Below are 144,179 nucleotides of genomic sequence, written 5' to 3'. Positions count from 1 at the left end.
GGGGGAAGGAAAGACTGTGCATTTTGGGGTATTCTAAAGGACTTTGGGATCTCAATGAAGACATTAAATCTTTACTTTTAAATTTGTATAACTCTTTAATTAAATAATCCTTTTTCTTTTCACCAATCTCTGGCATTGAGAGATGTCTTTCCCTGGTGGTGGGCAAGGTGAACTTAATATGGTGGGAGGACCCTGGAGCACAAGGGTAGGTCAATTTGGTAATAGTATATTATTCACTGCCCCTCCCACAGAGTCTGTTCGGTAGTAGTGTGGGAGAGGGACACACCTCAGGAATCCTGGTGGATATCCCTTCAGCCCTCTCCCCAAAGCCAGAAGCCCCAATTCTCCTCAGGTGATTCTATTCTGTTCTGCCCTCCTTCTGCTGCAGGAACCCAAGGTGAGTGGGCGAGAAAGAAATTTTGTGCATTGGCTCTTTAAGAGGGTACCTGTGTTTCTAGAAGATATTTGTCACTTCCTGGTGGACAGAATCCCTGCTGATTTTTACTATCAGATATTGATTGGGCACCTCTTCTCAGCTCTGGTGCTCTGAGCTGGTACCCAGCTTTGAGTTGAGACCCCACACTTCTCAGGGTGAACCTCTGTACCTGGGACATCCCTATGGAATTTTAGAAGCAGCTCATGGGAGCAGGGCCAACCCTTTACACATCTTTGTCTTTCATGTCAGTCTCAATGTGGCTTCTTCCATAAATCATTGGTTATAAGATTTGTCTTCAGCTTGTCTTCATTTGGTTATTCAAAGTGATTGCTCTCTATATAATTTTTAAATTTTTATTTTTATTTAATTCTTGTTCAAGTACAGTTTTCTGTCTTATATTCCCAGCCCTGCCCACCCCCCACCCAGTGCTGATTGCTCCATATTTTAGTTGTAATTCCAGTTTGGTTTTGGAAAGAAGTGAGTGTAACATCCACCTTCTTTGCCACCATCTTGGATCTTCTGTCATTTTGGTTTTACTAAAAATAGTCCACCTAATGCAATACATCCCCAACTTGTTTTACATCTTTAGAGGGTAGAAGAAGCAACTAAAAGAAATGCTTTTCCAGATTTAATTTGAGTTGACAAAGAAATTATGAAGCTCATTAGGAGAAAAGTAGAAAAGTCTTTCTGTGTTCCTGATAACCATATTAGAAACCCTAGATTGTCTCAAATTGAATAAAAATTCAATTTAAAATACTTAGAGATTTTATGAGCTCTATAGACATTTCATACCATTGTTCTAGTTCTTTTACTTTGAATACTGTTTTACTTCTTTGTATGAGTGCTGTATTTTTATCTCTTATTTGACATCTGAGTTTTCTCCAAATTTCTGTTGAAATAACGTTGCTATAAATGTTGAATATGTTTCCACTTGTGCATATGAAAAAATGTCCTACACTAAGCAGTGGAATTGCTACATCATGAATTGCGTGTATATTAGGATTTCTAGATATTGTCAGGTTGTTCTTCATAGTTATGAGAATGTAATGCTCTCATCAGTAAAGTATGAGAAGCTTCATTAATCTATAGAGTCTCAAACACATGATATTGTCTGACCATTTCAGTTTGGCTAAGCTAAAAATTTAATCTTTTATTTTATTGACTTTTATTGATGTTGAAAATTTTATATATGTAAGTTACTTATTTTCTTTCTATGCATTGTTTCTTTTTTAAAAAGATTTTATTTATCTTTAGAGGGGAAGGGAAGGAGAGAAGGAGAGAAATATCGATGTATGGTTGCCTCTCGTCTGTCCCTGCTAGGAACTGGCCTGCAACCCAGGCATGTGCCCTGACTGGGAATCAAACCATGATTGTGTGATTTGCAGGCCTGCACTCAATCCACTGAGCTACACCAGCCAGGACTGTGAATTGTTTCTTGATACATTTGCCCATATTCTTTTGGGGATCCCTCATTTTTATTACTGTTTATACAAGTTCTTTATATGTTGTGATTATTATTCCATTGTAAGCTATATGGGTAACAAATATCTTCTGTCAGAAAGTGGTCTTTTCTGATTTTGTATGCAACTTTTCATGAAGCCAAATTCTTAACTTTAAAGTCAAATTTATCAACAAAGATGATAGTAGATAAGCTAACTAGCCTGTCAGTGCTTTATTTGGGAATCATGGAGAAGTGACGTGAACCTAAAATAAGAGTTAGAAATAATGAAATGATGCTAAAGTATTCATTAATTTTTCTTGTTATTGTTGCTTTTCTTAACTTGTTTTGGCACTATATCATTCAGGTACTTTGAGAGTCATGCTATTTAAAAAAACTACTTAGTGGTTGCAACACTAAACATTTATTGTCACACTCCTGAGTCTGCAGGTCATCTATGTGTTTTTCTGATCTTGGCTGCAGTTGGCTGATAACTGTGCTTCAGTCTGTGGTCTGCCTGGGATTGGTTCCAGGTCAAAGGTTAAGTTTAGGTCAGCTTCATATCATTCTGCTATTGGCATTTACCTTGCACATTATCTCATTGAAATAATAGATACCAAGGATCAAACCAAACTCTAACCATATTTTAATGTCTCTGTATCATAGCTTACTTACATTTCTTTGACTAAAACAAGTCATACAGCAAATTTGAAAGGGGAGTGGGGAATTATTTTCTAACTCAAAAGAGAAGAAGACATGAGTAAATATGTATTGAACAATATTCTAGCCCAGTGATTTTTAACTCGTGTGCCACAAGAATTTTTAATACATGAAGTATATATTTACTCAGGGGCATTGACCAGTTTTCTCTTAGATTGTCAAATTAAAAAAAGATAACACCCAATGTAATTGCTACTCAATGTGAATGAATCAAAATTATGTACCTATTTTCTGTTTGGTTGGCAAATTGACTTATGTGTTGGGAACTGCTCTGCCTGGTTTCAGGAATTGTAACTACCTCCCATGGATAAGGTTGAGCAAGTGACCTCCAGAATGTGAGCCACAGGAGACAAAGCTTGTCTCTGGTAGCAAATGCTGCCTCAGCTTCTTCCCCTGCCCCCAAAGCATGGTCATTGTCCAGGACAGGTAAGACTCCTCACAGCGAGGGGCAACCTAAGCCAGACATGATCACTTGGGAAGCCATCGTGGAAGGACTGGGGGGCTGCAACAAAGAGGGAGCAATGGACCCTTGACCCTGGGCTATTTTGACATAGCCCAAGGCCCATGTCCTCAGGGAGAAGTGCTTCCTGGCTCCAATCCACTTAAGCCTGAAAACTCGTACTGGGAAGGCGGTGAAGCTCTTTGCATTGCTAGATCAGTATCCGGGGTAAATCTGGCATAAGAAAGAATTGCTAAAAGTCTTGGGAAAACTGGTTTGCTAAGAGTGCTTTCATTCATATGTGAAGGGTCTGAGCAGGAAATGAGTATGTCTCTCAAAGTTTCTGCAACCCCCTTTTCTGACAGACACTGACTCAGACTAAGCCCTCAGATTTCTTTGGAATGTTATTTATTGTTTGATCCTTGCTGCTCTGTATTCCTGTGTATTACAACCCAATAAAACCATGGAGGAAGGGGCTCCTGGCCTTTTTCCTCTGAGAAACTGGCCACCTCTCCTCCCCAAGCAGATCTTGGTAGTGTCTTGGTAGTGTTACTTTCATACGTGGCAGATGGGGGGACTTAAGGGCAAACTTGCCCCTACACTTATGTGTGCCAATACATGAAAAAGGTTGACAATCACTCTTCTAATCTATTATAGTTAGCTTAATATTGGAGAGTATAAGGGAGACCCCCCCAAAAACTGGAATTATCTTCTGGAGTGTGTGGGCCCTCATAGTACAGGCTACCCCCACTACGTGAGTGTTCTAGGAATCCATCTGTATCAGTGCACCAGCTGGCATTGTTTGTGAGAGGCTGTGTTTGGCTTCAGTGAATTTTTCTGAAGACTCTTTCAATGTGTTTGCCCACTTCATGATGGGTGATTTATGAGTCCACCTGCCCTCACTGAGTGTTTAGCAGTTTTTGACCAAAAATGGCATGACCCCTGTACCCTACCTTCTCTATTCACCTGATCTCACCCCAAGTGACTTTTTTCTTTGTTTCCCCAGATGCAAAAGTCCTCAAAAAGAAATGTTTTGCCGATATGCAAGATATGAAACAAAAAACAACAGAAGCACTAAAGTGCATCAAAATTGATGAGTTCAATTTTGGAAAAAATGTCTCAATAGCTGTATTGCATCAAATGAAAAGTACTTTGAAGGTGACTGAGGTTTAAACATGTAAGAATAAATACACAATTTTTAAATAAATAAGTTGTTTTTTGGTGTCCCTCTACATATATATTTCCTTTTATATTTTTTGGAGGGAGAGACATAACATTCTTTTAATTATTTTTTTGCATGTTTGTATGATAGCTTAATAGTTTTACTTTATAATTTCTTATAAATAATGAGGGAAGAACAATGAAGGAATATAAATGAACATAAATCAAACTCCTCGATTCAAAATATGTATATGTATATATGTCTATCTTTATATTAGACATATTAGATTAAAGATTAAATATAAGATTTAAATATAAAATAAAGATTATAATAAAAAATAAAAATTAAAATAAAGTTGTCCATTACCTTTTAGTTAGTTAATTTGTTTTTTAAAGAAGTTGATATTCATTTAGAAGATTTATCCACAAATATATCCTCTTTGGTGCTCTTTAATCATTACTGTATTACATCAATTTAATCTGAGATAACATTCCAACATTTTATTATGTCAATATTCAAATATATAGCAAAGTGAAAGAATTTTACAATAAAGAATCATATATCTACAACCTGGATTCTATGACTAACATTATACTAAACTTGTTTCAGCATATATTTATCTAATTCTTCATCCCTCTAACTGTTTATGTACTTTATTATGTGATATATATCTAAGTAAGTTGCATTCTTCACTATGCTGCTTGCTAAATGCCTTAGAACATATACCATTTACTAGGGTTCAATATTTATTCGTAATTATTTCATTCGAAATAAAATACACCCACAAAGGAATGCACAAATCTCAAAAGTACCACTCAATGAGGTTTTCTGGGTGTCTAGGCTATTGCAGTTAGACCGGAGCAGCTCTAGTTGAGTAGGAAGCCTTCAGGATCCCAAAGCTCTGTAAAAGTGCAATGGGTAGAGGGAACAAAGCCATGGACAGTTCTACAAAGGGGCAATAATAATGACTCTTGGATTCATACATTTCATATCTGCTGGTATCCTTGTCATCAAAGTTACAGAAGTCACCCTCAAATCAGAGAAAAATGTTCTAACTACAGGGTGAGATATTTACATTTGATAGATATTACCAGGTGACCAGGACTGGTGACTATTTGCTTTCAAAAATTTATTTCACATATACAGATACTGAGGAATAATGAAATAATATCTTACAATAAAAGTAGCTCCAAAGAGCAAATGATATTGGGAAAAAAAAAATTTATTTCTTTCCACACAGTGTTTACAAGAACAATCATAACAGTCTCACTGTAAATGTACATTATTTATCATATTCCCTTTTTGTCCCTCAGTTCTTTTCTATGGATGATTGTTAAAAGCTTTACTATTGAGTGGAGGAATCTCTAATACAATATCTATTTTTTCTTTTCAGTAGTATTTTGGGGCATCTATATTGCATTTGTGTGTGATTTTTTCTTGGTCATATAATGTAGAAAAAGCAAATATGAACCCTGTTTATGATGTATCAGAGTTATACAGGTGTATACACAGCCAAAGCTACTTTCCTGTGTAGCAAGGGCTTTTGCAGAGCTCTTTGTATAAGGTGCTTTGGGGACACAGAAGAGGGGCATAAACCAAGGTAAAGGATATGGTGGGAGAGAAAGGAGGTTAGGGAGGACCTCTGGGAAAAGGGAGGTCAGAGCTGGATCTTGACAAACAAATAAAAAAACCAAATGCCAGAGGAGGTCATTTGAAGCAGAAGGATGAAACAAAACAGAAATACAGGTAAGAGAAACATGACATAGATATTCACTGATTCAACACAGATTTAATAGGAACCACTAAGTGTCAGACACTGAAGAGGTGCTGAGGACACAGGGGTGAAGAAAACAAACACACCTGCCTAGAATCCAGAATCCCGTGGTCACTAGACATGGAACATGGAATTGCAATGTGATAAGTGATATAAAGGAGACAGCTGTGAGACACTCAATCTTGTGTTCACATGGTGAGATATGGCAAAAAGCCACTCTGATGGAATGATGTTAAGCAGATATCTGTGACAAATAAGAAAAAATGAGAGGTAGGATGGGGAGAAATGAAAAGGAGGTGATAGAGCTGTTTGGCCATGAAGAAGAGAGCACATCTGTGGAGCCATGAGCCAGGAGGAGATGTGGTTCATTAGCGAAGCCTAAGCAAGTAAGTGTGGCTTCAAAGGTAGACTGAAAAGAGGAAACCCAAAAATTAAGGCTAGAGAGGCAGTCAGGGGCCTGATTTTACAAAGCCACTTTTCCTGTTGTCAATAGACAATGGTAAATATATTTTCCATTCTTCCCTAAAAATAATGGGGTGACAAGAACAGAATTGGGAATAGAGGTACATGAGCATAAACAAATACCCGTTAAACAAGTAAGATTCTACAGTGGAAATAAAACTAGATAAGACATATATAGGTAGATAAATAGATATAGATAGATAGAGACAGAAAGAAAGAGAGATAAGATATGTACTAGGGAAAGTGGGCATAATTATTTTGGTTGGGATGAGGTTGGGTCATCATGCATTCACACAAAAAGTTGCAAAGGATTTGAGCCTTGAGAGAGACAGTGTCTTATAGGAGTAAAGCAGTTCAGTTTTTATTTGGTTATTCTTTCCCATGTCTGGAGAAAAAGTACTCGTCCTGCTAACCTATCATCAACTGCATGCTTCTTTGTAAGTTACTTTGCTGCTCGCTTGATGTACTTTTTCTCAAAACAATGACACAAAATAATGAGTCTATGTTCAGCAGGAGCTGTCAAATTAGCAACATTGCAAAACAATAATCAGAGTAAATGGATTGTGGTGTTCATGCTCTAGCAGTGACTATTCCTCTGTGGGGCCATTAGCAAAACCAAGCAATTGGATCAGTATACAATTTTAATGACATCAGGATTACACAAATGGAAAACTACATGGGAGGTGTTTTATTTATTGTTTTGGGGGGGAAGAGAGACATTTGCAGCCCTCCTTTTTTTTACACTAGACTCTACAGCTATAGAGTTTAGAGTTTGGAGAAAGTCAGACATAATCAGCATGAGAATTTTTGGAAGGTAACATTTACCAGTGATACCACAGGACAGGTCACCTACAATTTTCAGAGAAGCACCTCAGCTTATTTTAATTTAATTTTTGTTTTTTTATCCTTACCTGAGGAGATGCTTATTGATTTTAGAGAGGGAGAGGGAGATCAATGTGAATGAGCAACATTGATCAGTTGCCTCTCATTTGCATGCCGACCAGGAACCAGAACCTGCGATCTAGGCACGTTCCCTGACTGGGAATCAAACTTGTGACTTTTGAGCTTACAGGACAATGCTCCAATCAACTGAGCCATGCCAGCCAGGCTAATTTTATTTTTTTAAGATTTTATTTATTTTTAGACAGAGGGGAAAGGAGGGAGAAAGACATCAATGTGTGGTTGCCTCTCACACACCCTGTACTGGAGACCCGGCCAGCAGACCAGGCACGTGCCCCAACCGGGAATCAAACCAGTGACCCTTTGGTTCACAGGCCTACTCTCAATCCACTGAGCCACACCAGCTGGGGCTAATTTTATTTTTAAATTAAAAAGGAACGACTTAGTTAACCAAGAGAAAAGGTAGTACTGAATTTCTTAGGCATAAATTAGGATCATGAATTTCTAGATGGTTCTAAAAGGCCTCCAAAACCACACTTTGTTTCAGTGTCTACACATGTAAAAAGGGCTGGATGGATAATTAAAATATATGATTGTTTCTTTTATTACCTGAATTGTTTTAGATTTCATTTATTTTTAGAGAGACGGGGAGGGAGGAAAAAAGAGAATCATCATTGTGTGGTTGCCTCTTGAGCACCCCCAGCTGAGGACCTGGTCCACAACCCAGGCATGTGCCCTGACTGGGAATTGAACAGGCAGTTCTTTGGTTCACAGGCCAGCACTTAATCTACTGAGCCATACCAGTCAGGGCTTATTATCCTATATTTTAAAGCTGCTAAAATATAGATTCACCAATTCATAAATACCAAGGAAATACTGTTTATTATTATTATATTTCTTTCTTTTTAATATTAGGTTTTACACATCAAACCTTAAATAGTTCAGTCAAACACAGCATCAAACATTTTTCTAATTAAATAGGAATGGAATCAACAATTGACCAGCCCAGTAAAGTGCTTTCTAAGCATTACTCTGACAGTAAATATTTATTTGAAACTAACAAGTGACAGGCATTGTACCTGGGTCTTTAGATGTTTTAGCAAATAAGACATACTGATCTTATCTTCATGATGTAAGAAAAAATGGAGAAAAACAAAACAAGCGTACAAAAATATGAGCTGAATTTTTAAAAGGGCAAGTAAAGAGAAATGAGAAATATAGAAAAATAGGACATACAGAAAATAGTAAAGGAAGGCAATATAATCAACTCCAAATATGCAAATGATCACAATGAATGTAGATTGACCAAATCAACAAGTTAAAAGCAGAGATTTTCAGATTTGATAAAAGAAAATCCAACAACACAACATTTTAAACTGGTACAACTAAAATATAAGAATATTAAAAAGTTGAAATGAAAAGGTTGAAAGATATAGCAGATAAATATAAAATATTTCAGATTTTTTTGCATCAGACAATATAGTCTGCAATAACGAAAAGCATTGTTAATGATAGGGTAACTATGGATAAATACAATACTTCAGTTCAACTGGAAAATATAAAAATTCTAAATTGGTACAAGTGTAACAAAATCTCACATTGTGCTAGAAAAATTAGGTAGCCACACTAAAATTATGAATTGTAGCTCTGCCAGTTTGCACAGCTGGTTAGAGCATCATCCCAAGCACCAGTGTGGTGGTTCCATCCCCGGTCAGGGGTTGGGGCACACAACCATCAATCAGTGAAGCAAATCTATACTTCCCTCTCTCTTTCCGTCTCCCATCTCTTCTTTCTCTAAAATCAAAAATAAAAAATTCAAAAATAAATTGTGTACTTTTCATGGATAAAATATGGGTAATATAAATTATGTCTTGATGAAGTTGTTGAAAAATATAACCACAAAATACTCAAGAGGAAAATTTGATTGACTTTTACAATGATTGCAAGAGATTTCAATATGCCACTTATAGTTTTATATTGTTATAGTATTTAAAATTGTATTTAAAAATGTAGAAGTATGAAACATAAACACCCCACACCCAATTATTAGAGAACTGAAATATTTTTTAGGCTTACATGGAAAATTTTTTTAAAATTGGACTATATTTTATTTTATTTTACTTTTTTTTATCTTCATATAAGGACACTTTTTTCATTGCTCTTAGAGTGAAAGGAAGGGAGAGGGAGAAAGGGATGGAATGGAGATGGGAGAGAGAAAGAGAAACATCCTTTGATTTCTTCCTGCACACAGCATGCACTCCTGGGTTGCAGGAATTTTACCTGCAACCCAGGTATATGCCCTGACTGGGAATTGAACCCACAACCTTTCTGTGTAGGGGAGGACACTCCAACTAAGGCACATTGGCTATATTTTAGTGATAAAGTAAAGCTCAAATTTATCATAGAGTCATGCATACCACATTATTTTGAATCAATGAAATTAGGGTTAGAATTAGTCACAAAAACATAACTTGAAAAATTGAACATTCAATACAGAAATTCTAAGCAACCCATAAGTTAAATATGAATTAAAATGTAAATTCAAAAACATCTGAGAATGAAAGTAACATGCTACATTTCTGAAATTCTCTAATGTAGTGAAAGTAGTACATCAAGAAATATTTTTATCCTTAATTTCTATGTTGGAGAAGAAGAGGAGCTAAAAATGAGTTCTGTCCAATTTAAGAAGCTAGACAAAGAAAAAAAGCAAACACAAAGCAAATAAAAAAACAAAGATAGCAAAATTAAATTAACAAGAAAACAAAAATGCAGTAAAGAAAATCAGAAAAGCTGTATGTTGGTTCTTTGAATAAATTTGTAAAATTGATAAAATTCTGGCAAACCTGAACAAGATATGATGTTACAAATATACAATATGAGGTACAAAAAAAGATAAATTAAAAATTCATCAAAGATTAAAAATGAAGGGGACACTTAAAAGAGCATTGAGTCAGTAATGAAAATATTAACATAATGATCAAATTTCTATAAAAGTAGAATTTACCAAAACCGATTTAAGAATAAGTAGAAAGCCTTCGCAGCCCTATGACAATTAAATAGCCTGAATCAGCTGTTTAAATTAATTCCAGCCCTGGCTGGGTGGTTCAAGTGGTAGGAGGTTGTCCCACACACAGTGAGGCACCTAGGGAGACAACCGGTAGATGCTTCTTTACCACACTGATTTATTTTCTCTCTCTCTCTCCCTTGCTCTCTCTCTAATGCCAGTGAACATATCCTTGGGTGAGGTTAAAAATGATAAAATAAAGAAATTCTAAAAAGAATACACAAAACTCAAAGGTTTTTAAAGCGACTGCTACCAAATTTTCAAATATGAGGTTCTTACAAACATATACAAATGTTTTTCAGGTACAGTAAAATAACAGCATGTAATTCACTATACAAATCTAATCTCACTTAAAAAAACTATGAAAATTTCTTTTGCAATAAATCCAGCTATTATAAAAAAGGATAATGACCAACTTATTTTTATCTAGACATTGAAACTTGTAAGAACTGGAAATACTTATAAGAAGCCTGTTCAATTTGCTCTGGAAAATGGTGGCGGAGTAGGTCGGAGCGACTCCAGTTCTCATACCCCTGGGAGAAAATCCTGGCAGATCTTCTGAGGAACAGTGCAATCAATTCCCCAACCAACAATTCCCCAGCATTTATGAAAACAAGAGATCAGAGATAGTGACGGACCATACAGCTACAGGTCGGTGGGGTCTCAGGGATGTGAGTGAGGACCGAGGTGGCTGGGCCGGCGGTAGCCCTCCACAGGAGCATAACGGCCCTGGAGCTGCAGCTGCCGCAGCGGGTCTGGGCCCAGAGGCTTCTGTCTGTCCCCAGCAACAGGGGCGTCTGCCACGAAGGACTCATGGGGAGCCCGGCACCCCTGAGTAAAGTCAAGGGCTGGGGTGGCGGTGGGACAGCAGCCCTTGGCCTGAGCGTAAAGAACTCGGAGCTGCTGCTGCCACAGTGGTTGGGGCCCAGAGGCTTCCCTCTGCAGCGAGAGTCGGGTCATCTGCTACAGAGGACTCATGGGGACCCCCGCACATGTGAGTAAAGACAAAAGCGGTAGTGGCAGGGCTGGCTGCCCTCGGCCAGCCTTTAATGTCCTGGGAGCCACCGCTGCCGCTGCGTTAGGGGTGTAGAGGCTTCTGTCTTCGGCCAGTGCCATGGAGGACTCATCGGGAGCCCGGAAACCCTGAGTAAAGTCAAGGGCTGGTGCGTAAAGACTTTGGAGCTGGGGCTGCTGCAGCAGCTGGGGCCCAGAGGCTTCTGCCTGCACGCAGTGACAGGGGTGTCTGCCACAGAGGACTCATCCAGAGCCTGGCACCTGTGAGTAAAGAAAAAAGTGGCATCGGCAGGGCTGGCTGCCCTTGGCAGGGCCGGCTGCCCTAAGGAGCCAGGCACCCCAGAGTAAAGTCAAAAGCAGCAGCGGCGAGACCAGCAGCCATTGGCTGGTGCATAAAGACCTCCGAGATGCTGACGCCGCAGCTTCCAGGGCCCAGACGCTTCTGTCTATGGCCAGCGTCTGGGCATCTGTCACAGAGGACTCATGGGGAGCCCAGCACCTGTGAGTAAAGACAAAAGTGGCAGCTGCAGGGCCGGCTGCCCTCAGCCAGCCCATAATGCCTTGGAGCCGCCACTGCCACCGCATTAGGTGTGTAGAGGCTTCTGTCTGCGGCCAGTGCCACAGAGGACTCATAGGGAGCCCAGCACCCAGTTGAGCATTGGGCCAGCTGCAGGGTTCTTGGAAAAGCTGGCTCCCTCCCTCCTCATCTAGGCAGGGCTGGGTGGGAGAGACCTGTCTGCCTAGGTGTGCAGGGAGGGTGGCCAGGACAGGGGGAGATGTTCAATTGCAATCTCTGTGGTCGCCAGCCCACCAGCCCTCCAGCCCAGGAAATTTGAGAGGAGCATTGTCCTAACCAGTCAGGTTGGGGATTGGGTTGGGCTGAGAGGCAGGCTTTCTGGAGAAGTTTTTATTGGAAAGTAGACTGATGTGTTCTCCTGTGAAGGCAGCTTGACTTGTTTCTCACCCAGCCACAGGACTGGGAAGGACTAGTACCAGATCCTGTGGGACACAGGCAGCCTGTCGGGTGGGAGGGCACCCAGTCTGGTAGCCTGCTGGTGCACCGGTGTGTGCCTGGGCCTACAACCCAGTCCACAAAGAGGTCCTGCTGAAACCAGAAAAACTGGATTGGACAGTTTGAAACCAACAAGGGAGGTTTTTTTTTTTTTACTTAAAAAAATTTTTTTTCAGTAATTGTATATATTTTTAAATTTTATTGTTGCTGTATCTTTCAGTACTTTGTTCCTCTCCTTTCTTTTTTCCTGTTTTAGTCCTTCTTCCTTTCATCCCAAAGTTATTGTGTTTTCCTCACTTCTCCTGCCCCCTTTTTTTTGTGTTTGTTTGTTGCTTTCTATACCACTGTAAATACTTCACAACACATCTCGCGGGTCTTAGCCAACTTTACAGGTTCCTGAATTCTATTACTGTAGTGATTAACTATACTTGCTCACATGCTATGCCTCTTTTCTATTATTTACTCTCACCTTACCTCAAAATCTGACCACCCGCAACCTCACTGCTTTCTAGATACAACTCTCAAGCCTTCCCTCCCCAACAAGAGACTTATCTTTGGTCTATCCTTTCTTAAAATTGGCGAATTGGGTTGAAGATTACAGTTAACACTATATGTAGCCTAAAGATCTTCTATCTCTTCTCTACTGGCTGTGAATGTAAATATCATAAAATACTCTCCTGCTGTCACAAACCATTTTTCCTCCCCCTCCAACTGATCACACACACACAAAGAAAGGAGTAGGTGGAAGCAGAGAACATCAAGACACCTGCAGGAGACTGCACCACTGAATTTCTCAGGTATTCTACCACAGAAGTTCACACAATAAACCCAGGGAGTCAGAACAGATCAATTTAAGAAGCTGAGGCTAACAAGAAGAGTCTCATAAACGATGGGAAGACAAAGAAACATTGCCCAAATTAAAGAAAGGGTGGCAGTCTCAGAAATAATGTTAGATGAAAGAGAGGCAAGTGAGCTATCATTTATTGAATTCAAAGGACTAGCTATCAGGAAATTCAAAGAGCTCACAATGAGCCACCAGAAACTAGAGGGGAGCTACCAGAAACTAGAGGGGAGCTACACTGAGCTCTCCGCAAACTATATCAACATGAAAAAGGAAATAGAAACTATCAACAAAGGACAAGAGGAAATGAAGAATACAATTTCAGAACTGAAGAACACAGTAGAAGGAATGAAAAGCTGGATCGATGAGGCAGAAGGTCAGATAAGCGAGTTGGAGGACACAGTAGAAAGAATCTCCCAGAAAGAGCAAGAAAGGGAAAAGAGGCTCAGAAAGAATGAAGAAGGATTAAGAGAAATGCAAGACAATATGAAACGTAATAATATCCGAATAATAGGAATACCAGAAGGAGAAGAAGAAGAACAGGGATAGAAAACCTATTTGAAAGAGTAATGATGGGAAATTTTCCTAATTTGATGAGAGAAAAATTTACACGAATCCAGGAATCACAGAGTCCCATTCAAGAGGAACCCAAAAAGGCCCACTTCAAGACATATCATCATTAAAATGGCAAAATTTCAAGACAAAGAGACAATCTTAAAGGCAGCAAGGGAGAAAAAGGGAGTAAAATACAAGGGAGCCCCAATAAGGTTAGCTACTGACTTCTCAATGGAAACACTCCAAGCAAGAAGATAATGGCAAGAAATATTTCAAGTAATGAGAACCAGAGGCCTACAACCAAGGCTACTTTACCCAGCAAGGCTCTCAATCAAGATAGAAGGCCAAATAAAGAGCTTCCAAGACAAAAGAAGTCTAAAAGAATATGCCTCCACCAAACCAGCTCTACAAGAAATACTAAAAGGGCTGCTTTAAGGAAAGGAAGGAAAAGAGAGAGACAGAGAGGAACTGTGGTACAAAAATGGCAATGAATAAGTCCCTATCAATAATAACCTTAAATGTAAATGGATTAAATGCTCCAATCAAAAGACATAGAATAGCTGAATGGATAAGAAAGCATGACCCACACATATGCTGCCTACAGGAGACCCACCTCAGGACAAAAGACCATCACAGACTAAAAGTGAAAGGCTGGAAACAAATTTTCCAAGCAAATGGACAAGAAAAAAAAGCCGGGGTAGCAATTCTAATATCAGACAAAATAGACTTCAAAAAAAGGGCCATAAAGAGAGACCCAGAAGGTCACTTCATATTGCTCAAGGGAAGAATCCAGCACGAAGACATTAACATCATAAATATATATGCACCCAACATAGGAGCACCCAAATATATAAGAAAAATCCTAGAAGACTTCAAGAAAGATATTGACAGCAACACAATTATAGTAGGGGATTTTAACACCCCACTGTCAAAAATGGACAGATCTTCCAAACAAAATATCAACAAAGATATAGCAGCATTAAACGACACTCTAGAAGAAATGGACTTGACTGATATATATAGAGCGCTTCATCCCAAAGAAGCTAAATACACATTCTTTTCAAATGCACATGGAACATTTTCAAAGATAGACCACATGATAGGACACAAAATGAGCCTCAACAAATTCAAGAAAATTGAAATCATACCAAGCATTTTCTCTGACCACAAGGGACTGAAATTAGAAACCAACCCCAAAGGAAAAAACCCAAAACACCCAAAATCATGGAGACTGAATGGTATGCTATTAAACAACGAATGGGTCAAGATTGAAATTAGGGAAGAAATCAAAAAGTTTCTGGAAACAAATGAAAATGAACTCACAACAACCCAAAACTTATGGGACACGGCCAAGGCAGTCCTGAGAGGGAAGTTCATAGCAATACAGGCTTACCTAAAGAAAATAGAAACATTTCAAACAAACAACCTAACCCGACGCCTGCAAGAACTCGAAGAACAACAACAAAGACAGCCCAGAGCAAGTACAAGGAAGGAAATAACCAAGATCAGAGCAGAATTAAATGACATAGAGACCAAAAGCACAATTATAAGGATCAATGAATCCAAGAGTTGGTTTTTTGAAAAGATAAACAAAATAGACAAGCCTTTAAGTAGGCTCATTAAGAAAAGAAGAGAGAGGACACAAATAAACACAATCAGAAATGAAAGAGGAGAGATTACAACTGATACCACAGAAATAGAAGGGATTGTAAGGAATTACTATGAAGAACTGTATGCCAAGAAATTTGAAAACCTAGGTGAAATGGACAAATTTCTAGAAAAATATAATCTTCCAAAACTCAATGAAGAAGAAGTAGAAAGCCTGAACAGACCAATAACAGCAAATGAAATTGAAGCAGTAATCAAAAAACTCCCATCACACAAAAGCCCCGGACCAGATGGTTTCACAGGAGAATTCTACAAAGCGTTTAAGGAAGAGCTAACCCCTATTCTTCACAGACTATTCCAAAAAATCCAAAATGATGGGAAACTCCCAAACTCTTTTTATGAAGCGAGCATTATCCTAATTCCAAAACCAGAGAGAGACACAACAAAGAAAGAAAATTACAGGCCAATATCACTGATGAACATAGATGCTAAAATCCTCAACAAAATATTGGCAAATCGCATCCAACAATACATCAAAAAGATCATACACCATGACCAAGTGGGATTCATCCCAGGGATGCAAGGATGGTTCAATATCCGCAAATCAGTAAATGTAATACACCACATAAACAAAAGCAAGGACAAAAACCACATGGTCATATCAATAGACGCGGAAAAAGCTTTTGATAAGGTACAACACCCATTTATGATAAAGGTACTCAGCAAAGTGGGAATAGAGGGAGCATTCCTCAATATAATAAAGGCCATATATGAAAGACCTACAGCCAACATCATACTGAATGGGCAAAAACTGAAAGCTTTTCCACTAAGATCAGGAACAAGACAAGGTTGTCCACTTTCACCACTTCTATTTAATATAGTATTGGAAGTTCTAGCCACAGCAATCAGACAAGAAAAGGAAATAAAAGGCATCCAAATCGGAAAGGAGGAAACAAAACTGTCACTGTTTGCAGATGACATGATAGTGTACATGGAAAATCCTATAGACTCTACCAAAAAACTGCTGGAACTAATAAATGAATTTGGCAAAACAGCGGGATACAAAGTCAATATCCAGAAATCAAAGGCATTTCTGTATACTAACAATGAATCAGCAGAAGCAGAAATCAAGAAAAAAATCCCATTCGATATAGCAAAAAGAAAAATAAAATATCTGGGAATAAATCTAACCAAGGAGGTTAAAGACCTGTATGCAGAAAATTACACAACACTGAAGACAGAAATCAAGGAAGACACAAACAAATGGAGACGTATACCGTGTTCATGGATTGGAAGAATTAACATCATCAAAATGTCCATACTACCCAAAGCAATTTACAGATTCAATGCAATACCTATTAAAGTACCAATGGCATATTTCACAGACATAGAACAAACACTTCAAAAATTTATATGGAACCATAAAAGACCCCGAATAGCAGCTGCAATGTTAAGAAAGAAGAACAAAGTAGGAGGGATCACAATACCTGATATCAAACTGTATTACAAGGCCACTGTAATCAAAACAGCCTGGTACTGGCATAAAAACAGGCACATAGACCAATGGAACAGAATAGAGAACCCAGAAATAAACCCAACTCTCTACAGTCAATTAATATTCGACAAAGGGGGCAGTATCATAAAATGGGGTAAAGATAGCCTCTTCAACAAATGGTGTTGGGAGAACTGGACAGCTACATGCAAAAAAATGAAACTCGAGCACCAACTTACATCATACACCAAAATAAATTCAAGGTGGATAAAAGACTTAAATATAAGCCATGACACCATTAAAGTCCTAGAGGAGAACATTGGCAGGAAAATCTCAGATATTTCACGCAGCAACATTTTTACTGATATGTCCCCTAGAGCAAGGACTATAAAGGAAAGAATAAACAAATGGGATCTCATCAAAATAAAAAGCTTCTGCGCAGCTAAAGAAAACAGCATTAAAATAAAAAGACAACCAACTGTATGGGAAAACATATTTGCCAATGATACCTCAGACAAAGGTTTAATCTCCAAAATATACAAAGAACTCACACGACTTCACTCTAAGAAGACAACTAACCCAATTAAAAAATGGGGAAAGGACTTGAACAGACACTTCTGCAAGGAGGACATACAGAGGATCCAGAGACACATGAAGAGATGCTCAATATCGCTTGCTATCAGAGAGATGCAAATTAAAACCACAATGAGATACCACTTTACACCGGTGAGAATGGCTATCATAAACAAAGCAATAAACAACAAATGTTGGAGAGGGTGTGGGGAAAAGGGGACTCTGGTCCACTGTTGGTGGGATTGCAGACTGGTACAACCATTATGGAAAACAGTATGGAATTTTCTCAGAAAACTAAAATTGGACCTGCCTTTTGACCCAGCAATTCCACTGCTAGGATTGTATCCCAAGAACCCCAAAACACCAGTCCCAAAGAACATATGCACACCAATGTTCATAGCAGCACAATTTACAATATCCAAGAGTTGGAAGCAACCTAGGTGCCTATCAGTAAATGAATGGATAAAAAAACTATGGTACATATACACAATGGAGTTCTATGCTGCAGAAAGAAAGAAGGAGCTCCTACCTTTTGTAACAGCATGGATGGAACTGGAAAGCATTATACTGAGTGAAATTAGCCAGGTGTTGAAGGACAAATACCATATGATCTCACCTTTAATAGGAAGCTAAACAACAAAACAAACAAGCAAGCAAAATATAACCAAACACACTGAAACAGAGAACAGGCTGACAGTGACCAGTGGGGAGAGGGGAGGGAATTTCCGGAGAAATAGGGGAATGTTTTAGAGGAACTTATATAAAGGATACATGGACAACAACTGAGAGGGGTGGAAATGGGAGGAAGGGGGGAGCCCGCGGTGTGGGATGGGATGGGAGTAACAGACAGAAAACTGTACTTGAAAAATAATTAAATAAATTTTAAAAAAGAAGCCTGTTCAGAAAGTATCCAGCCATGTAATATGAGAAATAGAGACATTGATTGAAGATACAAGATATAAAAAACATTGTACATAGGACAATGATGCCTCAGTCCCCTTTAAAGTAGGCACCTTGGGACCTCACATAGTTCTTCCGATCTTTATCAGCTGTCCACTGTTGGGGTATTTTCCAAAATCTCATCAAATGTTTGAAATCTTTTCCCTTTCAAAGACAATTTTAGTTGGGAAAAGCCAGAAGTCACAGGGCACTAAACCTGTGTCACCTGGATGATTTGATGTTTTGCCAAAAAACTCTGAACAAGCCATGATGCATGAGTTGATGCATTGCCATGAGGAAGCTGCCAATCACCAGTTGTCCATAGTAAAGGCCTTTGGAATCATTTGAATAGTTTCTGAGGAGCAATGTTCATGGTTAACACAAAATTTGATGCAGATTCCCTGCTCAACTTGCTCAGTCATTTTGAATGCAATGGCCACACAGTACACATGCTCACTCAACAGCATCTACTGCCCCTACTGACTAGCACAATGAAGTTGTCACTGTTCATGCACATGCAGTCCAGTCCACTCTTCTTGGCTGCCAGGTTATGTAGATGTCATGCAAATCGTTCTCATTATATTAACAATAGCTGGACTTTTTCTGGACAAACCTCATGTTAGTCCCAATTATATGATTTATAAAGAAAAAAACCTATGATCATTTCAATTAACTGGAGGGATAGACAAATTCAAGGGAATATTTGAAAGTTGGTGGGAGTAGCTAGTGGAGAAGGAACAAGATGAAATGGGAAACAGAGTAGAAAATTCTGGAACAATGTCCTGAAGTGAGCAGGATGAGACCAAACAGACAAGGGGAAGAGTTGACTCTGGATAGATGTTCATGCTAAGATAAAGGAAAGGGGTTGTGGATACAGAAGTGCGGGCAGGAATGTACAGTTCTTTTCTGATTGCTTCATTTCTCTTTATAAGGAAGTATATCTGTGTGTGTGTGTGTGTGGACTGTTCATAACAGGAACTTAAGGACATTCAAACCAGTTGTTAATAAAACAAGACTATTTTCGTACAGTCTGAGTATGAGTGACTATAGTTGATTATTGAAAAGGAAGTAATTCTGGTTGAGTAGTTAGGTTTGTTTTTAACTTCTCTTTTGCATTTTTCCCATGAAGAAAGTTTCATAATTCCTTTTTAAAGCTCAGTGAGTATGTGACTGTATGGTATAGGGTTTAAGAGCCAAGATAATGTAAAACTTATTTCACTTCTAAAGCTTGTAAATCTTGGTAAATGTGGAATCTCACTTTATTTTTTTTAATTTTTTAAAGATTTTATTTATTTACCTTTAGAGGGTAAGGGAAGGAGAGAGGGAGATAAATATCAATGTATGGTTGTCTCTCGAGTGTCCCCTGCTGGGAACTGGCCTGCAACCCAGGCATGTGCCCTGACTGGGAATCGAACTGCTATATTCTGGTTCGCAGGCCTGCGCTCAATCCCCTGAGCTACACCAGCCAGGGCTCTGGAATCTCACTTTAAAAACACTACCCCATAGGGATGCTGGGAATATTAGATAAAATACATAGTAACACTTTATTAGTTAGGGTTCAATGAGGAAAACAAAAGCCATACATTATACCCCAGGTATGGGAAATTTAATATAATAATTAGGGGTTTAATGATTTGTGGAAATACTAGGGAAATAGAGTTTATAGAAGCTGCTCCTGAAATTAGCCAAGTCAATACCGAAGGTCTTAGTTGAAATCACCAGACTAGGTGGTTCTCTCTACTTATCAGAAAGCTGCTGCAATTTTTGAGACTCTCTGAGAGGTCAACAATGGTTTCAGTCTTAAGTGGCAAAGTGGGTGGGAAGCTGCTATAGGTCTCTTGACTTCCCAGGCCTTCTACCTGAAGCTGCCTCCCAAAGAAAGAATGGGTTCTTTTTTTTTTTTTAAATATTTTATTTATTTATCTTTAGAGGGGAAGGGAAGGAGAGAGGAAGGAAATATCAATGTATGGTTGCTTCTTGTGCATCCCCTGCAGGGAACTGGCTCCTGCCGGAAACTGGCCTGCAACCCAAGCATGTGCCCTGACTGGGAATCGAACCGCGATCGTCTGGTTCACAGGCCCGCGCTCAATCCACTGAGCTACACCAGCCAGGGCAAGAATGGGTTCTTTACTTTCATTTTACAAACCTCCTGTGAGTTCTTTGCATTGATAAATAGAACCATGCAGGGAAGGAGGTCCTGGGAAACAAAATTCACAGTTTGAGAAGGGAGTAGGTGTGCTAGCCTACCCTGTACTTAACATGGCGATGGATAAAAAAGAAATTGCTGCCTATTCCACAATTTCATTGTACAATCCTTTTAAATTAGTGAAATTAGGAAAAAGAATTGCAACATGTGTTTGTGTAAAGTTCAAGACTTTAAGAGAGCCCATTTAAAACATTAGCCTGTTACGACAGACGTGTCAGAGAAAATTACCACAGATCACAGTTACTATATGACAATTGCATGTGTTAAAGATTTCATTTTTAAAGTATTTATTGTGCATCCTGTGAGCAAGCTCTGCATTATATGACTGGAGAAGTACCAAAATAAGTCCAAAATACAGACCTTGCCAACAAGAAATTTTTAGACTTAACAGAGAACTTATGATTGAATAATGGGAACAAATAATTCAATTGCTAGTTTCCCTTGCTATTCTAGTATATATCTAAATACTTCATTTTCCACTTGACTTCTCTTAATTTATTTGTGTTCTTAGCTTGGAGATCTTATAGTCAGGGCACAAAATGCCAAACATGCTAAGGTGAATTCATGTATGTGAAATAAACATTCCTGCCATAACACCATGAGAACTAGGATGTTCCATAAACCTTCTATTTAATTAAACATTAACATTTTTCTTAAGCTATCTCTAACAGTTAAAAAAAGTTTGCTTCTTTTTCTAGACTATTGAGATATGCTAAACAAATTCATATTCACTTGAATATGAATATTCCAGGCTATTTTTATTTGGCATGAATTTGTTTTCTCAGCCTGAAATAAATTTCCCTCTTTTGCTGCTTGGCAGGACCCTCCCTACCCATCTTTCAAAATTTGTCTTGAGCATTGTTTCTTGTAAAGAAACCTACCTCATCTCTTCCAGCCAGAATTAGATGTTTTCTTTAGAATTTTCCCAAGCCTCCGGAGCATGTCTATTACACTGTGTTACAAAACTGCATGTTTTTCACGCCATTGCCACTGTTTATTTTTATTTTTTATTATTATTTTTATTTTTTAAATATATTTTATTGATTATACCATTACAGTTGTTCTATTCCCCCCCTTCAATCCCTTCCACCCGCACCCTCCCTCCCCCACCATTCTCCTCCCCTTAGTTTATAACCACGTGTCTCAAGTTCTTTAGATTCTATATTTCTCCCACTATTCTCGCCCTCCCCCCTATCTATTTTCTACCTACTGTCTATGCTATTTTCTGTGCCTTCTCCCCCCTTCTCCTCCTCCCACTCCCCTGTTGCTAACCCTCTATGTGTTCTTCATTTCTATGGTTCCACTCCTGATCTAGCTGTCCTCTTGGTTTGCTTTTGTTTTAGGTGTGGTTGTTAATAACTGTGTGTTTGCTGTCCTTTCACTGTTCATATTTTTCATCTTCTTTTTCTTATATAAGTCCCTTTAGCATTTCATATAATAAGGGCTTGGTGATGATGAACTCCTTGAACTTGACCTTATCTGAGAAGCACTTTATCTGTCCTTCCATTCTAAATGAAAGTTTTGCTGGATAAAGCAATCTTGGCTGTAGGTCTTTGGATTTCATGACTTGGAATACTTCTTTCCAGCCCCTTCTTGCCTGTAAGGTCTCTTTTGAGAAATCCGCTGACAGTCTGATGGGTACTCCTTTGTAGGTGACTGTCCCCTTATCCCTTGATGCTTCTAGGATTCTCTCCTTCATTTTGGTCTTGGCTAATGTAATTATGATGTGCCTTGGTGTGTTCCTTCTTGGGTCCAACTTCTTTGGCACTCTCTGAGCTTCCTGGATTTCCTGGAAGTCTATTTCCTTTGCCAGACTGGGGAAGTTCTCCTTTATTATTTGTTCAAATATGTTTTCCACTCGTGGCTGTTTCTTTCCCCCTTCTGGTACCCCTATAATTCGGATGTTGGAACGTTTAAAGATGTCCTGGAGGTTCCTAAGCCTCTCCTCATTTTTTTGAATTCTCATTTCTTCATTCCTTTCTGGTGGGATGTTTTGTTCTTCCTTCTGGTCCATTCTATTGATTTGAGTCCCCGTTTCCTTTCCATCACTATTGGTTTCCTGTGCATCTCCCTTCATTTCAATTAGTTTAGCCTTCATATGTGCCTCTAATTTGTGACTTTGTTCCTCTAATTTGTGACTATAATCTACCAGTTCTGTGAGCATCCTGATAAATAGTGCCCTGAATTGTGCTTCTGAGAGGCTGGCAATTTTTCGGTCGCTTAGAGTTATTGGCTCTGGGACTTTGAGTTCTTCTTGTGCCATCTTTCGGGTTGTTCGTGCCTGTTCCATAGCAGGATCAGAGCCCTAAAATGTTCACTAGAACAGGGCAACTAAGTCGCTGGGTTGTGACGTTGTATGTGGGGGCGGGGTCAAAGAGTGACAATGGCTCTCACTGGTATTGCAGGGAAACTAAGTCGCTGGGTTGTGACGCTGTATGTGGGGGCGGGGTCAAAGAGGGACTCTGGCGTCCCGTCTGCCGCCTGCCGCCCGGGCCCTCACCGGTGCCGCAGTTGCTGCCGTCACCTGGCCCACGCGTTTCGTCCCACTGCTCTCGCGCGTGCCACTGCCGTCAGCCCTCGCCCCCTGGGGCCTGCGCGGTCCGTCTCACTGTGCGCGAATATGCGCCCGCAGTCTGCCCCGCACCCCAACTGGTTCTCGTCTGCCTGCGCACCTGGGTCGGGGGCCCTGTCCTGCCCGACCCTGCTAGCTGCTGGCTCCGCCCCTCTTACCGTCCCCGTTGAATGGTTAGATGTAGTCGGACTTCCGTATAATTCAATTTTCTGTCCTTTGGTTGTGTCTTTGTTTCTCCAAACTTTTGTTTTATTCAAACTTGGTTGTGGGAGAAGGCACAGTGTTTCCACCTATGCCTCCATCTTGGCGGAAGTCTTCTGCCATTGCCACTGTTTAAATCTCCATCTCCACCACTGCACACTGATCTCCTTAATCTACAGACAGCAGCTGGTTCATCTTTGTATCCTCAGGGCCTATTTCATCACAGGTCCTTATAGTAATTTCCTATTGCTATAGCAAAAAGTCACTCTAATTTTACTGACTTAAACCAACATGAACTTTTTTCTTATAGTTCTAAAGGTCAAAATAAGAAATGGATTTGACTGGGCTGAAAATCAGTATCAGCAGGGCTGTTTCTTCTGAAGGCTCTAGGAAGAATCTATTTCTTTGCCTTTTCCAGCTTCTACAGGCTATTGCCGTTCCTTTACTCCTCACTCTTTCCCCATCTTCAAAACCAGTGTACTGTCCTCAAATCTCCTACTTCTTTCACTTATAAGGATCCTGGTGGTTATATAATCTAGGATAATCTCCCAAATCAAGACCCTTGACTTAATCATATCTGCCAAGTCCTTTTGCCATGTTAAGTTAACACATTCACAGGTCCTGGGGATTAGGGATATAAGCAGCTCTGGGAGTGAAGGGGGCATTGTTCTGCTTATCACAATGTCCAAGCAAAGTCTGCTCAATAAATGAGGCATCCCCCATATCTGAGCCCCATCTATTTCCCGAATAATGATTTCTTTGCACCCTCTGGATTTCTTTCAGCTCTGTACAAGCTTTATGGAATGAAGTACAGAACTTTGTGTTTCTCTGAGTCTGAATGCTATGTGTTTTTTAGACACCCTTCTGTAAGTATTGATTTCAATTATACTCCCAGTAGAAACAGAGTCATTGTCTCTCCTAGGAAATAAAAATATTGTAAAATTTAGATTTTAATTTTTATGAACATATTAGGTTTTCTCAATTCTAATTTTTTTAACTGCTCTCTTGCAGTGCAATGTGGAAATACTTTGTCACACTTAGAAAGGGGGTGGTGGTGAAGAGGTAAATTTAGTGTTTAATGCAAAAAAACAAAATGAGCTATTATTGTTACACAAATCTACAGAGATTAGCCATTCTCTCCATCCTTCAGATCTTAAAATTAACAAACAAAGGAAACATAACAGTTTAGTTTCTAGATTCTTTTGTCTTATTTCTTCAACTTTTCTTATCTCTTTTCCTCTCATCCACTTTTCCTCATTTTATTTATTTTTCTTTTAGATTATGTTTGTATTAAAATAACCCCCCAAAATGCTCCTCTGTAATTCTTGCTTTAAAAAAAAATTAATTACTTGTTTAAAAAAATATTTTTGGAATTGTTGTTATTACTTAGCCAGTATCTATTTTAATCTCTTAAGAACCCCAATAAAAATCCCCTTATCACTTTATTTCAAATAAATTTGAAATCCACAGTTTATTACAAAGATATCCATTGACTATATAAAGCTATCAATATTAATGCTGTCCCTGAAGCCCAATTGTCTGTATCAATGTCAAAATAAATACCAATAAAAAGTTTTCATTTATTTGCATTTAAATCACCAGAGAAATAATGACACGTTGCCATATGAGATAAAAACATTTGAATGTCATGATAAGAATATGTAAGTCTCAGTGGTGTCAGTTTAAAGCCAATTCAAATTTTAGCATACGTTGTCATTTAAAGTCCCTGAATTTGTATTTGGCAAATGCATGAAAGCTTTGAAGTCACAAAGAAAACTGGTAGAATAGAGTAAACACTCACAATTGACAAATGAGTAATTCAGGTAGCAGCTACCTTATTGATTTTCAGAACCCTAGGGGACCTGTCCCGCCTTTCTGACTCTCTGACTTTCCCCCACTGAGCAGGGGTGGGTGGTCAGGTAATTTAGGCCCCAAAACAAATGTCACGCACACAAGCCCCAGCATAAGACATAATGAATTACAAATTACTAGTTTTGGTTGCCACTAAAGTAAGAAACAAGATAAACAAAATTCTATGTGGCCACTAACGTTGCCCATGACATTGAAAGAATTATGGTAGCTAGTGCACTAAAAGAGGGTAAAAGGGGGCATAAATATTGGAAAAGAAGTAAATGTATTGGATTGACAAAAAAGTCCATTTAGTTTTTTTCTGTAAAATAAAAGACATGCTTTTTATTTTCACCAATTGCCTTATTGATTTGGATATTTTGAGTATGTCTGATATCTTCCACTATTGGCTTCTAGTGAGTAGAGGCCAGGGGTGCTGCTGAATGTGTTCCAATGTATTAAGAGCCCCGTGGCAAAGAATTATTTGGCCAAATGTCAACAGTATCAAGAAACTTTGCAAACCACTTTTCATATGTTCGATCAGTCACATCACCTTTTCCACAAAGCACAAATCTTTTGTGTGTGTGTTTCTGTTGTGTTTTTACACAACAGAAAAACATTGAAATAGTAAAGCATAATGTATTGGTAATATTGCATATCTTCTTCCATTTTAATATTAAAATTACTGCAAAAAATTCACTAATTTTAATGCTTTTTTAAATACACACTAATATGACAGCTATCACAATACAGTCTAATAAAATCATTTCAAATGAAGTTAAAGACAACTAAGAACACATAGTAGTGTTACAGAAAAGGACCCGTTGAGGGGCCCAGATACTAGTACTGAAATAAGCCCTCTCCCTTCAGGTCTTTCTGTTCTGGGTTCATCTTCCCCGCCACCAGGTGTTGGGAATTATGGCTCTCAATGCCAGAGTTTGGTGAAAAGGAAAGGAAGTATTCATTTAAGAGTTATACAGGTTTAGAGTTATGGTGGAATGTTGCTGTTAAGTCCCGAAGTCCCTTTAAAACACCCACAAGCACACACAGTCTTGCCTCCCCTTGCTAAACTAGGCCAGTCAGGGGTACCTACTCTCAGGGACCAAAATAGAAGTCTGTAGCTCCGCTAAATTCCTGGTTCTTCCCAGTAAGTCAAGCTCGACTGGCAGGTCTTCTGTAGTTCCCAGCGCCATCAGCTGTGTCTCCTCTATCTCCAGTTCTTAATCTAAAACCACACAGCACCTCCTCAGGGCCTGCCAGTAAAAGTCCTTTCATCCCTTTTCTTCCTACGTGGTCTCTCTTTGTCCCCGTCTTTGTTTTCTGTCCCACATGGCAGCACACCTTTGGTTTAAATCCCAGCCTGGAATCTCCTCTGTAACCCCATTTCCAACTCCTCCTTCAATCGGCCACACCTGCCAGCAGTTTCTCAGCAGATTCCCGCGGTTTCTCTGCCTTTCTCTGTGGGCTGGCATGGCCCCACAGGGTGGAGCAAACCATCTCCAAGCTCTCACGCAGGCGTGGGGACCTGGGGACCTGCCTCCCAGTTACATCATGGGTTAAAGTCATGCATACCTTTCTGGCTCCACTTAGGTTGGAAGACTGGTCTGGTGTTATTGATATTCAAAATAACTCTCAATGGCCCTGCTCCATGTCTCCCATCCCCCAGCCAGGCCTATGGGAGATAGCCTATATTCCCAGACACCCCAAGTTCTGGACCCCATTATAAATCCCTCCTTTCAGATACCCCTGTTACAGTAGAGCCATCATACAGAAGAAACTAAAAACTTTTTGGCCAGCCCAATATTTCTATTTGCAAAGCACATGCTTCTCTTTCAGGAGACCTCAAAACAATTTATTGACATTTCTTCTCTTCTAACATTATCTCATTTTAGCTCAGTTCCCCAAATACTAACAAAAAGTTTGCCTTCTCCCAAGACATTGTTTTAAAAGAGGTAAATTGGATTTATCACAATAAATTGTCAGAATTTACTAAAAGATGCTCATTGCTTGTATCCTTTCATTTTACCATGGTGCAAAGCTTTCAAACATGAAAATGTTACCTATCCAAGATTGATGGGTAATATTTCAAAATTTAAAATTTTGATGTCTTTGAAAAATCTATGATTCTAATGTTAATTTTAAAATGGTAATACAATTGTCTGGACTTATCTAAAAGTATAGACAATGAGCATAAATATAGATAATGAAGTTTTACATAAAACTGACAAGAGGGAAATATATTTTCCTTCAAAAATGGGTGCTTTGACCAAGAAATTTGTAAGATGCATCATACCTGCAGCTTCTTATAGATTACTTGAGAGAGCCTTGTTACCTTGTCAACTTCTTGCCTTGAGTTCACAATAGCAGTATGAACATCGGATTTATGCACAGATGTATGTAAAAGGGAGTAAACATGTATAATATTCAGCCTTTTATAGAAATTACAAAAAATTAAGAGCAGAGATAGCATAACAGAACATTGCAAGTACTAAGTAAATACAATGAATATTTTCAAAGTTACTTCTAGTAAAGTGTTAAGCTTATCCTAAATATAAAAACATTAAGGCCACCTTGTTGTGGTAGACATGTAACCAGGAAAATCCAGAGGTAAAAAGCAGCTCTTTTTGGCTGCTTCACGTGACATTATCTTCTGGATGTTTTCTTCAGTTGCTGAATTTGCTAAAGGCACAAGAAAGTTGTGTATATGATTTTATTTGGCTACTTAAAGTATTGATTTTTTTACTTTATAACAAAACATTATTTTGACTTATTATGACTTCTAGTGAATCAAATGAGATAATAGACTGAAACAAATTCATGGATTCGTTCTGCGTTAAGTTCTGGACTGCTCTGAGTATATGAACATTTATTTACATAAAGTTAATTTAACAGTAATTCAAAAATTCTTTACCTATTTTCTATTTTTACTTTTTAAATAATCTATTTACATGAATTTTGTTAATATGCCATAGCATTAATTCAATTTTTAAATTGTGCTAGAGCATTAACAATTAAAATTATAGATATTTTGTTCATCTTATTGTGCATTAATTGAAATATATCAGTCTTATACTTTAATAATGGACCTCATTCTTTCTACTCTTAGAGAAAGATCACTGCTTCAATTACTTATTTAAAATATTATAGTAGTAACTGAGAACTGTTTTTCCCCCTTTATTCTCTACTTTTTGATAATTCCTTCAATTACTTGCTTTAGAAACTTTCTGGAAATTGCCATGAAGCTTGATGTCATAAAAATATAAAGGTTAATTTGCTTAATTGTTGAGACTTTAATTACAACACATCAGTTGCTGAGACTGACATTTCCTGTAAATTCCTCTAATTAGGAAATCCTTAGAGATTCCTATGAAAGAAGATGAAACAACCCAAATGTGTTGGCACAGACAGATATTTTTCCTCTCACTGAATGAACTGAAAACATCACAAACATTTGGAAAATTTTAAGAATTATAATTTACAGTTAAAATGCGTGGTGTGACTTCAAATGCTTTCTGGTTTGTTGTGATTGCTGTATAGCACATATGTGGGGAGGAGAATGTGCTTGTATTTATATACAGAAACAAATTGTGATTAAAGAAGAACTCATTAATACCATAAATTGTTAGACTGGAAATTTAGAAGTTCAGAGGTTATATTCAGGAGAAAAAAAATATTACCTTGGATTTCAAAATTTGACAAATAATCACATCATCATCATCATCATTATTATTATTATTATTATTTTGCCTAGAGTGGAAAGGGTTTGCTTCAGCATGTTGCATAACTACATAATGTCACAAACAAAAGTGCAGATTAACTATAGCCCACATTTTAGTCTACTCAATATGAAACACATGTGGACTTTGTCATGGATAATAACCAGGTTATCACAAAAACCTGACAAATCTCTAATTACTCATATCAGCCATGCCATATGAGTAATTTTCACCTCAACACACTGTATCACCATAAAAAAGTGACATTTAATCATGGATAAGACACAAATATTAGAACGTTAAACTCAAAGAGATTTTTCAATTCCAATTTTGACCTTATTTCTGAATCACTTGTTATATGAATAAGCATATAGATGTGAAGGCCTGATTTACCATTAAAAATGCTTTGCTAACAAGTCAGTTTTAACTACAAACCCAGTATCTGTTGCACAGTAGAAACAGAGGGATTGGTTGATGTGGTACTCAGGGTCAGAATTGAGGAGGAGAAAGCAGAAGGTGCTGGGGAAGCCCTGGCTGTTCTAGGACTTGGGAACGTCATGCCCGGAGCTGAGGCCGTGAGCCCGTGCTTTCTGGCCAGTCTAGAAAACGAGACCAGCTTAGGTTTCTGAGTTGTTGTGTGGCCAACAGTAACAACATTACTAATAATGATAAATAACATTTGTTGCTAATTTAGTATTTGCAGGCAGTGTTTTGAGCCCATAATTTGTTGAGGGCAAGGGGAACTAGCCAGAACATAGCTGTAAGGAAGCAAAAGGTGTTTTACTAACTAACGCAAAGAAGCTCCGGGACACGCCCGAAGAGCAGGGTGTGTTCCAGGATGTGGTTTAAGAGCAAAGGTTAGTCAGGCAGATAGCCATCTGGACAGTCACTAGGAAGGGAAATTTTGCCCCTGTGCACGAGCTGGACTGACCAATCAGGTAAAGGAGCACGAGCCAGTGCACAAGTTAACTCACCAATAATCAGTAACCCTATTGTGCTGCTGAGCCAACTGCTAACCGCCACATCTGCTTCTGTATCCAGCTTGCTTGCGCGCTTCCTTAAAACCCTAAGCCTGTAAGCGTTTGGCGAGACTCTCATTTGCAGCCCTTGCAGGCACTGTGTCTCCGGACACTTTGGAGAGTTCGCCCCTGCGCAGGTTAAACTTGGCCAATAAAGTAACATCTTTGGAACCCCGAAAGTCTCTGACATTTGTTCTCGCGGTTGGTGAATGCAACAAATTCTTACTCTGATCATGAACCTGTGGTATGTGGTGAATGTTATCCTTTTATCTACACATGGGGAAGGTGAAACACAAGGAGTCCTAGAATATTGTCAAGGTCACATGGCAACCTGTTCTTACCTTCTTCTGAACTTTCGCCTTTGGAAAGGCAATAGGAAGGATTCAGGTTAGACTGTCAGGCCTGGTGCCATTGCCCAGAAATTCAAAACACTGAGCGGAGTACAGAGGCTGAAGTTTGAATTCTGCCCTTTGGAGGGGTCCATAGGCACAGATAAGGACATCGTTTCCAAGTACACATTCAAGTAAGAGTTTACAATTTGAAGGTGGCAGTCTAGAGTAAAAATAAATAGAATGGCTGAGTAATCGAAGTCAGTGTCCCATGACTTATTGGGCAACTAATGCAAACACAACTGATCAATGTGGTGGTTGCTATCCCAGGAAATGTGTTGTCTGATCTCTGTCCTCAGAGCCTTACCAGTGTGATGAGAAGTGTGAGTGTGGACAGTTGCTAATTGAGAAAAAGAAAACTGTTACAGTGCAATATAACAAAGGAGTAATCTATAGTTTTACATTTTTAATAATTAAAACTTTTGAATTTTCAGATTCCTTCATTTTTTTTTTTTTTTACTTAATGCTTCTTTCTATTCTAGAATCATCCATGGTACCACATTACATTTAACCATCAGGATGCTATAGATTGGCTTTTATTGGCTGTGACAACTTCTCAGACTTCTTATTTTTGATGGCCTCGACAATTTTGAGCAGAATTGGTCATATATTTTGTAGAATTCCCCTTGATTTGTCTATTTTTCCTCATGATTAGACTGAAGTTATGGTTTTTGAGGGGGAAGACCACAAACGTAAAGTGTGTTTTTCATTCCGTCACATCAAGGATTCATACGAGCACCTGCACATCTCTGTTCATATTAGCATCAATTACTTGGCCCTGATAGTGCTGGTCAGGGTTCTACAGAGTAAAGTTGTCGTTTCCCCTCCCCATCCATACTCTGAGACTCTTTAGGGTATGGACAATGGACAATGTCCATACTTTTAGAGTATGCACTATGTGCAATGCATACTTAAGATTTGTTTCTTCTCTCCATTAATTATTTGTTCAATAAATTGTTTATACCACTCTGAAGTCATGGGTGTTTATTTTATACTTTTAATAATAATCTTACTTTGTTTTATGTATTTTGTTGCTCAGATTATTTTAACTTTGGTCTTGGGAGTCCTTTTAGTTGGCACCAGTGCCCCTTTGATATACGGATCATTTTGTTTTTATTCTGTTTGCTGTTATTTGTTATTAGTGCTTCCTTACTTTCTAACACCAAAAGTGAGTTTAGGCTCCCTTTTTGTATCCTTTGCCCCAGACTTAGATTCACCTGTTTCTCCCAGGAGACCCAAATGTCTTTCACTTCTACTGGAGTGCCATTTCTTCTAGGACCTCTCTGTTGACTGATAATTAAATATATGACTATATATTCTAACCCATGTGTATACGTATAAAATTTCTATACATAACCATCTGTTTCTATAGGAAATTACATACGACTTCACATGGATTCTCCAAATCCAATTTATTACCATATGGGTCATTCTATCCCCCTTTCCTTGCTTAAATGGAACCTCCTCCTCCAGTTAGAAACCAGGCTCCCACCTCCATAACCCATTCACGGTATTGTTCAATTCCAGCATGCATGACAGCGGTCTCTTGTTAATCCATATACCTTTGGAAAACTTTATTATTTAGGATTCAGTGCTTATCTACAATTTCTTTTTCCTTTAATCTTATGCAGTTCATTCATTTCCAAAGTTACTTAGGTCAGTGTTGAGGGCAAGGGGAACTAGCCAGAACATAGCTGTAAGGAAGCAAAAGGTGTTTTACTAACTAACGCAAAGAGGCTCCGGGACACGCCCGAAGAGCAGGGTGTGTTCCAGGATGTGGTTTAAGAGCAAAGGTTAGTCAGGCAGATAGCCATCTGGACAGTCACTAGGAAGGGAAATTTTGCCCCTGTGCACGAGCTCAACTGACCAATCAAGTAAAGGAGCATGAGCCAGTGCACGAGTTAACTCACCAATAATCAGTAACCCTATGGTGCTGCTGAGCCAACTGCTAACCGCCACATCTGCTTCTGTATCCAGCTTGCTTTCGCGCCTCCATAAAACCCTAAGCCTGTAAGCGTTTGGCGCGACTCTCATTTGCAGCCCTTGCGGGCACCATGTCTCCGTACACTTTGGAGAGTTCGCCCCTGCGCAGGTTAAACTTGGCCAATAAAGTAACATCTTTGGAACTCCGAAAGTCTCCGACATTTGTTCTCGCGGTTGGTGAATGCAACAGTCAGCACCCTTTTTTTCCTTCAGTGAGGGAATGTTTCATACATTTGTAATATAGTTAAACTCTTTTGTGACATCGTGTCTCTTCTGCTGGGATCCTCACTAGGATCTGCTAGAGCCTCATCTAGACCACCTAGATGATTTTCTTAAAAAATACATATACAATAAGGTGACAGTTCTCTCTCTGCTGTAAAATCCTGAGTTTTCATCAAGTATACTGTCATTTATCAATCACAGTTTTACCATCCTAAAAATCACTTACACTTCATGTATTCGGTCCCCATTCAACAGACCCCTGAGAGCCACTGATGTTCTTACTGTCTCTACAGTTTTACTTTCCCCAAAATGCCATGTAGTTCGAATCATATACTATGTAGCTTTTTTAGATTGGCCGATTTCCCTTAGAAAACTTTATTTAAGATTCCTCCATGTCTTTTCATGATTGATAGTTTATTTATTTTTAGTGCTGAATAATATTTCACTGTCTGGTTATACCACATTTATTTATCCAATCACCTACTAGAGGACATCTTGGTTGTGCAGGTTTTTGAAGGCATAACTCCGAGGAACACATTTGCTGTATGGTATAACAATAGTATATTTAGTTTTGTAAGAAACCTCCAAACCGTCTTCCAAAGTATTTATATAATTTTACATCCCGCCAGCAATGAATGAGAGCTCCTGTTTTTCCACATCCTCATCAGTGTTTGTTGTTGTTAGTGTTGTGGAATTTGACCATTATAATAGGTGTGTAGAGCTACATCTCATTATTGCTTTAAATTGTATTTTCCTAATGACATGTGATGTGGAACATCTTTTCATATGCATATCTTCTTCGGTGAGGTGTCTGTTCAGGTCCAGTTTTTAAATTGTGTTGCTTGTTTTCCTACTGCTAAATTTTTAGGGTTCTTTGTACATTTTGGATAAAAGTCCCTTATTAGATGTGTCTTATGCAAATATTTCTCCTGTCTGTAGCTTGTATTTTTAATCTGTGGATAATGTATTTTAAGAAGCAGAAAATTTTAATTCTTATGAAGTCCAGTTTACCAATTCTTTTTCCATAGATTGTGTCTTTGGTGTTGTATCTAAAGTATCATCACCAACTCCAAGAGGATCTCAGTTTTCTCTTCTAGGAATTTTGTAGTTGTGTATTTTACATTTAGGTCTGTGATCCAGTTTGAGCTGATTTTTATGAAGGATTTAAGGACTGTGTCTAGATTCATTTTTATTCATTATTAAAATGCAGAAGTTTCTATATGGCTTAGAATTTTTATCACAAATGTTGGATTTTTCCAAATAATTTTCAACACCAGTTCATATAATCACATAATTTATCTTCTTTAATCTGTAAATGTGGTGCATTGTTTTGATTGATTTTTCAAATGTTGAACCAGTCATGCGTTCTTAGAATATATCCCACTTTGTCATGGTATGTAATTCTTTTTATATGGTTGGATTCCATTTACTACTATTTTATTGCCAATTTTTGTAGCTGTGTTTATGAGAAATATCAGTCTGCACTTTTCTTCTCATATCTGCTTTGGATATTAGGGTAATGATAAACTTATAGACTAAGTTCTAGTTTTTGGAAAGAGAATTGACATCATTTCTTCCTTGATGAAGGAATTGGCATCATTTCTTCCTTTCTTCCTCTTCCTTTCTTCCTTGTTCACTATAATTTACCAATGAAACCTTTATTCCATTTCTTTGATAGGTATAGTGTTATACAGATCATTTGTATTCCTTTGTTTTAGTTTTGGTAGTTTGTGTTTCATGTAATTAGTCCATTTTAAATAAATTATCAAATTGTTGACACAGAGTTATTTCTAGTGTTCCTTTTAATATCTGTGAGACCAGTAATAATAAACCTTTCATTCCTGTTAAAGGTAAGTCATGTCTCTCCGCCCTTCCACACCCCTCTCCTCACTTTTCTTCCTCCTTTCCCCTCCCCTCCCCTTTCCTCTCCTCTGTCTCTCCCCCTCTCTCATTTCCTCCCTTCCTCCCCATAGAACTACCTCTGATTCCATCGAATTTCACTATTGTATTTCTGTTTTGACTTCATTCACTTCTGCTCAAAGTTTCATTATTTTTTATTTGATTGTTTTGTTATACATTTTCTTATTTTTTCCTAAGTGGATACTTAGGTCACTGATTTTTAGAACCTTTTTTCTATGCATGCATTTAATATTATAAGTTTCTCTCTGAGCAATGTTTCATTTTATCCCTCAAATTATGTAAGTAGAATTTTTGTTTATTAATGCAAAATATGTCTGAATTCCATCAGTATTTTTTTGACTCATGTATTATTTAGGAATATAGAATAGTATCATTTAAACTTTATTTGAAAAATTTCCAGTATTTTTCAGTAAATTGTGTTTGTTTCCATTGATAACACACTTTGCATAATTTATATTTTTAACTTTGTAAAGCCATGTTTTATGATCCAGAATGTAGGCTGTTTCAGTGAATGCTCCAAGTGAAATTGAGAAGAATGTGTATTTTTGCTGCTATTGACCGATGTAGTCTATAAATATTAATTAGATTCTATAGATTGATGGTACACCAATTAAACTATATTTTTATTGATTTTCTGCCTGATTGGCTTATTAATTATTGAAAGATGTGTTTTTAAGTCTCCAGATAGAAGGATGGATTTGTCTATTTCTTCTTTCAATTTTATCAATGTTTGTCTCAAGTATGTTGATGGTATGTTGTTAGGTACATGCACTTTTAAGACTATTGTACCTTCTTGGAAAACAGATTTATTATCATTATGTAATGCCCTTTTCATAGCTGATAGTTTTCATTGTTTTGAAGTCCCCTTTTTTTGAAATTAACATACCTACTGCGGCTTTCTTTGGGTTATTGATTGCATGATGTACATTTTATTTTTACTTTATTTGATTCTTTATATTCAATTTGGGCTTCTTGTAAACAACAAAACATTTTTTAATGAACTCTGACAACCTTTGTCTATTAATAAAGGTACTTGATTCCTTCATATTTGAGGTCATATTGATATAGTTCTAGTAATATTTGTGCTGCTCGTAATTGCTTTAAATTTACTGAATTTGTTCTTTTATTTTCCCCACTCCTTTTGTGCCTTCTCTTATTTTAATTGAGTGTTTTATAATTCCATTTCATTTTTTAAATCAAATCTGTTATATGTCTTGTTTAAAAAGTGGCTGTCCTGGCATTTGCAATATACATTTATAACTGGTGTAAGTGCTCCTTCCAACAGTATGAGTACAGGTAACTTATATCAGAGTATTTCCAATTCCTGCCTCACACCCCCTGTGGTATTGCTGTCATTCATTTCACTTTTCAATCTGCAGTAATTTTATCTCTTCTGACTGTTTCTTCTTGTCTTTGGCATAATGTGTAATTTTTTGTTACTGTCGTGTAAAGCTGGACATGTTGCATTGGACAATATAAACTAACTGAAGTTAATAGGCCTTTAGTGTGATAGTTTATATTCTCCCAGCAGCGGGGCTGTGTTTAATGTTTGCTATATCTGTGTAGGTGCCAGAGGCTTCAGATTCCTCTTGTGCACTTGTGTTTGCTTCCACTGTTGACTTTGGGCTTCCCTAATACTTTTCCTGAGGTAGAGTTTGTGTCTTGCAACTCTTTTTTTGTTGTAATTTATTGTTATTATTTCAGAGTCCGATTGGCGTGATGAAAAGTTATGGGGAAGGGAGAAAATTCTATGATTTTCTGATTAAATCTCAGTCTTTGAGTAATCCTGAGTCTCTAAGGTGTGATATTTATCAGCATTTTTCTATTAAGTATAGCACTCCTCCATATCCCCAGTCCCTTCTCTAATTGTAGTGTTCATAATATAATTTTTGACACTCTGAAGCCTGCTGACTAATTGACTATTTTTCTCCTTTGGATGAGAAAGAAAAGCCAAAGGGAGATGTTATGGGAGCAACGTCTTTCCCCCAGCTGAGATAAAGCTCTGGAAAAGTCTGTCCCCCCTGAGAGTTGGACTTTGTGGTGGGGAGGGCTCATGGCACCTGTTACAGTAGTCACTCTCTCCCTCCTGTCAGAGCTACCGGGGATCATTGTAGAACTTACCACGAGAACCTGGTGGGTTTCCTAAAATGCCTCATGGTCCTGGGATTTCCTTAGGAATATAGCCCTCTTGCAGGCGTTTCTTGTTCTTAGGCTCAGCTTCCTATGGTTGGTAAAAATTACCATTTACTTGTCCTCACCAGTTTTGATACTAACATTTTCTGCTTTGGGTAAGCAGGCCTCAGCTTACTGGATCCACCTGTGTCTCCAGTTTTCCCGATGACAGCCTGCTCTATAACCTCAGTAATCTGACACTTTCAAGAAATTACTGATTTGCATCGTTTCCAGCTTCTATTTTCTCTTGCAAAGACAGGAGTGATAACTTCTGAGCTATTTACATGTTGGAACTGAATCAAGAAGTCACCAAAAAGCCTTTTAAACGTTGTTTTTCATGATCCATTTTAGGCCAGTGAAGAAATTCAAAATAAGCAGACAACATATTCCTTCCTTACAAGAGCTAAAAATTAGGTAGAAAGATCATGCATGCATATATATATGAACATAGAGGACATTTCTGGTGCACTTAGGTAACCATACTTAGTTTGTAGTTCCTCATCTCTCTGCAATGTAAACTTTCTTGGCAATTGACATTTCTGGGAAATCTTTCATATATACATTGCCCTGAGAAAACATCAAGTTTTATTTGCCTTTATGTTGTTTTTCAGACATTTCTGTATTTTTCATTCTATATTCTGAGTTCTTGAGATGACTCGTAAATTTAGTTTTCGCATTCATTTCGGCTTTCAGTTGGACTCTTTCATGCTACCAGTTTGCTTTAATCATGGGCAAGGCTATGTAACATGTGTGTATAAAATAAAGCACACTGCTTTCAATATGTCTGTAAAGGTGTTCTATCAGCAAATTAACAAATCTGAGTTGTGCATTAGACTATTTCTGGACACATTTGCTAATTTTCATGTTCTCAGCTTTGTCCTAAAAAGTGCCCTATCTATCCAGGTAAGAAACGTCTGGATGATGAGGTGCTACTATCTCATATTAGGTGCTGTGAGCTGCCTTAGCTTCCTTGTGGGATAAGCAAAATAACTCTGAAGACATACAGAATAAGACTCTTATAATTTGGAGAGTATTCAAAGCCTGCTAATTAATTTTGTATAAGCTGCTTCATTAAATTTGTAAAACTTTGAATCCTTATGCTTTATATATGCAGTTTGACTTTATTTTTTTACTTTTTAAAATATTTTATTGATTATGCCATCACAGTTGTCCCATTTCCGCCTTCATTCCCCTCCACCCTGTACACTCCTTCCCACCCACATTCCCCTCATTTAATTCATGTCCATGTGTCATAAGTTCTTTACCTTCTACATTTACCACACTATTCTTGCCCTCCCCCTGTCTATTTTCTCCCCATCATCTATGCTATTTATTCTCTGTACCTTCTCCTCACTTCTCCTCCTCCCACTCCCCTGTTGCTAACCCTCCATGTGATCTCCATTTCTGTGGTTCTGATCCTGTTTTAGCTGTCCTCTTGGTTTGCTTTTGTTTTAGGTGTGGTTGTTAATAACTGTGAGTTTGCTGTCCTTTCCCTGTTCACATTTTTATCTTCTTTTTCTTAGCTAAGTCCCTTTAACATTTCATATAATAAGGGCTTGGTGATGATGAACTCCTTGAATTTGACCTTATCTGAGAAGCACTTTATCTGCTCTTCCATTCTAAATGAAAGCTTTGCTGGATAGAGCAATCTTGGATGTAGGTCCTTGCCTTTCATGACTTGGAAAACTTCTTTCCATCCCCTTCTTGCCTGTAATGTCTCTTTGGAGAAATCAGCTGACAGCCTGATGGGCACTCCTTTGTAGGTGACTGTCCCCTTATTTCTTGCTGCTTCTAGGATTCTCTTCTTCATTTTAATCTTGGGTAATGTAATTATGATGTGTCTTGGTGTGTTTCCCTTTGGGTCCCATTCTTTGGGACTCTCTGAGCTTCCTGGACTTCCTGGAAGTCTATTTCCTTTGCCAGATTGGGGAAGTTCTTCTTTATTATTTGTTCGAATAAGTTTTCCACTGGATGCTTTTCCTCTTCCCCTTCTGGTACCCCTATAGTTCGGATGTTGGGATATTTAAAGATGTCCTTTAGGGTTTCTAAGGCTCTCCTCATTATTCTGAATTCTTGTTTCTTTATTCTTTTCAGTTTGGTTGTTTCTTTCTTCTGGTCTATTCCATTGATTTGAGTCCCAGTTTTCTTCCCAGCGCTATTGGTTCCCTGTGCATTTTCCTTCATTTCACTTAGTGTAGCCTTCATTTTTTCATCTAATTTGCAACCAAAATCAACCAGTTCTGTGAGCATTCTGATCACCTGATCATCCTGATCACAGTTTTGAACTGGGCATCTGAGAGGTTGGCTATCTCTTGGTCTCCTAAAAGTATTGGCTCTGGGGCTTTGAGTTGTTCTTCTGCTTTAGCCATAATGTTTTGGTCCTTTTGTGCCTGCTATGTATGAGGGGTGGAGCCTTAGGTGTTCACCACGGTGGGGCAACTCAGTTGCTGGGTTGTGATGCTGTATGTGGGGGTGGTGTCAGAGATTGAACAATGACGCTTGCTCCAGGCTCACTCTGATTTTGGTCCCCTCTGTGGCTTCCTACAAGCAAATTGGGCCCTTCTGGTGCTGGTTTCTGGGTGGGTTGGCTTGCGTACATTCTAGGACCCTGTGGGTCTCTCCAAGGAACTCTCCTGCGAGGCTGGAAGTCTCTCCTGGTGCCTCAACTCCCACAAGTGTTTTCAATTGATGCTTTTAGGCTTTATTTCCCATCACTGGGGTCCTTGGTTGCACAGTCTGTCTCACAGTTCATTTTTTGCCTGGTTTATCTGCACGAATGTGTGTCCACAGTCAGCCAACCATCTTGCGCGCCTCAGTGGGTCTGCTCATTTCCTCCCCATGCCTGGGTCTGCCAGCCACTGCTTTTTCCTGCTATGACCTCTCTCCACCAGCCACCGACTCTGCCCCTTTTACCAGTCTGGTTGAATGGTTGTTGAACTTCCGTAGAGTTCCATTTTCTGTCAGTTCTGGTTGTTTTTTTGTTTCTAAATCTTTGTTGTCCTTAACTTTGGTTGTGCGAGGAGGCACGGTATTTCCACCTATGCCTCCATCTTGGCTGGAAGTATTGACCCTATGACTTTAATTAGAGAAAATCACTTAGCATTCAGTCTTTGAAAGAAAGCATAGTTTTCTCACTACATAGGTAAACACAAAATTTTTATGCTATGTCTTTTAATATTATTTATAGAATGAAGAAATTGCCAAGGAGAATATTTTAAAAATACACTAAGCTCTTTGTGATTAATCAAATTTCCTTCAGTAAATTACAAGGCCAGTGTAAATTTGGACTTCTTTACAAGATACTGTAGCAGGACACATAGGTTCACTCTTCCAAATTTTATTTCTGTTGACAATGAATAAATTTTCTAATAATTCTCAATTTTCCTTACTTAATGATGTTTTACTAACAGCATAACTAAAGCCTACACTTGATAAACAGGTAATACTTGATAAAAGTAGATAGGAGTATTAAATTGATGAGGATCCAACATGAATAAGATTCTTGAAGTCAATTGTTTCAATTAGGCTTTTATTGGGGCTTGGATTCCATGAAATACCTGGCTTTTATATGCAAAGCTAATTGATATAGTCATCCAAGACTGATTTTTAGAATTTCTGTATGATAATAATACAGATTCATGTTAGAAGCATAAGGATAGCTTGTTCACTTGAAAGCAAGTTGGGATACATAAGGGAGTTTGGTATCAGAGGCCACTGGGGGGGTCTCTTACTGCATTAGCACTTCTCATGACCTTCTGAAAAGAAAGCATATTCTTTTCCAAAAACCTTTACATATTGAGTATATATAGCTTCAAGAGTCATAAATTCAGTAATAGATGCATAGTTGTGATTTGAAGTTAGTGAACTGTAAGACACTGAGTCATCAGCATTACATGAGTCTTATTCAGTAAAAAAAGCACAATTTGTTAAATGTAAAAGTTATGTGCCTCATTTTTCCTGATTTTTTACATTTTTTGAATGCCCCATAAGTGTTTACTTCTGATTCCTCTGCACTGTAAATAGAGATTCTTTTTTTTTTTTACTCTTCTTAGGTATACCAATTGTCCCTTGGCAACTATTCAATCAATATCAAGCTAATAACTGAAGTCCTGGTTCCTTAATTAAAAAAATAAAACCAAAAAGACAGTTTACTTTGTTAAATGGAGAAAATTTTGAACTTTACTTGAGATAAATTTATGAAAGGTCATTCTGCATTCATTGATTTAACTTATACTTTATAAGTGAAATTTTTATTTTGAATTTATAAATTTTTGTTTTGAGTTTATGTTATGGTTAAGAATGATATTAAGTTAAAATGCCATTGTATTGTTTTTATACATCCTAGGTGCACTGTATTATTTAAAAGGGTTTTGGGTTCTGACCTCTATATGGTGAAAGCTTCTGAGTTTCTAGCATGCTGCAGGAGTCTCTTTTGCCCACCCTCTCCTACCCCTGCCAACCAAACCTTCCCAATATCTATTTGACTCCTCAAGTGGGACCATGAAGAATCAGCCAGACCTATTGAATGATGCATGGTCCATATAGAAAACTGAGCATTTTTCATTTTGTTAATGGTTTTCTTTGCTGTGAAAAAAAACTTTTTAGTTTGATGTAGTTCCATTTGTTTATCTTTTCTTTTCCTTGCCTGAGGCTGCTAGCTGTGGGGAGAGTTGGGGAGCTGGGTGAAGGAATTGACAAGTACAGATTGACAATTACAGAATAATAATGGGGATGTAAATTACACCATAGGAAATATAGACAATAATATTATAATAACTATGTATGGTGCCACTTGTATACTGGAAATATCAGGGGAAATACTTATAAAGTATAAGATTATCTAACTTGCTGGTGGAAGTGAGGTATTTTTGGTGTCTCAAGGGAACCATTCTAGTAGATCTTAGGGGCAAGATGAGGTCTGGTGATAACATTTATTTGTTTCACCTGATGCAAATTCAAAGTAGTTCCCCTGGGTTTCCAATGTCCCATGTTACCTGTCCTGTCATGAAAAAAGTCCAATTTTGCCTTCATAAGGCCCAGAAATGGGTGTAGTGCCCAGACATTTTGTGCCATACCAAAGATTACTCCATAGCAAAGCTTAGTCCCATCCAGCTTTATCACCATCCAGCTAGCTTAGCTTGTATCCTGGCTGCACCCTGGCTGGGCCTGCATTTGGAGTCTGTTTTGCTAGGCCCCAGTCCCACTTGGCTGCTATGGAGAGATCATGGGAACAAGCTGGGTGAGCATATATTACCAGGAGAAAAAAAGAAGGGAGCTTTGTGTTAGGCTGATTATATTATCAGTAGTCCTGGCACTCTTTATCAGAGTAACCAGTGTATTTTCCAAGCTTTCCTAGGCTTTTGGTGGGTCCATCCCCTAACCAATCTACTTCCTTTCCAGGCTAGACTTGCAGGCCTCTGTGGTCACCATCTTGTATCCTATTGTGCGTGGGCTTACTTCCCCCTTTACTGTTCCACCACTTCCCCTGGAGAACTTGGGTGGATCCCTGAAGAGTATGTGTAGCTGTGATTTCCTGGGGAAGCAAGCAGGCTCTGCTCACTAGTTTATTATGTTTAATAATGTCTGACTCCATTTGCTTCCTTTCTTTTTTTTAAGATTTTATTTATTTATGTATCTTTAGAGGGGAAGGAGAGAGGGAGAGAAACATCAGTGTATGGTTGCCTTTCGTGGGTCCCCTGCTGGGAGTTGGACTGCAGGGAACTGGCCTGCAACCCAGGCATGTGCCCTGACTGGGAATCGAACCGCGATCCTCTGGTTTTCAGGCCTGTTGCTAACCCTCCATGGTAGCAACAATGTGCTCAATCCACTGAGCTACACCAGCCGGGGCCCTCCTTTCTTTATTAATATTTAGCTACCTCTGCTAATATAACTACAATACTGTATACCTGAAACTATGAACAAATATTGGATGAAAACTGTCATTTTTAAAAAAATTGTAAAAATTCAATATATATCACTTAAGGACAGAACTGAGCATTCTTCGTTAAAAAATCGGATAAAGAAGATGTGGTACAGATATGTAAACAATGGAATTCTACCTTTAAGAATAGATGAAATACTGCCATTTGCAATAAATGGATGAGTCTTGAAAATATTGTGCTAAGTGAAATAAGTCAGACATAAAAAGTTAAGAGCCATATGGTTTCACTCACATGTGGTATATAAAATTGAAAGTGACAAGTGAATATACAAAAGAAAAAAACCAAACGAGCAAAAACTCACAGAAGCCAACAACAGCATTGTGATTACCAGAGAGAAGTGGTTTGGGTCTTAGTAATGGGTCAAAGGGGTCAAATCGATGGTGAAAGAAGGGGTTTTGACTTTGGGTGGTGGGCACACATTGCAATACACAGATGGCTTATCTTATACAGTCTTATTAACCACTATCATCCCTATTTATTTAATTAAAATTAAAAATAAGAAATAAATAATAAAATATTAATCTCATTTATGATAACTTGTTTATTCTTATTCTGAATCTTTTTTATTTTTTCTGGAATATAGCTTCATTTTTTTAAAAAAGAAGGGTACATGTATTAAAGCTTTTAGTTTTCACATATTGCAAAAATATTTCTATTTGCCCTTACACTTGAATGATATCTAATTATACATCCAGATATATATTTTAGATAACAAAGTTATTTTCCTTCAAAACATTGAGGCTATTCCATTTTCTTGCAGACTCTGGGATCATTAATAAGATCTAATCCCCATTTGTTTTTCATTCATTTATAAGTAACCTGTTGTGTTTTGTGATTCTTCTTGGAAAGCTATTTGGGATAATCTATTGATTTTTGAGGTCTTGGTGTTTCACTAGGAGAGATTTAGTTGTGTATCTTTTGTAATTCTTTTAGATAATAAACATTTATCTTTTACTTCCTTGAGAATTATAAGTGCCCTTTTTATGTTTATTTATTTTTTAATTTAATTTTTGTTTAAGTACAGTTTTCTGTCTTTTACTCCCATCCCAGCACCCCCCAGGGGAAATGGGAGGGAGGTGGGGTGCACTAAGTGCTCTTTTTTTAAAGATTGATTGATTGATTGATTTTTAGAGAGAGCGGGAGGGAGGGAGATAGAGAAGGAGAGAAGCACCAACGTGTGGTTGCCTCTTTCACACCCCCTACTGGGGACCTGGACCTTGCAACCCAGGCAAGTGCCCTGAATGGGAATCCAACCAGCAACCCTTTGGTTCGCAGGCCAGCACTGGATCCACTGAGCCACACCAGCCAGGGCAGTTCTTTTTTTCATATTGGCTCTTCTCCACTTTCTCAGGATACTTTGTGCAGTGGTGCTAATTAGATGAAAACTAAATTTTCTAAATTGACCCTCCATCTCTTGTCTCTAACATTCTACTCTTTGTAGTTTAATACTATATCTTAAAGTCTTCTTCCATGTTTCATCTATAATCTCTTTCCCTCCAGGTCCATTTCTTTAGTGTATTCAATGTGGTTTTTCTCTTTGTGTTACCCTTTTCAGCTGTCTGGTAGTCCTGCTTATCCAGATTTGTGGAGAGCTCTGTACACAATCAGAGTAACTGCTTTGAATTTCCTCAGGAGACTCGCACGTCTGTTTCCCCCTGGTTCCTGTGTACATGGGAAGCAAGTGTGACTTGTCATCTTTGCTTAATGGAGAGCAGTCTTGGATCTTAGACAGACCGCACTTTATTCAGTGCCAGAACAAAGATATCTTAATCCTAGGATATTGGTTCCCAACCCAGGAGCCTAGGTTTTCTCAGTCAAATGATCCCAGGTTCTTTTACTCAATGTCAGGCCAGATTTACCTGCTGTCCCTCTCTAAGTGTGGAGGCTCGGGGCTGTTTGGCTGCTCTTCCTGCAGACTGCCTTTCAACCACTGACTGAGTTTATTGTTCTCCCTATTCTCCGAACCCCCAAACTGAACTTGGTGCCGAGAAAAATACCTTCCATTCTTACTTCAGATTTCTCTTCACTGTTTTTTGGACTGTCTTCCTTCTTTAGCAGACTATGAATGTACTTCCATATATTACTTTCTTCCAGAAATTCATTAAAATATCTTTGTTATTCTAGAATTGTTTTTCCAGTATTATTAGAGACTATTTTTTCCATTTCATTCATCTTTATTGTATTTTCATTGGGATCTTGGAAGAAAGAGAGGTAAGTGTTTGTTTCATTATTCCTTTTGAGTAGAAAATGTGGGACCAATATTTTGGCATTGGTGCAGGTATTTGAGAGAATGGGCTCTAAATCCGACTGCCTGGGTTTGTATTCTCACTGTCCGCCCCATCCAAGTTTGACCTTGTGCAAACTACTGAACCCTTCAATTGCATTTCTTTGTCTGTAAAATGTAGAGGTCTTAATCGTACTTGCTTCACAGGGTTATTTACATATATATATGTATATATATATGGGCAACATATATCATATTTACAAAATGCTTAAAGTACAGAAATGATCAGTAAGTATTAGTTATTATGGTAATGACATTCATGTTGCATAGACTTGCATAAATGAACCTTATACTTTTTCAAGAAATGTCAAGTATGATGCTAAAATAATATATGACAGTATAATATACAATAGTATTTTTGTAGTTTTTTCTTTTTATTTATTTTTTTTTCAGTGATTAAGGGTGTATCAAATATATTACCTGTACAAATCCCTGTGATGAGCTCTTTTAGGATTCAAACATCACAATTTGTGAAATAAGTACACTGTATCTTTTCATGAGAAAATTTTTATCAACGCTGAGTTATTTTAAAGATAAAGAGATAATGAGTAACCTGCCATGGCTTTTATGCACCAGAAAATTTGATTGAGGTGAACAATATGGAGTGATATAATATGCCTTATGGTAGATATAGTTCATCTCTGAGGGATGAGGCATTCTATTAAAGAATTTGAAAATTAAATAAACAAATTTAACTATAATTCTGAAAATACAGCTTATGTATCCTATGTTACTAACTCACCCAGTCTGTAACTTTGTTTTACTCCTTTACTCACAACTCAACACCTGCTCCCTACACTCTGATTTTGAAAATGACTCAGTAGGCTGTGCTTTGCACAGCAGCTTCTCTCAAGATATAGGTATTTAGGGTATAGGGCAATAAACACATTCAGCAGGCTCCAAAGTTAAGCTGCAAAATGGAACCTTCGTGATGTTTGAACATTACAAAACCATCTGTAGCAATGTTCAGATGAAAATACCATAAACAAGTTATTTCTTATGAAGAAAACCACACACACTTACCCAGAAAAGAACATAAATTTACAATTTGGTAAAGAACACATAAATATCACTGTGTAATGAAATAATTTGAAATTTGAAAAAATGAACAGCATGGCCAAAGGAAAAAATTACTATTGTTTTCTAGGCATTGCCTATTGTTAAAATCAAACCAGTTGCTACAGGGAAGGCTTTTTAGTAGTGTATTTGAAATACTTGTATTTGCTGCAAGCTAAAGCACAAATTGTAAATCTAAGTTTCAGGATATTTATTATCTTTAAAGTTCAGTGCTGATTTCAATGGGTTGGAAGCTGGGATTCAATGTATTCATACTATTATGTTTATAAAGAGTCTTATTCAGGAAAACTGAAATAAAAAACTAAATTTAAACTAATGCAAATTAAAACCTCACTGAGATACCATGTCACACCATTAAGATGGCTGCAATAAAAAGGACAGACAATGACAACTGTTGAGTAACTAGTGAGCATGTGGAGAACTTTGAACCTTTATATTTTCTTGGTCAGAATGTAAATTGATGCATCCATTTTGAAAACAGTTTAGCAGTACATCGAAAAGTTCTGCCTAGAATTAACACATTACCCAGTAATTACACAATTATACTCATGTGTTTTCCATTCCCAAGAGAAATGAAAATGTGTCTACACAAAACTTGCACATTACTATTCATAACTACATTATAACTCATAATACCCCAAAACTAGAAAAAAACCCAATGTCTGTCAACTGATGAAGAGATAAGCAAAATTGGCACATCCTCACGATGGAAAAGTACTCAACAGTAAAAAAGGAATGAACTACTGATGCCTGAGAGAATATGGATGGGTCTTGAAAAGATTACGCTCATTGAAGCAAGTCAGCTACAAGAGACCACATATTGAACAAGTCCATTTATACGAGATACCAGAATAGGCAATAAAGAAAGTAGGTTAGTGGTTGCCAAGGTCTGGAAAGAGGGAGGCTGGAAAGTGACTGCTAATTACACTGTGGTGACGTTACAACTCTGTGGAAACAGTAAAGACAGTTGAATGCACATTTTAAGTTGGCAACTCTTATGATAATTGAATTATATCCCATTAGACATGTTAAAAATAAGCTTTTTAAATAAACAAAAACGTCAGTTTTATACATCAGGTGTAATTTTTCAACACTATGGATTGCACTCTGAGAACAGGGACTTCATTCAGAATCTTTATTTTTGTTTTGCATAAAATGAGTTAGTCTCTAATGGTGATTTTCCTAAAAAAAAGTAACCATTACCTCACTGCTTAGTTCACTGTACTTAGAGCCACTTAATATATTGCTTTTATTCTTTAGGTTTTTTACTTTTTTTTTATTGTTGTCATTCAGTTACAGGTTTCCCAATTTTCTCTCCAATGCCCTCCCCTGCCCTGCCCAACCCTCACTCCCACAGTCAATCCCCACCCTGTTGTCCATGTCCATGTGTCCTTTATACATATTCCTTGACTAGACTCTTCACTCTTTTTTTTGCCTGTTTGCCCCCCTCCCGCTCCTCTCTGTCAATATATTGCTTTTAAATGACCTGAAGCATAGGGTCTTCAGACTGACTCTGGTAATTACATGGTGTGGACTGATTCATGGTAATCATCAGTAATGTGAAATCTAGAAAACACAATGGGAGGTGAGATAAACATACATATGAGCTCAGAATCTTTGGTTATTTTTTAAATCAGCATTGGGTAAATTAAAGGTTTGGTCCTCTGAATAAAAATGAATAAACAAACTGAAAAAAAGAAAATACGAATGAGCTCAAGTATAAACTGTACAAGGATAGAAATTTTAAATTTCATTGTCAGGCTTGAAGTTCCTAACACAGTATTACACAGATAAAAAATTCCATAATGTTTATATAATAAATAAACTAATTTTATATGTACTTAAATTAAAATCCCTCATAACTATTAACTGGGCTGAGACTGAACATGTCAATCTGTGTTCCAAGGACTCATAGAAGTCTTCAGAAGTATCACACAGGCCAGACAGGTACCCTGTGTCATTTTATATCTGCTTTTCTAGTTAGTTCATTTAAAATTAAAATAAAACTCTTTAAAACAATAAATAAAGTTTTAAACTGAGAGCAAGAACTAACTCCAGCCTCTGTATGTCTATTTGGGAAACTCAAATATTCTGTATAAACTAAACCAGTGCTATGTAGCACATTTCTTCTTGCTGGTAATTGTGCTTTTGAAACACAAACTATCGCTGGTTTCTAAAATAGCTGGTGGCAGGATTGTATCACACTGAGGTCTGTCCAGAAGGTATCCAGCCATGTAATATAAAAAAGAGAGGCATTTATTGAAGAAGATACAAGAAACATTGTACATAGGACAATGACACCTCAGTCTTTTTAAGAGTAGGCACATTGGGACCTCACATAATTCTCCCAATCACCATTAGCTGCCCCTTTCTATTTTCCTGAACCTAAATGACAATCTGAAATCTCTTCCCTTTCAAAGGTGATTTTAGTTTTGGGGAAAGCCAGAAGTCACAGGGTGCCAAATCTGGGTTGTGGGAAGGCTGAGTCACCTAGGTGATGTGATGTTTCGCCAAAATACTTGGCAATAGATGTGATGTATGAGTGGGCACATCATCATGATAAAGCTGCCAATCACCACTTGCCCATAGCTGTAGTGGCCTTCTGAATCATTCGAATAGTTTCCGCAGAGGAATGTTTAAGCTTAATGTAAAATTTGATGCTGATTTGTTGCTCTACTTGCTCAGTCATTTTGAATGTGATGGCCACACAGCACACATGCTCAATCAATGCCCCCTACAGCCTCCACTGACTAGTACAGTGAAGTCATTGTTCACACATAGACATTCCAATCCACTCTCCTTGGATGCCAGGTTACACTGATGTCACGCAAACCATTCTCATATTAACAATGTTTAGACTTTCTGACAGACCTTGTATATTTAGGATTATTTCACACACTGGTTTGTTGTGTTAAAAGTAAATAATGCTATTAGAATTTACTATTATTAGAGTGGAGATCACATTTGTGCATATTTGAGAGTTGGTGAGAAATAGAGCACCCTAAATTTACAGAGAAGTTGGAAAAAATCATTATGGACCATAAGGATATGTCTGCAACAACATGATCACATTAGTTCTGACTGAATTCAATCCTGATCATCTGTCAATGATTTTAGTGTCATGGAAATTTACCACATGATAAACGAAGACTTGTAATTAAGACTTGTTCATCTAAAATATCTGAGTGCTTTCATTTTCTCTTTGGTCAGAAAGGTACCCTCAATTAGATAATCTCTAGGTCTGAGGATTTTATAATATAAGAAATGCTACCTGCTCACTGCACATTATACACATTTTTCCAACTACATGTCAATAACATTAATTAAACATCTCTACACTCTGGGATACAGGTATGATAAGTATTTGATTATGTTCTGACAATATTTAGGTTTGTTAAATTTTCATTATTGCATGCCCATCATAATTGCTCATTTCCAATCCACCCAGCCATAAAATGAAATAATGCAGTGTACCATCAGAATAAGTTGGTTCTATTCCTAGCTTTATCAATTGGTTGAGGTATGAATTACCATGTTATTTCATGAATGAATTAATTAAGTCAATAAATATTCAGTAAGTACCTACTATGTATTAAGCACATGTCTTGTCCAAGAGATAAAATAATAGACAAGAGAGATTTGTTCTCTTTACTCATGGATAATGAGTTAGGTTTATTTAATAGGTTGATGTTTATTTGGATTTGATTTGTATGGAAAATAGCAAGAGAAGAACTTCAAAATTTTATCATTATAAGAAACCTTAGAGGTTATATGGTTCCACCACTTTAGTCAGCAAATGTGAATGTTGAGACTTACAGAAGTAAATGGGTTTGTCCAAGAAAATTAGGGAAGTGATAAAAAATCTAGAAAAAACAGATAGAAAGTCAGACTGGCTAAATCTTCCCTGTTTATTTATTGTAGTTGTATGAATAACATACTGATGAAAAAAAATAAAGCACCTCATGTGAGTAAGTTATTCTCTGGCACTTAGGATAATCTTAATTTACTTGTTGGGTGTCATCTTCGGGAAATGTGAACAAGATAAAACACCAAAATGCCTAACAGCAAAATGCGATTCACTTTCCATAAACATGTTGCTCAAGACAAGTATCTTCTAAAGATGCTACTTTAAAAGGTAGTTCCCTTAGGAATAGTTCTCCTCATATTTTGTGTGAATTATTTTATATTTTCTTTCCCCTTGTAGAGAGTTCTCATGAATGAATTACTTTCTTAAGTGTACAATTTTTAAGCAAACATTTTGAAAAATATCATTCTATTTGTTGCCAACTACACAGATCTGAAATGGGGCCTTCTACTTTGGGGGGCTGCAATATAAAAGGTCCCTAGACAGTCTTTGCACCTTTATCGATGTACTACATGGCACAGTGTAGCAGTCAGAGAGTCACAACTGTGAGTTTGTCCATATGATCTTGGGCAAGTCACAAAACAATGATACACTAGTTTACTGTAAAATGGGGAAAATTTGTAACAATCTTAAGACACCTTTCAACTCTGAATACTGTGCCTTTAGAGCTAGAAAATTTAAGCTAAATGTCTTTTGATTGAGCCATATTGATAATGCCTATTCTGGTAGTCACTAGTGCTATCCACCATATCTCTCTTTCCTTATGAGAGGTTTGTTCTTCATAGGACCAAACATCATAGGTTGGTTCTTCCTCATCCCCGTGAACTCATACATTGCTATGTGGCTTGTTTGGCCATACAATGTTCAGTAGTACACTAGACCCATAATCACCAGACACAAGTATAAGGGTGCTAAATGCTGCAGGGGTTGAAACTCTTCATATATTTTCTGTAGATTTGCATATGTGCACGGCATACTATTTGTAGGTTTTCTTGTTTTGCCTCAAAGTTAAATATGCTCTGGCATCCCAAAGGCAGGTGTTTAATGCCCAGAATTCAGTAATGTAGACATCAAGAAGAGACTGCTTCCATTTAAGAGGACTGCTTTCCAAAAGAGGATTTGCGAACAAACAAGGAAAACCTTATTGTTTTGGAAAGTTAAGGATTAGATGTAGTCAATAAGGAAAGAGTTATAAGTTAAAATTAGTTTCCTAGAGAAGTGACTTGTAGGGGAAGTAGAAGAACAAATTGTTCATTGAAACTGAAAAAGGAACTTGGAATTAATTCTTGGGCAAATTAAACAGAGAAGACACAATTGAAAATGTCAGGAAGCAAAATAGGCATGGAGCACCGGAGAGGCGAGATGTTTTTCTGAGAAGCTGAAGGTCACAATGATAGCTGGAACTAAAGGACAGGTGAGACAATGCAAACAAGAAGTATATCTGTCAAAATTGTCCTGCTAGTTGTCAAATAACAATAGCTGAGACATATTTCATTATTAGTTACACCCTCTTATTTAATAAGTATGTTAGTCTCCTATGTCATTATTTTATTCTTCTGAAGTGGCCAATGAAAATGTTTCCTTGGCCTAGATACTTGCTCAAAAATTATGGTACTGTCCTCACTTGCATTTCAACTTCTCCAACTTTATGAAAAATATTTATTTCTAGGGATTCAGAAAGAAATCGCTTTGCACCACTTCTTTTCTAGTTGTGAGATATGAAATTGCTTGGGGCACTGTTAACTGACTCAGTGATACGAAAAACTCAGAATATTATTATAGTCACATTTCTTCCTTGACCCCATTCTTATTGTTAGTTTTATTATTATTTAATATTATCAACATTAATGACAGTTACATTCTCTTTTGTAACCATAATTTCCATGGTGCTTAGTCTTAATTTCATATTTGAATGATTCTTTTGCACAACACCAAGCAATTCACTATGGCTCTTACATGCATAACTATTTATTTATTAATGCCTTAATATTTATTTATTTATTTATCTATGAGTATAGATAAATAAATTTATTTATTCATTGCTATCTTTACCTGGGAACATGCTCACTGATTTTAGAGAGAGGGGAAAGGAAGGAGAAAGAAAGGGAAACATCAATGTGAGTGAGAAGCATCAATCAGCTGCCTCTCTTACAAGCAAGAGGTCCCTGATCAGGGACCAAACCTGCAACCCAAGCACATTGTCCTGACTGGGGATTGAACCTGTGACATTTTGAATTATAGGATGATGCTCCAATCAACTGAGCCACACTGACCAAGGAACATACCTCTTTATTTTGACTCATCTTTTTACTAGATAGAGATTATCATTGAACATATTTCTTAAATGATAATGTACATGGATGTTTTAATATCCAAGTAAGTCCATTCTTAAGAACCATGATATGTTTCAATGATATCTTGACTGGATATAATAATCTTTGATTACATGTTATGCCACAGACATGGTTCCTTTGTATTATCTTTGAACGTGGTTTTAGAAAAATCCAAGGCTTGTCTACACTTTATCCCTTTGGTCATGCAATTGATTTTCTGCATGAAGTTTTAAAAATAATTTGTTCATTCTCCTAGTTTAATAATTTAAGAGGATGTGACTCAGAAACTATTGTTATGTAACATTTTTTTCCTGGAAGATGGAATGCTCTTTAAAGCATGAGGATCTTTTTTCAAACTTTTAAAAATTATGAAATGTAAGTGATAAAAGGGTATAGGTGATCTTACATGACCTTGGGGGAAACCATTTCACTCTAGCATTCCTCAATTCCCCACCGCAGGGAAATCATCACAGGGGTAATCTGTTTCAACACAGATTTTTTTAATTGTTGTTTGTTTTTTTAATTGTTGTTCAAGTACAGTTTTCTGTCTTTTACTCCTACCCCAGCCAGAATTTTTTACTCTCGTTCTTACAACAAGAAAAATCTGAACAAGCTGAAAATCAACAAATCTTAGATCCATTGGGGAATTGACATCACAGGGCAAACTGCTCCACCTTCCTCTCTGGAAATGGAGGGGAATACAGAGAGGCATGTCTTGCTGGGAGTAGAAACTTGACCCAGTAACAGGAACAGTAGTTGAGGAATTGTTGGAGGCTGAGTGTGGCCAGATCAATCTGGTGTTCTGGGGAGCTGTCCAGTGTGAGGGGAACTCTATGCTATTGTGATTTTACCTCCAGGAATTCCAGCTGGTTATTACAGTAATAACTAGGAAAAAAATCTCTCATGCTTCTGCTAGGTGGGGCAAGAAAAGTGTAAATTGCAAATAATCACATTACCTGTGAATGAGCTAAATCAACCGACTATATAACAGGAACCAAGTGCATAAGAAATAAAAAATAAGACTCCACTATATGTTGTCCAAGAGAAACTACTTATACTCAGAAACACAAATACATTAAAAGTTAAGGGATGGAGCTCTGGCTGGTGTGGCTAAGTCGGTTGTGCACTGGCCTGTGAACCAAAGAGTCACCAGTTCAATTCACAGTCATGGCACATGCCTGGGTTGCCAGGTCTCCAGTTGAGCGCATGTGTGAGAAGCAACCACACATTGATGTTTCATTTCTTCTCTTTCTCACTTCTCTCCTCTCTCTTTAGAAGTGAATGGATAAATCCTTTAAGAAAAAGGGATGGAGAAAAAATATACGATGCTAATGCTGATTTAGAGGATGCTGGAGTGACTCTATTGATTTTAGAGTAAATAGACTTCAAAGCCAGAAATATTATTGAGGATAAAATAGAGAATTATGCAATTACATAAAAGGGTTAAGTCTCCAAAAAAGAAATAAAAGTCTTAATGTGTATATGCTTAACAACTAAACATCAAAATATGAGGCAAAAACTAATAAAACTGCAAATAGAAAGAGATAGATCTACTATTATAGCCAGAAACTTAAATACTTATCTATCAGCAATTGAAATATCCAATAGGCAGAAAACCTGTGTGTGGGTAATTTTTATGTATAACACATAATACATGTGTTATATATGTTAATCTAAAGTGATTGAATATAATTGATGTTTATAGAATACCTCATTCAAAAGCAGCAAAATACACATTATTTTAGTTCACAGGAAACATTCATCATGGTAGAGTACATTAAGTCATAAAACACATGTTAACAAATTTAAAAGAATAGAATTATGCAATATATACTCAGTACAATCAAATTAAACTACAAATCAATAATAGACAGATATTACAAAATCCAAAATATATGGAAATTAAAACATACTTCTAAATAACACATGGATCAAAGAAGAATCTCATAGAAAATTTAAAAAATATTTTGGACTGAAAAATGAAATAAAGATTTGTCTAAGTCTGTGAAATGCAATAGAAGAGGAGTTTAGATAGAAATATATTGCATTGAGAAAGGTGGGTCAAGATGACTGCATAGGCAGACATGACCCACCTCTTCTCACAACCACATCAAAATCATAACTAATACAGAGCAATCATCTCTCAGAACCATCAGAAATTGAGTTGAATGGAAGTCTGACGACTACAGATTAAGGAAACCATGTCCATCAAGATTGATAGGAGGGGCACAGATGCAGAATGGGCTGGTCTCTCACCCACATGGGGTGGATAAAATTTCAGGAGGGATATCTCAGGAGTGAGGGGCCTCAGCATCACACCAGGCTTCCCAGCCCAGGGTTCCAGCGCCAGAACATAAGTCCCCAAATTTCTGGCTAAAAAAAATGAGTGGGCATAGAGTCAGTGAAAGAAACTTTTGGAGTCCCAAGGAATTTCTCTTAAAGAACCCACACCCAGACTCACCTACTCAGACTCACTCCCTCTAAGCTTTAGCACTGGAGTGGCAGCTTGAGGGGAACCAGAGTGGGAGAGTGGGAGATGCTGAAGTGTCTGGCATTGGGGCAAGCAGAGGTCATCCCTTTTATGAGCCCTCCCCCTGCAGAGCCAGGAAGCAAGCAGGCTGGTGCCATATCTGAGACTCCATTAACCTGGCTAACACTGTTTGACCCACCTTGGAGTTCCCCAGAGACTCTGTCCCACCAATTTATAGGACCACCCAAGCTGCTTTTCCATATGATTGGCTGGTCTTAGCTTATGCTTCACAGTTTCCTAAATTGTATCAAACAGGCAATAGCTAGCCTTGGTGAGCACCAGGCCTGGCACTAGCAGCAGCTAGAATTGTTTCACAACTTGGTTTCCCTTAGGAATTTTCAAGCTGAGCATAAGTAGCAGCCTTCTCAGATTGCTCTATAGCTCAGGAAGGGTAGCCCTGTGAAAAACACAGGTTGGGGCTGACCTTGGCCTGTACCGTCCAGGAAATCCCAGGGCCAGTACATGCAGTGGACAGCTACAGACCACTTCAGAGCTTTGCCACTCTGCCCCTGTACAGCTGAGCCTTTTTGGAAGGCAGAGATTTGTGGTAAGCGGTCACAGCCAATCCTTACAGCTGACTGGCCTGGATAAACCCCTCCCACTGTTCCACCACCAGCAACCAAGTTTTAACAAGAAGAGGCTGTACTTAGCCTACATGTACTCAGCTAAGCACCTCTACTACCCATTTGGATAATAGGGAAGGCTCTGCCATTGGACCCTACAAGGATAAATCTACTACCTTAGGCCACACTACCAAGACACAGAGCCAAAGCACCTCTACCTAATATATAGAAAGAAACACAAGGAGCTGCCAAAACAAGGAGACGAAGAAACATGGCCCAAATGAAAGAACAGATCAAAACTCCAGAAAAAAGAGCTAAACTAAAAGGAGGTAAACTACAGAGTTTATTCTTGTATTATTATTTATTAATCCTGTTATTTTCTATATGATCAACTATAAGTCTACTTTTACCCACCCCTGTGTTACAAAAGAAGAAAGATCTAAAATCATTAATATAAACTTCTACTATAGGAAACTAGAGCATGAAAAGAAATATAAACCTAAGGCAAGCAGGGGAAAAGAAATAATAAAAATAGATATAAATGAAATTGAAAACACACACACACCAGAGAATATCAATAAAAATAAAAGCAAGTCCTTTGAAAAGATTAAATAAATTTATCAACTTCCAGCCATGCTAACCAAGGAAAAATAGAGAAGACACAAATTTCTAATATCAAACATAAAAGAGGAGCCATTACTATGGTCACATGGATAATAAAATGCTAATAATAGAATGTTATGAAACATTTTATGTCCACAAAATTTATCTGATGTTTGAACTCCCCAACTTCAAACCTTATAAAGCTATAGTAATCAAGACCCTGATATTGGTGAAGGAACAGACAAATAGATCAATGAGCTGAATAAAGAGCCCAGAGGTAGATCTGCACAATATAGTCAAATAATCTTTGACAAAGAGAAAGGCAATTCAGTGGAGAAAGGGTGATGCCATCAACACATAGCAAAGGAAAAACTATATATATCCTTATGTCAAAAATGAATCTACAGACAAACTCTCTATCTCCCACAAAAACTAGCTCAAAATTGAATATACACCTAAATGTAAAATGCAAAACTAAAAAATTCTGAGATGTTAACCTAGGAGTAAATGTAACCATTGATTATGGCAATTAATTTTTAGGTACACCATTAAAGCATGGCCCATAATATAAAGAATAATAAATTGGGCCTTATTAAAATTAAAAACTCTGCTCTGTGAAATACACTGTTGAGAGGTACACTGTTGAGAAAACAAAAAGATCAGCCACACACTGGGAAAAATATTTGTAAAACATGTTGTGATCAAAATGTACAAAGAACTGTTAAAGTTCAAAAATAAGGAAACAGATAACCTAATCAAAAGTAAACCAGAGATCTGAAGACACCAAATAAAATATACAGGTGGCTAATAAGCATATGAAAAGATAGTCAACCTCCTTTGCAATTAGAAAATTGCTAGTTAAAATAACAATGAGATACTACTACAAATCAAATAGAATGAGAAAATTTTGCTTTAAAAAGCTGACAATATCAGATTTGGGCCAGGACATGGAGCAAGAGAAGCTTCCATGTATCAGTGGTGGTAATTCAAATGGAATAGCAACTTTGGAAAACCTTTGGTAGTTTATGTATTTATTTTTATAAAAATAACATTGCCTTACCATTCCATTCAGCAAAAATACTAATTAATTAAAAATTTATGTTCACACAAAAACTGGCACATGAATATTTAATTCATAGTTGACAATAACTGGAAGGAATTATATATATCCTTCAAAAAGTGAATTTTGGAAACACTGGTACTTCCATACATTGATTGTTATTTATCACTAAAAAATTATCAATTAACTCATAATAATGCATGGAGGAAGTAAAGTGCATATCGCCTGGTAAAAGAAGCCAGCCTTAAAAGGTTACATATTATTTGATTATAACCACATGATATTCTGCAAAATCAAAATTAGACAGTGTTAGATTAGTGGTTGACACAAGTGCAGGGAGATAGGTTCAAGAATGAATGGGTGGAGCATGAGGAATTTCCAGGGTAGTGAAACTATTCTGTATGGTTCTATAATGACGGATACATGATTTCATGTACTTGTTGAACCCCTAGAATGTACAACACAAAGTGTGAACCCAAAATTAAATATGGATTTTAGTTAATAATGTATCAATATTGGTTAGCCAATTATAGCAAATTTATAATTCTGAGATATGATTTACTAGTGGAGTAAGTTTTGAGCAGAGGAGTGGGGATACATGGGTACTTAATTGTACTCTCTGCTCAATTTCTTATAAATCTAAAACTATTTTAAAATTATTAATTTTAAAAAGTATGTGTAACATACACATCCAGCATATATACACATGCATATAACTACAACCTGTGTAAGAGTTAATGTATATAGATGAAACAGCTATACTCTTATCTTTGAAGACATCTGGAAGTTTAATACTGACATGTAGCTTAAGTAAGAATAAAATGGGTGGAGCATGAGGTATTTTTATGGCAGTGAAACTATTGTGTATGATACTGTAATGATGGATGCTTGACATTATGTATGTGTCAAACCCCTAGAATGTACAACCCAAAGAGCGAATCCTAAATTGAACTAAGGATAGGTAGTGGTATACATGTTCATTTAAAATGGGAAACTCCCTGAAACTTGGGATACACAAGTTTATATTTCTTTTCACAAGCCTGTCCACATTGGTTAGGACTGTGTAGACCCATGGTTTCACCTGGTTTAACCAGCTACATTGCCTGTATGCATTGTATGATCAAGCAGAGTATAGAAGACCCAACTGCAGAGTTTTGGTTTTACATATTTCTCAGGAAACCATGATTTCTTGCACCTATGTCGGTGGGTCATACTCCCAACACAAAAGGCACCCTGCTCTGTAAGAAAGAAGTTATGGACGATGCCTGAAAGCATGGTACCTGGGTGATTACACATACGTACGTTCTCTCATGCTGGGCCATATCCTTCACCTTCATTAAAGGCTTACTTATACTCACGCTATGGAGTCCTCTGAATCCTTTCAATTCTCTAAGACAAGAAACAGTAGACAAACAACACTCCAGAACAAACAATAATATTTTCTTTCAAACAAAAACCCTCCCCTCACCCTAAAGTAAACCACAATTGTCCATTTGAGAATAGTCCTTCCTCCCCAGCTTTTCTTTATAATTTTATCATCTCCATATTAATCCCTAAACATTATTGTTTAGTGTTATTTCTTTGGACTTTTATGTTTTCACCCAATGTTATATTATTGTAACTCATGTTCACTCATTACATACCCATATTACCATGTCATTTAGTGAATATCCCAGCCGAACTTTTCTACTTACAGGATATGGGCTGTTTTTCATTTGAGAGTGTGCTAAAAACCTACCCTCAGCACTCTCATTTATGTTCTCTAATGTACATGTGCATGCCTGCCTTAGGCATGTGTACAAGAGCAGGTATCTGAGGCAGGCATAGTATGTTTTTTCAGCTTTACGAGACAAAGACACTTTTCACAGTGGGTTTATCAATCTATACTCCCAGCACTGTGTGTGTGCATGCCCACTCCTCCATATCCTCCCGAATGTCTGTTACTATTAGACTTACTTTTACTTGCTGTGGTAGATGTGTAGTGGTATCTCTTTGTGATTTTCAATACATTTCCCCGGTTATTAGTTTGAGAATCTGTCATCATTTTGTACTTATTCTTTTTAACTATTTAGTTCTCCTCCATTGAAGTCCCTAATCCAGTCTCCTCCATTTTCCCATTGGGTGGCTGACTTTTCCTCATTGATTTGTAAGAAGATTTTGGATATAAAACACTTCTCTGTTATATGTATAGCACAGATTATCTCTCACAAGTAAAGCTGGAACTGTCTGTACCAATATTTCTTTTTTTGATAGATACATAGTTATTGCCATTTTATTATTCATACATTTTATTTTTCTTCTTCATAGAGAGAAGTCCATCTAACATTTCATGCAATACTGGTTTGGTGGTGACAAAATCCTTCAGTTTTTTTCTTTTCTGGGACCTCCCTTATTTTTTGCAATATTAATTTGCTGGTTTATTTTGAGTAGGATATTTTAGGGCTTTTGTTTTGTTTTGTTCTGTTTTTTTCTCTCCTCTTTTCTACTTTGTCCCTCAGTTTCTCATTTTACAGTAAGCCACATCTACTTCTGCCTAGGACTAAGCATTATAATGGAGTTTTACAGATCCTATTATTTGGTAATAGAGAAATCCTAGGCTCAGACAAGAAGCCAGCAGGCAGGCTTAATTCTTTTTTTTTCAAATTTAATTCTTGTTCAAGTACAGTTTTCTGTCTTGAACAAGCCCTGCCCCTGCCCCTGCCCCAGTGCTCCCCACCTCCCTCCCATTTCCACCCCCCACCTTAGTTATTGTCCATGTGTCCTTTATACTTATCCGTGTGAGTCCTTCCCCTTTTCCCCTGTGATTCATGTACCAATATTTCTTTACAGTGACTTTTCTTTCCTTCTTTTTAATGGTCTTCCATAATGAAGAGAGATTCATAATTTTAATGTGTTCAATTTAAATAATTTTTATAATTAATGCTTTTTAATCTTCATGAAGAAATTATACATAAAGGTCATGAAGATATTCTCTTCCACAAAGCTCTATTTTTAGCTTAGCTTTTCACATCTGTACAGATGTAGGCAAAAGTAAGTTTACAGTAGTTTGTATAAAAAATAATACAATATTTAATAAATAATAATCCAACATAAATCCGGTTTCATGTACTAACAACAATAAACCTACTTTTGCCCACTCCTATGATATTCCTGTGGACTGATTATTAACCTGAATTATTGCATATAGTTATCATTTATTTTAGCCTTTTCCCAATTTATGAAAATATTAATATATATTTTTGAGCATTCTCATATTCAATTGTCTACTTTTTAATTTTCATGACAATGCAGATTTTCTCTTCCTCTCCTTTCTCAAACATCACAATGACTTATTGTTTAATAATTAATTTTTGTCCCTTTATTAAGCTGTGAACTTCCTATAGGTAGAAATTATGATATTTTATCACTATATTTTTAGAGTATCAGGACAAGGTAGACATTCAACAAATATTTGTTGAATGAAATATATGATGCTTATAAGAAGCTATCATCTGTATATAATTTGAGTCCCAACCATTTTGTTGGCTATGTAATTGTTGGCAATCTGTTAGATTTATTAAGTATTTTAAGGTTTTGTCTTTAGAAGTAATCCTGTAAATTTTCATGTTTACTTACATGTTTCTTATTCTCCTGCATGAAAAGAAAGCCTGAGGACACATCTCAGAGTTGAAGCATATACAATATTCTTGCAAAAAAAGACAGTAAAACAGCAGTTCTGTAATGAATATGGTGATATTAGGTACTTGTCTTAATATTTTGTTAGTGGTTTACTAATTATATAATTGTGTCTTAAATAAACTTTATTTTCACTTATTTTAGAACAATTGATAAATCTCTATAATATTTTTATGTTTTTGAAATATGGAGTCATTTTAACCTATTTATTCAAAGTTTATTTCATTTAATATATACTTATACCAGTCAACATTCTGAAAAATGGGCTATATGACCCTCTACAAAGAAAAGGAAAAGATATATTAATCTCATGCTTTTTAAAGTACCTTCTTAGTTTAAGCTACAATGACATTCCAGTATGTTCAAGAAAAAAAGAGCCGAACACCGTTAAATGTATCACTCTACTGACTTAAAAGGTTAATGGGAAAAAATGGTCCTTTCCGATGAATATAAGTGGCATTGAAAGCACACAGAAAAGGGTAGCATTGGAGGGTGATCACTTCCATTATATCCAATGTTTTTCCTTTGTTAGCACTCTGTATTTCCTTAGTAGCTCATTTCAATAAGTGATAGTTCTTTATTAAAGTGGAAATATGGAACAAAAAAATCTGAAAAGAGACCCAATGAGCATTGTCTTTCTTTAACCTGCAAGGTTATTGGCTCCTTTGTATGCTAATTATACACAATGACCTTAGATGTACTGCCCAGTAAGGTAGTCACTAGCCTCAATGCCTATTGATTTTTAAATTAATTAAATTAGAGAACGTAAGTCTCAGTTCCTTTGTTGCACTAGCAGCATTTCACGTGCTCAATGGCCTAGTGTGTTAGTAGTTACTATATTGAGTGTACCTATGGAACATTTCCATCACAATAGAAAAAATCTGGGGACAACACTGGCTAGAGTATTCATTAGATTGTATTGGAATTTATACATTTAATTGAAATACACCTAGGTCTGAGTGAAACCAATGAAGGCACTTTTGAGTTATCTGTACTTGTTTTTGTTAGAATATCACATTTTAGAAAGAAAGAAGGAGCTCCTACCCTTTGCAACAGCATGGATGGAACTGGAAAGCATTATGCTAAGCAAAATAAGCCAGGTGGTGAAAGACAAATACCATATAATCTCACCTTTAAAAGGAACCTAAACAACAAAACAAACAAACAAGGAAAGTATAACCAAAGACACTGAAATAGAGAACAGGCTGACAGTGTCCAGAGGGGAGAGGAGAGGGAATTTCAGGGCAAAAGGGGAAGGTTTTACAGGAACAGGTATAAAAGACACATGAACAAAAACTAGGCGGGGGTAGAAATGGGAGGTGGGGAGGGCTGGGTGGGCGGGCTGGGATGGAAGTAAAGATAGAAAACTGTACCTGAACAACAATTAAAATAAAAAAAAATAAAATAAATGGGCTGTGAGCTCACTTGGATAATTTTGTCCTTTTATTAATTAGATAAAGTTAAGACAACCCAGGGAAGGTTAATGTGGTGGAAAACAGACCATTGGTTGGAAAATTAGTGGTAAAACTAGAATTAGTACTCAAGGCTCCTGACATAACGTTTATTTTTCTATCTACTATACCACATTGTCTAATTTAAGATCATTTCACTCCTGGTACTTTACTACCACCAGAAAAACAAAAGAGTAAATGACTCAGCTGGCAATGCATCAGTGAAATCATTGGTTACTGGTTAAATTATGCTATTAGATTTTTTTCCATTGTGGTAAGGAAATACCATATCATTTCCAGACCCAGATTGTGGATTACATTTACGACAGCCAATGTTTTTCATGTAATATATTTTCTTGCTTAGATTATGCTTTAAAATATTTGATAATGTACATAAGTTTTAAGATATTTTATAGTACAGGTATTTTGGACTTTATAGGATGGTTCAAGGAGTGACTGAATTGCCAGATACAAAAACCTGAATTGCTATAATCCCCTGGACTGTAAACCTACAGCTTTCTGGTGAAGAAAACAGGTTTATATTGCTCTATTTATTAACCTTAATGTCTAGTTTCCTCTGCTCTCCTTTATTAATATCTAGTTAAATAGTGACAGTAACAGTAGAACACTCTTACTTTACTTACACATTTTGAAGATTTTATTAAAAAGTGAGTTTGCAACACATTGTTATAAGCAGGAAATAGAATGAATGGATTGATCTTGCTAGTTTAGAACATTGTAGGATATAACCAGATGGTCTTTTAACTGCTTTGTGTCTCTAAAATTATTCACTCTGTCCTTTCTGCTGAAAAACAAAATTACTAAAATTAAAGTTCAGCTGCGTTTTAGAGAAAAAGGTAATAAAAGCTTTTAATCTTACAATTTAACATTATGCATTTTCTAGAAACTCTTCTTTCTTTTTTCCTCTCTTTCATATCTCGTCTCACTTATTTTTAATTATTTTCAGTTGTTTCCTTATCCACCTGATTTGTTGTTTTGTTTTACAGTTTATTAAGAACTTTGACTTTATGAGACAAGCAAGCAAACATTGAGTTCCCCCACCAGCTTAAAAGGAATGCCTTTTTTGGTCACTGGAGCAGACTAACCCACTGGGAGGATAGTGCTGTGCCTTGTAGGATACTTAGCAACATCACTGGCCTCCACTCAAAAGATGCCAGTAACAGCCCTACTTATGGGTGCAACAGTCCCAAATTGCTTCAGATCTTGCCAAATGCCACTTGGCATGGGGGGATGTGGCCTTGGCTGAAACCCACTAAGAGAAGAAGGTGCATTTCCAAAGGAACACAGTTTCACGTGTTGGAGACAAGCTGGTAAATGGAATTAAATGTGCAGAGAGGCCCTGCCTACCTCCTGTATTCTTCTGCTTATCAACTGCTCCCATGAAATTATTCGGTTGGCCAAAATGTCTGTTCAGTTTTTACTGTAAGATAAAAGACACACTTTTCATTTTCACCAATAACTTTATTGATTCGGGTATTTTAAGTAGGTTGGCTTCTAGTGGGTAGAGGCCAGGAGTGTGGATAAACATCTTTCAATGCATAAGACAGTCCCACAGCAAGGATTTACTTGGCGAAGAAAATATCAATTGTACCAAGAAACTTCACAAACCATTTTTGACACATTCAATTAGTCATAGCCTAGTTGAAACTTCTCCACACACTGCAGAAGTCTTTTTTGTGTTTCAGTTGCATTTTTACCTTTCTTTAAATAATAAAGTATCATATGCTGAAAAAAAGAACTTTGAATAACTAAAATATTTTCATTATCAATTTTTAGCTGAAAAACATAACAAAGTAAATGATTAAAAATCCAAAATAATTTGATATTGCAGAGTAAGGTATCACAAATTAAAATCCTGATAGAGTGCTTTAAAGAGAATAAATGACAAGAAGTAGGCAAAAAAAAAAGAAATTCTTTTAATTATTTTTTACTAAAATACTAGGTAAAGAAATGATTATATGATACCAAATAATGATGGAACTGTAAAATTATAAATATATTTAAAATTTATACATTTCAGAGAAAATGGGCAGTGGATTCACTCACAGCCTCTTTTTTAGGTAAATGATCATTCCCAAAGCCACTGATGCTTGGGCAGAATGTCGTGTAGTCCTAACTACAATTCTGGAAACAGGGGCACATTTTTTTCTTTTAAGAATTAGAAAAGCCAGACTATCCAACCAGACTGTAGATAGTTGATGATGGTTTGTTGATCTGAAAAATAATATATAGTCAGGGCTAGAATTGATAAGATGGCAAACTATTATATAAGGTAGCCCTGAGGGTAAATTTTGTAAAAAAAAATATTACATTCATTGAATGTAACTGAATGTCTTCTATGGAATGTTTTATGTAAGGTAATTAAACTGTAGATAAACATACTTGCAACAAAATACAACCAGATTGTGCATTCCATAAGACAGAATCCTAGACTGAGCTCTTTCTGCAAAGTCAACCCAAATTAACTGGTACCTAACAGGTACTAGTTAATGTGGCTCTGATATTACCTTCTATCACTTGCTTCTCCTTTCTTATGATTTATTGAATATCTTCACCAAAGATAAATGGCTGAAGGTACAGATATTTGCTTTTATTCTCTTAACCATTCTTTTCATTTTCTTGATACTTTACCCTTCAGTGACTGTCTCCTGAGCCTCTGGCTGTTTTATATGCAAGTTTAAGCTGAATCAGAATGGATACATTTTGTGAATAACAAATACCTACAGGTCTCTTTGAGATTTCTCACATTACAACATGAAGCTTAGCCTTCACTTTGAATACATATTCACAAAATATCTTCATTTCTGTCAAATGTAAAAAAATGCTAGAATTTAGTTGGATTTTTTTTCCTTAAAATAAGAGTGGCATAAATATAAGCTAAAACTGACATTTTCTATGTTCTTTCTGCACTATCTTGGACTTGCTTTGTGTACTCTCTAAATGCAGTAGCAATGGGATGGGGCACCTCAAGGTTGATCATGATGAAAATTGCTTTAAAACAAAAAAAACTATGAAATTATACACTACACTAAACAGACGACCTCCATCCATTTTCACTTACACATCTCTGTTTAGACTCCTTTACCAATTTATATCTCTGTGATCACATAACTGCCTGATGTGAACTGAATTAGGCAACTACTAATTATTATATATTTACTATATGTCAGGCACTGTGTTAGGTATCACATATTCATTATCATAGATACTCTCAGATTTATTACACTGAAAATTCTTCCTTGCCTCAAAAAAGTTAATAAAACTGCCTTTCAAGAAAGTAGCTATGGGATAAACATGATTTTCAAATTGTTCAGGGGTATTTTGATTCACCAAAGATGATCATTTTATTTAGCATATAAGTTTAATGAAGACAAGGTAAAAATCAGATTCATTTTTTAAAATATTCTAGTGCCCAGGATAATATCTAGCTCATAAGAACTAAAAAGGTTTAATTGAATTGATGCAAGACTGTCAGATTACAAATGAACTCGCAGCCATTGATAGTAATGGAAATAAGATCATTAATATTTCTGAAATGGTAGCAAATAAATTAGGGAAAGTACAAAGTAAGAGCTATGCAGAGAATTTAGGTAACAGAATTTCTCCTAAAGCGTCTCACATCTATGTGTGTGAAAAGTTATGAATGAGTAGGCATAGATGGGCACTGTTGACTAGGGAAGATCTTTTTCCTTCATGGCTGTGGGGACAAACAATCTAGTATCACTTTGTTTCCTGGTCTGCTAAACAGGACAATTGCACCTACCTTGCAGGGTTCTGTGAGGATTAGAGACTTGTTCTTAATAATAAAGCACAGTGACTTGTTCTTAATAATTATGTAAAGGATTTATTTCTTTACTTATTTAGTAAGCACATATTTATCAAGTGCCTACTGTGTGTGACAAGTATTCTGGTAGATACAGGGATACAAAGTAAAGAAAACCCTGACCCATCCTTTCAGAGCAGAGATTTCAATTACAGAAGAGGTTAATTAAAGAATCCCTCAAATAAATCAAAATTAATAATTGCCTTAATAATTAGTAGTGTGTCTATGCCGGTATTATTTATACTACTTATTTATTTTAACTCTAAGGATGCTTTTATAAGAATAAAAATAACTGAATTTAGGAATTGTATAGGGGGAATGGTTGCTGTCTTTGGTTATGGGACATTTAGGGTGAAACTTTAAAAAATTGTATAACAAATCATGTCACACATGAAGGTTTTACAAAGATTCAAATAAAAAAACACTATTACTTCTATGGTCACACACAAGTAATTTTTCTTCATATTAACTGAAATAGGACTAAAATATTAATGTTGATAAAATAAATGTTTTGAATTATATAAATTATATAATAAATGGCACAATTGTCCCTTTGTATTATTAACAGAAGCATGTGTAGCACATGCAGAATTGACTTTGATAGGTGTTTGAATTCTCAAATTCATTCAAAACCTTTTTAACCAAATATGAGAGGCCAGATATAAATATGATAACAAGAATAGAAAAAGAGTATACGCATGTAATAAAAACCTGAAAGATATATGTTTTTAACCAATGTCACACCCATACATTTGGTAAATAAATAATTAAAAAATGAATTTTTGTTATTTAAAAATTTATTAAATTTACTATTTTCCTCCAAAAGGAGAATCAAATCTATATATAATAAAATAAGTAGAAGAAAATAAGATATCCAGGACCTAATTAGACTCTCATATATTGATTATACTTGTGCAGAAGTAACATAACCCTTGTCTATTTTATCATCTCAAACATACATAGAAAATTTAGAAATAAAATATTTATTGCATGAAATTTTATTTTAATCTTGGGTAAAAATAATAATCTTTGTAGTGGTATTTAGTGATAAAGTTGTCAATTTTCTGTTCCCTAAATTTGTATTAGGTTTCATCTATATTAGTTATTTTCAGGGTTCTTCAGAGAAATAGAAATAACGTATATACATGTACATATGGAGAGAGAGAGAAAGAAAAAGAGAGAGGGGTTTATTATTAGGAATTAGCCATGTGATTATAGGGCGGAGAGTCCCCTGATGTGCTCTCTGCAAATGGAAATTGAGAGAGCCAGTGGAGTAGTTCCAATGTTACTCTGAAGGCCTGTGAAGCAGGAGAACTAATGATGGGAGTTCTGGTCCAAATCTGAAGGCTGGAGAAGTGGAGGGTTGATGGTGTAAGTTCCAGTTTCAGGACTGGAGAAGACTCACCTCAGTGGTCAGGCAATGACAGTACAGGTGCTACTTCAATGACTAGTTTGTGATATAAATATTTAAGATAATTGAGGTCGAGTGCTTAATCTTAAGTGATAGCTTACACCATATACTTTATAATCTAAATGCTTTATTATTAAACATTATTATTTTCTAAGATTTACTTGTCTCTTTCCACCATTTTGGAGCCTGTGTGGGTCTGCTGGGAGCAGGGCTTCTCACATAAATACACCTGGAAGGCTGTGGTCCAAGGTCATTTTTGCCAGGTATAAATGGGGACCCGGAATCAGAGGGAACGCACAGATCTTCTTAAAAATTGAAGGTGTTTATGCTTGAAAAGAAACTGAATTCTGTCTAGGCAAGAGATGTGCTTGTGTACCAAGCAAAGAAGAGCACAGCGACTCCTGATGGCAAAGCAAAGGAAGCCAGGAGGGTAATCTGGGGTGAGGTAACCTGAAACAGGAGGCATGGCTGAGCCCATTTCTGAAGCAAACTTTCTGCTAAGATCATGGGACACACAACTTGTGGAGTCTGTAACTCTTGAGAATTTAAACTATTGAAACATAAATAAATCAAAGTGTGTTTGTTCTCTAAAAAAGTGTTGTGTGTGATAGCAGAGATACAATTGAGTTAATCATGGAAAAATAAAACTGTATCTTTTTTAAGTACATTTTTTTTATGAGAATGATGTCCTACTTTTTTGGTTTGCAGGCTGGTGCTCCATCCACGGAGCCAGACCTCATGTCCTACTTTTTTGAAAAATGTGACTAGTAATATCTCTTATCAGTTACAGAAAACTATATCAACAGCCAACATATACTAACCTAATAATAATTCCTTATGGATGCATAACAGTTATAGTTTATGAACCATTTCCATGTGTTATTTCATTTGATTCAATCCCAAACTTAAGATATATATTTTCTTTTTCCAAGAAGAGAACACATAATAAACAGGTTTGTCAAAGGTGACATAACCAGGCAGAACAGTGGTTTTAACCCAGCCCTCTAAAGTCCAATCCAGAAGCACAGTGGTGGAAGATGTGTCAAACTGAAGGCCAGCCATCAGCTGTCTTAGAGGCATGCAGGGCGCAGAACTGTCTATGAAACAGGATTTCCTGCTGTCATCAGAGGCTGTTTCCTTAGAAAGTGATTAGAATGCAGAATATGCACCATTCTCTTTTACTTTTCAAAAAGAAAGTTTTCAAATAAAAGGAACATTTACATAAGAAATAAACGTTTCTAAAATTTCTTGGGGAAATATATTTCTAAAAAGCAAAAATACATGATTGCATTTAGAATTTATAATTGTTCCAGACTAACTTGAATATAATATGCTAAATATTCCAAATTACATTTTCTCAGGAAGAGTTTATTTTTCTACATGAAATAGCATAAAAAGTAAATAACACAAGGATGAAAAAAGTAATGATAGAAGGGCTTATATGTATGGGTACTTGATCAGAGCACTTCAAATCACTTATTTAGAGGTTTAAAAAGCTATAAAATCCATGCCTTCCTACCAAACTAAATGAAGTTCAAAGTCTAATACCAGGCATTTTATACACTTAAAATGATCTTTACAGCAAACTTATGTGGAAAGAAATATTACTAGCCACATTTACAGATGAAGAAATAAAGCTCAGGTAATTTAAGTAGTTTTCTATATTAACAACTATCCAGTGTGGTATAAAATGTTTGTGTCTAAATATTTTATTTAACTTTCAAAAGCTTTTTATGTGTTTTTTAATTTGTGATATAGCCTATGTTGTTTTATTTTCTTTTCCCTTGAAAGTAACTTGATTGTTTCTCCTATGACAGTCATAAAATTAAAAATTAAACTAGAATAGAGCTAGTTCTTAAATAAATCAGTTTCATCTGGTACTTTCAATAATTAACATATACAGTTGTCTCTATTTTCCCCCATCACAGCCACCCCCACTTTCCACCCTGGATCCTACCCCTCTTTGTTTTTGTCCATGTGTCCTTTATATGTGCTCCTGAAAACTCTTCCCCATTTCCCTATTATCCCCTCCTATCTCCCTTCTGGTTACTGTCAGTTTGTTCTTAATTTCAATGTCTCTGGTTATATTTTGCTTGCTTGTATGTTTTGTTGATTGGGTTCCACTTATAGGTGAGATCATATGGTATTTGTCTTTCACTACCTGGCTTATTTCACTTAGCATGATGCTCTCCAGATCCATCTATGCTGTTGCAAAGAGTAGGAGCTCCTTCTTTAGTGCTTAAATCACAACCTTTTAGTGATTTAGGGGGGAAAATGCAGACAATTGTACTTGAACAATAAAAAAACTGAAAAAATTATAACAATATACAGTCTCAATGGCAACATATTGGAGTATATGTTATCAATTGTATTGTGTCAAAAATAATATCATTGTAAAAAATAAATAATTAACATATACAAATTAGATGTTTGGGGGAAAGTTCTTCCTTTACATAATTTTTTGCATTTTTTCCATTTAATTTTATCTCACATTAGTTACTTTTATGTTATCCTTTGCTCTTTATACTGTGTATATGTGCCTATGTATTTCATTTGAATATGCATTTTGAGAGTTCAGCTGGTTTTTAATCACTTGATTAAAATATTTGATTTAATATTTGATATTTTTGTGCAGATCTGATGCTGTATTTTGTGCACTCCTACGGGTTTTAAAGCATTTTGCCAATTTAGTTTTTTAGTTTTTTAAAAAAATTGTTTTTCCAGCTGCATTTTAATTTCTAAATAACTCTTAGAGCTTTTTTCTTCTCTCATATTTAGTGTTCTTGCCTCATTTGAATATGTCTTATTACTGACTTTTGTTGAATGTACTGAAAAGATACTTAGGTTCCAGAGTTCCAATCAGATGTTTCAACTGAAACAACTTTAAGGAAAGTCCTACTTTCACAGTGTAGGCAGGGTAAAGAAAAGACACGAATGTTGTGAGGCCTTTATATTAGCAACTTTGGGAAACCATTACTGTCTCTTAGACCTGAAGAATCCAAGGGCAGAATAGTATTCTGGTGCCTCCTGTGATTTGTTTGGAGCTTTAGAGAGGTGGGGACTAACGTGTCAGATAATACAATGAGGCAAACATTTGGCCAGTCATTTGCTAGGAGTGCAGTGCCAAAGCAGGAAAAGGGAGAAGAAATATTCAAAGACTTTCTTTTCCTCTCAGTATCCAGTCTCCCACCTGTGCTTTCAGGGGTATGGACAATTAGAAGACAGACATTAAGGATATCTGGGTAACACAGTCCATAGTTATCAGTGCAGGTCTCTGGGCAAACAGCAGTAAAGAACAAGGTCAGAGCACTGATGGACGTGACAAAGGTTTGGTTTGATTCCCAAACAGGGCATAGGCCTGGGTTGAAGGTTTGGGCCCTGGTTGGTACACGTGCAACAGGCAATGGATCATTGTTTCTCTCCTTCTCTTTCTCCCTGCCTTTACTCTCTCTAAAAATAAATAAATAAAGTCTTAAAAAAAGGTCGAGGTCATAAGTGAATCTTGTGAGCAAAATGAGAAATGCCTATATGCATCCTTTCTAGAGTATAGCTGTTTTGTAATGGCAAATCATTTTCAAACTGTGTTGTTTTTCTTCTTTCTTTAGTATCACACAAACTTTTTGTGTGTGTTTCCAAGTTCTTCAGTTTCTTATTTCCATTCAATTTTTACTCATCTTCACTTCTTGGGCTTTCTATAAAGTCCTGTTGACATTATGTATTAATAGAATTTATGGCCTTTCCATCATCCCTTCAATGTTTAACTGATTATCACTAATATTCACCTAATTCTTAAGCCAGATCTCTATTATTTGTGCTTAATTTCTCGATATCTTTGTCTTGGTTTACTATCTTATTTTGTGTGGATGTTCTGTCCTGAGAAAGATCTCTGAGTCTACTACATGATTTTCAATTATGAATATTTTCCCCATACATAACCTAAAGTTGTCATTGTTTTCTTTCTTTACAGAATGTGACAATTTCTACACACTTCATCCCTTGAATTACTTCAAGGTAATTTGTTTCCAGCTCTGTTATCTAATAAAAAGTGCCTCCTATATTTCACTTCCATCTTACTTTTTGTTGCTTGTATAATTCGATAACATTAACAAGAACATAGATTAATGAGGGAAATTGGGTGAAGCAACAGCTGTCTATCATAGAAAACAAGTCCCATAAGTGAATGTGCGTGTGTGTGTGTGTGTGTGTGTGTGTAAAGCCTTTACCCAGTGGAGGGTGAAAACATATTGGTGTAATAAGACAATGCAATAGATAGATTGACATTTTACCAGGGTCATTAATAAATATCTCTCTGACTTTATATAGCTGTAGGAAGTAAAAATTCCCCAGGTGCTTGGTAGCTACTGATAAGTAGTTCTACTTTTGGAAGTGTTTCAAGAGAAAAGGAAAAAAGATGGGAAAGTTTGCAATAGTTATTACTGGCTTTTCATTGTCAATATTCCCTATTCTCTTCAACTAGTCTCAGTTACTCATCACTCAGGAAAGTAAGGAAATTTTTCCCTTACTTTCTTTCTTATAAGTTATATCCTGAAATCTATTTTAATTTGTTATAGAAATTAGTATCAAGAAAATGGTTTTTCACTGGACAGTAGTTAAGAATCTAAGTAATTTATTCAGCAATTTATTTTTTTTGGAATTAAATTCAAATAGTAAATATGTTTAAGATATGAATGTGGAATAAAGATCACATTTTGTATTAATATAATTATATTTTTCATTTGAATGTTTAAGATTGTGTTTTATGTTCTGAAAACCTAGATGATGGATTTTTCTTCAGTGATATTTATGATCATGTAGTTTATTGTTTGAGAGAATGGTTCGAGGCATTACAAAATACTACCTCTTTTATATGGCAGGGATTAGCATCCCCTCCTTCATGAAATAGTACTGATTTTGAAAAAAAGAAAGAACTCATGGACATGGAAAACAGTGCGGTGATTGCTAAGTGGGGAGGAGTAGGTGGAGGTGGAAGAGGGTATGGGGAGTCAATGATAATGGAGAAAAACAAAAAAATATAGTGAAAACTAAAACAGAAAAAAAACTGTTCCCCCATTGGATCTGTATGATTTACATCTGAAAATATGTTTGTAATCTCAACACTTGTATGAAGTAGTATTTTGTGGCTCTCTTTTTTCAATCAAGTCTTTGATGTTTAGAAATATCTTGCATCCTCTAATCCTCCCTACTTGCCCCCAATTCTACATGCCTATAGATATAAAGTATTTTTGATAATCACAGAGAAAAAGTACAAAGTTAATAACTTTATAATTATACCAATTACTAAAGTAGGGTTTAGCAATCAATAACTTTTGACTTCATACCATCTGTTGGTATTTAGTGTGATTACTTACCTTTAAGGACAAAAATTTCAAAAAAAAGTACATTTCAATAAGTAGCTATAGCAAAAACAGGAATCTGCAATATTGTGTATACAATTTCATAGAGCAAATTTCATTGACAGATTACTTTGTATGGCAAACACACTTATAAAAAGAGAAAGCATATTTTTTGAAATTATAAGCAATGGAATAGACTGCTGGGGAAAGTAAGCTAACATTTTTCCATCTTTACAAATTGCTGATTGATAGGGGCTGACATTATTATAAGAGGCTAGAAGCAATAGAATCCTCATTTTCACATTAACAGGCACTTATAACAATAATTTCTGTCTGGGGTTTGTATGCATTTAACATGACAAATTATACCAGTAAGTCAGATTGACATTTTAATGCATAAAAAACACATTACAAGTATGAAAATACATATTTACTTACTGTAGAGAAAATGCAGCATTGATTTAAAAATTAAAATTAATTGTGAAATTTATATAGTCATTCTTAAAGCATCTACAACCTTTTCAAGGGGTGGGGAGAATAGTAGATTCCTAGTCTTTAGGAATTTTAAATTTTATTAGAGACAAAGATAATATTTCATTTTCTTAATATCAATTGGATTATAGATTTTCACAATTATCGATACAGAGATATCAATAATTTTATGTCATTCCATAGTTTTATTTCATTTTTAAAAAATTTTATTTATTTATCTTTAGAGGGGGAAGAGAGAAGGAGAGAAATATCAATGTATGGTTGCCTCTCATGGGTCCCCTGCTGGGAACTGACCTGCAACCCAGGCATGTGCCCTGACTGGGAATCGAACCGCGATCCTCTGGTTCGCAGGCCCGCATTCAATCCACTGAGCTACACCAGCCAGGGCTCCATAGTTTTATTTGTAAAACTAGTAAAGAACATGTTCTCAGAATACCAGCTTTGATTCTTTTCAGGTATATTGGTATAAGAAGCCAAATTGTAATGATACAGCAAAAGAGGCCACTGGTATTAATATAGGCAGCAAAGGTCCACATCAGTTGAGATGGACATCAGAGAAATGTCCAAAGCCAGTTGCTGCCTGAGAGTGGTTGCCACTGACAAAGGTTGAAATATTTTATATTCACAGGGGCATATTCTCTCTGCTATAGGTCATAATTGGGGCCTCTTGTGACAACTCAGCAAGGAACAAGGCAGTCCACAAATCACATGCAGCAAGTGTGATTCATGAAACATAACTAGCAGGAGGGCAATGGCATTGATATATGTGTCCAAAAAATGCTTTCAGAGAATTGAGGCCACAGTACACACTGCACCCTAGAAATATGGCAAGAAAAGAGAATATGGAGAATCATAGTCAAGATCAACTTAGCTGGTTTATGATGGGGCAACTAGTGTCACTAGAGCCACAAACTAGAGAAACAACTGAATGTTAATTTTGATGATTTATTGGGTTGTGAGTGTGGACTCTCATGAGAATGAGAAACTCAGAGGGCCCAATATTTTGAGGGCTTCCAAAACTCAGGATATGGATTTTATTTCCTGGAATACTACCAGGTTCTCATGGTGAAGAGACAAGTAAAATATTATCTTTAGGGGGGGTGGAGAAGAGACAAAGTCAACACTTTAGAAATATAGGTAAGGAAGCAACATATGCCACCTCATTGTGTGTTTCTCCGACAATAGGATTATTTTATTTTTAAGAAGCAAAAGACTCAGGAAGATACTTTGAACTTCTCCTTTACTGTCTAACAGAATTTTGATAAGGGCCTTCTCCAGGAAGGGAGCTGTCTGCATACATAACTATAGCACAATATACACTTGGTGTGGTGGGAGAGACTCCACAGGACCTAGAGATCAGTGCTGTCCACTCTGTGGCCTTGTTGTCTCTGCATCCCCTTCTTGTCTCTGCACAACCGGGCAAATATTTGTTGAAGCAAACACTGCTTTTCCATCTTCATGTGAATTGCCTTCCTCTTCTTTGGAATCCCAAACCACTACCCCTTCTCCTGAGGTCAGGATGGCATAGAAACTCAAATCTTGGGTCCCATATGCATGTACATAGTTCAATTTGATTATTCTCTTCTGTTAATCTGTCTCATGTCAATTTAATTCTTAGACCAGCCAGGAGAACCTAGAAGAGTAGAAGAAAACCTCCTCCCCCTTAATCCCCCCCCCCCCCCCGACCCTTCATAATGGAGTTGTGCTTAGGGCCGTCTCCTTAACAAAGACCTGCTCTGCAGGGGAAGAGAAATTAGAGAGCCTTATCCAATCTGAGAGTAAGGCGATTATGGGGATCGAGTATGCTTAAGCCTTACTGTTTCTCCTAAGGTGGTGGAAAAGAGCTACACAGCCTCGCTAAAGCCTGGGATTTAATCATGGAATTATAGAACATTATCTCCCCATATTCTACCATGGCATCAGCAGTGCCCTTACTATAGTAAAAGTGGTTATAAATGAAAAACTTGCAGAGCACAGATTCTTTTTAATAAAGAGATCTTGGGGTAACCCCAAAATAATAGGAAAGACAAAAAGAATACTAGAGGAATTGAAATCTCTAGCCCCTATACCTACAGTAAACATTTAACACAACCTGATCCTAGCTGGATAAGTGTAAAATTTCATACTATAGTTTTATTACCTTAGTTCCTATTACTTCTTACATCTTGTCCAGGGTCCAACAAAATTAACCAGGGGTGCCAAAGGCATCATCACCCCAAAAGGAAACTCCCCATCAGCTGCCACTCCCCAGACCTTCCTCTTCGAAGTTCCTATCACACACGAATTACTATTTAAGAATCTTACAACAGTGCATTTAATTTGCCTTATCCCATACATTATATATATAATGATATATTATGTATATATAAACCTATTATAAACTCTATTATAAACCTATATATATAGATTTATAATATATGTAGATATAAAATATATAGTATTGGTAAAATAGATAGAATGAGGGTGAATAACATATTTCAAAGTGAGACAGTGATGATTGGTGCAGAACTGTGAGTATACTAAACCCTGAATTGTATATTTGGATGTGGTGGATTGTAGAGTATTCAAATTATAGCTCAATAAAGAAGATATTTTTGGAAAGCTCACAAATCCACTCTAAGTCTCTAAAAATTTTCCTGTTCTGAACATTTCAATTAAATTACATCATAAAGAATATTGCCTTATTTCACTTACCATAATATTTTCAAAGTTCATTCATTGCTAAAAAAACAAAACAAAACAGTGGAATCAATTTACATTTAATGGGGTCACTGATAAGATTTTTAGCTGCTATTTGTTTTTTTAATATCTTTCGTCTATTTGTTCCTCTATTCCTCTGTAACTGCCTTCTCTTATGTAAAATAGATATTTCATAGTGTACACACCAGAAGGAAACACTACGAGAAAACTTTGGGCTAACAAAATTTTTTAATTAGAAAACAGAATTATAAACCATAACAATTAGCTAAATTGTACATTATCAAAATTAAAACTTTTCATGATTTAGAACACACTCTACTAAGTAAATGAAAATAAAAGCTGTAGGCTGGAGAAAATACTCAAAATCCACATCTAATGAGGAAATTGTATGCCAGTTATATAAGGTACTCATAAAATTCAATAAAGAAACAAACAAACCAGACTTAAGCATGGGAAAAAATCACAAGAAAAGAGTTATGAATGACTGGTAGACAGATAAGATGTTCATCGTTCATTAGCCATCAGGGAAATGCAAAGTACAACTCTAATGAGACACCATCTGACACTCATTAGCAAGTTTAAATTTATTTTTAAAAAATTTATCAAATGTTGGTAGAAATATGAAATAATTGAGTATCTTAAATATTGCTGGTGTAAAATTATAAAATCATCTTGGAAAATTGTGGTTTATAGTGTTTTGCATAGATATGTAATTGCTGTATAATACAGTAATCCCACTTCTGAGTATTTAATCAAGAGCAATTAAAATATTTGTTTACATATAAAATTTTATAGAAATATATAGGTTCTTTATTCATAATAGCTGAGTCAATCAATAAATTGAGTTATATTATCATAGAAATTACTACTCAAAATAAAAGAAAATTCATTACACCATACAGTTATGATACGCTCAGTTTTGTGTTATAGGGTCTTTTGAGAAAATGTCCTTCCATTATTCATATAATGAGAAAGATTTGCATGACATTGAGGTAACCTGGCAACCAAAGAGAGTAGACTGGAATATGCATGCATGAACAATGATGACTTCACTCTACTAGTCAGTGGGGGCAATAGATGTCATTGAGTGAACATGTGTACTGTGTGGCTGTCACATTCAAAATGACCGAGCAAGTAGGGTAATGAATCTGCACCAGATTTTGCATTAAGCTCAACTATTCCCCTGTTTAAACTATTTGGATGATTGAGAAGGCTGCAGGTATGGGCAAGTGGTTATTGGTAGCTTTATCACAACAATGCACTGCTTATGCATCTTTTCTTGTGCAGAGGTCTTTTGTGAAACATCAAATCACCCAGGTGACTCAGCCCCGCTACAGGCCAAATTTGATACCCTGTAACTTCTGACTTTTCCCTTAACTAAAATCACCTTTGAAAGGTGAGAAAATTCACACCATTGATGAGATTCAGGAAAATATGATGGGGCAGCTAGTGGTGATTGGGAGAACTATGTTATATCCCAAGGTGACTACTTGGAAGGGGACTGAGGCATTATTGTCCTATGTACAATGTTTTTTTTATCTTGTATCTTCTTCAATTAACATCTCTTTTTCATATTACATGGCTGGTTACCTTCTGGAAAGACTTCTTATATTCAATAAAACACAAAAATCAGAAGAATAAAAATCAGCATAAATAAATAAAACAGAATAAGCTGCTAAATTCAACAACTTGGATAAAACATTATTTGAACAGAAGTCAGTATGAAATACTAGGATAAGTCAAAGCAATTTATCTTAAAGAAAACAAATAGTTGGTTGTGTAGAACCAAAGACCAGAAACACAGATAGTAAGTGTCTACCATGTAAGATTTTCCAATGAATTTTTGAATTTTTTTCTTTTCCATTAGACAATGTGCCCCTTCGCAGTGACAACAGCAATGGTTAATAGCGACTGTGGTGGATGTTAGGCCCTCCATGTAAACACGGGGCCAGGTTGTTCTGTTGCCAGCTTGGCTGAGATGGGAGTCACATGTCCATGAATGCCCTTCCTTGCACAGGTAGGTCCTGGTTTGAGCTGATGGAAGGAAGAGGGAGAAGTGAAGAAGCAGCTTTAGATGAAACACAAAGTTTAGTGGGGGTTCTGGCAATTGTCTTGCCCTGATTTGTATCCCTCTCAACACACACACATGCACATCTTCACTGTTATGTGCACACTTTAAAAAAACAAGGCAAAACATGTTATCTTTTTTGTTGTCATTGTTTTTGGCAAGATTTGGCCTTTTTAAAAGCAAACACACAAAGGTTAATAATGTAAATGATTTTAACTAAGAAATGACTCAGGTAATAATAAATGAGTACATACATATTGCTCAGAAGCCTATTTCTTTCATCACTCAGTGATTTTGACCCTAAATTTCTAATTTGTATGCAAGGGTGCTCCAGATATTTCCAGACCCAGTCACAACCGAAAGTGCCGCTGGAACCCACCAGCACAGCCTCTCGTCCTTGCTCTTCTGTTTCACTGTTCATATTCCCATAATTAAACATTCAAGAAACATTTACTGAATACAGATTTTGTTCCAGACATTATTAAAACATGGCCTCAAGGACTTTACAGCAGAGAAGCAATCATATACTGGGAAAATGAGCTTATAAAGAAGCATGTGCAAGATGCTATGGATTCACTAACAAGGGACTGACCAAATGCATAAGAAGTGAGTGTTTCAGGGCAGCTGTTACAAAGGACTAACGGTTGCTGAATTGGCCCTTATTATAAATGCCTAAAGCAAACCTGTGTGAGATTTACACTCTGTTTACATATATTAATTTTCCTTATATAAGTAAAAGTTATTCTTGGTAAGATTCAGAAAATAAGCAATTTGCATGACATAAAATTCTGCCCACACTTCAAGAACACTAATGTTTATTTCATAGTTATCTAGTTATGTTAATTTTTTAATGTTCTGGTCCCTTGTTTATTTTATTGAGATATTTGTCATTAATTTTCCTGATAGCTTTAAGAACTCTATAATATAGCCCCTAGAAAATTAGTGGGAGCTCTTCCTCTATAACACAGGTTGCATTTTCTTTCTGAGTGTGTCACTTGCAGTTTCGGTTGTGATGTTTCAGTCTGGGTAACCGCAGAAAACAGATGGTACACCCAAACAATTTAATTTTTAAAAGTTTACAAAGCTATGCACACGGTTAAAGGACCAAAGAAGGGATAATGAAACACCCAAGGATTAGCCACAGAAGGGAACTGTTACCCTTGCTAGTTTGGAACAGTAACAGGGGAAACAATGTTAGAGAGTCTGATGTGAGCTGGGACCATGGAAGGGGGTCCTTCTGCTCCCTGGCTGGTGCCACAACAGACCAGTATCATTGAGCAGCTAGAACATGGTGGGAGCCCTGTGTTGTGATTAGTAGAGGGTTATTACTGGAACACAAACAACATAGAGAAGAGGAAAGATGAATCACAATAATTTTTTGACTCATTGAAGTTCTCGTTCTTCATGTAGTCGGCTAACACTCTTTTTTAGTTTTCAAATTCATCTTTAAAATACCTTTTTCACCCAGAAATGATACATTTTTTTCGACATTTAGGGTTTTTTCTAAATATGTATTTTTTATTTGACTGAACTTTTTTCTAAGATGATTCATTGCTCTTTCTTTAAAATCTTCACTCTTGATTTTCCTTCCATTTGGACAGTTGTCTCTCAATTATAAACTTAGCCAAATTAAAGCTACACTGTAGATCTCTAACAAGTCAGATTCAGAAAAAGCACAGTTCCTGGCAAGTGGTAAGAATCTCTGAGGTCTTTGGACTAAATTATCACTTTAGACAATATTAATTTTACCTGCCTGCTACTGAAAAGCAGCAATGGGTAATGAATTTCCTCTGTCTTTTGTGTTTCAGGAAATAGCTTAATGAAAGCAAAGAACTCCCCTTCCCCTTACGACTTAGAGAAGACACTCAGATGTCCCCTTTTCCTTTCTTTTTCTTTTTAAAATTACTTTATTGCTGTTCAGTTACAGTTGTCTGCATTTTCTCCCCACCACTCCCCCTCAACCCCAGCCAAACCTGCCTCCCTTCCTGGCTTCCACCCTCCCCTTTGGTTTTGTCCATTTGTCCTTTGTAGTGGTTCCTGAAAATCCTTCTCCCCACTGTCCCCTTCCCACCCTCTGGCTATTGTTAGATTGTTCTTAATTTCAATGTCTCTGGTTATATTTTGTTTGCTTTTTTCTTCTTAAATATGGCTGCACCAAACAAAGACACTGGCAATTTCTTCTTTGCCTTATATGATTGTTAGCAGAATTGTTTGTACCTACTGAGCAATACAGATAATATACCTGCATTAGGTGACTTTGTCAAGTCACCTAACTTGACTTGACCTAACTTTAGTTAATCACTGCTTCACTCCTTGCTGCCACCCCCCACCCTGCCCCTTCCTTTGACTTTGATTCACCCTTGAGCAAACCTTAGAATTATGGTAGGTAGAAAATAGACAGGGAGAGGGCAAGAATAGTATGGGAAATGTAGAAGCTAAAGAACTTATGACACATAGACATGAACTAAAGGGGGGAATATGGGTGGGAGAGGGTGTGCAGGGTGGAAGGGAATAAAGGGGGGAAATGGGACAACTGTAATAACATAATCAATAAACTATATTTTAAAAAAGAATTCACAACATACTGTCCTTAACTAAGATCAGGTGGTTGCTTATTTCACTTTTTCAAACCTGATTTTTTCTTGCCTTATTTAGTCCTTCCTATAAAAGAGAAACCTTTGCCTGCCTGAATTTTGAGTCACTTACAGATTTTATGGTCCTTATAGCCTGTCAGAGAATCAAAGCCCTCTCTTTGACTTTTCTCCCACTTGCAAAGACCCCTCACTTTATTGTTATAGTCCTGCTTCTCAGTCACAATAACCCCATTGAATAAAGTTTCTCTTTACTTAAATTTAAATTTGTTTTTTATTTGACAACACTTTTGCCCTTGGTCATCTTCAGGGCTGCTAAAGTCTTCATTCGTTGAACAAATATTTATGCAGCAACACCTCTGTGCCAATACTCTGCTAGACAGATACTGGAGATACGGTGAAGAGAAAGGTAGAGTCCATTACCTCAGGGAATTTGTGGAATTATTAAATGCAGCCCAAAAGTACATTTAGAAAATAAAAAGTTACTATTTATAGATAATGGGTACTTACCCCTGAGCAAGGTAAATCAGAAATGATTTCAGAAATGTTTTCAGAAATCAATAATGTTTGAGATGATACAAACATTATAGAACATAATCAATTCAGAAAAGTATACTGCAGGCCATAAACCTGGTTTAAAGTTGAAAATGTCAGTGATGAGTGTAGCCGAGCTAGTCAACAAAGGCATCATTTGTAGAAAGGTGAGGTGAGCCTTAAAAAACGTGAAGATACAATGACATAGAAAGAGTGGTAGATGTTTTAGAAGTTTTATGAGCACAGGGTTTTGGAGCAGAGTGTGTATGTTGGGAGGGAAAAAAAAGAACCAGTCTTAATCAACTTTACATTTCTCTACTCACAGCACTCTTGTAACACCCACTGGAATCCACACCTGCATTTAGCTGATAGCACGCCATCAAAATCATGTCTCTTTTACTTGCTATATTCATAATTTATTTTCACCTAGGCATCAGTTTGTAGATCTAAATGCACTGGAGAGCACAACCACTGTACACATTTTCCCAAAAGCAGGATTTGGATGATCAATGGCTCTATTTTCATGGTGACATCAAGTACTTCAGTTACAATGAGCAGCAAGTCTTGCTCCAACACTGATTTAACACCAGACAATTTCAGTCATTCCCATAGAAAGGCCTCTACAATTTTATTAAGTTTATACACGGAACTGAACATATTGTGTCTGAGGTAGACTGGCTTTTATCTTGAGGATGGAGCACATTCGTCAGAGTTTATTTTCTGCTTGTGACAGGTCTGCAGTGATGGTCCAACTGACTCAGACCTTATGGTTAATTTCTCACATTATAATGTGATTTCTACCTTGGTCATCCAACAGATGGTTTCTGCCTTCCTGTCTTGGATATTAGGAGAAAGTGGATCATATTCAGAGCATTCAGATTCTGACAGATCATGAGCATCTTCACATATGTTAACAAAAATGAGGCATTTTTGGCCCTCCCTGCCAACTTACCAAGTTTAATTGCTATGGCCCCACATCTGTGGCTCAACCTCATGCTGATGAGCAGGGATTGTGGAGACAGATATTTCTAGGCACAGTCAGCAGTTTCACTGACCTTCCTTCCAGTGTTGTTTACTATACTTTGCTAGGTTCCATGATGAAAACTTTTCTATTTTCTTCTAAAGCAGGAAGTAATTTTTTTCCATTGCCATATAACTAGCCAGTGTGCTGCCAAACTTTCACATATGAGGTGTTCCATGTGAAGAATTGAAGCATTGAAAATAGATGTGCTTTTACAATGTATAGTTTTGATTGAGAAAAAAATCTACATGTTAACCCACTTGATTATAAAAATGTTATTTGGAAAAGTCTACTTAAAAAGTGCATTCTAACCACTAATAATCATTTTTCAATATTGTCAACATTCCCTGACATAAGATGAGAGATGATCACATTACTTTTTATCATCCCTCATATTTCATATTCTTTGCAGCTAGACTGTTAAAATCACGTTATACATGTCTTATGTTAACATTTATTGGAAACCTTTAAATATTCAATCATTATTAAAACAGAAAGATGCTCTTTCAAATATGGTATATTTAGATTCACTGAACATATTTCAAGAAATAATTATTTTAGCCCTATAGTATGATATATTTCTAAGTATTTTAAAAAGATTTTATTTATTTTTTTTAGAGAGGGGAATGGAGGGAGAGAAAGAAGCATCAGTGTGTGGTTGCCTCTTGTGCACTCCTTACTGGGGACCTGGCCCACACCAGGCATGTGCCCTGACTGGAGATCAAACAGATGACTCTGGTGCGCAGGCCAGCACTCAATCCACCGAGCTGCACCAGCCAGGGTTATTTCTAAATATTTTTTAAATATGTATCTCTAAATTATCATATAAATCTAACATGGAGATGGGTGTTTTATTAATGTGTACAATATGCAGGCATTTTTATCAGAAAATTCTAATTCTCAAATTGTGATAGTATTGAGTGACAAAGTATAAATTATAAATATATATACATATATACCCAAAAGATCCTCAAATTTCAAGCATTTTAGTTAACAAGAATATGACTTACTAAAATGAAATGTATAGTTTGGGATTGTTAGAATTGTGTAACCTTGGATGGAAGTTTAAATGTTATCTAGAGGCCTGTGGGTTAATGGGCATAGTTTTATTTTCAAAATAGAGAGTGGGTACCATAACCAATTCCTGTAGAAATTCTACCTAAAAGTTTATTTTCCTACAGTGTTTTTCACTAGAGTGTGGAGATCACACTGCTGAACAAATGACTTCACTGAATTTACATCCAGAACTGTCTTAAAATGTATGACATGATATTCAAGTGTCTGCCAGTGCCTGACACATAGCCGGTGTTCATCTTGATCCCATGTCTTCTTGTAAATAACAGGATACACATTTTAAGTTCCAATCTCCTTTTTACTATATGCATGCATTAATAACATAAAGATTAGTTTTTTAAAGGTGGTCAGACCAATTTTCTGGCATAATGATTCTGCCCATCCTTCCAGGCTCAGCAGTATTACTTGCAGAAAAACTCGAAAATAATGTGCAGCCTTTCAGTGATTTGGCTTTCTCCAGCTTCCCTATTCTTACATCTGAGCACTTTACCCCACACAGTGTGTTCTGTAGTCATCCTGCACATCTGACTTTTCACTTTCCTGACTGTGGCTTTGTTTGTTCTTTCTAATATCCCACCCTGAACCTGTGAGGTGAGGTTTGAAAGAAGCAAACTAGAATAAATTATCATAGAGTGAATGCCTGTATGTGAAACAAAATAATGTTGCTAGAACCACATACATTTAAAATGTTTCAATAAATATAGTCTGTTATTACTGCTTTTACTTATTCATATATTTTATGAATAGACGTAAGTGTCTGGTATGAGTGTATGTGTTGATTTTACAATGTAGGATTTAAATTCCTCAAAAAAGCAAGAGTATATTTTGAATTCAAATATATTTGTTAGGTGAAGACATAGACACATGTCTTTATTTTTTTATTTTTTTTATTTAATTCTTATTCAAGTACAGTGTGCTGTTTTATATTCCGTGCCCTGCCCCCTCAGTGCTCCCTACCTCCTTCCCATTTCTGCCCCCCACCTTAATTATTGTCCATGTGTCCTTTATACTTATTCAGACACATGTCTTTAAACACAGACTTACAGGCATTGCTCCTAATTAGGCTTCATTCATGAACAGTATTCCAAAGTAAAAGCAATAAAAAGCTATATTTTGTTTTGAGATTTCAAAATATAAATATACCAATGTAGGGGTGATGGCCTTTACTATCTGAAAAGCAGTTTAGTGCAAATGTAAAATTATGTAAAAATGTTCTCAAAAAACCTTTTTTTGTCAACTGAAAGGATTTGAGGTATGACTCAAAAATGTTATGTTAAATATCATGGTCATATGTTGTAAACCTCCTTACAGATTAATTTTGAGTGTCAGAAGCAAAGAAGATATTATGATAAATATGTTTCAGCAAGTTTTCTCAATTACATGTATCTAAAACCATGGTTATAAATACTTATAAATTTATTTCCACTCCCATATAAAAAGTCCTCATTTAGGAGCACAAGGAACTGTAACTCAGAGATGTCAGAGCAGTTTCACAAGGAAGGTGGCAAATGAACCACGTATCAAACAAAAGACCTATCCTGAAATTGTACATTGTGAGTAATGAGAACTACAGCAGGGTCAAGAAATAGAAATACACAGGCAGGGAAATGAAAAAAATGTCCAGAGCGCTATGCATATTCCTGAGTAGTGGAACATCACCATAGTGAAGTGTTATCTTTTTGGATGCTTTTTTCTCCCCCCAAACTGAGAATATATTGAAAGACCAGACTACATTTTTATTACAGTATTTCCCATGACTCTCACTATGTTTATAACATTGTGTGTAATCAATAAATGTTTTTATGAGAATTAAGGCAAAAAGACCTCTAAGCATAGAAAAGAGAAGGAAGTAGCTGGAAGTCATCTCCTCACATCTCTCATAAGGAACATTGTCAAGAAAACCATGAAAAAGACTGTAAGAACTGTTCAACTATGGGGAGAAATAAAAGCACAAGAAAGGATTATGATTACAATAATATGTATTTTATTTTCAACAAGGTAGTAAGTCTGTGAAATACCATTTCACTTTGTGAAATTTTCTCTCGCCTCCCTAAAATATATTGGGTAATAATATTAATAATAATGTCTAATATTTACTGAGTGGGTACCACATGCCCTTTACTGTTCTCAGGCTTTTTATGCACCAACTCACTTATTTCTCTTATTTGCTATGTAGGTACCACTATTAACCACATTTTACAGGTTTAGGCATTATATCATAGACAAGTTACAAATCTGTCCTAAAGTCATTAATTTGTGGAGTCAACTTTTGAACCCAAGCATTTTTCTCAAGAGCCAATACTTTTAATCATGATCTTATACTGTCCCATATAGTGTTAAAAATATTAACAGTTTTACTCGTATTTCTGTTCTTATTTCAACTGACCTTTGGTGGGAGTGAAAGGTTGTGAGGCTGGGAACTGCTAACAGAATTCTGACCAAAGACTAATTTGACATCCCTGATTTGCTACATCCTGCAGTCCCTGGCACCTGGCAATGTTCTGAATGACGAAAGTATTTCAATAAGTGTTTTATTAAAATATACACATGCATATATATATATATATATCTTACTTCTCAATGTTTAGTAACAGGAGAAACACTTTAACACTCCTAAAGTGCTTTGGGAGGTAGATGAACTCCTATTAATATGCAAATGAAATTTCCTACCAAATAAGTCAAGGTGACCAATCAGCTTATTTTTGGAAGTGTGAGTTGATGTGAAGATAGAGATATGTATGTGCACATAAATCTACATGAATGCACACACACATATCCATACATAGTATGTTATACACAAGGAAGAAAATATACTATATATTTTTTCTTAGGTTTATGGATTAGAAATTTATATTTAGATGGACTGTTTTGCCCAAATTCACTCAACACGTTAGAGACTACATGCCAGAGAAACCCAGGTCTTCCCAGCTGAGCCCTGAGATGAGTTTGAACAAAGGAAAGCCATTCCTTGAGCTTTGCTAAATGTCTGACTGCATCCCCCGCCCCCAAAATCAATAACCACAATAAAATGATAGTTTATAAATTTCAGGGTTATTTTTTACACAGCAACAGAAACTAGAATAATATACAGAGAAAATAAAAGTTGCAACTTGATCACATTTTAATAACTACATATTGTTACTTGTAGTTACATATTTTTGGCGTGTTAATTAATAGAATTTGATATTTCTCATGAATTTTCAGCACAATTACTAGAGGTTTTTTATTTCTGGAAAAGGGAAAGAAATCAATCTCTAATTCTTTGGCCGTATCTTGTTCATTAAAATTCAAAACAATTCCTGAAATAATAATAATGCTTAATTTATTTGATTTAAAAATATATTTCACAAAATAAAATTTGTGTTATATTTCTATTATTAAAATAGAATTCTAGCTCTTAAAGTGCACATTGCAATATTTTTTGTGAAACAGTAAAACATAGAAATATGACACCATATAAAACTATTAACATTTTACATATTTCAATTTAATCAATGTCTTTCAGACATCTGAAACTATTTTAATATACCAATGACTGTGTATTTTTCTATATATTTTCTAAGTTAAAAATGCAAACACATTTAAATAAAACTATCATAAATGCAAGAATTAATTTTAACATAGTGACATTTACTCATATTCACATTTACATTGAATGTATTTACTGTCAATTTCTTGTTTCTATAGACAAAAGCAATATGACATGGTAAAAATACATAGCATTACTTTTTAAAGTTCATTAAATTAGTTTATCAATTAAAAACTTTGAGAAATTGGGTACCATTCAAAATTTTATATCATAGATGCATCAGTCACCATTTGGAAAACGTATTTCTTTTATTTTAAAGACTTGGATCCCAGTCCTGCAGCAGGTGTGAGAGTTTTGGATATATACTTGAGGCAGGTGTGAGAGTTTTAGATAAAGCATCCTGGAGGGGAAGCCAGAGAATGTCACCAAGAGAGTCAGAGGTATCACAGAGTATGCATTTATCCTTTTCATTTTGAGCCTGAAATGTGCTCCTTGTTCTTCAAAAACTAGTGACTTTCAAGCTGTTGAGCAAACAATAATCATATCTTTATAGAAAGATGAAATTGCACTCTGGCATGCAAATGAATGAATCTGAATGTCAAACTCTGATAAAAATATTCACACATTTTCTACTCAAGAATTTGCAGAACTTTTTTTTATATCTCCTTGCCAAACACGGAGTTTACTAGTTGTAGGAAATAACACCATAGAATGTATAATACTATTCACTCTAGAATTTTAACAAATATATTTATAATTCTCTTCAGGAAGATGATTCCTCCAGAAATCTAAATGGTTTATTCTCATCTTAGTTTTTTTATCCAAGTTCTGTATTTTGAAGAAATAAACTCATTTTGAACATAGAGATTAAGCCATCCAAGGTCTTGTATGCACATTGTTTAAGTAGCAATGCATTGTTGAACTATTCTATCGAATTTTAATTTAGAGAGTTCACATTCTATGGTACTCTTTCAATAGAAGGCTTAATGACCCCTCGGAAGAGTACTAAGAAATTACTATTAAAAATATAGCCCTGGCCAGTGTAGCTCAGTGGATTGAGCATGGGCTTGTGAAACAAAGGGTCACTGGTTCGATTCCCAGTCAGGGCATATGCCTGGGTTGTAGGCCAGGTCCCCCTTAGAGGACACATGAGAGGCAACCACACATTGATGTTTCTCTCCCACTCTTTCTCCTTCCCTTCCCCACTCTCTAAAAATAAATAAATAAAATATTTAAAAAATATTACCGGAAGGATTTTAACCTGCACTCATTCACTGTCTCCATTCTTCTGATTATTCCAGGTAAGGTTGTTCTAGGAGACAGAAGCCAGATACAGAGGTATAAAAGTAGTAGAGAAACTATTTCTGAGGAAGCATATTGCTTATGTACTTGTCTGTTAAATTCGTGAGTTGTGTGCTTGTTAAATTCCAGGCACTCTTCAGCCAGTATTTCTCAGTGTGAGTGTGCAATGGAAGCACCTAGGTTGCTTGTTAAAAAGATAAATGATCCTTAACTTCCATCCCCTACTTTCTGATTCATTGGCACTGGAATAAAGCCCAAAATCCTCATTGCTAATAAGCTCCCTAAGTAATTCTGGTGAATGTGGCCTACTAAACCTAATTCAGAGGCTATAATAGTATGGCCAAAACATGAAATTAAAATGGGTAACTAGAATACGGTAGGATCTGTGTTATAACAGTGCATAGAATTGCATGTTAGAGAAGATACAGTGAAAGCATCTAGTCTGATTTTTAGTATTGAGGGACAGGGGAGTTCTTGGTTCAAGTAATGTGTCAGTTGGGATGCACAGAGTGAGAGCAGTTACGAAAGGATTGAACACAGCCCAGCCTAACTACTGCATCGCACAGAGTGTACAAACGATGAGAGACAAATCAGAGAAATAGAAGAACTTGGACAATAAAGAGCTTTATAAACTGTTTTAATATTCTAGATTTATCCCAACATCCATAGGAAGCCTTGAAGTATTCCATCACATTTTAATTTATAGAGTTCCATGACACTCTATCAATAAGAGAGTAAGTGACCCCTCAGAAGAATATGTAGTAAGAGTCTGCTGTGTTAATCCAGGAATCTATGCCTCTGGACTGGTCGGACACTAAGAGTAGCTGGACTGGACATTGTGTCATGGCAAAGTATAGGTGGCGGTGGTTGCTCTACCTAAAGAGTAGATCTCATCATCCATGAAGAAATAAGACCCCAAAGCCACTCTTATTCCTAGGTAGCATAGGTGGAGAATATCCACTTTCGCCCTTATTCTTAATTCCTCCATCTTCTTAGCTTTTAAAATAATTTAATAGAAAAGTTTTAAAGAAGGCTAAGTTGAAACTGAAAGTATTTTCCTCCTTTTGAAAAAGGACCAAACTGTCAACATTTTTTCTGATATTATGATCACCTCTGCGGTGACCTTAGATATCCTCATTACCAAAATAATATCTTCAAGTTTACCTGCTTTGTTGCAGTTATAATCTCGGTGAGAAAATAGAGACTATTTACTGAATGCAAAATTAGTGTCATGTTCAATGAGATTAGATGCATTATTGGTTTGAATATGGAGAATTCAAGTCTTAGTTTATCACCCAAGATTATAATAGTAAGTGATGGAACAGGGATTCAAAAACAAGTTGTATTGTCCTTGTTTAAATTCAAAGCCCATGTTTTTTCAGTATTTGACACTGCCTCAGTAAAATGTATTAATAGAGCATTATTGGTAAGAAATGTCTGTAAAGGAAAAGAACCTGTAGATTATCATGCTAAGTGAAATAAGTCAGTCAGTGAAAGACAAATAGCATATAATTTCACTCACGTGTGGAATCAAATGAACAAACTTAACAAGCTAAATAGAGACAGACAGATAGAGAGCAGGTTGACAGCATGGGGATGGAGGGTGGTAAGGTGGAGGAGGGATCAAGCAAAAATGTAAAAACACTTGTGGACATGGACACCAGTGTGTTGACTGTGGGAAGTAGAATGTAAGGGAGATAAATGGTAATGAAAACAGAACAATAATGTACTGAAAAAAGAAAATGACACTATACTTCTGTGGTGGGGGAAGCCACCAACAGATAAGAGCCTCTATCTCACAAGGTTTGTGTGAGGAAGTATCAAAAAATCCTCCCCCAGGTGTGGGAGTGGAAGAGTGACAGCTCCACGTGCTCCTGGACTTGAGGTGGTTGGAAGGAGTCCTCAGTCTTTCTTTTCCCTGTGACCTCTTTAACCCCAATACAGTTCTGACCCTGGAAGGAAAGAGATCGGAACTGTGATACAACATCTCCCCAACATTTCCAGATACTTACAAGTACCACTCCCAGTATTACTGTGTCACTGACAGTGTCACTGTGAAGTCAGAGCTGCTGGGGAAGTAGATGATGAGCTGTTCGCCAAAGAAATGCTCCTCCCTCCAGAGGATACTAAGTGACAAACTTCCCAGCAAGTGGCTACATTTCCCAGTCCTACTTGGAACCATGTATGGCTATCCATATGACAATTCTTGCTCACAAAATGGGACTAGGAGTGATAGATTTGAAGGTGAAGTTTGTAAGAATTGGTTGGGGCATTTTCATCCCTCTAATTTCCTCTCACAGGTTGGATACAAAGGATTCTAGGTTCCTTAGCAGATAAAAAATCCACAATTTGACAGGAGCCTGGATCCTTAAATTAGTATATGAAGGAAATCCATCTACTGTCAGGGACTTTCAAACTGTACTGTGAACCTGAACTAAGCATACATTTTGAAAGTATTAATCCATGCTAGTTATTGTAGCTAATATTACCCTAATATATAAAAGCAATAAAAATTATTAACATATCACCAATTACAATAAGGATAAACAGAACAGAGAGAAGAAAATATCAGCTTTGTTTATGTAAATGAACACTGAGGTGAATCACCAAAAACTGTGAGGATGGTGTAATTCCAGGTTGAGGTAAGCTGATTTGCACAATTGAGGGCAAAGACACCACCAGCTCAGTCTAATTCCAGCTCAATGCAACCAGAAGGTTAGGCTTCTGCTAACTGGTTTGCTGACCTTTAGATTGCTCAACCTCAAGGCATCTGACACGTGAAAGGTCAACTCACCACACACATTTTACCTGCTGTGTTCTGTGTAATGTGCTGAAGATTCAATGTGAAGGGAAAACAATTCAATTTCGGATCTCACAACCCTGGTAGCCCATTTATAAAAATAGCAGCCTAATCAGAATGAATGCCATTGTGCAGATTCCCGTCTTACATTCTGGCCATTTCTCTCCAGAGCTGGCAGTCTACAAATGAAGACAAAGGTTAAGAGCGATTTCCTGACACTGCCCCCTTCCATCCCATGACTTGATAGTTCCAACTGCCACTTACTGATGTAGCAGGCAGAACTAGAGTGTGCTCTTTAGACACAGTTGTTCCCATGTAAGCTCCATGTATTCATGCTCTGCCCTGGATGTATGGGATGGTACCCATCTGTCAACTCCCAGCAAAGGAAGAACCATAATCCCATTTCAGGAACTAAGACTTGTCATCTGCTAAGCAGTCAATTGTGTCATTTTAGATATTTCACTAAATTAATAGGAAATATGAAGCTATTATCTCAACTTTGGTGAACTGCTATGAAATCATAAATTAAATTAAACACAAGGCTCATGTTCTCCTTGTGGGACAGTAAGTTTCTTGTGTGGATATTTGTTGGTGGAACAATTCTTCTGGGAAGAGAATTAAAAATATTTTATTTTATTGAGATATCTGTTCACTACTTGTATAAGACAAAGAACTTGCCATGAATGAATATAAAACTTTGGTGTTTCATATCAGGTATGTGGTTTTATTTTCTACATTATTTATAAATGTACAATCTTCTGGTTGCTCAATTCATCCCTGTGCATTGAGTCTTTAAAATACAAGTTCTAATGTGAAAATAAGTTATGGTTGTTAGAGAAAAATTAAATGAAAAAAAGTTAAAGTTGAACAGAAATCACCTTTGATTTTACATTTAACCATTTTCTAGGCTTTCAACTAGGATTTTTCTATATATATTTATGCATGGTGAAATACATGCTATGCACAAATATATGCCCTGTTCATTAAATTTTTAAACTAGTTTCTCATTTTACTTCATTATTACAAACTTTTTGGTTTGCTGTCTTCAAATGTGTCAGGCATGTAGCCAACTCATTTGCAATTTCTTCTGTGTGGAATGATCTTCCCCTAGCTATAATATCCTTTCCTCTTTCACTGAGGATAGATTTTCATTAAAATTTCCCTTTAATGCCATAACTCCTCCTTTATTTTTACCCCAGGTTTGAATATCAAATATATTATTTATGTCACATATTTACTTTATTTATTATTAGTCTCTTCCCCTAGAATTTTTGTAATATTTCCATGTTTTGGAAATTTTTGGTTGCTGTCTTCACTCTGGTGAAATAAAGCTTCTTTGTATTTTTTTAAATTTCTGAAGAATGCTCCATTTGCCAGGTTTCATCATCTTTTTCAAACTCTACTCCTAAACACATTAATCTCCAAGAAAATATATTTTAAAACAATAACTACCTTTAATTACTTTACATCTAGATTATTACACAATCACAATATTTTCTAGAAGCTCAGACCTCAGAAGTGTTACCTGAAACCCAACTGCTACAACAGGAGAAGAGATTTAGAGATTTTAACAGGTAGTAATAGCAATGGATTATTTGGAAATGGGCATTTTTAATCTTTATGCAATCTCCATCAGACATTCCATAAGCCACTTGAAATAGTCCAAGATTCAAGGGTGCTTGCAACTCAAACAAACTACAATGCAGTTCACCTACCCAAATTTTCTTTTTTGTTGTTTTTTAAATATATTTTATTAATTATACCATTACAGTTGTTCTATTCCCCCATTCATTCCCCTCCACCCTGCACTCCCCTCACTGTTCCCCCCTTTAGTTTATGACCACGTGTCTCAAGTTCTTTAGATTCTACATTTCTCCTACTATTCTAGCCCTCTCCCCTGTTTTCTACCTATTGTCTATGCTATTTTCTGTGCCTTCTCCCCCCTTTTCCTCCTCCCACTCCCCTGTTGCTAACCCTCCATGTGTTCTTCATTTCTCTGGTTCTGCTCCTGATCTAGCTGTCCTCTTGGTTTGCTTTTGTTTTAGGTGTGGTTGTTAATAACTGTGAGTTTGCTGTCCTTTCACTGTTCATATTTTTCCCAGTGTGTGCACAAAGCAGTGGGCTGACCACAGTCGCACATTCGCGTGCAGTGGGACAGGCGTGCAGCCTGGGCGGTGGGAGGCAGCAGGCCTGATTGCCATTGCTTTCCTTTGACCCTGCCCCCAAATTTTTCAATGGGCTACTCACCTCAAGCTAGGAGATCTTGCTAGTTCTGGAGTTGCTTCTTTTTTTTTAAAGAATTTTGAATTTTTATTTAACTCTGTTCAAGTAGAGTTTTCTTTCTGTATTCCCAGCCTTGCCCCCGCCAGTGCTCCCCACCTCCCTCCCATCTCCGCCCCCCAATTTAGTTATTGTCCATGTGTCCTTTATACTTGTGAATCCTTGTGAATCCTTCCCCTTTTCCCCTGTGATTCTCTCCCCTCTCTCCTCTGGACCCTGTCAGCACCTTCTGTATTACAGTGTCTTTGGTTACATTTTGCTTGCTTGTTTGTTTTGTTGTTTAGAATCCTTTTAAAGGTGATATCATATGGTATTTGCAGGTGTTCTAAACTCTGCCATTGCCAACTAGGACTTCTTGAAATGCCTGCATCATCAGCCCATCTCAGTGTGTGTGTGTGTGTGTGTGTGGTGGGACATTTCTGGACACACAGAAAGCTACTTTGAAGACTTGACGGGCTTACCTAGTATTTGAGAAACTAGGAATAAAGCTTAATAAATGATAAGAGGAGGATGATTTTATAGCTTATAATCATAGTTTATTTTTGTTGATTTTATTTTAGTATGTTTCCTCTATTTTGGCTAGCAAGGAGCTCAGTATTATAATTAAATGAATAAATAAATTTAGAGAATGCATTAGTACAATGATTATCCCTCATAGGCTGACAACATTCTCTCAAAATTAGAATTTGGAGCTATTCTCAAGGTGATCAAGAGGGGAAAATACCCAAATAAGTCAGCAATATTCATCTCACTATCTTTATTACAGTATGGCAATATCTCCTGGTGTCTGGAAAAATAATTTTCTTTATATGCCAACTAAGACTTCTTGAAATGCCTGTGTCATCAGTCAAGCTCAGTTTGTGTGTGTGGTGTGTATGTGCTGGTGTGTGTAGTGGTACATTTATAGGGACTTAGAAAGCTCCAACGAAGAGTTGAGAAGTGGGACACCAATAACTTTTCTAGTAATTGAGAAACTAGGGATAGAACTTAATAAATTTTAAAAGGTAGAAGACTTTGCCACTCATAATTTATTTTTATTGGATTTCATTTTACTTTGTTCCTTCATTTTTGGCTAGTAAGAAGCCTAATATTATAATTAAGTAAATACATAAAATTAGTAAATGCATCAGTTATCCTTCATAGGCTTGTTAGACCTGTGTTTGCTGTTTTGCTAGAACTGCTCACTGCCCAATTTTATTTTTTCAAGAAGCAAAGTTCTTCCACACATTTTCTTGTAAGTCCATGATCTACGTATACCAAGCCACAACCTACTCAAAACAACATTCCATCTGACTAGTTGCCATGGAAATAGGCATAATCAATCACAGCAAAACAAATTGAACACATTAAATAATAATATGCAAGCACATCTATGAGAATTGCTGGTTTACCACTGGTCTTTGACACACCAGTTATTTGGTGGACCAAATAACACTATGCATTCTGTAACAAAGGCATGCATAACTTCACTCTCTTCATCACCATGCATGCCATCTTCTTCTGTACTTGGTTTTACATAATGTAAATAGAACATGTCACCTATAGTATTTTCATAGGACCTAACACATAGTAGGTGTTCAATAAGTGACAGTTTGAAACTTTCACCATGAAAACAATTTTGTCCCTTTGATTAATTTGATTCTTTTCCATTTGATTCTTTTCCATAGCTTTTTACTGAATTGAATTCAATAGAATATGAGCAAAATATTAAAGTGAGAGTATGCTCAGTGTAAATCAAAGTTCATGAGGCGATATCAATAAAGACACAGGATATAATATAGATAAAATTTAAAGTTTCTACACATACAATAGTCATGTTTGGGCATCTCACCATTAGCATAAATAATTTACTGTTGAATCATGTTTCATCTAAATCATACAACTCATCTTTTCTTTCATTAAACATAGAATTTTAAACTAAAATTGATTTTCTCTCACTTTTTCTTTTACAACAATATTATATGGTATTTACAAAAACTATAAACATAGGTTATTATCTTTACCTCTTTTTAATATAATGCTTTATATTGGCTCTGATTTATTTTATTTTTATTTACATGTCATCAAATTTATATATAATCAGGGTCACTAATGTCTCTAATTATATTGAATGCATTTTATGAAGCAAATTTATTTTATCTTATTTGAAACAAAAATAGTTTTTAATGAAAACAATGTTTCTTAAACATTTTTACTGGATACACCTACATAATATTTGTTATAATTTTAATGCCTATATCATATTTCATTGGGTCTATCCACTGGGTTACCACCCTGCTGTTGGATATTGACATAGGTGACACTTTATCTTCATGATAGATAACATCATAATAAACCAATTTGTGTAATTAGTTATCTAAATCACATATATTTTCTTATAAATTATTTACATAATTTAGTTGATTTACAGAAGTACAGTATATACTTTTGTGTGTTTTATCTCTTTCAATTCCATCTTATAGAGAGCACTATCCTGAAGGCTTTAATGTGTTTATGCAATATGCTTATTTTTCTTAATTAAACAATTAATAAATTGTTTATTTTTATCAGTAAATTTATGTATACTAAGTCAGAACTTTAGACAGTGAAGTCTATGTTAGTAATACAAGTGCATGTTGAATGAGATTATCTGCACAGATTTGAATGTTTTGTAAATAGCATAATAATTTCATAACATACACTAAATGTATGGTGTTTGTCGACACTCCTCAGAAAAGATCAATTCTACTTAGTTCTACACTTGAAGCATTATAAATCCCAAATTAATAAAGTTTTACTGCATTTATGGGCCACTCTTTAGTGAACGAACTGATTGCTTCAACCATTTGTTTCCTACTTACATAGGTACACATGGGCAAGTCATATTTGTGTGCAGTTTTTGTTTTAAAGTTTAATACAGTGAACTGTTACTAACTGGTCCATAAATTTGCTGTGCAAAATTATTCTTCGGTTTTATTATAAACTTATAGTTCAGTTGACTTTATTGTCCTCGCCTTAGTATGTATAACTTTCATACATGGGAGAAAAACACTGGGACCTTAAATCAAAGTAGTTACTCTTTTGCTGAACATACATATTTAAATATCAAAGACAATGTTAATCTATGTAGTTGGAGATATTTTAAGACTCTATGTCTGACCTTGTCATCCTTATAGAAAAGTGATGCATGATTTCTGGGCAATTTAGAGAAAAAAATAGGACATTTTCAGTTAGCCCTTCCATTTACTAAATTTCTCAATAAGTCTTTGTGAATTCACTGGTTTCTAAATCGAGCCTTAAGGAAAGTTCTGAAATCTAGATAACTACCAAGAACCACATAACCCAGGCCACAAAAGCATTTCAAAGTGTCTTAGAACTTTTCAACTTATCGAATTGCACTAAATACTGAATTTGGGGTGGAGAACCTCTTTATACACAGATTAAATGCTTAAGGCAATTCCACATTGTATGAGGGAGGCTTCAAGTTTTGTCTTGTGGGTAAGTGACGGCTATTCTCAAAGACTTCTCAAACCGACGTTATCATTACCACCCTGTCCTTTACTAGACCAAAGATGTTAAATAATAAGAATATTTTTACTTACATGACTCCAAATATAACTACCATTTTTAATCTGAAAGATTATTGCAAGAAGCTCTGAAAGAATAGAAGAACTAAGGATTAAAAAGTGTAAGAATATATAAAATTTAAATATTAAATCTTTCACACAAACTTTTTATCCTTACATGATAGGTACTAAATAACTTATATTTAAATGTCCTACTCATGCTATTTTAAAAAAAGATCAGATACTTTTTATTTAAGAGAAAGCTGAAAATATTTAAAATATGAGGGGCAAGGTTAAAAGATGAGCTATATATATCCAATTCAAGTTACATTAAAATACAATTATAAAATAATCAGGAGTAAAATTTTTCTGAAAGGAAGTAAATACCCAGTACTCTGTCTCCCAAAGAAGGCAAATTACACTACAGAAAACAAATCTTACATGCACTAAGATTCCTTCTTGCTTTGATACATGTAAAAAATAACACTTCATGTTGTCTAAATTTTTAGGATTGTACGGTAATGAATATATAATTCTATTTTTATAAATAGGTCAACATGGAGTTGTCTGCATACTGGACAGGGCTTATTACTTTTCTTCAGCTTTTTTGAGTGTGTGAAGATGATATAAGATATTCTGTTTTGCCATGGGTGATGCAACCATTTCAAGGTTGATCTTGTCAATCACTGAGGTTCAGCAGCATTAAGGGGAAAATTAGAATCCACACTTACATCTTCATCATGTATTGCTTCCCTCTCAAACTCACAACTTCTTAGTTGCTATAAATGATCCTATAAATTGATGGCTGTGAATAGCCCTCACTTTCTTGTGATTGGGAGGCTTGTGTGATCTCTTCATCATTTTTCTTAACACACAGTTTTCCAGAATCATCCAATGTGGATTTTTTCCCAGGGGTGTAAAACCCTCTTCTACTTGTGTTGAGTTTTCTAGTCAGGTTTTCTGTCTTTTTCCTTCTTTTCATATAATGACATACATCCACAATTATAGTATCACAAAGTATTTTGACTAACCTAAAAATCTCTACTTCACCTATTCTTCCCTCTTCCCATACTTCTGCTAACTGCCAATGCTTTTACTGTCTCATAGCTTTGACTTTTTCCAGAACGTCATGTAATTTAAATCATAGAGTTTGTAATCTTTTCACATTGGCTTCTTTCACTTGGTAATATGCATTTGAGTTTTCTCCATAGCTTTTCATAGCTTGACAACTTATTTCTTTTTAGCATTGGTTGATATTCCTGTGTGTATAGACATCACAGTTTATCCATTCACCTACTGAATGACATCTTGATTGCTTCCAAACTTCAGCTGTTATGAATAAAAATTGCTATAAACACCCATGTGCAAGTTTTTGCATGAACATAAGTTTTCAACTCCTTTGAGTCAATATCAATGAATAGGACTGCTAAATGGCATGGTAGGAGTTTAATTTTGTAAGAAGCCACCAAATTATCTTCTAAAGTGGCTGTACCTATCTGCATTCCTACCAGTAAACAGGAGTTCCTTTTGCTGCACAACTTGGCAAGCATATCGTGTTGTTGGTGTTCTGCATTTTGACATTTGAATAGGTTTGTAGTGGTATCTTACGGTTTAAGGTTTTTGAGTCATAATATATGATATGAAATATCTTTTTATATATGTATTTGTCATCTCTATGTCTTATTCTTTAATTTTTTCTTATTCATTATAGTTGTGTTCATTTTCTCCCCACCATACCCTCCTGCCCCACCTGTTCGCACCACCACCATCAAACCCACCCCCTTTGGCTTTATCCGTGTGTCTTTTATACATGTTCTTTGATGACCTTTCCCTCATTTACTCCCATTAATCTGCTCACCCCCCTTCTCTGGTTACTGTCCCTTTGTTCTTTCTTTCAATGTCTCTGGCTGTATTTTGCTTGCTTGTTTGTTTTGTTGATTAGGTTCCACTTATAGGCGAGATCATATGGTATTTGCCTTTCACTGCCTGGCTTACTTCACTTAGCGTAATGCTCCTAGTTCTATCCATGTTATTGAAAAGGGTAGGAGCTCCTTCTTTCTTTCTGCTACACAGTATTCCATTGTGTAAATGTACCAGATTTTTGATCTACTCATTTACTGATGAACACTTAGGTTACTTCCAACACTTGTTTATTATAAAGTGTGCTGCTATGAACATTGGGGTGTGTAGGTTATTTTGGATTGGTGATTCAGGGTTCTTAGATATAATCCCACCAGTGAAATTGCTTGGTCAAAAGGCAGTTCCACATAATTTTCTGTGGAAATTCCATACTGTTTTCCACAGTGGTTGCACCAGTCTACATTCCCACAAACAGTGTGCAATGTTCTCCACTACCTCTACAACACTTGCTGTTTGTTGATTTCTTTATGATGGCTATTCTGACTGGTACAAAGTGGTATCTTATTGTGACTTTAATTTGAATCTCTCTGATGGCTAGTGATGCTGAGCATCTTTTATATATCTCTGGGCCCTCTGTATGTCCTCCTTAGAGGAGTATCTGTTCAGGTTCTTTGCCTATTTTTTAACTGGGTTGTTGGTCTTCCTGGAGTGAAGTTGTGTGAATTCTTTGTATATGTTGGAGATCAAACCCTTGTCTGAGGCATCGTTTGCAAATCTGTTTACCTGTACAGTTGGTTCTCTGTTCATTTTAATGCTGTTTTCTTTAGGTGTGCAGAAGCTTTTTGTTTTGATGAGGTCCTATTTGTTTATTCTTTCCTTTATGTCCCTTGCTCTAGGGGATATATCTGAGAAAATATTTCTGCATGGAATATCTGAGATTTTTCTGTTCTGCTTTAGGACTTTTATAGTATCATGACTTATATTTAAGTCTTTTATCGACCTTGAATTTATTTTTGTGTATGGGGTAAGTTGGTGGTTGAGTTTCACTTTTTTGCACGTAGCTGTTCATGTCTCCTTACATGATTTATTGAATAGGTTATTTTTATGCTTATGCCCTCTTTATCAAATATTAATTGACCATAGAGACTTGGGTTTATTTCTAGGCTTTCTGTTCTGTTCCATGGGTCTATGTCTCTGTTCTTATGCCAGTACCATTCTGTTTTAATTACAGTGGCCTTATAATGTAGTTTTATGCCATGCATTGTGATCCCTCTTACCTTGTTCTTTTTTACTAAAATTGCAGCAGCTATTTGGAGTCATTTATAGTTCTATATAAATTTTTGAACTGTTTGTTCTATATTCGTGAAATATGTCATTGGTATTTCAATAGAGATTGCTTTGAATCTATAAATTGTTTTGGGTAATATGGAAATTTTGATGATGTTAATTCTTCTAATCCATGAATACAGTTTATGCTTCCATTTATTTATGTCTTTCTTACTTTCTTTCTTCAGTGTTGTTTAGTTTTCTGAGTATAGGTCTCACTTCCTTGGTAAGTTTTATTCCCAGATACTTTATTTTTCTTCATGCTATAGCAAATAGTATTTATTTGCTCTTTTCTGATTCTTATATTTCATTGTTGGTATAAAAATGCCTTCAATTTCTGAATATTGACTTTGAATCCTGCTGTTTTGCCAAATATGTTTATTAGGTGGAGTCATTTTTGATGGAGTTTATAGAATTTTCTATGTATACTATCTTATCATAAGCAAACAGTGGTAGTTTTGATTTTTTCCAATTTGGATGCCTTTTATTTCCTTTTCTTATCTGATCGCTGTGTGTAGGACTTCCAATATAATGCTGAATAGAAGTGGTGAAAGTGGACACCCTTGTCTTGTTCCTGATCTTACTGGAAAAGCTTTTATTTGTTGCCCATTGAGTATGATGTTGGCTGTAAGTCTCTCATATTTGGCCTTTATTATGTTGAGCAATGCTCCCTTTACTCCCACTTTGCTGAGTTTTGGTATTATAAATGGGTGCTGTACCTTATCAAGTGCTTTTTCTGCATCTATTAATATGATCATGTGATTTTTGTCTTTCCTATGTTTATGTGATGTATTACATTTATTGATTTACTAATATTATACCATCTTTGCATCCCTGGGATGAATCCCACTTGATAAATGTGTATGATCTTTTTAATGCATTGCTGGATGTGGTCTGCTAATATTTTGTTGATGATTTTAGTGTCTATGTGCACCAGTGGTATTGGCCTATAGTTTTCTTTCTTTGTTGTATTCTCATCTGCTTTTGGAATTAGGATGATATTGGCTTCATAAAAACAGTCTGGGAGTCTCCCCTCTTCTTGGATTTATTGTAATAGTCTGTGAAGGGTGGGGGTTAGCTCTTCCTTAAATGTTTTGTAAAATTCTCCTGTGAAACTATCTGGTCCAGGGCTTTTGTTTGTCAGGATTTTTTTTATTACTGCTTCAATTTCATCAGCTGTTATTCATATGATGAGGATTTCTGCTTCTTGTTCACTTGGTTTTTAAGATCATATTTTTGTAGAAATCTGTCCATTTCGTTCAAGTTTTCAAATTTCTTGGTATATAGTTGCTCGTAGTAATATCTTCCAACCTTTTGTATATGTTTAGCATCAATTGTAATTTCTCCTTTTTCACTTCTGAATTTTTTATTTGGGTCCTCTTTCTATTTTTCTTGATGAATCTGCTTAATGTTTTGATGGTTTTGTTTATCTTTTCAAAGGAGCCACTCCTGGATTTATTGTTCCTTTGCATTGTTGTTTTAGCCTCTGTGTGATTTAATTATGTTGTGATCTTGGTTATTTCCTTCCTTCTACTCTCTCTGGGGTTTGTTTGTTGTTTTTCCTTTTGTTTATGTAGATTTAGGGTTAGGTTGTTTATTTCAAATATTTCTATCTTTTTTAGGTAGGCCTGTATCACTGTGAACTTCTTTCTCAGGACTGACTTTGCTGTGTCCCATAAGTTTTGAACTGTTGTATGTTTATTTTCATTTGCTTCCAGAAACTTTGTGATTTCTTCTTTTATCTCATTATTAACTTATTGATTGTTTAATAGCATGTTATTCAATCTCCATGAATTTGAGTGTTTTTGAGTTTTTTTCATTGAGGTTGGTTTCTAGTTTCAGGCCCTTGTGGTCTAAGAAAATGCTTGATAAGATTTTAATTTTCTTGAATTTGTTGAGGCTGGTTTTGTGTCCCATTATATGGTCTATCTTTGAAAATGTTTCATGTGCATTTGAAAAGAATGGGTATTTTTCTCCTTTGGAATGAAAAGTTCTCTCTATACAGCAGTAAGTCCATTTAAAATGGGGCACTGTTCAATGCTGCAATAAGCTTGTTAATATTTTGTTTGAAAACTCTATCCATTTTTGACAGTAGGGTGTTAAAATTCCCTAGTATAAGTGTGTTGCTGTCTATATCCTTCTTGAAGTCCTCCAAGATTTTCCTTATATATGTGGGTACTCCTATGTTGGGCGCATATACATTTACAATGTTTATGTCTTCTTGATGGTTTCTTCTCTTGAGTGTCTCTTTTTAGGTCTTTTGTTTTGAAGACTAATTTTGCCTGATATGAATATTGCTACCCTGTTTTTTCCCTGTGCATCTGCTTGAATATTTTTTTCCAACCCTTCACTTTCAGTCTGTGTAGGTCTTTTGTTTTGAGATGGGTCTGTTGTAGGCAGCATATGTGTGAGTCATGTTTTCTTATCCATTCAGTTACCCTATGTCTCTTTTTATTTGAACATTTAATAAACATTAATTCATTAATATTTAAGGTTATTACCAATAGATACTTATTCATTTTCCCCCTTTGTACCTGTGTTCCTCTCTCTCACTCTTTTCCTTCCTCTTATTATATCCGTCCCTTTAGCATATCTTGCACTTGCTGGTTTAGAAAAGGTCTATTCTTTCAGCCTTCTTTTGTCTGGGAAGCTCCTTATTTTGCCTTCCATTTTAATTGAGAACCTCACTGGGCAGGGTAGTTTCAGTTGCAGGCCTTTGTTTTTCATTACTTGATATATCTCTTGACATTCTCTCCTAGACTGTATTCCTGTTGAGAAATCAGCTGCTACACTTATCGGACCTCCCTTGTAAGTTACTTTGTGTTCCACCTTGCTTATTTGAAGATTCTCTCTTTGTCTTTAGAACTTGACACTTTAATTATGATGTGTTTTGGAGTAGGCCTCTTTAGGTTTAGGTTGATTGGGACCCTCTGTCCTTCCTGAACTTGCATGATTTTTCCCCTTTCTAGGTTTGGAAAGTTTTCTGTCATTATTTTTTTCAAATAGGGTGTCTATTCCTTGCTCCTTTTCTTCTCCTTCTGGCATTCCTATGATTCTAATGTTGTATGTTTCATGTTATCTTGGAGTTCCCTTAACCTATCTTCATATTTTTTAACCTTTTTTTTCATGCACCGGCTCCACCTGGGTGTTTCTTTCCACCTTGTCTTCCACCTCACTAATTTGGTCCTCTGCTTCATCTAGCTTACTGCAATTCCTTCTAGTGTATTTTTATTTCAGAAATTGTATTCTTCATTTCTTCCTGGTTCTTGTTTATAGTTCCTATTTCCTTTTTCATACTATTATAGTTTCCACTCAGTTCCTTGTAGTTGTATGTGAGTTCCTTGAGCATTTTTATAACCATTCTTTTGAATTCTACTATATGATAGTTTGCTTGCCTCTATTTCATTTAGCTGTTTTAGTTGGGAGTCTTCCATTCCTTTTGATTGCAGGTTCTTTCTTTGTCTTTCTATTTTAGGTGACTCATTTGGTTTGTTTCTGTGATTCTTGATGCTCTGCTCTGCTTTGATAGCTGTCTTTGTAGAGTGAACTTCTATAGTAGGAGTTCTGTAGGATTCAGTGGTATGTTCTCTTTGATCTCCTTGTCTGGATGTTCTAGGGTTGCCCTTTCTTTTTTTTTTAAGGTGTTTTTGTCTTTGTAAACTTTTAAAAATATTTTATTTATTTATTTTTAGAGGGGAAGGGAAGGAGAGAAGAGAGAGAGAGAGAAATATCAATGTATGGTTGCTTCTCGTGGGTTCCCTGCTGGGAACTGGCCTGCAACCTAGGAATGTGCCCTGACTGGGAATTGAATGGCGGTTATTTGGTCCACAGGCCAGTGCTCAATCCACTGAGCTTAACCAGCAATGGCTAGGGTTGCCCTTTCTTCTGTTTATGTGGGATCTCTTATTGTACTTGGGCTTTCCCTGTTGGTTGTTTCTTTGTTGGTGGATTTTCTCCTCTAGTGAGTTTACTTGTATTCACAACTCCCACTTTATCTTGTATGTGATCAGTGGCAGGATGAAGGCAAAATGGAATAAGATAGCAGGAAAGTATTTATGGGATTTGAAGAACCAACAAATAGAGAACAGATAGGAGATCCTTTGGAGAAGTGCAGCAATAACTGTGATATTTCACCCAACTAGCCACTTTTTATAAAAGATGAAGAAGAGCCCTGGCTGGTGTAGCTCAGAAGATTGAGCGTGGGCCTGCGAACCACATGATCGCGGTTCGATTCCCAGTCAGGGCACATGCCTGGGTTGCAGGCCAGTTCCCAGCAGGAGACCGTGAGAGGCAACCATACACTGATATTTCTCTCCTTCTCTTCTTCCCTTCCTCTCTAAAGATAAGTAAATAAAATCTTTTTAAAAAGATGAAGAAGAGATAAGACTCTTATTAGAGGAGAGAAAGAACGTGAGCTGAACGTGAGCTGAATCCAGAAAAGAGAGTGTTTGCGTGAGGTAAGATGGTGAGATATATTGAGAGTAAGGGATAGAAACTAGGCATAGTGCGTGAAAGAATAAAGTTAATCACAACAGCAATAAAGCTCAAGAAAATAGTGAAATGGGCCAAGGCCAGGAAGGGTTGCTATGTAACACAATAATATGGAATAACAATTATCTACAACAATACAGGAACAACAATAATATGACAAGAAATATATGATCTGAATGAAAATAATAGAAAATAAAAGACCAAGAGTAGTATGTTATTAGAATATGAGTGAAGTGGAAGAAGAAAAATTAAAATGCAGTGTGAAAGGGAGAACAAGGAAAATCAGTCAAACAATGCAATGAATCAAACAAAACAAAGAAAACTAAACAGGAAGAAGAGAAATAATAATAATAATAATAAAATAAATGAAATAAAAATAACAAAAATAATAAAAATAAAAAATAAAATGCAATTCTGTAGAATAGCAAAGTGAAATTTGTTTCAGTTTCCAAGTTGGCGTTAGCCTTTTCTGATCTCTCTCTGGATGTGTCTTTGGTCCTTTCACAGCTCCAGGTCTTATTGTCTCACTTTTGGGAGGAGAAAAACCCCTTCGGCTGACTTTCTTTTTTTTTAAGCCCACCCAGTGAGTTCTGCTGGTCTTCCTGGATGCTGCAGGCAGAAGGGGCCTTCACTGTTCTCCCTTCCTGTGGTTGTGCAAGGATGGGGGCTAGGTCTGGGCTGCACTATTTACAGGTGCCCAGCCTCCAGCCCAGGCCTTCAGAGCAGTGCTGGGTCCCCACTGTACATCTGTGCCAGCCTGGCCCCTTTAATCTATCGCATTGTGCCACCCTTAAGGTGCTCTGATTAGTAGCAACTCGCACCCCTCTTCTTTGCTGGCCTGGGTACTGCACACTCTCAAAGTCCCTTCAGGTCAGTTTAGTTCCCCTATTACATTAAGACTCTTTGAGGTCTGCTAACTCTCTGAGCCCTTGCTACTCTCTTCTGATCAGTCCATTTGGCACCCATCCACCTCCCTCTTTGCTGGCCCAGCTACTGCACAGGAGAGGTCTGTGCACAGTGGCTGTGCCTCATTTTTTTTAGTGAGTTTCCCTTGCTGCTGTTCTTAACAAGTGCCCAGCTTTTCACACATCCTAATTCTCTGATTAGCCCTGAGACTCTCTCGGTCACAGTCAGTCATGGCCCAACTCTTCTCCCATCTCTAAATGTGTTCTTGCTCCCTGATTTCTGGGTACTGTTTAGCCAGCGACCATAGTCCAAGGTGGGGAATGTCCCCTGCTGTGTGTCTCCCACTATGTCTTTATTCCCTTTGCAACTTCAAGCATCCAGGTCTCTCCTAGACAGGACTGACTTCCTTGCTCTGGAAGGGGAGGAAGCTGCAAAGTTACAATCTCTCTCCTCCTAAGCTCCTACAACAGCTGTGGTACCTGGCACTGGGCCTGAGGACCTTCCCATGGCCTCCAAAATCTCCTTACCAACCATTTTATATGTCCTCTGCAATCTTTGGCTTCCAAAGTTCATATAAGTTGTGATTCTGTTTGCTGTTCACTCTGTTCTTCAGAAGATCAGCCAGGTGTCCCAGTTGGGTGCATGAACAAGTAGGTTAAGCTCCCACCTACCTTACTGCCATCTTCCAACCTCTCCTGTTTATCTTTTTTAATGAGATATTGCTTATAGTTATTAGCCTACTTTTATATCAAGTTGTTTTCTTATTGTCAAGTTTTAAGAATTCTTTGTATATTTTGGATGAGTTCTTTATGAGATATATTCCCCTTATTTTTCAGCTTTATTAAGATATAATATACAAATAAAAATATAATATATTTAAAGCCTATATTGTGATGATTTAATATACCTAAACATTGGGATCTATTTTCTGGAAAACCTGCAATGAGGAGAACACCTGAGAATGTTCAACATGTAAGGCCTGCCATCAACAGAGATCAGAGACTGACAGTACAAGAACTAGAAGTTGATCTGGGGACTCAAAAAACTACTGTGTTCAATATTTTGATGTATGCTATTGACATGAAATGTGTCATGGCAAAATTCATTCACTGGCTTCTGCTAACAGAGCAGAAGGAACATCTTGCTGCTGTTGCTAATGACTCGATCCAAACTGCTACTAATGAACCAGATTTCTTCAAGAAGGTCATAACGGGAGATATTCATGGGCCTATAACTATGATCTGGAAATGAAGAACCGGTCGTCCCAGTGGAAGTCACCTGGTTTTCCATGCCCAAGACAGCATAGCAAAGTCGCAGCAAGATCAGGACTATATAAATGTCCATCACCAGTACACCCTTCTAGGCCAAACAATTAATAAAGGGTACTATCTTAATATTCCTCACTGGTTGAGAGAAGCAATATGACAAAAACAACTGCAGCTGTGGGCACCTGGTGATTGGCAGGTTCATCATGACAACATGCTCGTTCATGCATCATGTCTCATGCAGAGTTTTTTGGCAAAATATCAGATCACTGAGCTGACTCAGCACCTCTATAGCCCAGATTGGTGCTCTGAAACTTTTGACCTTTCCTAAAACTAAAATCACCTTTGAAAGGGAAGAGATTTCCGGCCATCGGTGAGAGTCTGGAAAACACAATGGGGAAACAATTTGTTAGATGGCTATTCTAACAAAAGATTTTACAGTGTTTTGAACAATGGAAGAGATGCTGGGAGAACTGTGTGAGGTCCCAAGGTGCTTACTTTGAAGAGTTTGAGGCATCATTGTCCTATATACAATGTTTGTTGTATCTTTTATCTCCTTCAGTAAATGTCTCTAATTTCATAATACATGGCTGGACACCTTCTGGACAGATCATGTATCATATACAATGTGTGGCGTAACACATGCTATATATTACATAACACATATATTTTCTCTCTCTCTCTGTCTAACCATTTATCTCTCTCTGTGTCTTCATCTCACCCCATCTGTCTCTTACAAAGGAGAGAGACTAGATCCTAGTCAAGAGGCTTCTTCCCTTGTTTCAGTTCTTGTCTCATCCACAAGAGAATAATTCAAGCAAGAGACAAACATGTACAGTAGAAATGAGATAACAAGTTTATTTATACACTTCAGTAAAAAGCTGCAAGTAGACACTTGGCTAATCTGAGTGGTCCCACTTTTGAGATTTGGGGGTTATACATGTCAATTGGCTTCTTGGTTCCCCCTTCTTCTCCACCTTGGAAATAATGTATAGCTAGAAGGCTTGCTTTCTCAGTTGGAAAAGGCTCTTTTTCTTAGTGAAATTCTTACAGAAGCTCCCTTTTGCAGCATAGAATCTCAAGGATTACCCTCCTCCTGTACTATTCCTGCTTGTGATATTTAAGACAACTGGCAGTCTTAGGGAGATTGTTACAGAAACTAACAGAGCTCCCCTGCCCTTTTCCAGCCCAGTCTCAAGGATTCCCCTTTGTCCCATGCTATTTTTGCTTGTGGTGCTTGGGCCACCTGGCAATCTTATTAATCCGACGTCAGGACTGCTGAGACAATTGATGAGACATGTCTTCCTTTTGCTTCTGGACTCTTGTATTAAGTTCTTTGTTGGATTGTAATGGTGAGGGCCCTGCCTGTATTTCCCTCTGGCTGCACATTCCTAGTTGCTGTCTAACATATCTATCTATCTGGGTTATCTATCTATCCATCCAGAGGTAATACAGATACACAGTTTTTTTATACTTATTTCATATTTAGGTTTAAATTTTACTCTGTCATATGTTAAGACAACTAACCTAGATTTCTTTTATTTATATTTACCAGGTATAATTGTCCAATTCTTTTATTTTTGACATTTACTATACCTTTTCGATAAATGCATCCTTTTAATTTTTTTACATCTGTTGTGATTTTAAATTAAACATGACAATCATTGTCTTTGAATTATTTAGCCAATCTTTATTTATTGTAATTATTATTTTAGTAATTATTCTTGGCATCTTTATTTACACTTTTTGTTTATTGTATATTCTTTCTGATTTTTTTCTCTACTCTCACTTTCTGTTGAGTGATGAAGTTCTCTGCTCTTGGATTTATGTCTATTAAATAAGAAAAAAGAAAAATATGATATGATACATTTTATTTTATTTGTTGTCTGTGATTTCTTAAACTTACTGTTACTTTTGCTTTCTTCCTGAAAAGACAAGAATTTTAACACTCTTGAGTACAGACTCAATATAATAAATGTTATGTGTACCAAAAATAAATACAAGAAAGTTTTAGCAGTTTTTAAAATATAATACCTAAATCTAGAAATAATTCAAATGACATTAAGAGTATAATTTTAAATATTTTGATTCAGACATACAACACTATACTATACAGTATTACATAAGCAACTGATATATTTAATAAAACAATAAACCACAGACTAATAAATAATAGATAACACAGACACAATAAATATAATGTAATAAATAGTTTAAATAAATAACAAAAATTGCCCTGGCTGGTGTAGTTCAGTGGATTGAGCTCGGGCTGAGAATCAGAGTCACTGGTTTGATTCATGGTCAGGGCACATGCCTGGGATGAGGGCCAGGTCTCCAGTGGGGGCCAAATGAGAGGCAAGCATGCACTAATGTTTCTCTCTCTCTCTTTCTCCCTCCCTTCCCCTCTCTCTAAAAATAAATAAATTAAAACTTTTGAAAAATAAAATTAAATGAATAACAAAAGTTAATATTAACAATACTATATTCTCCCACATGAAACAAAATGACTCAGTCTTTCCATTTTGATTTTTAGCTACAAATAGCAGATGCAAAAGAGTGTGACTCTACTTATATGAATTCAACATAACCCAAAGTAATCTATTTTCCTCTCTGGGGAAGGACTGGTTTGGAGTGGGAGAGAGGTTTCTAATTGGTAATGTTCTTTGTCTTCATGCTGAAGTTTGTAACATTCTTTCTCTTAATCCTAGTAGTAGTTACATTTATAAATATTTCTAAGCTGTACACTACAATTTATTCATATGTTTTAAAATATATTTTGTGTTTCAAAAAATTTTAAGGATAAAAGCTTAACCCTAACAGTTCTCCTTACTTCTGTTTCAGCCTACCCCCTAATCATGTTACGTATGGCTGCTCATCTTCCAGATGCAAAGAGCTCAAGTCACACTCATGCTGTGAGCCCGTGGCTCAGTTTTCTTCTTTTGGTTTTCTGAAATCCGTGTATCCTTTGGTTTTTCTAGCATTGAATTTTGTGGAGGAAGTCAATGGCCAGTGCTTGTTTATCATCATGAAATTAACCAGCACTTTCTTAAGTGAATCTTACATGTATTTTCAATGACCTTTGATATGCCAAAATGCCGTCCTAAATGAACATACAGATTTTCTCTTCTATAGTCAATACTGTAGTACTCTGAATTTCATGTAGTACATTAGGTTTTGGAATCATATTATATTTTAAATGTATAGTTTGTATATTATACCTTTTTTTCCTTTAACTTGCATACATTTCAATACTAGCAACATTAAACAATGTCTAATATGTGTTGTTTATTTTGTTTCCTGTTTATTGTTCATATTCTTTGCATAGGCACTCATTAACATTGTGATGCTGTTCTTGTGATTGAGAATAAACATTTCACATTTTATGTTATATTATTTCTTATTTTGATAGTCATAAAAATAAATGAAAACATTTTGAAATGTTATGAACTCAAATTAAAGATTAAGGCGACCAGACCTTCTGTCTGTCAGGAAGCAAGGAGTGAGGACTTTGATATTTTAATCATGGAAATCACATATGTTTCTGCATCCATAAGGTACAAATATTGTAAATAGCTTATTCAGTTCAGAACCTAGAATCTGAGTTGGTGGTGTTTTTGTTCATAAAGAAGCTAAAACGATGGGGCTTTCTACTTTTTTGTAGTCTCACTTTACTTGGTGTGATGCTGGCACTGGAGCATCTGTCAAGTATAACAGATCTGACTGGGAACAGAAAATTCTCAGCAACCAAGTTTCAATCTGCTCTTTGCATATGCTTCTGAGCACGTAGATTGCAGTTTCATTTCACTAGAAGAAGAATTTATTTCCTCTGCAAGTGTGTTCACTTTTCAGCGTGTAGAGAATGGACAAGAGTTGATTTTCTCATATCTAGTCAAGGAAATATAAAAAGAATAATTTCCACAAGAAATCCATTGCTTTAAGTGCTTCTCCCTAAAATACAATGATAAGTTTATTTTTAAACATCCACAACATCAAATAGAAAACAGTGACTTTTTTGGATGCATGATGAAATTAGGTACATGAGGTACCAATCTCATTGAGCACCTTCTTTAGAATCATGGAGGCAGAATTGTGTAATTACATCCCTTGCTCTTACCTGGTTTTATGGTGACAGCAAGTCAAATATAAATAAATGCCTCAGAGCTTTTAAGGATGTGCACCATGGTACTGCCTTTACTGGGAAGCCCATTGTACAAGACTTCTACTTCTGTAAAAATACTTAGAACTGTGGGTAATAGGAGGAAGAAGGAAAAACAAACAAATATAACATATTTTAGTAAAGCATAAGTTATATTATGTTCTTAGTATTCTATTTTTCAATAATTAAATTCAAATCCTAAGAGGTAAGAGAGGAAACTGGATGAGTGGGAGTCATCACAGATGTAACTACTTCTTTTTTTGTCTAGATTTTTATTTTGATACAATATTTAACATAAAATTTTCCACTTTGATAATTTTAAGTGTATGACTCAGTAGCATCAATTTACAATGTTGTGCAACCATCCCCACTGTCTATTTCCAAACTTTGTCATTATTCCAAAGACAAATTGTAACCAATAAGTAATAGCTCTTCATTCCCTTATTCCTCAGCCCCTGGTGACCTTCTAATCTACTCCTTGTCTCTCTGAAATTTCATGCAAATGGAACCATGCAAAATTTGTCTCTTTGTGTCTGGATTACTTCATTTAGTGTAATGTTTTTAAGGTTCTTCCACATTGCAGCGTGTGTCAGAATTTCATTCCTTTTTAAGGAATGAAGGCTGAGTAATATATCACTGAATGTTTTTTTTTACCCATTCATCTGTTAATGGATACTTGGGTTGTTTCCACCTTTTGCTATTGTCTGTAACTGTTTATTATGAATACTGCTCTAATAAACATTGGCATAACAGATACATGCCTGAGTCTCTCTTTTCTTGTTTTCTTTCAGAAAGTACTGGATCCCTTTTGCACTGCTTGTTGGTATTATGAATTGGTACTGTCATTTTGAAAAACAGTTTGAAGTTTTATTAAAAAGTTAAAAGTATTACCACCATGTAATCCAGCAATTTCCCTTCTTAAAATTCACCTGAAAAAATAATGACACTAATTCGAAAGGTTATATGCAACTCTGTGTTCAGCGTAACATTATTTGCAATAGCCATTTTATGGAAATAAGGCCAGCAGGTTGCTCCATTTAGAATAGATTCAATTAACATCCATCACTCTAAATTCAGAATCTCTTCAATCTGGTCTTCAGCCCTCTTCTCTGCACCTGATTTCATTTGAAAACTATTTGATATGCTGTTTTAGTGGCCATAAAATTTCCTAAAGGCCATAAAGTGGCCTTTATTTCCTAGTGTTTAGTTGCTTAGATACACCTTTGTTTTTATAGGTGGGGTAATAACTGCTTTAATTAAACATTATGAATTCCCACACAAGTACGCTCCTACTGTGAAGTACATATAAGAAAATGGTGACAAAGGCATAGATCAATGCTGGTTGAATGATGAAATTAGCAAAATTATACGTATGCAGCAGCGGGATAGAGTTTTTGTTTATCTTTACTGCCACAACCCTTTATAAACAAGATTTATACATGTTGGTTGGATCATAGTATTTCACTAGTGTTCAAGATTTATTGGATGACTAGGATGTTATTGGTGAGACCACCGCCAAATTAGAATAAATGTGTGCCGTGCCAAAGGACTTTGTCACCTGCTGGGTCCCTATTTTCTTCTTATTAAGCACAAAGACACTAGGGAACACTGGTCAAATTTCTACATGCTGTGAAGCTTTGATGAATGGTTGATCCACACCAAAAAGGAGGCTATCGATAATCAAATAAACAAGCATAAATAATTGTCAAAGTCTAATAGGGTAACATTGAATAAGAATAAATTTCACAACATATGCTCCAAAAGACAATTTCACAGGCACAAGTCAGAAAACCTAGAGGTTATCAGTGGAGCTTACAGAGAAAGCCTGAGCTTTAGTTGGTTCACATATCCGTTGTCAGTAAAATGCTGCACAACTGTCATGAAAATCTCAGGTTTCATCAATGAAAGTGTTTTCAAATTAAAGATCACAACCAACTTTATGTTGAACAGACCATACCAAAAATACTGTGCTGTGATCTGGGCACCACACTTAAAGTGAGATGATGAAATGCTAAAGAGACTAGGATGATAACCTAGTGCAAAAACCAACAAATATAAGAAGACAATGTATGGATGGCTATGATTCTGCAATAGAAAAAAAATAATGAAGATATTATAGCTGTGTTTTTTACATGCTATTCTTCTGTATCACTCCTGAGAGAATTAATGGGTATTTAGCATTTAACACATGTCCAGCCTGATGTGTTGGTTTCATGTATATGTAAATAAGTTCATAAAAATTTCACAGGAACTTTACCAAGTAGAGCACCTTATAAGTGAGTATCCTGAGATATAGAGAATTTTAAAGGTAACATGCAGAGTTATGAAATATAGAGTTAGTGTTGTGGACTGTGAACTCTATGGCTGATGCCCAAATTCACTGGGGACACAACTTCTCTTCCTCCTTAGTCAGTGTGCTTTGGGAGGCTCTGGATTTTCTTCTTGATTCCGAGGGTGGGTGTGTAGTCCTCTTGTTCTGCTCAACCAGAAATCAAATCTCCAGTTCTCGATGACTTAATCTATTATGTGAAATTCATTCTATCATTTTTGATGCAGACAGGAAGGAAGAGACATTCTTACATTTTAGTGCAATTCTTATGAAAGATTAAATTGTAAAATGTAAGCTAAGTTGCTGGCAGACATTTTGTCACTGAGAAGCAAAGCTTGGTGCCTGAAAATGGTCCCCGACAATGGTGCCAACACATAGTAAAGCAGAATGTTTGAGGTCTGTCCCAAAGGTATTCAGCCACATAATGTGAAAAATAGAAACATTTATTGAATAAGATACAAAATAAAAGAAACATTATACATAGGGTGACATCCCAGTTCCCTTCAAAGCAGGCACATTGGGACAGCACATAGTTCCCCCACTCACCATCAGCTGCCCTGTCATATTTTTCTGAATCCCATCAATGGTCTGAAACTTCCTTTTCAAAGGTGATTTTAGTTTTGGGAAAAGTCAGAAGATTAGGGTGCCAAATCTGGGCTGTAGAGGAGCTGAGTCACCTGAGCGATTTGATGTTTCACCAAAAAGCTCTGAACGAGACATGGTGCATGAGTGGGCACATTGCTGTGATGAAGCTACTAATCACCTCTTGCCCAGAGCTGCAGCCTTATGAATCATCCTAATACTTTCCAAAGAGGAATGTTCAATCTTAACCTAAAATCTGATGCAGATTCATTGCTCTACTTGCTCATTTTGAACGTGATAGCCACACAGTATACATGCTCACTCAATGGCATCTACCACATCTCCTGATTAGTACAATGAAGTTATCATTGTCTGCACATGCACATTACAGTCCACTCTCCTTGGCTGACACATTATATCAATGTCACACAAACCATTCTTACTATGGTAACAATGACTGGACATTTTTTCTGGAAGGACCTTGTACATGTCTTGGTGAGCACCTGCAACATATGTTTAAATTTTATCTTTGCCATGTATGTGTGGCTGATTCTATCATTATCTTAAATTTGCAAGGGTAAAGCAAGGTTATTGACAATATCAAGTTTACAATGCCATTTTTATCTGGCAGAGCCAGGATTCACACCCAAGTTTATCACATTTTTTGTTATCTGAACCATCTCTGTTAAAACTGGAATTTTACAAATGAAAATAAAACTAAGTACATGATTATCCTTCAGCTCTTTACCTCATTAAATCTGACCTATGAACATAGAATTTTAGGTTTGGCAGGGATAGATTAACACACTAACAAATTTAGGTTCAGATGAAAAGTTAAGTAAGTCTTCAGAACAGGCTTATATTAGAATTCTAAGACACCATTTAAATCAACATTTACTTTTTTAATTTTACAGTCCCTGATTTTCTCTGCTTTTCAGAAAGCCAAATAAAATGGTTTATCTATTTGCATTGCCTCTTGCAATGTGGTGTGTGACAGCTGATTTTTTATTAAGATTAATTAGCAATTGCGTGGACACCCAAAGGACTAACAACAGGTGTTGAATCTTTCCAGTTTTCTTGAGAGTGATGAGACAATGTGATGACTGTTCATATCAAATTGATTTCTTTTCTACACCATAGATCTTCTGCTAAGATATTCCACATGAGAGAAGAATTTGTCTAAATCCAGGTGAACAGATCTCAGGACCATATGCTCTTATGCAAAACTATGTTTCTTTAAATCAAGCTACAACTCCTGCTTAGTAGTTGTAAATCCCCAACTATTAGCAAAAGTACCTGAGGTCATCATATACTAAATAAGAAATCCTATTGATTCTATTTTACATGGAAAATGTAAAATATTCTATTCTATTTTTTACATAGAACTAAAATCTAATACCACTACTTGGGTAGCTTGTAATTTGTCACATTTTACCAAGTCTGTACTCCTTCTTTTTAAAAAAAGTCAATATATTTTGATAATATATGGTAGTGAGTTTCTGCTTTGACAACCAGTTCCTCTGTAAGCCATTGACTTTCCTGGCTTACTCAATAGAGCAATTGAAATTGAAATCATTTAAAAACACCAAAAATGTGAGCCTTAAAGATAGATGATACTTAAATATATTACTTCATTATTCATATAGTTATAGAAAAAATAAAAGTATATCATTCACAAGTAATTGATTTAGAGGTGAGGCATGCTATAGTCTTGTTCTTGTAATCACTACAATTATATTTCCTTTCCTCAAGTTCCCAAGAAATCAAATGCATAAGGGGGTATTGCCAACTGTTCAATTGTATTTGAAATATGACTACTGTTTCTAACCTCTTAATGCCTGATTTCCAACCCAACAGTTCTTGGCTAGTCTTCACATTGGTTTCCTGCCTTCTTCAAAGGACCTCCTATATCTCATTCTTCATGTAGTAGCTGGGGTGATTTTTTTAGAATAAATAAGGTTATATCAAATCCCTGTTTAAAATCACTTTGGGCTTACTGTGACATCTGTGATAAAATCCCGTCTTCTCACCCTGTCTCAAAGGGTCTAGGCAGTCTTGGCTCTTCCTGACTCTCTTTGCTCAGCATATTTCAACCATAATAACCTCATCTCTCTGCTTCTCAAACAGACCAAGTTCATTAATGCCTTGCGGCGTTTCCCTCTGCTTTTTCCATTTCCTGGATCATTCTTTTCTTAGATCTTTTCACAGTTGACTCCGTGTCATTTAGATGACAACTTCTGCAGCATCTCATGAGCAACAGCTTTTTCGACTGTGCAGCCAAAACAGCCATTTCGATCCCCGCACCCTGTTTAGTTTTACGCAATCGTTACTTCCTGTATTACCTCATTTATTTATTTTTGTTGCATTTTTCCATTACCATTTATTCCCCATATAATCGTCCCCACAAATACCACATGTCCACATCCGTGAGTTCTTTCTGCTTTTTGCTCAATTCCTCCACCCTCAGCTGTCATCCTGCTCTCTATTTTTGAATCATTTATTTTTTATTGTTTACCTTTCATCACTAGAATGTAAATTTCTCAACAACCTAGGAGAGTGTCTGGTATATGAGGCTGTCAGTATGTTTGATAAGTGAGTTTCAATTTATATTAGGATAAAGTACTTGGAAAATGCGAAAAGCAACATAAACATTACATATGATTTCAGTGGTTTATAATAGTGTAAGTGTAGTAAAAATGGTTAGGAAGGATTATAATAAACTGTTATCCTTAGTTCTAAGATAGGATGTTTTTCTTTTTGATTATTTTAGCTTCATAATTTCAATTATCTACATTATAATAAGAAAAAAACTTTAAAAGAAACTAAAGTCCTGGTAAGAACTTTACAAACAATTAAGAGTGGTTTCTTCTGGATAGATTATGGTTGAATTTTCTCTTCCACTTAGGTTTTTTCTATGCTTTGCAAATTTCCAGCCATATGCATAGTTCAATTTTATAATCACTCAACAATTAACCTTTTAAAAAAAACTAGAGATGTCCAGATAGATTATAAATAAAAGCCTCCTTAATATAACAAATGAAAATGTTACATAAGCAGTTGTCTGGGAATACCAGTATCTACTGACATAAATAATGCTGTGTTAAAAAAGACTGCAAATTCCTTTGATGTGCCTCCCTAGATGGTGGGGTCTGTTTCTCTTCTTGAACCTGTGACTTTTTTGATGATAAAGTATATTAGAAATGGCACTAAGGCAGTCTTGGGCTAGCTTTTAACAGGATTGCAGTCTCTTCCTTGCCTGCTTGGACCCACTGAGGAATTCTAAGTTAGTTACCTGTAAAGGATTTATAGAGGAAAAGAAAGATGCCCATCGAGCTCCCAGCAGTTGTAGCCCCCAGCCCTCAGTGTGTGCCCCAGTGAGTCCCCAATAATCATGACACAGAAGTAAGGTCTGAATGCATTCCTGACTCATGAAATCAAGAGATAAAATAAAAACAAATTTTAATTTAAAGTAACAAGTTTTGGAGTGGTCTGTTATGTAGAATTGGATAAAAAGATTAAGGTCTAGCCATGAGAAATCATAGACCAACTATGTAAACCCAAAGAATCTAACATCTAAGCCCAGGCAATCATACACAAACATACACACGCACACTCAATATAACTCTAAGAAAAGAGAAAAAAGGTAAAGGATGGAAGGAATTGACATGGTTCTTTCAAAGTCATGCAAAAATCAACTTAAATATTTTTTAAGTTATCTAAGAAACCGTGTTGAAAAAGTGATCAGGAGGATCATCTTAACTTTACTGCTATTTCAATAGAAACAAGAGAATTTTAAAGGTGTTGGTTTTTTTTTTAAAATTCAGAGTGGTTAGACCAATTTGCTATTTTATAGCTTTTTCCTCTCCCCATCATGATATTTTAATGATATTTTCTTCCCAGAAAATATTTAAAACTGAAAAAGAAAAGATTAAGTTATTTTTGGGTTAACTAGGAAGGCCAAGTGTTGCATTCTCCTTCGCTAAAGTCAGTTTTAAAAGAAATAACACTAATTTAATTTGGAACGGAAAAGGTAAAATTCTATTCACACATGACATGATTATTTATGTAGAAAATTCAATGGAATCTATAAAACACTCAACTACTTTGTTTAATAATAATTGATTTCAACAAAGTTGCAGGACAATGGGTCACTATACAAAATTAATTATATCTGTATATAAATGATCAATAAACAATACAAATTTAAAATAAAAATAAAATTTTTACCATTAAAAATGTACAAAACTTGTACACTGTAAACTGTAAAGAATTGCTGAAAGACTCTGAAGAAGACTGAGAAAGATATAATATTTTCATGGATAAGAAAACAGTATATTTTAAATGTCAGGTACCCTCCAATTGATCTAAAGAGTCAATGCAACCCCACTCAAAATCTTGGAAGGCTTTTTTTTCATACAAATTTACTGTTATGAAACTCATATGGAAATAAAAAGGGCCTTGAATAGCCCAAATAATTTTGGGGAAAAAAACAATGACTTCATTTCAATAGATTAAAAAACTAGAGTAATAGTATTTTAGAGAGTGCAATAATAACTGTCAAGACAGTATAGTAATTGTATAAGTATGAATAAATCAATGAAACAGAACAGAAAATCCAGTAATAGATTAAGATGCATGCACAGATGATTTTGGAAATAGTTACAAATGTAATTATAAAGTAGGGATAGTTTTTCCAGTGCTTGGTGTTGGTACATTTGGATGTCCATATGCAAATAAATAAACTTGACCAATGCTTTTATATCATATTACAGAAATGAAGTAAAAATATATCACAGAGGAAAAAACATACCCCAAACACCATGAACTTTGCGATTGATTCAACACTCTTTCACAAAATGCTCAACAACCTGGAACTAGAAGGAAACCTTCCCAATACAATGAAGACAATGACAGTGATGTCAGCATAATAGTGACTAAGACTTCACTCCTTTAACAATAAAGGTCATATTAATAAAAACTCACAGTGAACATCATAATTAATGGTGAAAGGCTGAAAGCATTTATCTTAAGGGAGGGAACAAGACAAGCATGCCCATTTTTTTTTCACTTCTGTTCCACATAGTATTGGAAGTTCTAGACAGAATTATTAGACAAGGAAAAGAAACAAAAGGCATCCACATTTTTAAAACAGTCAAATATTTTTCTGTTCACAGATGACATAATCTAATATGAGAAAAACCCTAAAGATGTCACAAAAAACTATTTAAATAACAAATTAAGCAACATAGCGAGATACAAAATCAATACTGAAAGATCAGTTGTTCTATGCAATAACAAAAGAAAATTTAAAAAACATGTATGTTCATAGCAACTTTATTTTTAATAGCTGAAGACTGGAAACAATCCAAATGTCCACTCCTGAGAAAAAATAATGTTTCTAAAAATAGAAATGCAATCTCATGTTTAGTAACTTGATTCATACTTTTGTGACTATTTTCTAGATGCTCTTACTGATATTTTTGGGATCCTTGGGAAAGACATTTATTCAAGACATTTTTTTTACTTTGCCTTGAATATAATTTCTTACTACAGTTTGGGTCCCAAGCTAAATATCATAGGTTTCAGGTTTTCCTTTCCAATTGCACTTCAGTTTTTGTCATTTCTTCTTATAATGAAATAATCAATTTATTTTCCTAAATAACATAATAATTATAAATCAATTGTTCGACATCATTTTATTTATTTATTTTTGCTATTTATTTTACTTTTATTGAGTTAATTGAGGTGTCACTAGTTAACACAATTATAAGTGTTTCAGGTAAAAAATTCCACAACACATCATATACTGTATCGTGTGTTCACTACCCCAACTTAAGTCTCCATTAATCACCACTTATTCTCCCTCTACCCTCCTTCACCTCCCCCCATCTAACTTCTCCTGCAGTCACCATACTGTTGTCTGTGGCAATAATTAAGCCATAGAGAAAAACAGAGAGAGAGAAAGAACTCATGAATACATCATTTCATCTTAAAGTAATACCGACCATTTATATAATGTTAAATACTTGTCTTGAATGTAATTTTATAGTTTTCTATCTCAAAATGATGTATTTTTCTACTAAAAGCTATACATTTTAGAGTGCTAATCTATCATAGCTAGCAATTTTGGGGTAGGGGGATGTTTCTTGCTTATTGTGTTCTCATTACTGTGCCATGGTTACTGTTTGCTGATAAAGCTACTAGACTTAGAGAAAACAGTGAAATTTTCAGTAAGTCACTTATTTTTAATCCATTTCTTCTGTTCTTTGCCCTAGCAAGACAGACCATTTTTTTCTGTCTCCTCTTTCTTCTTTATCCCCTTTCTTCTCTAGATAAAGTGAACCATATAGGGATTTGTACAATTTTAGGCTATATTTCATAATTTTGAAAATGACTTCTATATAACAAAAGGTGGATGGCTAAACTTTACTACCCAGTATGTAGGCTTTGAAGCTCATTAAAAATCTGGTGGCTTCTAAATTAATTTGTGGGTCCCTACAGTGATGGAAATTGCCTGTTTCAGTGTTATTGACTGACAAAACAGGTGATAACTTCTTTGTGGCCTTTGAACAAGTTCATTAGTTTCCCATGATGGCTGTTGGAGGTAAACACTCCAATATTTAATTAGCAGCCTCTCTTTGGTAAGCTTATAAACAATTATAGGACCTTTTCTCTTCCATTTGTGTTCAGGACTCAAAATTTTTATGACCAGTTTGACTCATCTCCAGTCAATAGTTGTATGTCTGACAGCTGGCATTAATAACTATTAAAACAGTTGCCTATATGTTATACATGACCTACAAATAATATTCCATCAAACCTTAAAATTAACTGCCTGGGCAGCAACTGTTTTAAGACTCTCCAATCCAAGTCTTCAAGCTGACACTCCTCAATCTAAATCTTCTATGTCATTCGCCTAATAAATTGAAACAACACGTAAATATTGAAAATCACTATACTGAGCACCTAAGTGACTTACATTGACAATAACCTGGTTTAAGTGGACATTTCATATCAATATATGTTGAGTACTTGTCATTAGCTTGTCCCTAGGGATATATAGGTTACCAAAGGTAGTTTCTACCTTAATATAATTCTAAATATAGTGGAGGAAATAGATAAGCATTCAACCATAGTATTTTAAAAAAATTAATGTGATAAGACTAAGAAAGATGTTGTGTACTGAATAGTGGGACTTCAAAAAGTCCAGGATAAGGAGAGAAAAAAAGCAAAGGCAACTGGAACTTGATAGCCTAGAAAATTAAGAAAGGGTAAAGGAACTGGAAGTCAACGAACACTATTACTTTAGGGATTACAAGAGTCTAAAAATCCCTGATTGGATACAGGAATTTCCAAGTTTAAGATTTTAGAGATGGAACAATATTTGAGTAATAAGTAGAAGCACCACGTTCCCACACGAGAGGGTGCAGAAAGGGAATAAAGGTGCAAGTGCTAATAGAAATTAATAGCCTAGGGAGCCAGGTGATTTTTGGAATTATAATGAGTTTTGGAGTTGGAGTAGAAAGGACAGTGAACTCAACCATGTGTTCCAGGGAAATTTAAATTGTTCTCTATTGGTGCTGAAAATAATGGGTGATATAAATATGTGTTACATATGTCAAGACTAAAAGTCTGGTGAGCAAAAGTTGCTAATATTAAATGTTAATGACTCTTATTGGGATGGGGGTCAGAAATGGTGTCATTACACTTGAGAGCATTTGGAAGTCAAAGAATTGCTGGATTGGTTAAATCCAAATAGTGGAGAATTTTATGAAAAGATCGGGGCTATATAAAAATCTCTTTAAATTAGCCTAGAAGGTGTTGGATGCTACTCATGAATCATGAAGATAGAAAGGGAGTATGGAACTGACACTGTCCCCTTACTGGAAAACTCTGTGGGTAAGAAGAGCCTGGCCAAGCCACAGTTTAGGGCACAGAGGTTTGTGTTTATGGCAAACACAAACATCAAATTTGAGAGTAATACAAAAACCAAACTGAGTCTAAATGCTTAACAGTCACAAGTGACAGAGATCAATAAAAAAGACGGTCAGAAATAGGTCACTCATCATTATAGAGTTGCTGCAAAAAGTTCATTTTTATTCTTCCATGTAATTTCCACTAGGGCAGCAATTGTGGCTGCTTTACTCACAGTTGCATCACTAGTACAATGCCAAGTAAATGGGAAATACCTCATACATGCTTATTAAATAAACAAACATAAAACTATTTTGATCATATTAAGAATATCTGTTAACTGAATGTATATTGTTTGTCATTAATGGTACTAAGCATGAGCTGATATGCATTACTCCATTTATTCTATACACTTATGGGGTATAATTATCAAGTTTCTGATAAGGAAACAAAGGTGATATTACACAGGCACATAGTAAAAGGTATGGATAGAACATGGGAAAGAGGGAAGAAAATGTATCTCGGATGGTTAACTGAATTGTAAGGATGAAGGCTCAGAAAGTTGATGGAGACAAAGGAGGGACATTAATGGAAATAACCAAACTCAGAGATCCAACTGGAACTTTGGTATGACACTGTAATGATGCATGTACAACTTCCCAGGGGTAGCAAAAGGCAAGGCTTATCTGAGTCAAATATAGTGAGTGGCCTGCCACCTGCAAAGAAAAATCACTCTTCCTATTAAAAAAATAAAAAGGGCACTAAAGGGGAAAATTAAAATAACAGTTTTTAAGGGTTCATGCAACTGAAATTTGATGTTTAAAAATATAAACAAGTTACTCTTGATTTATCAATTCAATCTCAGGTCAATATTTAATTAGTATTATTTAGTCATACTTGAATAACTATGAAAAATACCTGTTTAGTTTAAATCCCATTCTGCAGAAATCCACATCCTGTTGTTTTTATTTAAACTTCTCTTCAAATCCCATAATGCCTAAATTGTTCCAGCCCCAAGTTATAACAACATAGCCTTTAGTATATCAAAGATTTGTTTCTGGTTTTACCAGGCAACAACACACTTACAAGCCTAAGTGTGCCTGATCAGGTGACCTTCCTTGCATAGCACATCCCTTCCCCCATTTGAACTGAGTCCTCTTCAGACCCTGTTTTTTCTGTCACTTCAGGTTCCCTGGTGGCCATCCCTTTGAGAACACCCAAACAATTCCCACCGATATTCTACTTGGATTCTTCAAGCAGAAATAGAAACTTCTGAACAAATGTTCACACTGATGACCTTGTTATCTTCCACACAACATATGGGATATGTCCCTGGCTACATACTGGATCAGTTGAGTCTTCCATGCTGCTCATCCTGTGATGTTATGCTAGCAATAATAATTTAAGGTATGCAGTGAATGTGCTTCTTCTACTCCTATCTTCTTCCCATTTTTAATTTTCTCTCAAACCTTTTTCCCCTCACCTGAGGACATTTTCTTTCATTGCTTTTAGAAAGAGGGAGGGGGAGAGCGAGAAAAAAAGAAAAACATCAATGCAAGAGAGAAACATCCATACCCATTATTTTGTCTCCCCGATGTGTGTCCAAACTGTGGGATGGTACCTGGCTGGACCTGGGACCAAACTGGCAACCTAGGTATGTGCTCTGACTGGAAATCAAACCTACAACTCTTTGACTATAGATGACAGACCAACCAAATGAGCCACACCAGCCAGGCCCAAACCTGTTTTACTAGGATCTGTGTGATGCTTGATTCCTTATAAATAAAAACACCTATTTTCTTAGTTCTCTGTTCTCTTTATCCTCTTGACACAAGGAAATCCAATGTTTCCTCAAGATACAACTTTGTAGGCAGCCCATATTCTTGAGTTTTGGCTTTTTATTTCTTTCTTTTTGTGCCATCTACTGATTTAATGGCTATTTTCATAAATCGTCAAGCCTTTTTTGTTCTTTGCTTTCTTGTCTTCCTCCTTATTCCAACCACTTCTCCCTTCTCAACTCTATGTTCTCCATGCATCCTGTGCTATTTCAAAATCTATGTAAAAGAGCCATTTAATGTTACAGCCTCAAAATTTGTGACTTCCTCAATATATGCTATTGGTACCTAATCGATAAAACAAACAAGCAAGCAAAATATAACCAGAGACATTGAAATTAAGAACACACTGACAGTAACCAGAAAGGAGGTGGGAGGGGATAGTGGAGGGAAAAGGGGGAAGGGTTTTCAGGAACAACTATAAAGAACACATGGACAAAACCAAGGGGGAGTGGGATCAGGGGTAGGAGGTGGGGATGGCTGGGGTGAGGGAAGAGGAAGACAACTGTACTTTTTAAATAAAAATTTAAAAATTTAAAGGGGACTTCCACCAAGATGGACGCGTAGGTGGGAACACTGTGCCTTCTCCTACAACCAAGTTTAAAGACAACAAAGTTTTAGTAAACAAAAACACATCCAAAACACAGAAAATTGAACTATACGGAAGTCCGACAAGGACAAACCAGTCAACCAGACGGGTAGGAGGGGTGGAGCCAGCAGTGGAGCACAATTGGGCAGGAAAGATACCCGGACTCAGGCGAGCAGGCAGCCAGGGTGGATCCCAGGTGTACGGTAGCTACGGGTGGACCCAGTGAGGGTGAAAGGCAGTAGGTTGACCGCAGTCACACATTTACACCAGATAAACCAGTGAAGGAGCGAGCAGAAAGACACACCTCGTGGGCCCCAGAGGCAGGAAGCAGCAGAGGGGAAGCCATTGCTCCTCTCTGACCCCACCCCCACATACAGCATCACAACCCAGCAACTGAGTTGCCCTGCCCTGGTGAACACCTAGGGCTCTGCTCCTCATACATAACAGGTACAAACAAACCAAAATATGGCTCAAGAACTCAAAGCCCCAGAGCCGATAACTCTAAGCAACCAAGAAATAGCCAGCCTCTCAGATGCACAGTTCAAAATACTGGTGATCAGGATGCTCACAGAACTGGTTGATTTTAGTCACAAATTAGAGGAAAAAATGAAGGCTAAACTAATTGAAATGAAGGGAAATGCACAGGAAACCAATAGTGATGGAAAGGAAACTGGGACTCAAATCAATGGAATGGACCAGAAGGAAGAAAAACATGACCAAACAGAAAAATATGAAGTAACAAGAATTCAAAAAAATGAGGAGAGGCTTAGGAACCTGCAGGACATCTTTAAACATTCTAACATCTGAATTATAGGGGTACCAGAAGGGGAGAAGAATCAGCCACAGTGGGAAAGTCATTTGAACAAATAATAAAGGAAAACTTCCCCAGTCTGGCAAAGGAAATAGACTTCCAGGAAATCCAGGAAGCTCAGAGAGTCTCAAAGAAGTTGGACCCAAGAAGGAACACACCAAGGCACATCATAATTCCATTAGCCAAGATGAAAATGAAGGAGAGAATCCTAGAAGAAGCAAGAGATAAGGGGACAGTCACCTAAAAGGAATTCCCATCATACTGTTAGCAGATTTCTCAAAAGAGACCTTACAGGCAAGAAGGAGCTGGAAAGAAGTATTCCAAGTCATGAAATCCAAAGACCTACAACCAAGCTTGCTCTATCCAGCAAAACTTTCATTTAGAATGGAAGGACAGATAAAGTGCTTCTCAGATAAGATCAAATTCAAGGAGTTCATCATCACCAAGCCTTTATTATATGAAATGCTAAAGGTACTTATCTAAGAAAAAGAAGATAAAGATATGAACAGTGAAAGGACAGCAAACTCACAGTTATTAACAACCACACCTAAAACAAAAGCAAACCAAGAGGACAGCTAGATCGGGAGCGGAACCATAGAAATGAAGATCACATGGAGGGTTAGCAGCAGGGGAGTGGGAGGAGGAGAAGGGGCGAAAAGGTACAGAAAATAAGTAGCATAGATGGTAGGTAGAAAATAGATAAAGGGGAGGCCAAGAATAGTATGGGAAATATAGAATCTAAAGATCTTGAGACACATGGTCATAAACTAAAGGGGAGGGGAATAGTGGGGGAGGGGTGTGCAGGGTGGAGGGGAATGATGGGGGCGGAATAGAACAACTGTAATGGCATACTTAATAAAATATATTTAAAAAATTAAAAAAAATTAGAAAGGAATATAAACCAGCTTAAGAAGAGGAAATAAAATTTTAAAAAAGAAGAAGAAAGTCTGTTTATTCCCAAGGTCATAGAAGATGTTTCTCCTATTGTTTTATAATATGTTATAATATTAACTTTCACATTTAGATCTTAATTACACTAAAATTGAATTTATGTATTGTGAGATGAGTCTAATTTCATATTTTTCTCTAGTTAGATTGTTCATTTTTGTCCCATTTATTGAACAATAGATCCTTTCCAAAAGATCTTAAATTCTAGCTCAGTGATGAAGCAAGTTCCACCGAGTGTGGGTAAATTTGTTCTTGGGATTCATAATTCTGTTACCTAATTTATCTATGCTTATATTAATACCATACTAGTTCATTTACCATGGCTTTATGGTAATTGTTGTTATCTCTTAAGGCAATTGTCCCTACTTTGCTATTTTATAAACATTTTTAAAAACTTTAGACCCTCTCCTTTACTATGACAATTTTCAAATCAATTTTTCAGACTTTATAAACAACATGTTGAGGTTTTATTGGAATGGCATTGAAATTATTGATCACTTATGGGAAACTGACACTTTTATTATACTGAGACTTTCAGTTCATAAGGACAGTATATCTCTCCATTTAGATTCTTTCCTTTTTTAATATATATATTTTATTGATTATACCATTACAGTTGTTCTATTCCCCCATTCATTCCCCTCCACCCGCACACTCCCTCCCCCACCATTCTCCCCCCCTTAGTTTATAACCACATGTCTCAAGTTTTTTACATTCTATATTTCCCCTACTATTCTTGCCCTCCCTCTATCTATTTCCTACCTACTGTCTATGCTATTTTCTGTACCTTCTCCCCCCTTCGCCTCCTCCCACTCCCCTGTTGCTAACCCTCCATGTGTTCTTCATTTCTATGGTTCTGCTCCTGATCTAGCTGTCCTCTTAGTTTGCTTTTGTTTTAGGTGTGGTTGTTAATAACTGTGAGTTTGCTGTCCTTTCACTGTTCATATCTTTATCTTCTTTTTCTTAGATAAGTACCTTTAGCATTTCATATAATAAAGGCTTGGTGATGATGAACTCCTTGAATTTGATCTTATCTGAGAAGCACTTTATCTGTCCTTCCATTCTAAATGAAAGTTTTGCTGGATAAAGCAATCTTGGCTGTAGGTCTTTGGATTTCATGACTTGGAATACTTCTTTCCAGCCCCTTCTTGCCTGTAATGTCTCTTTTGAGAAATCTGCTGACAGTCTGATGGGAAGTCCTTTGTAGGTGACTGTCCCCTTATCTCTTGCTACTTCTAGGATTCTCTCCTTCGTTTTCATCTTGGCTAATGTAATTATGATGTGCCTTGGTGTGTTCCTTCTTGGGTCCAACTTCTTTGGGACTCTCTGAGCTTCCTGGATTTCCTGGAAGTCTATTTCCTTTGCCAGACTGGGGAAGTTCTCCTTTATTATTTGTTCAAATGACTTTCCCACTGTGGCTGATTATTTTCCCCTTCTGGTACCCCTATAATTTGGATGCTGGAACATTTAAAGATGTCCTGGAGGTTCCTAAGCCTCTCCTCATTTTTTTGAATTCTCGTTTCTTCATTCTTTTCTGGTTTGATGTTTCGTTCTTCCTTCTGGTCCATTCCATTGATTTGAGTCCCAGTTTCCTTTCCATCACTATTGGTTTCCTGTGCATTTCCCTTCATTTCAATTAGTTTAGCCTTCATTTTTTCCTCTAATTTGTGACTAAAATCGACCAGTTCTATGAGCATCCTGATCACCAGTATTTTGAACTGTGCATCTGAGAGGCTGGCTATTTCTTGGTTGCTTAGAGTTATCGGCTCTGGGGCTTTGAGTTCTTGAGCCATATTTTGGTTTGTTTGTACCTGTTATGTATGAGGAGCAGAGCCCTAGGTGTTCACCAGGGCAGGGCAACTCAGTTGCTGGGTTGTGATGCTGTATGTGGGGGCAGGGTCAGAGAGGAGCAATGGCGGTCTCATCTGCCGCCTCCACCACCGCAGCTGCCACTGTCACCAGGGCCCACGCATTTCATCTCACTGCGTGCGAATGTGAGACCGTGGTGTCTGCCTGGCACCCCAGCCGCGTCTGCGCTGCCTGTTTGCCTGGGTTGGGGGATCTTTCCTGCCCGATTCTGCTCTGCTGCTGGCTCTACCCTCTTACCGGTCTGGCTGAAGGGTTCGCTGTTGTCGGACTTCCGTATAGTTCAATTTTCTGTTCTTTGGCTGTGTCTTTGTTTACTAAACCTTTGTTGTATTCAAACTTGGTTGTGGGAGAAGGCATAGTGTTTCCACCTATGCTTCCATCTTGGTGGAAGTCCCTTCCATTTAGATTCTTGTAGATGCTTAAGAAAGTTTAACAGCTTTCACTGTAGAATTTTTGAAATCTTATTTTGGGTAATTCCTGTGTCATTTATAGTCTTTCTTGCTGTGATAAAATGGTATTTAATTTTTTATTTTTTTCTAGATAAGTACACACAATTAATTTTAACATTAATTTTAATCCAAAATATAATAAATTGAAATAATTCTAATAACATGTAGATTCCTTTGTAAAAAACTAACAGTACTGTTTATTCCCTCCTTAACCTTACAACTTTTTTTTTTCCTGGCCTTGATGAGCCTACTGGAATCCCCAGTATAATGTTCACTAAAATTGGTGATAGTTGATAACCTTGCCTTATTCTCTTTATTAAAATAACTGTTTTGAACATTTAAGTGAAATGTGTGTACAGGTCTTGCATAGATACTCTTTATTAGATTAAGTTTACTGCTTTGTTGACAATTTTTGCTATAAAAGAACATCACATCTTATTTCTTTTGAACTATGCTAATGGATTAATTATTTTCATAGAGTTTCCAATGTTGACCTGTCTGTATATTTTTGGTAAAGAGTTATTATCTAGTTTACATTGTTAGATTCAGTTGCTAATTCATAAAGTTGTTTAGGATTTTTCATCTATGTTTGTGAGTTAAATTGGCAAGCAAGTTTTCTTTCTTTTGATGTTTTTATTTGGTTTTGATATAGAAGATTTTCAAGAACTTGAGACACATGGTTATAAACTAAGGGGGGAGAGTGGTGGGGGAGGGAGTGTGCGGGGGGAAGGGAATGAAGGGAGGAATAGAACAACTGTAATGGTATAATCAGTAAAATATATTTTTTAAAAAATAAAATAAAAATAAAAATCTCAAAAAAATGATATGGAGAGTGTTTTATCTTTTTCTATACACTGAGGTAATTATATAAGATTGGAATTATTCAGGTTTTCTCTTTCAAAATGTCACTGATTTCTGAAGCTATATATACTACTTTAGGAATGTGTCCATTTAATGTAAGTTTTCTATTTTACCGATGTTTTAAATTTTTCAGAAAATTCTACTCTTTTTAAAAAAATACTTTATTTATTTTCAGAAAGAGGAGAAGGGAAAGAGAGGGGGAGAGAAATATCAATGTGTGGTTGCCTCTCATGTGTCCCCCACTGGGAACTGGCCTGCAACCCAGGCATGTGCTCTGACTGGGAATCGAACCATGATCCTTTGCTTCACAGGCCCATGCTCAATCCACTGAGCTACACCAGCCAGGGCAAATTCTACTTTTTTATTCATGTGTTTATATGTGAGTTGCAATGCTTTTATTTTTAAATAATTGTTTTCTCTCTGCTTCTACTCTTTCTCCTTGTCTTCTTCTCACTGTCAACTTGTGATAGAGGTCTGTCAATTTGGTTGCTCTTTTTTATAGATTCAATTTATGGCTTTGGTAATTTTATTTATTCCGTGTTTGTTACCTGTTAATTTAATGACTGCAAAATACACATGCATTTATACGATATTCACATTTTTTTTTGAATTTTTATATTTTTTGATGCATCAGTGTTTTTGAAGGAATATTTTTAAAAATTTATGTAAAAAATGTTACCAGTTATTTTGAAGGTTTTTACTTCTTGCTACCTAGCTAAGAAATCTTTGCTTACTCTGAGAGTGAAAGTTTTTCTCCCAGGTATTCTAAAAGTTTGGGAGTTTTAGCAGCTATGTTTAGGTCTGTGGTCCATTTTAATTAAATTTTTGTGTATGGTATATGATAAAGGTCAAAATTTCCTTTTTTATGGGTTATATCAGTATTCTGGGACTGTGTTTAAAAGTCTATAATTTTCCAATGTCCAAAAGTGTTGATGGTTTTGTTGAAAATCAGTTTGGTCTATGTCTAATATTATTATATTCTGTTTTTATATATACTTACGCTTATAGAAAAACTGCACAGTGGCTATTACTACTGTTTTATATTAAATCTTGAAATCAGGATCAAATTTTGTTCCTCAGTTCGAGTTTGATTTTTGAATGACGTATCATGGTAGCAGTGATGAAGGCTATGTATGAGATCTACAACATAGACTTTATTTTGTTCTACTTGGCTAACACTAGTGTCGAATGTCCAATCTGCTAACAGTAAACACCATTCAGACCCTAACATGGTATTATTCTCCAGGGGATCACCCAGCTACCTGGTTGGTGGTTGAATACATTGGCCTCTTCCATTGTGGAGAAGGCAAAGATTCATCCTCACTGAGATAGACACATATTCTGCAAAAGGATTTGCCTTCCCTGCCATACTGCTTCTACTATTGCCACCACCCCTGCACTCACAGATGCCTTAGACACCATCATGGTATTCCACACATACTTGTTATGATGAAGGAATTTATGTCACAGACAACAAAATGACTTAACTATTTATTTAATGGCAAGGTTTTTCTCTCTAAATGGCTTATAAAATATAGTCTGAAAATTATGACATAGTCTATGGGTATGATAAAATTTATATAACCACACACTACTTTCCTGCTTCAAGTTGTCTTGGCAAACAAACATAGAAAAAGACATTAGGGTTTATAGCTAGAAAAGCTTTTTCTCATTTACTTGCTTTTCCTCCTTAAGTAATTGATTTAACTATTTCGGGGTAAATGTCAATTTCTTAATAGTCAAACTTAGGTAAATAATGCCTATGTTCATAATAAATGAAATGTGCCTGGCACTTTGATACAAAGTATTTGATGGCTGAGTAGAAAATGTAAATGTTTATATTTTAATTTATGGTAATATGATTGACTATGACAGAGTATTTCCTGTGGAATCAATGTTACTGACATCAGGTATCATCAAATTTGCTATTTAACCCTAGGAAATGCCTTCATCTGAATCATCACTGCTTTGTATCATTTTAAGCATGTTGTCCAGTTCCAGAGATAGAGAAAACAGCAATAAATTCAAACTCTTAATCCTCTGATGGGCATATATGTATTTCTTATTCTGAAAAGAATTTTTTCTATCTTTGCTGCTGAGCTGTACTGTGCAACCTAAAGAATAATTAAACCACTTTTTAGGATGTCAAATTAAGGTATTCTTGTTAGATATCTCTTTAGGCCCAAATGTATATGTTTCAAATAAATGCTAAATACACACACATATATAGTCAAATATATATACACTCAAATATATATACATATATAATTATATATATTTGATCAATTAATTTTAGATATGTGTACATATACACATGTTTAAAATATATAATATATAATTAATATATATAATCTCAAAGTAAAGTATTAATTTGCTAATTATCCTTTTAATTAAAAAGATATAATCATCTGGATTACCCATTCATAAAGCTTTGGAAGTCTAAGTGGTCTGGACTGGTAACCATTTCATACTGATCAGGTATATTCTGGCTCCTGACATTTCCCTTGGTACTGTGGAGATACATTTTGTGCCTCTTCAAAATTATAGAGGAAAACAAAAAAAATTTAATGTATTAGGTCTATTTATAAGGACCAAAGAAACAAAAGAACTATTATGTAGTAATAGTATTTCATAGAGAGAGCATTATACATATATATATGTGTGTGTGTGTGTGTATATATATGTATATATATGTATAACATGATATTGGTCCTTGTTTAAAACTCTGATTTCCTTTAGTCAGGTAATATACCTTCACATGTTTTAAGTTAAATACTGTATTTTGCGGTGTATAATGTGCAATTTTTTGCTCAAGTTTTTAAGGGAAAAATAAGGATGTGCATTATACATGAGTAGTGCCTAAAATACTTTGTATTTATTCTTGTGTTTCATAATTATTTGTTACATAAAATTTTTGTACCATAATATGTTAAAAAATAAATACTAAAATCTCTTACAATACAAAAAACAAGTATCTAAAAATAAATAAATAAAATAAAACATTAAAAAATTAAAAATAAAGATTTTTTCCTTGATAGTTTGGGCCAAATGTGGATGTCCATTATACACAGGACTGCACTATAAACAGCAATATATGGTATTTTTATGATTATTGATACAAATATAAGCATATTTGAATATTATTACTTTTTTACCACTCACCTAAATATTGAAGTAATTTCCAAATACATGCCCCTTTACCATTTTCAGGGGGTCACAACACAGAAAATAAGTATAAATATGTATACTAATATATACATGAAAATATAAATTTAAAAAATATGTATAATTGAGTTGAAATCCATAGAGCATAACATAATTACAATAACTTTAAAGTAGTTTAGCAAATTGATAAATATAAAAAGTGATAACTTAAAAATAAAATTCTGTTAAATAAAAATTCTTCAATCATATCAAGTTCAGTTGTATTTATATAAAATATATTTTATCTAAAGTGAGAAAATTATTCTAACAAGATGTCTTTGAAAAATACCAAAGATATTTCAGGGCTTGGATATCTACTATAAATAATGTATTTATAATTTTTCAACAAAAGGAAAAGCTTTAGACTTGAATTTGGAGATTTATTTCCAGTTCTGGGATTATACAGACACTAGAGAGAATAGTGTGCTTGGATCTCGTTATCTATATTTAAAAGCTGGAGTTATACCAAATGAGTTTTAAAGAACTATTCAGCTCTACAAACTAAAATCATCTGATGAAAGTGATTTCAAAGCAATTTAGATCAACCTAAGAAAAGTTATTCTTAGGAAAATATCATGTTTGCATATTTGTACACCTCACTAGCTTGTAAATTTCACCAATGCAAGATTGTGACATATTAGTATTCCAGTGACAACCACAATGTCTACTGTATATTCAGGGCTCAGTAAGTGTGGAATAAATAATTAATGTCATTGAAGAAAAATTAACACCAGAAAATCATGATTTGGTGTGCGTTTATAGAGACTTAATCTTTTTATTTAAAAAAAGGTAAGCTAGGGAAAACGCACGCACACACATTTGAACCTTGTTAACACTTATAGGACAACTGGATGATGTGAGATGTTTCAGATGAAAGTTAAGTGAATTCTTAAAGATATTGACATTATAAGTGGTGCAAACATTCAATTAAATCTATAAAACCCCAAATTCTATGATCACGTGTAATTTAAAGCAGTGTTTTCCATCTTGATGAATATTCGTCTCACACTATTAATAATCTAGACCTTTAAAACTACTTGGCAAGACAGTTTTATTGCTTGCTAATTACATTCCACATTTTAAAGACACACTTTTATATAAAATATAATTACACAATTTTTTAGTTAGTTAAGAAATAAAGCCCAGTATCTGCAATTTTATTAATTTCTCTTATACTCCCTACTTAAGGCAAGTTTTTAAAAAGTTTAAGATATGCAGATAACACTAAAAGTCAACAACTATAAACTAATATTCACTCATGAAAACCTTCATTTGGGCCTTTCATCATGAATTTATTTAGTCAGTTTTATTATTTCAATGCTATTGAAAATACACAATATGCATTCTATACAGTTAGAAAATTGAAACACCAAAAATTTTTATAGAAACAATTTTATGATTTTAGAACTAATTTGGCATTTGAAATTACTGTATTTTCAGGCCCCAATTTCTGTTACTATGATTTGAAAGTTCTCTTCTTTAAGAAAACAATATTTTTAAAAAAGCAAGCCCTGGCTGGCATAGCTCAATGGATTGAGCACGGGCCTGTGAACCAAAGTATCGTGGTTCGATTCCCAGTCAGGGCACATGCCTGAGTTGTAGGCCAGTTCCCAGCAGGAGACTCACGAGAGACAACCATACACTGATATTTCTCTACCTCTCTCCTTCCCTTCCCCTCTAAAGATAAATAAATAAAATCCTTAAAAAAAGAAAACAATATAGCATCTGTTACATATAGGACTTGCCCACTAACTTCAACTGAGTTGACTTTACCTATCTCCCCACATGGAAATCACCATAAAACAATAATGGAAATGAGAAAATAAACGTGTTCTATATGTCACTAATCTAGGGACAATTCATAACTATTAAATATTTTATAGAAAAAATGTCAAATATATAGATCAATAAACATGAATGGACTGGCCTTACCTATTAAAGACAATAACTCTAAAATTTGATAATAAAGAAGAACCCAATTCTACTTTATACACTAGTCCAACTTCAAAGACAAAAATTCAAAAAGACTAAAAATAAAAGTATGGGTAAAAATATATTAAATACTTCAGAATAGTAAGCAGGGGGTTATGGTCACAGCAAGATTAGGATCAAGACAAGGAAGCCCAGTATTTCTGTTATTCTTTAACTTTGTTTGTGGTTTCCAGCAACCAAAGTTTCTTTCTCACATCAGTTTGACTCACTCTCTCTCCCTTCCTCTCTCTCTAAAATCAATTAAATAATATCCTTGGGTGAGGATTGAAAAAAGTGTGTACTGTTTTAAGTTACGAAGTTTATAGGTAATTTGTTATGCAGCAAGTGTTCATAGTATTGTGTCTACCAAAAATCTTCCCTGAGTTTTTTATTATCCAGAAATTTTATTCTTTATCCAGCTCAAAGGTTTACTCTCAACCTCTTTTTTTTCATTTTTTAAAATTTAATTCTTGTTCAAGTACAGTTTTCTGTCTTATATTCCCAGCCCAGCCCCCACAGTGCTCCCTACCTCATTCCCATTTCTGCCCCCACCTTAGTTATTGCCCATGTGTCCTTCATACTTGTTCATGTGAGTCCTTCCCCTTTTCCCCTATGATTCTCTTCCCTCTCCCCTCTGGTCCCTGTCAGCCTATTCCATATTTCAGTGTTTTTGGTCATATTTTGCATGCTTGTTTGTTCTGTTGTTTAGATTCCTGTTAACAGTGATATTATATGGTATCTGTCTTTCACCGCCTGGCTTATTTTGCTCAGCATAATGCTTTGTAGTTCCATCCATGATGTTGCAAAGGGTGGGAGCTCCTTCTTCCTTTCTGCAACATAGAATTCCATTGTGTAAATGTACCATAGTTTTTGGATCCAGTCATTTACCGATGGGCATCTAGGTTGCTTCCAACTCTTGGCTATTGTAAATTGTGCTGCTATGAACATCGGGGTGCATAGGTTCTTTTGGATTGGTGCTTCAGTGTTCTTAGGATAGTGGAATTGCTAATAGTGGAATTGCTGGGTCAAAAGGCACGTTCATTTTTAGTTTTCTTAGAAAATTCCATACTGTTTCCATAGTGATTGTACCAGTCTGCAATCCCACCAACAGTGAACTAGAGTCCCCCTTTCCCCACAACCTCTCCAGCTCTTGTTTGTTTCTTTGTTTATGATAGCCATTCTGACTGGTGTAAAGTGGTATCTCATTGTGGTTTTAATTTGCATCTCTCTGATAGCAAGCAATATTGAGCATCTCTTCATGTGTCTCTGGATCCTCTGTATGTCCTCCTTGGTGAAGTGTCTGTTCAAGTCCTTTGCCCATTTTTTAATTGGGTTGCTCGTCTTTGAGTGGAGTCATGTGAGTTCTTTGTATATTTTGGAGATTAAACCTTTGTCTGAGGTATCATTGGCAAATATGTTTTCCCAAACAGTTGCTTCTCTTTTTATCTTGATACTGTTTTCCTTAGTCATGCAGAAGCTTTTAATTTTGATGAGATCCCATTTGTTTATTCTTTCCTTTATGTCCCTTGCTCTAGGGGACGTATTGGTAAAAATATTGCTGCATGAAATATCTGAGATTTTCCTGCCAATGCTCTCCTCTAGGGCTTTAATGGTTTCACGGCTTGTATTTAAGTCTTTTTTCCACCTTGAATATACTCTCAAATTCTTTGAAAGTCTATTTGCCAGATTTGAAGATGCTCAAGTTATAGTTAAGATATGGCCTAGCCATTTCACTCCTAGATACTTACTAAAAGATATGAAAGCATATTTCTATACAAGATATGGTACACAACTGGTCATAATATTTTCATTTATAAATGCCCCCAAACTGGAAATAATTCAAGTGTTCATCAACTGATAAATACATAAACTCTAGTATATTCATATAATTGAATACTTATCAATAATAAAAAGTAATGAACTATTGATACATGTTACAACATGAATAGATCTCAAAACAATTATACTGGGTGAAAGAAGCCAGTCAAAAGGAATGCATGATATCTGATATCATTTATTGATATCAAAATAGATGTCAAAACTCTTGAAAATGTAAACTAATTAGCAACAAGAGGCAGATCAGTGGTTGCCTGGTGATGGTGAGGACATATAAGAGGAGGGAGCAACTACAAAGGAGTATAAGGACACATTTAGAATTATGGACATGTTCTTTAATGTGATTTAAAAGGATGGTTTTGTGAGTGTATACATACTTAAAAACTAAGCAAATGTACATTTTAAATAGGCACAGTTTAACATATGAGTATTATATTTCAATAAACCTATGGAAAAGAAAAACTGACAAAGATATAATTTCTTACACATTAAATTGCTAAAAAGAAAAAAGAAAATATTGAAAAATAGACTCTGTTGGGGAAGCTTCAGGAAATCAGCCACTCGCAATGCCATTCAAAATAAAAAATATTCCAATCCTTAAGGAGGAGAATTTGGCAATAATTGGCAAAAGTAGCAATTATACCAAAAATAGGCATCCAACAAAAAAAATGCATAAATACCTTGAAGTCTTATTTGTAGTTGTGATGTACAGAAAACTATGCAATATTTGGATAACTGAATGCAATAAAATTCTATATAGCTGTAAAAAACTAAAATGATGTGAAGATCTCTACTGATATGAAATGAGTAATTAAATTAAAAAAAAACAGAACAAAGGACATATATTACACAGTACCTTTGGAGACTCGTTAATAACAAACCAAAAGATGAAGCACAAATGTGAAGTGTGTTTGGAAAAAGTCCAGCCATTGTTGATATAATGAGAATGGTTTGCACAACATCAATGTAAGCTGGCAGCCAAAGAGGTACACTGTAATGTACATGTGTGAATGATGATGACTACACTGTACTAGTCAGTGGGGGTGGTAGATGCTGTTGAGTGAGCGTCTGTACTATGTGGACGTTGCATTCAAAATTAATGAGTGAGTAGAACAATGAATCTTCATCAAATTTTGAGCTAAACTTAAACATTCCTCCATGGAAACTAATTAGATGATTCAGGAAGCTACAGCTATGATCAACTGGTGATTGGCAGATTTATCACAACAACATGCCCACTCATGCATCGTATCTCCTACAAAGTTATTTTTGGCAAAATATCAAATCACCCAAGTGACTTTGCTCCCCTGCAGTCCAGATTTGGCACTGTGATTTCTGGCTTTTCCCCAAACTAAAATCATGTTTGAAAGGGAAGAGATTTCAGGTTGTCATTTAGATTCAGGAAAATACAACGAGGAAGCTGATGGCGATTGGGAGAACTGTGTGAGAATTGTCCCAAGGTGCCTACTTTGAAGGAGACTGAGGAGTCATTGTCCTATGTACAGTCTTTCTTGTATCTTGTATTTTCTTCAATAATGCCTCTATTTTTCATATTACATGGATGGATAGCTTCTGGACAGACCTCGTATGCTTATAGCTACAAAAACGTGTAGACATAATAAAGCAGGAAACATGAAGCTGTCACTACTATGGTTAGGGAGAGAATTTGTGATGGAAGGAAGTAGCACTTCTCTGAGTACATATTTCTGTATATATTTTTTATTTTGAAAGGACATTTATATGTTTAAAAAATTAATATTAATGAAGAATGAGGAGAGGGAAAACCAAAAACTGAGAGCAAAGTGAAACAAACAAATGTCATAACTACACTGGAAGTAAAAAAGAAAAGAGAAAGCTAATTAAAATATTTATGAACACAGCGTTTGACTATATACCTACAGTCTTGGTGACATTGGGATGTGAGGTGTAGAGAATTGCAAAAGAATCTGGTATTATTTTTAGTTGTATTTTTTATTTATTGTATGTGACATGTACTTAACTGTTTTAGATGTGTGTAAGGATTGGAGCAAATGAGTAAATGTGTTCAAGCTGTTAGGAGGCAGAGTTCTCACTGAGGAAGTAAGGGGCCTGCAAATATGGAATGGGGAAGGCAAGAAAGAGAACTATAGGGATTGCATTGATAATAACTCTTGATTTTCTAAAATAGGTATATTATGTGTACATGTATGATCATTTGCATGTGTGTTTATGTACATGTATGTGTGTGTTTCAATCTCTGTCCACTGAAAAGACCAAGAAACAATGACACAGCAGTAATAATAAGCACATTTGGCATCCAAGTCTTGGTCTCTGAAACCATTCACACTTAGAGGATCCAGAAGTCCTCAGAGAAATGATCGATTCTAGGGCTGCAGTTGCATAGACATGAGAGTAAGGAAGTGCTCGAAGAAAAAAATAATAAGATATGTTATAAAGATGCAGGAGGCATATTAAAGAAGATCCCATTGACCAAATTTGGAGCAATTTGTATACCAAAATAATTGAGTAATCAACTATAACAATTGAAAAATGATTTATGAGTCAAAATTCAGACATAATACTTACAAATACAAACTTACAGTAAATAGATACACAAATAACTGGGAGAGAGGGAAAGACTCTTGCTTATAGAAAAACACCAAAGACCAACTAATGAATAGAAAGAGAATGCTAGACATGAAAAATCTTCACTTGACAATCATCATGACAGAGACTGGAGCAGATAAGAATCAGTGATGGATGCCAAATCCAGGAGTAAATGTTGATGAGGAGTAAGATAGTTGCATTATTTCAAACTGTCTCTCCACTGGCTGCTTATTAGTTACAAAGAATAAACAAAGCAGTTTATTGTTTGATGGAAGGTAAGTAACACCTTCATCATACAATAAAAATAACATTATCTGTGATATTTTGGAAAATATACAACATAATCAATGACGCATAACCTCAATCTAATAAGGAAAATACCAGACCAATACTAAATGAACAATGATCTATGAAAAATAAAAGATGAAGAATTTATTTTTCAAAAATGTAATGTCATGAAAGATGAAGTCTGTGGAAGTCTGAGGAAATGTTCCCAATTAAAGAAAGCTGTATCAGGATAGCTAAGTATAATATCTGACCTTAGAAAGAATCATGTGTTTGAGGGAACAGTTACATTATAATACACATCAGTAGGTCAACTGACAAAATTGGATTTTATATAATGGATAGAACAAAGTTATTGTATCAATGTTAATTTGAAAAATTGTGTTGCTGTTTTTAGAAATAGATACTAACCATTCAGTATTAAAGGGATATATATGTGTATATATACATACATACATACATACATACATATATACTGATACATATAATAATATAAAACTATATTATATATGATACACATATTATATACATCATTATATATACCATATACAATGTTGTGTATGTAGATAGCCACATTTAATGGTATATTTATGTATCACATATATAACCATTATATGTGGTGTATATACCATTATATCATTATATATATATATATCATTACATATGACATATTTATGGTGATATATAATGACATAAAAATTAACCTCAAGTAGTTCAGAAAAATTTATATATATATATAATATTTTATTTTAGAAAGAGTAAAGTATGTATATAAAAATTACTTTTAAATATTGCTTAGATTTACTTACAGTCTAGTATGTGGTAAGGGTTTATAAGTGTGTGCCTGTAAAGAATGTATAATTTGCTGTTATTGGAAACAATGTCTTATAAATACCATTGATATCCTTTTTCCAAATTATGTTGTTGGATTCCCTATAACCTTGTTGATTTCTCTTTTGCCTCCTTAATACATAAATTATTGGAAGAGGATGTTAAAATTTTCCCTATGATAGAACATTTGTTAATTTCTCTTATAGTCCTCAAAGTTTTTGTTTGATGTAGCTTTGACATGAGGTGCACACAAATTTAGAATTATTATGCAGTCTATATAAATGGAGTGTTTTATGAATATTTAATAATCCTCCCTAACTTTAACAATACTTTTCATCTTGACATTATGTCTTTCTGGTACTTATATAAGCTCTACAGTTTTGGCTTTGTTGTGTTTCCTATGGACAACATAAAGCTGGATATATTACCCAGTATGACTTTTAATGAGATAATTGCTCCATTTACACATTCACAGTTGATTACAAATTTACAAAAGATCATGATCTATTTATTTTTATTTATGCCATATATTTTTAACTTTTCTTTACTCTGCATTTTATAGTTTTGTTGTCTTGTTTTTCCTTCCTTTGAATTGAAACTCATTAAAATTCATGTTCCATTCTATTTTATCATTTAAGTCATTACCCTTAAATTTTAATATGCATATTTAACTTTTATTCTAGCCTTAAAAACTATCTTTGCCTTCTTCTCAAACCATACAAAGACCTGCTTTTTAAAATTAGTGTCCAAAGACATGTGTGCCTTGTTTATTGAACAAAATCAAAATTGTTAAACAGGTTTTAAGAACCTCTAGTTTAGTATCACTACCAGATTATTCTATCAGGGTAATCAGGACTCATCAAAATGATACCTGAAATCGTATTTTTGGAGTTGGGTCTGAGGTTGAAGGTTGAAGATTGTCACAGTGGGAATATTTGTTTAATTAAAGAGTTTCTTCATTATTTCTAATGAAATATGAAAGGAATCTATAATCAAAGATTTTGAAAATGTTCTAAGGAGAGCGAGAATGCATTAACAATGGGAGTTAAGGGTTGATGAGCAGCTGAGGCCAGGAGTCACCACTGAGTGAGAGAAGTGGAATCAGGAAATGGGGCCAATACAAGATGGACTTCACTGGGGTCACAGTTTGCCTATGTTGTCTCCACAGGGAGCTTGGAAATGAGAGTTTGTGGAAAAATAAATTTTTAGAAGTGGTTGGTATTTTTTTGGTACCAGCACAGAAATTTCAATAAATTATTGTTTGTTGCTTTTGTGGAATCCAACTGACATGAAACTGTCACAGGCAGAAGTGGTCAACAATTACTTTATGGTTCAGAAGTTCTGGAAGAGGGTGTGGAGGGAATGTCAGACCATAGGTATAACTAAAACATAAAAGCAACCTTTATTAAGGGCAAAAAATAAACGGAAAAATCTTATTATAATTAGCAGGGGCTATAATAATTAACTGCTTGAACTTCTACTAAAGTAGAAGTAATTTAGGAATGATTTTTTATAGGAATGAACAGGAGTTTTTATTTGTGGTTTTCGTTAGGATTACACTTCATTCTTTTTTTTACCTGAGAATAATATTGAAAAAAAAGAACATTCATATGACTATGAACATTTAGATTTCTGGTAAAGGTTTCTATGAAGCAGACCCTAAGAAGTATAAAGGAAAATATTTTATTATAATATACAATAGAAAAGATCAACTTTTGCTGCACTTGACTAACTGAAAACAGTTGGATTTTCTACAGGGATATTTTAAAATTTAGGGTGCAAAAGCCTTGTGATAATGACCTGGGAAAATGTGGGGCTACTGACATTTTCTTAGATCTATCAGTTTACCTCTGACATCTTTGCTTAATAAGGAATGAACTTTTAAAAACTCCCACACAGAAGAACAAAGTAGGAGGGATCACAATACCTGATTATCAAACTGTTTTACAAAGCAACTGTAATCAAAACAGCCTGGTACTGGCATAAAAACAGGCACATAGACCAATGGAATAGAACAGAGAGCCCAGAAATAAACCCAAATCTCTTACAGTCAATTCATATTCGACAAAGGAGGCAGTGACATAAAATGGAGTAAAAATAGCCTCTTCAACACTGGTGCTGGAAGAACTCAACAGCTATGTGAAAAAAAAATGAAACTTGAGCACCGACTTACACCATACACCAAAAATAAATTCAAGGTGGATAAAAGATTTAAATATAAGCCATGAAACCATTAAAGTCCTAGAGGAAAACATAGGCAGGAAAATCTCAGATATTTCACACAGCAACATTTTAACCGATATGTCCCCTAGAGCAAGGAATATAAAGGAAAGAATAAACAAATGGGATCTCAACAAAATAAAAAGCTTCTGCACAGCTAAAGAAAACAGTATTAAGATAAAAAGAGAACCAACTGTTTGGGAAAACATATTTGCCAATAATACCTCAGACAAAGGTTTAATTTCCAAAATATACAAGAACTTACTCGACTCCAATATAAGACAAGCAACTCAATTTAAAAAAATGGGCAAAGGACTTGAACAGACACTTCTCCAAGGAGGACAGGCAGAGGATCCAGAGACACATGAAAAGATGCTCAATATCGCTAGTTATCAGAGAGATGCAAATTAAAACCACAATGAGATACCACTTTACACCAGTCAGAATGGCCATCATAAACAAAACAACAAACAACAAATGTTGGAGAGGTTGTGGGGAAAAGGGGACCCTAGTTCACTGTTGGTGGGATTGCAGAGTGTATAACCATTATGGAAAACAATATAGAATTTCCTAAGAAAACTAAAAATGAAGATGCTTTTTGACCCAGCAATTCCACTGTTAGGAGTATATTCTAAGAACACTGAAAGACCAATCCAAAAGAACCTATGCACTCCAATTTACAATAGCCAAGGGTTGGAAGCAACCAAGATGCCCAGCAGTGAATGACTGGATCAAAAAACTATGGTACATTTACACAATGGAATTCTATGCAGCAGAAAGAAAGAAGGAGCTATTACCCTTTGCAACAGCATGGATAGAACTGGAAAGCATTATGCTGAGTGAAAAAAGCCAGGTGGTGAAAGACAAATACCATATGATCTCACCTTTAACAGGAACCTAAACAACAAAACAAACAAGCAAGCAAAATATGACCAAAGACACTAAAGTTTAGAACAGGCTGACAGGGGCCAGAGGGGAGAGAATTTCAGGGGAAAAGGGGAAGGATTCACAGAAACTAGTATAAAGGACACATGGAGAACAACTAAGGGGGATGGAAATGGGAGGGAGGTGGGGAGCACAGGGTGGGTGGGCTGGGCTGGGAGTGGGGGATGGAAAACTGTACTTGAACAATAAATAAAAGTATTTTGAAAAAAAAAACAAAACTCCCACACAAGGTCTTGTCTATTTTACTGAACTCAGTAATGACACCTTTTCTTTTTTATCAAGTGTAAATTTTTGTTGTGCTTTGACCTCAGCAAGCAAAATTTTGAATTTAGTAAGTCACATGTTCTCAGCCACAATGTCTTGGTTCCAATGCTCTGGAAAAAAGAAAGAAATGGAAGGGAGGAAGGAAGGAAAAAGAAAGAAAGGGAGAAAGAAAGAAAGAGAGAGAGACAGGAAGAGAGAGAGAAATGTTTCAAGACAGAATTTAGGAGAGATGTTAGTCAAATTGTGGACTCTGACCACTTCCTCTGAAGGGATTTCAAAATGATCTGATCTGATTCTTCACTTCTCCTTTGCTGTTTAGTTTGAGCTTTCATTTGTTTGGTTATAATGTATATCAGCATGGTCTCTACATGTTTCTGCTTAGTGTTCATTGGGTATCTTTAATGTGTAAATGTATGTTTCAAAACTGGGAAGTTTGGGACATAATTTTTCAAATACACACACACACATCCATCTTTTGTGTTTGGGGGAAATGGGGGAAAGGGCTGTTCTATCATTTCTCTTATCTGGAACTCTAATTTCTTGTACAGTGTATGCTTATTATTATTTGTAGTGAGTCTCTTAGGCTAATTTTTCCCTCTGTTTTTCATATTTTGTATTTTTTATTAATTTATCTTCAGATTTGCTTATTCTTGCCTCTGTCATCACTAACCTGCTGTGAATTCTCCAGTGAACATATTATTACAATATTATATTGTCCATTTCTAGAGTTTCCATTTGCTCTTTGAAAAACCATTTTTATTTATCTGAAGATACTTACTGTTTTTTGATTATTCACAAGTCTTTTTTATTTTTTACATTTTAAGAATGGTTATAATAGCTGCTTTATATTCTGTCCTGTTAATTCCAATATGTGGCTCATCTCATTTTATTTTCTCTTGAGGCTGTAAATTATTATATTAATTTATTAGCTCTCACATAATTTTGTACTTCACAGTGGACATGGCACTTAAGTTATGAAGACATTGGATTCCAATATTTTTCATTGATTAATGTTATTTTGTTTGTTTTATCAGGTAATTATGTTGACTAGACTTGAACTACAAATTCTGCTTCATGAATAGTAGATCTGATCTGAATTTAAATGTTAGTTGTGTGACTTTAATTTCATTTTGCACATTTGTCATTTTGGAATCAGTCAAAGATGGAAGTAGATCAAATTTGGGGACCCTCTTCTAGTTTATTCTCCTTGGAGACTGCTCTTTTCTCCAATGTCCATGCTT

At 35.9% G+C, this 144,179-nt stretch overlaps 1 long non-coding RNA gene across 2 annotated transcripts; it reads left to right on the top strand.

Moving 5' to 3' along the window:
* Nucleotides 1-44,647: 44,647 nt before the first annotated feature.
* On the top strand, nucleotides 44,648-110,604 carry LOC118997051 (uncharacterized). 2 transcript variants are annotated; one of them, XR_005068596.1, is made up of 4 exons: nucleotides 44,648-44,830; nucleotides 71,283-71,326; nucleotides 77,729-77,878; nucleotides 109,295-110,604. It is a non-coding gene; the product is annotated as an uncharacterized LOC118997051 (long non-coding RNA). The 2 variants fall into 2 exon arrangements; XR_005068595.1 differs by lacking the exon at nucleotides 44,648-44,830 and adding an exon at nucleotides 67,079-67,089.
* The last annotated feature ends 33,575 nt before the right edge of the window (nucleotides 110,605-144,179 follow it).

The sequence above is a fragment of the Sturnira hondurensis genome, unplaced genomic scaffold (assembly GCF_014824575.4).
Source record: "Sturnira hondurensis isolate 20B ecotype Veracruz unplaced genomic scaffold, ASM1482457v3 Scaffold0012467, whole genome shotgun sequence".
Taxonomy (NCBI): Eukaryota; Metazoa; Chordata; class Mammalia; order Chiroptera; family Phyllostomidae; genus Sturnira; species Sturnira hondurensis.
This window is presented reverse-complemented; position numbering and strand designations above follow the sequence as displayed.